Genomic DNA, 144,179 nt, shown 5'->3' with positions numbered 1-144,179 from the left:
ATTGTTTCACATACTCTGACTCTGATTACTGCCTCATAGATTCTTGAACTGTACTGCCTGCTCTGTTGCTGACCTGGACTTATTCCCTGACCTTTGACTATTGGATTGTGGTCATAGTAGCCCATGTTTTTCCCATGGTGTATTCTGACCATTTGTGTCGGCGATTTGTTCCAGATAGAAGAGATCATTGTAGAGTCCAACAGGAGTGTTGCAGAACAATCAAGGAGAGGGCAGAAACAAGGTCATAACCACATGATTGAAAACTGACAGGGAAGTACATTGATATCTCCTGTCAGAGCTGGTATCAGTAATGTGGCCAAGCGTCTGAGGCTGGAGGGAGCTTAAATCGAGCAGACCAACGCAGGTGTGAGACAGCAGAGTAAACCAAGTTTGAAAAAACGTTTACTGACTGAAATATGAGTTTGGAAACAATATTAAGAAGTCTCAAACATTTCAGGTATTTTCTGCACCACTTACCAAATGATGACCAGTAGATAACTGACCAGCAGCAGGGGTTAAGACAATCAAAAAGCAGGTTTAACAAATACAAAGGAAAAAAAAAGATCACTGCCTTGCAAAGGTAAAACCTTCAGCACTCTGTTTTATTGATGTTCTGTGAAGATATTTTGTCTTTGAATCAGAATATTCCTTTTAAAATTTCCTAAATTCTTCCATCAAGGCCTCATGCTCAAATTAAATGAAAAAAAAAATCCATTTATAAAGAAAAAAACAAAACTTTAGGCTCCATAGATTCCAGCCCTCCTCCTGCCTTTTCTCTGATCTACAGTACATATCTCAGTGGCTTATCACCTGGGTCATTCGAAGACTTATATTTAGTATATTGATATAAAAACATTTACAGTTTTCTGGTGTTGCTGGACAGAGGTCTTAGCGTTCTGCCAGTTATCAGTATATAATAACCAGCTGGGGAGCGTCCACATGAAATCATGTTCTGGGGTCAATCATATATTTCTCAGCAGTTTTGAACACACATTGTTTAATTTGCATTTATTCAATACTTTGCCTCTTTTCAGCACTTCAGCGTAATCACAAATGTATGTGAAATAAAACACTTTAAATTTCACTGTTTATTGCTACCATTACATTTTTAAAATTTATTTGAATTAATCTACTTTATAGCATAACAAGAATGAAATAAAACTAGTTCTCTCCCTGCTTTTTGTTCCGTTCAGAAGCTAAAGGTGGTCTTATGAAGACCAGCAACCAGTTCAACGTGGTGAACTAAGTTTGTATTAAAGCTTTTTACATGTTTATTTTATTAAGATTGGCAGGCCCTTTGGATCCACATCCAGAGATAATATTCTGAATACATATCATATCATACCATAATCCAGCTGGATTAATTTGTGTGATGAAATGAAAAAGCAAGCTGCAAAGAACAGGTTAATCTTTTTGTTTCAATAGCACAATTAATTATCAGGACAATTCTCATAGTCCAGTGCATTACCTGCTCCACAGAACTCTATTCAGTGATTATTACTGTCATGAAATATCATTTACTCCTTTTCTACATTATAATCAATATCTTACCATATGTTATCAAAACAAACATGATTCTATTCTATCACAGAGAAAACAGTAAAAACAGATCCTCTCAAACTTTTTACGCCAGTGGTCTCAGACTCCAGACCTCAACAATCAGAGTCCTTTAGATGTCTCTCTGCTTCAGCACACCTGGCTCATTAGCTGAGCTCTACAGCTTGCTCCATGCTAGTGAGGCACTAAAGTTATTTAATTCAAGAGTAGGACAAGAAGCTGCAGGACTCTCACCCTTGAGGAATGCAGTTTGAGACCACTGCTTTCACCAAACTGGTCCTATTCAGAGTGTGACAGCTAACAATTCTCTTTCTGTTTGTGCTTTTCTTTAGCTTGTTTTTTTTAATATTATTATTATTTTACCTGGTGATTTGAGGGCATGTTCATCATCTGCCAGCTGTTTGATCAAATGGCTGTCATATTTTTTTATATCCAGAACAAAAGGAAATGGGATTTGAGTTGGTAAATTGACTGCAATGAGAGAAGCAAACAGTGCCTCTGCAGGGGGCTGATGCTGGTTCCTGGGGTATTCCCACTGAATGTTTACCTAAAGTCTTCATATCCTGGTTGGATGTTGATTGAAGCAGCTGGCAGCTTTCTGACCTACAAGTCAAATAAAGGCTGAGTTTACAGCAAAGTGATTCTCTGTGGGATCACTGTGTTCAGGGATGAAGGCAGAAATTGCCTTCGGGTTATAATGAGGACGTCTGATACCCATAAAAGTTTATCACTTCACAGCGGAAATGACTGCCCTTGTCAATTATCTATTTATGGGTCGGTGGATCATTAAAACAGCCATCAGATTAGAGGAGTAACATCTAACTATGGTAAATCAGAGCAACAAAATACCGTATTTTCCACATTTTAAGGCGCACCTAAAAACCTTCAATTTCCTCAAAAGCCGACAGTGCGCCTTATAAGCCGGTGTGCCTTATATATGGACCAATATTGAGCCACAACAGGTCTAGCAACTACGGTAAGCAGCCGCCGACTTCATTTTCGCATGAAGAAGAAGAAGCGCGCAGTGCATGCTGGGATAGTTGTCAGAACGCTGGTTTGTTAATAAAGTTTGACTGACCTACCTACCGACCGTCTATAATCAGGTCGTCTGCAGGTCATTTAGCACCACGTTCTCCACAAATATGCTGTGGGCGAACGGAGAAGGATGACCATCCATGCCCCGGCCCAGTCACGGAAGGCTCTCCCCGCCGACCGGAGTCGGACTGTTTTGTTGACATTCTCTATGTCAACAAAGTGCACCTCAGGGCCACCGTACAAAGACCAGCCCCTATACATTTAAAGCTGGGGGAGTGCGGGGGAAGAGAGACAGAGACTGCGGCGGCAGCGTGTCGGTTTGTCTGTGTTACCCAGAAAGCAGTTGGGCACAATATCGCAACATCGACATCGTGAATGAAACAATGAGTGGGGCAGCCTTCTATAAAATGTATTCGGGGACCACTTCTTTATAATTATACATCCACATTGGTAGAGTACGGAGCAAATCGCGTACTCACGGGGGGCCAGCCGAATCATAGGTGTAGTTCACCGAAAGCCTAAACCTGAGGTTCCTGGTTCGATTCCCGGTTGTAGCAAACTTATGTTGTCACTTAACGAAGAAATTATTCCTTGATTATGTTTTATATTTCAGGTAATATGTCTTACTACATGGAAAGCAAGTCAATAATCCAAATTAATTGCACAACAATGTTTTTACCATCCTTTAATTATACTTTGCATTTGCATGCCTATATGAATATATCAATCCTATACAGTTTTTTCTTTTTTTGCATTTTTAGTTAGTTATTAATAAATGAGTAAGCTTATCAGGTCTTTTAATGTTTGTTTATACATATAGCTTGTGAAGGTAAGTCACAGTTACCTTTTTATTTTAATGTTGTTACTAGAAGGGGTGCTTATCATCTCTCGCCCATTTCCGTCTTGTTCCAGTAGCCCAGGGGTGGCCAAGTCCAGTCCTCGAGAGCCACCATCCTGCAACTTTCAGATGCATCCCTGCTTCAACACACCTGAATCAAATGAATGGCTCGTTATCAGGCCTTTGTAGAGCTGATCCCGGTCTGTTGGAGTAAGGATACTTCTAAAACTTGCAGGATGGTGGCTCTCGAGGACTGGACTTGGCCACCCCTGCAGTAGCCCATTTTTCATCAAGGTTCGCCAGCACCTGACGCAGACCTTGTTTGGCCAGGCAACGTCTGAGCTGGCATGTCATGCTTATCAATGACTCTCATGGTATGAGGTAGGCTATATAGCTCCAAGGGTCTTGCCTAAGCATAGCTCAATTTCACTGTTGTTAATGTTTGCCCCAGCCTGGATTCAAACCCGGGTCTCCCAGGTGGAAGACTGGTGACTTACCCACTGAGCTATGTCAGCTAGGAGCTCAGTGTTCCAACATCCACAAACGGCAACTGCTATCACAACTTGAGATTGACGAGGTACAACACAAAGGGGAGGAGCCAGGACGCCAGGTCAGAAGGGAGTTAACTACAACTACCCCAGAGACTGGGTATGTAGCCCCAGTAATGAACGAACCATCTGAGCTGAACGAGGCAGCAACTGACCTGAGAGAGAGAATCATGAGACTTGTAGGTCTTTTTATGAGTCCTCATAAAAAGAGGACTGACAAAACTCCCCCCATGTCATTTCTGCTTCCATTCCCTGGGACTGGTACAAGGACAGGACTTTTGCAGGACAGTAAATGTACTTCCCATTCACACCAGGGAACCGAGTGAACATGGGAACTGTTTGGGCCTTGTTTGAGAGGTCTGTGGCAGAACCTGCACAGACGCCCAGCAGGCTGCTCCTCCTTGGCCTTCCTTTTTCCCCCGTTCCTCCATCACCCATCTTAACTCGGCTGAGCTTTGCTTTGCAACCTCCAGCTCTCGAGCGAAAAATTGTGTTTCTGCAAAGTCAGAAAATTACATTCGAGGGTCAGACAGGCCCTCTGAAACGTAGGTCTGGTAAACCTTTTGTGAGCAGTAAATATACTTTACCTCTGCAGACTGATAGAAGAAATGAACAGAGGAGTCGTCACCCTGAAAACGGGACTTTGGCTGGCCACATGCTAGACAGTTCCTAGTTCTCTTCTTCATGGGTTGCTGATCTTTCTGGTGCTGCTGCTGTTGCACAATCTCCTTCACCATTTGCTCAATTTGTGCTTTCGTTAGTGGAGCATCCTGGGGCTTAATGGTAGGCGGGTTCATAGTCGCAGGTGGAATAGTGACTACTGGAACACTAACAGTCTCACTACCTTCTGTTAGATGATGCCACAGCTGTTGTGTTTCTAGAAGCTTCTCTGGGCTGATGTTTAAAGATGATTTTGTGTTTTTCATCTTGGCTAGATGCTTCATGTAACGTGAAATATGGTGTTTGGTTGTCGGGTGTAAAAGGCTGTTTGGGTCTTTCTGGGAAGCCTGAACACAAACAGCATATTCAGAATCCACCTTAACGAGGCAGTCTTTCTGCTCATGGTGCTTTTGTAGAAGCTGGTCAATCTTATCCCTCATGGGCTGTATCCACCGGGAGTGGTCCAGGACAAAGATCTGACCACCTGCTTTGATGGGACCTTTGCGGGCAGCTCAAGGAGCGGCAGCAGGAAGCAGAGGTGTCACTGGTGTCTGTAACGGAGGGAGAGAAATTAAAGTTTAGATTCAGAAAGAAACTTTATTAGTCCTCAGTGGGCAATTCATTTCTGCAGCCATTAGAATCTGAATTTTAAAAATATCAGGATTTTCCTCACAAAGTTTTATTAAAGTGGTGACAAAATGTGATGAAAAATACCTTTTTGGGGCTTTGCTGGACCCCACCTTGTGAGCCTAATGTAGCCACAGCCGCAGTACACTCCTGAAACAAAAAAGCAGAGTAAAACTAAGAAATTAATTTTTTGTTAGTCAATATTTGCATAAAAGATTTATTTAATTGCTGTGGAATATTTGAAAATGAAAGAATCAATCTCACCTGAACGAAGAGCTCCTCCCTCACTTCTTCAAGTGGATTGATGAAAATCTCACATTCAGTTTTCGGTTCCTTGTAATGAGGATCTTCATCCTCAGCTTTGGGGACTTTCTGGGACTTATGTTTGTCCCAGTTCAGGGGGACAGGGTGACAGCCTGGCTCCAGGTACTGCAGACCAAACCTTTCTCCTGTATCACTGTTGGAAATGTGTAAAGCTGGATATTTGGTTTGGCCTGTAATTTCCTGAGCTAGTCTGCTCAGGTCTGAGACCAGAACAGGATCAAAAACTGCAGGGAGCTTCAAATTTGGCTGTTTCAGGTCCACAAGGCGCTGAAAATTCCACTGAGCAATTCCCATCATCCCCTGTGTCTGGAAGAGCTCAATGGACACCTGCGTCCCAGTGACCCACCTGGCCTGGTGGAAATGAAAGCCCTCCTGCTGAGAAGTTCCCCTCACAGGGATCCACACAGGTACTGCCGCTTTCTCCCCCTTAACGTGGTTCAACTGTATTGTTCCTCCGTGTCTGTAGAGGACTCCTTCTCCAACCTCTGGGTCACTCAAGCAGCCACGGAGGATGTGAACCCTTTGAATTCTCCACACTTTCAGCATGGAGGGTTTGAAGAGCGGCACCCCATCAGGATCACGTTCTGAGTAAAATCTGCAGAACGCTTTCCACTATCTCCACCAACTCTGCAGGACCTGGGATCTTGTTGCGGCAGTGGTAGGACTAGGGGACGGGTGGCAACCCTAATTGTAGCGTCTGTTGTATGCGCCTTATATATGAAAAAAGTTTTAAAATAGGCCATTCATTGAAGGTGCGCCTTATAGTGCGGAAAATATGGTAATCACAAACCAGACACGGTGTGGATGTTCTGTACTGAACCAACACCCAGAACTTCACCACTGAACCTGGTTATTTTAAACCTATAGTGATGTTAGACGAGGCTCTTTGTTATGGTTTCTAATGGGCTGGTTCACAGAACAACTCAGTTTTTAAAGTAACTCTTTCAACATGGAAGGAAAAAACCTCTCACATACTCTGGTCTTCACAGCTTTACTGAGAGTGTGTTGATTCATGGATCTTCCTCAGGTCAAACATCTGAACAGCAATGAGGCATATCAATAGATCCATTATCATCTGAAACTGTTTGCTGTAAGAAAATGGTGTTTTGTGTTCTTGTTTTACTGGCTTGATTCAGATGATATAGTAATTTGTTCCACTGAGCTACTAACTTCATTATAATTACAGGCTGTGCAGAGTGGTGCATTGTGATCTGACAGTAAAAGAGCTGCTGGTGCTTCCTCGCTCCGCAGCAGCATAATTACAGTGACAAGAAAACATTTGAGAGCCATTTTTGGCCTCTTAGTTGACAAAACATTTAAAAGGATTTCACTGAGACTAGAGCATCATTAAGCAGGGGATTTCAAATATGTGTAAGAAAGCTGAGCAATTAACTGGCTGGTTGGAAACTTTTAGATAATTTTAATTTGAAAAAGATTACCCTTCTGATTGGTTATGAAATATTGTGTTAATGCAGTTGCTTGTTTCCACCTGTAGTGACTCGTTCTCTGCTGATTGTTTTTGTAATTAGACTTAAAGCAGTTATTTATTCAAACTGAGTCGGTTATTAAACAGTTTCCTAAAGATTTCTCCACATCATGTCAGACATTCCTCTTATCCATACTGTATGTAGACAACAGATATTTTGTTTGTGACCCAATATTGCTATAAAGTGACTTTTCCAATATTGTCATGGAAAAGTCACTTTATATTTTTAACTTGTTAACACACATCTGACTTCTGTCTTCAGCTGGGCAAGACTGACACTGTCTCTAATAACATCATATTTGTATGAATTTGTGAAATAATTTTATAGAGTTAACATGATGCATTGGTGGTGCATCATGAATGAACACTAATGAAAGAAATGAGCACTAATGAAAGAAAACAAAATCCAAAAGCATAAACAGAAAATGTTAAATCAACATTTCAAGAATTAAGTTTAATATTGTACCTGTCTATTTGATCTTTATTATAATTGGTGTTAATTTCTCTCTGTCTGAATATTCAACACTCCTTATGTTATGTACATCATATTAAATGTTTATATTGTGTATATTTATTTATAAGTATTATGATCATACATTCTTACTTTGTGTCCCTTACATTCTTAGATTCAAATCTAATAGTTATTGTGGATAATTCTTTTATATGTTATTAATCTATGTGTTATGAAATGTGTTACTGTAGAGGTGCAATGTGTTACTGTAGAATTTCATCTAATGCTGTAAAGTATGCAGGACAGAATTTCATTAATTTCAGTCTAAAACAGGCAGCCAATCCTGAGAAAATCCTCTCTGGTGAATGGGTTTTTCTATTAATAAAAACCCATTCTGATCCATGTGGTCTTCATTTTCCTTTGCAGCTTTTGTACAGTGAATGTGTTCAGAAAACCCTGAAGGTCATGTTGACAGAAGAGCCCCAGGACGCATCAATAACATGAAGCTGTTCAAAAGTAAATGTAACAGCACAAACACAGAGGAGACATTGATCATGAAGTTAAAGACATTCTGTTTGCTCACCTTTTCCCAACATATCAGTGAGTGCACACCTGTGGGTGAGGATGAGATCACCACTCACTACGGTAACCGCTGGGGTCTAACAGCGTTTAGGAAGCCAATCAGGTGTATACAGCTCTCAATAGTCAAATGAAAACTAACTCTGATTATTGTCCATGATGGCACCCCATAGAATTCCTCATACTGCTCATGCATGTGGTGACAATGGAGACGAAAACTCCTCTTTAACAGGATTTTTAAATGTTTTTATAAGAAATGAATTATATGTATAATATATAAATTTCCTCTTGTAAACGTACTGTTCCATCTGGAAGTCGAGGTTCATGCCTCCCATCTCTCTCTCTCTCTCTCTCTCTCTCTCTCTCTCTCTCTCTCTCTCTCTCTCTCTCTCTCTCTCTCTCCAGGGCCTCAGAGAGGAACTGGAGAAGGCCTGGAAGGTGAAGACCACAGTGGTGCCTGTGGTCATCGGCACCACTATGTGTATATATACCTGCCCCATTTAGGTACATTTAGGTACTTTTGAAAGATGCCTAATTTTCTCTCAGAAACAGACTTCTTGGCTTAATGAAAATATTTTAGGTCTAAATCTGCCAGGAGTATGAATAATTTATGGCTCATCTGCAAACCCCAGCATGTCCTCCTCGCTGCAGTGTCTAAAGGGAATCTGAAGGGAACTGTTCCCACACTGTCTCCAGGTCTGCTCTGCTCTAGTACACAAAACAGCTCCACATTAAAAATTCAAGTGAGGGGGTTAAGTTACTTTTGTGGGTTGAATACAACTATTACATGCTCACTTTTAATTCATGGTGCTTCTATTAAAATCTTAGAAGACAAGCTCATGTCAAGCTTGAATCATTTTTACAGACACTTCCTTTATTCCCTGAAGAATCGAGGATTAGATTAAAAATTCAAGGCTCGTCTTTGAATTTTCTTTGTAGTTAAAATTGGAACTAGTGACACTGAGAACTTTTTAGAATTGCAGATTCAAATCAATAAGCAACAAAACAAATTTCAAACTTTGAATTTCTCCAGACAAAATTGACACATTTGACAGCACCACAGTGTCATTATATCTAGTTGACAATAAACCATTAGGAACATTTACAGAAGAACAAGATGACAAGCTATAATTATCTGACAACATTTCAAATAATTTTTTTTAGTAGCTAAACGTATGAGATGCAAAGAACATGTTTTTGTATCATAAAAGTTGTTTCCCCAGCAACACAACCTTTAACATTTCACATATGATAAAGTACAATACACAGCATGTTCATAAACATGTTCTTCTAACATCTATTGGATGCTTTTTTGAATTAATATAATAAATTCAGTTAAATTTGTTTTTTTCTCTTTGTAGAAGTCACATCTGGTCTGCTGTTCTGTTTAACTGAGTCTGTGTCTTTGTCTCCTCTTTCCTGGAGACGATCAGCTGAGCTGCACCTTCATGTTCTCTTTCTATGGAAGACACACTGGAGATCAGAATTTAACCCTGAGATCAAAATTATATGTGAGTTTGGAGATGACAGAAATGTTAATTTAAGACTTTGTTTCTTTATCCTTTTTGTACATAAGAAACTTCATGGTTTTACATGATCCAAAAGTTTGAAAATCTACTTCGTTCTTGGTTGAGTTCATTTGACACAGTTCCCACACTTCTGAAACACTCTCTTTGTTGTTTTTCTGCTTTACTTTGAGTACACAAGGGTCGAAGAAAAATCTTTAGCTCAGAGTCTTTGACTCACTCTGTTGTTTAGTCACATTGTGTCACACTGAGGAGGTGACAGTGTAATTACAGCTACATGACGCAGAGTGGGTGGATGCTTTGAAAGTTTGTCTTTCCTGCATCCTCTGTGTCAAAGGGTGCATTTAGAGTCTCCGGCTCTCTGACTGCACACAGAACAGAAGCAAAGTGTGGCTCCAAACTGGTGCAAGCTGAGCCTCTGCTTTCATGCTGGAAATAATCCTCCTTCATTTCCGTCTGTTAAAAAGGTAAATTGAGCCAAAGGACAGATAAAAGCTATTCCCAGATCATTCCTTATGGCAGATGGCTGTTAGTAAGCAGAAATAGACATTTGAATGAGAACACAGTGGAATGGTGTCAGTGCAGATTTCCCTCTGTCATATGCAGCATTTCTGTAGTCGAATACACTGATATAATTAATGCAAATTGGGTTATGGCACCAACACGCTTTAGGAAAGAGCACAGTGCCAGCTAATGTCACTTAATCACTTAAACTCCACATAAAATAGGAAGGAGAGCCAGAGCTGCCCACAACAACCTGCAGCTGAACGTCTCCAGAGCTGGAAACTCATTCTCACATATAAGCCCAATAAAATACACCAACATTTGTCATTGTAAAGTGAAAAAGTGGAAATACTTCAGCAGGGCATTGTAGTTTGTGAAGCAAAGTTGATCTTTGCTGTGTGATGGTGTATCATCCACTTCAGGTTTTATATTTGAGAAATGAGGAAGTAGAGGAGATAATCATTCACCTGGAGAAATGTTGGATCTGTAGATTTAGTTTTATCATAACATTATAGAATAAATGTCCATTCTTCAAACCACAGATGACTTCATGAATTCTGTGTATTAAGAATTATGATATATTTATCATGGTCCCTCAGATACATGGTTATATTTATTTCATTTTATGATTATACAAACAAGTGAGCACAACCTGAAACTAATACTTCCTGGATTTCATTGTTTGGTTCAATCTGAGCGTTTAGTCAGCCACCATCCTACATCATGACTTGGTAATATATACTCAGTGGAGGTTATGTGTCTGATTTCTGATTGGTATTTATCCACCATGATGATTTCTGATATCTGATTTTTAGTTCACTCCACTAATTAAATGCAACCACAGTGAGACTTCAGTGTGAACAGTTTATGTCTCCCAAACGACCCGTATGCTCAAAAGAATAACAACGATGTCACACAGCAGCGCTTTGTTTGTGGAAATACTAATGGACGCCACCATCTGCAGATCCATGTTCAAGTTATTCAGAGCTGACAATATCAGCACAAAATCATCAGAAGACAATGGCAGCTGATAAAAAAGCACAACTAATAGCAAAGGCTTTTATTGGATAACTGACTGAAACGGCTGTAGAGAAGTCAGGTTATGTGTGGTCAGACCAGGAGTGATGACGTTATGATGTCATCTGCTTCACTGACTCTTTCATGATAATCATTTTTTGTATACTTTGGAAATTAATATGTCTTGCTTCTTCTGGAGCAGAATCATATCACATCACATCAGTGACTTAAAAATCAGATAAAATGCAACAAAAATAGGATTTGGGCTGCATTTACATTGATCATAAGCCAGATCAAAATGAAAACAATGCAAAATAAGAATATTATGGTGTATCATGTGTCTCTTATGTTGTGCATATGATCAATACCTTTAAAAAATATTTATTTGGCGGGTTGTGAATAAGACTGACATGACACTGTCATAAACATGACATAACACCTGTCATGAACATGAATTTTACTCATTTTACTCACAGCTCTGTCTGCGTTGATGGCAGCGCCTGCAGCTTTCACTTTGGTTCTGTGGAGGGAAACTCCTTCCACACCAATCATTTCAGATACAGTTTATGTTATACATATATATGCTTTTTATCTTTCTATGAGCATGCATGCCTCAACAATAAAGGGTATTTCTATTCCATTCTATTCTATAATTGATAGTTTTGAAGCATCAGTGACGCTTCAGTCAGTCAGCATCCAAACAACAAAATGGATAAACATTTCCAGGTTTACCTGCTGATTCAGCAAGATGTCAGCAGTGAAAGAGAAAGCTGCAGCTGAGCTCACGGTCGTGTTTGTGTTGGTTGGCTCACTGTGTGTGATAAAGATGGAAGAAATGATTTCTGTATTAATGCCATTCATTTCTGTTGTTTTAACTGATTCTTGGTTATCACTCACTTCAAAGACTCAGACAAACTGATCGTCATCAGGGAGTCAAACCATTTAATAGGCTCAGCAGACAGAAAGCCTTTGTGGGTTATAGGATCAGATCTGACCTTTGCATGCATCCTGTGATAATCTGAGTGGAGCCATGGTGCTGCTGGGGGTTACAGCAGTGGGAGAGATGCCTCCCTTTTTGTCATGTACCCCATGTTAATGTGTTCTTGCTAATGAATTGAAACCACTCTGCTGCAGCACAGAATGTCAATATTTTTGAACCCTGCATTGATTTGTCTTCCCATAAATTTGATGATTAAGTCCTCTTAGATTATAACTGAATCCACAGAACTGTAACTCTCCGAACAGACGAGTATTTCTGCAATTTGCATGTGAATTTTAATGTTTCTCTGGGATATTTTCAACTCAGATTGTTGTTGTGTGAAAGGAGAGTAGGAGAAGCGAGTCTGTGAGTAACCCAGTGTGGGTTTGTGTGTGCATCTGAGGTACGTTTTCTTATGTATGTTTTTGAGCGTAGTGGAAACATCTCCAGCCTTTACACATCAAATAACACCTGTCCAGTTGACAGCTGGAGATGGGCACCCACCAGCACACGTCCTAAATCTGATAAGGGAGTAAGAAGATGGACGGATGGATCTTTTACAGAAGATAACTGAAATAAAAAAACAAACAAAAAACAATAGTGCATCAACATAGGAGGGAAAACTATATAAAAAAGAAAGGTATTCATTAATTTAAATATTTTTTTATTAATATGGCAGTATTTAATTTTTGGTGAAAATGAAACTGGTGAAACTGGAACAACTGTTAATGATATGTTCAACTTATCAAGTTGTTAAGTAAAATAACTCCAGTAGTGTTTCTATACATTTATTAAAAAAATATTTAGAATTACTCTGCCATGTTTGTTTTTTTTTTTTTTTTACCTTAAATTAAATAATTACCTTAGTAATTATTTTTAATCATATTCAATAAATTTTGATATTACTTAAAAAGGGCTGCACAGGTGGTAGAGCTGTTGCCTTGCAGCAAGAAGGTTCTGGGTTCGATTCCCGGCCCAGCGTCTTTCTGCATGGAGTTTGCATGTTCTCCCTGTGCAGGCTGGGTTCTCTCCAGGTACTCTGGCTTCCTCCCACAGTCCAAAAATATGACTGTCAGGTTAACTGGTAGGTCTCATTGCATTCTTACCTTCCCACAGACGATTTTTTCTATTTCAGGACAATTGGAAAAGTGGCAGAGGAGTCACAACTGTCCAGGAAAAACATTTTGTTCAATTCAATTACACATCATTTTAATTACACTAAAGGGGAGTTAAGTGTTTCAGAGGGTTGTTGTAGGTAATGATGACTGGGAGCAAGTCAGCTTCCCTGTAGCTGTCAGAGTTAAAGTTTGATTGGAAGAAGCCTCTGACTGAAGACACTGTCCCTTCTTTATTTTATGGCCCATTGCTCTTGGCACAACAACCTGTAGATACTCCGTACCAGTCTTCAGAACAGAACCAGCCTTCTTCATCAGGTTGTTCAGCTTTTTTCGTCACCAGCTGATACACACTTTCCACAACACACACATGAAACCTGCAGCATCTTGCAGCTCCAGTCCAATTTGTGATTCAGCAGAACACAGGGGCAGTTTTACTCCTGAGGCGTCTCCACTTTTTCTCCCATGGTGGATACAGTATAGTGTTCAGCATATTCCCTTTTCTCCTACAATGAACTTGTTTTCTTCACATTCGAGCTACGATGCTGAGATACCAAGAACTGCTGCCCACAGTTAAAGTCTGCAGCAGTCAGGTTGTTAAAAAGTTGATTAAATGTAACTTGAAATACATAAACCTGTTTAACTCTGTCATTTTATTATGTTTTGAATTTAGTTTTAATCCATCATTCTGTGTTTATGATTTCTTTTATCTTATTCATTTAATACTGATGTTCAGCACTTGGTTTCAGAAGTGACTGCTGCTGCTGCTGCTGCTGCTGATGATGATGATGATGGTGACGTGATGATGATGGTGATGATGATGATGATGAAGTTTTGTTCTGGACAATGATTCAAAACACTAATAAATGCAATAAAACCAAATTAAGGATTTGGAGTGTCCTACTTAAAGTCCAAACTTAAATCCAATTTATGACATGATCCTAAACAAACTGTTAATTTTTGAAAGGTCTCAATGTACCTAAATTAAAACAACATCTCCAGAATTCCTTTCAAGTGACATGAAAGGCTCATTGCCAGTTACTGAAAATGTTTTAGGACAACAACCAGGCAGTTATTTAGCAACTGCCTGGTTGAGCCAGGTATTTTGTATTTAGTCAGACAATTTTTGTCTGATATTGACACTTGTTTGTTATTTTGAAACATTTAAGAGTGACAAAAAGAAATAACAGAACAAATCTTTGTAGGTGGGAATGAATACTGTAAGTCTAAATGTGGAAATGATTGTCCATTGGGTAAGAGGCAACAACAGCAGACATCCTACATTTATTGTCTTATCACGTTTTTATTCTGTCAAGTTAAATTAGTCAATCAGCTCCTGCCTTCACATAACTCTGTTTTGTCTTCTAACAGTCAGAAGCTGCTGGGTGACACACTGTCTGTCAGCTTGACTGAGAGCCACCAAGACTGCTTTTGCCAGTCAATTACTGGTGATGATGGGTGGATGACTGGAGGCCGTGCCCACACCATCCACATTCTCCAAACTCATTGTGAGTAAAAAAAAAAAAAAACTGAACGAGAAGGAAAGGAAAGGCCCTCACTTCATCAGTCAAATGGAAGATGGAGTCCACAGGGAGTGTATTCTGAGTTGGTGAACAATGATGGGACAGTGTTGAAAATATCCTGAAAACATGAATGAGTGCTTTGCTGAGCATCCACTGACAAAGCACTTTTCACTTTTTAAACAGGGCATCAGGTGGCATGTGCTCTTAAGTGGGCTCCTCTCCTGTCAGATCACAGAGAGCTCAGAGAGCTGCTGGTGTCTGTGGTTAATTAGTCCACTGGGGTTCCACTAGCTGCTCCTTTCATGTGCCCTGCTTCCCCTCAGTCCTGACCTTTGACTTAGCTTCGGTTTACACAGGTGGTGAGATTAGACTTCAAAGGTCTGGAAGTTTTCAGTCATTGTTCTTTGATGAGAAGATGTATTATTTTTCTAGAGTGTGATATTATATGCAAGTCCAACTGTCAGATGCTTTAGCAGAAAATTGTCATTCTGCTATTTTAGTTCAAGCAGAACAGCTAAACCTTATGAAATGGAACAATTGGCCTGTACAGAACTTGTAGTAACATGTGGTGACTAACATGGATAAATTCCAACAAATATGTTGACAGGCGACTTTGACCTTTTTTGGGAAAGGGGGATTAATGGACTCGTGACATCACATGACTTCACATGGTGTCACGAGTCTTCACAAGACTTCATGTATACTTCATGTTTGTTCATGTCCATAAACACCTCATACTGCAGCCTATCCTGGATGATCTGACTTCCTTTGCTCACTTCACATGCAAATAAACCCGTAACCACGCCACAAAGTGTTCTGTTAGCTGAGCAGCAATCAGGACATCAACAGCTCCGTAACATTATAAATTCAATGGCTCATTTGAACCAAATTATTATTCAGTTAACAAGGTTAGAATCACCTGAGCCACATTTTCTTCACTTATTTCATTACAAAACATATGGTGTTGTTATTTACATACAATGTCTTGCAAAACTATTCATACTCCTTGAACCTTTTGTCATTTTTGTCACATCACAATCATAAACATATTATTTATCATTGGAATTTGATGCACACCACAAAGTGGTATACATTGTGAAGTAGAAAGAAAAATCTACATGAAAAGTGTGATGTGTAAAAGTATTCACCCCCCCTGAGTGAATACTTTGTGGAATCATCTTGTGCTGCTGTTGCAGCTGCTAGTCTTTAGGGTTTGTCTTTGATCGTCTAGTGACTAACTTTTTTGCTCATTCTTTTTTGCCAAACAGCTCTGGCTCAGTCAGATTAGATGCAGAAAGTTTGTGAACAGCCGTTTTCTGATTTTCCACAGATTCTGGATGGATTGGGTTTATGTCTGGACTTTGACTGGGCCATCCTAACATGATTATGTTTTGTTTAAACCATTCCATTGTAGCCTGGCTTTATGTTTAGGCTGGTTGTCCTGCTGAAAGCTGAAGCTCTTCCCCAGTCTCAAGTCTTTTTTTTTATAACTCCTTGTTTTGGGCTTTTACATTAAATTCCAATGAAATATTTATGTTTGTAGTCGTGACAAAAATATGGAAAAGTTTAAGTCAGGGGTCCCCAAACTTTTTCCTGCGAGGGCCACATAGCTGTTCCTTTCTCTGGTCGGGGGCCAGTCTTAGTTTTTGGAGAAAGAAACCTTAGAAAATTCTTGTCGACGGGGGGTGAAACTGTGGACCGGGGGGTGGGGGTTGTTCTGTCTTTGGAACTGTCGAGTGGAGGGGTGGGGTGGGGGGGCGGCGACACATTCGCGCTTTTAGATAGATTTTTACCCAGAATGCAAATGGAAAAAACCGTGAGTGAAACGGTGACTGGGACTGACTAGTATATATTCCATTGAGGAAAAGTTAGTTTCACATCTGCCCAAAAGCCCCCTGGTGGTTGAAGAAAAATTCACATATAAACCAGAAAATACAATATATGAAAAAAAACACTGAATGCTCTCTGGTATGAGGAGGTGGGCCAGATCCAGCATTGTTCAGGGGGCCGGACCAAATGACGTGGCGGGCCGGATCTGGCCTGCAGGCCATAGCTTGGGGACCCCTGGTTTAAGTGGTCTGAATAATTTTGCAAGCCCCTGTAAACATGAATGAAATTATGGAAACATGTTTCTAATAAAAATGAACACAGAAAACCAAATTAACTAAATAAACAATAAGGAAATGTTCAAGTTGGATCAGCCAAGACAAACATCAATATCACATCAAAAATAAAATCTAAAGATATAAAGTACCATCTAAAGATTTTAATCGTTTTCTAATTTTATATCAGAATATGCAATGAAAGAAAAACCAGACTCAAACTAATTCATATCCGCACAGATTTAGATTTTAGCTAATTTTTTAGAGATCTTTCCTCTGGCTGGAAGCAATATTAATGTTTTGGAGCAATCTGCAAAGAGAAGATGAGGCTGACAGCAAGAGAAGATCCTAACTTGTGCACTATGTGTTCAGTAAGTTCAGCATTTGTATTAATTATATACTCACAAAAACAACAACAACAGCCACAACAAAACATTTTTGAAAAGAATCTGTGGGGATCTGGCATTAAGTAACCCCAACATTTCACGTCAGACCGAGTTAGAATGGTGTATTTAAAACAAGTTGGATAACTGCTGCAGATGATAAAGAGTTTTAGCCTTTTGCTCTGCTGAGATTTCAATGAGTCTTGCATGAGGTTATTGCTTCCTGAGAGTGAGGAGAAGTTGCACAGAGTTTTCCCTGATGAAGTTAGGAGACAACAGTGGCAGAGGCGATGTGATGGAAGAAACGAGAAAAGACAGAGGTAGAATAAATGTGACCTGGAGCAGGAGTGAGGCATCTCCAGGGAGTCACACTCCCCTGAAAACATGAAGAGGTCTGTATCAATCACGTTCTAGCTGGTTTTATCAACTTGTTGATCCCTCATTTTAAGCTACTGGGAAACCTAAACTCTTTCTTCTTGTTCAAGAAAGAGATAAAACTGATACATATTTTGTGCTGTTAGCTGCTCTGTTTTTATCAGTCTTGGCCTGATGGCAGCGACTGGAACATAAAGAAGATGAGCTCCAGGACTTTGTGGAGACTGGCCCTCTTTGACCCTCTGGGGTTTTGGAACATGGATAAGAGATGCTGCAGTCAGAACCTCTGTGACCCATCAGGATTCAGTAGAGGGTCCAACTCCACCAGGATCTGTTATCAGGGGGCTGCTTTCCATCATCTATTTTCAGAGTTCCTACAAATTCTCCATTTTTTAAAGTTCCACATGTTTTAAACCCATTTTTAAATATTTATCATCTTTTTATGAGGCTTTAGACATCTGAGCATCATTTTCACCTAGATGGGTTCTATTATCTGGTCTTTTACCCTCAAATTTACGAAGCCACATAGCACAGAAGCATCATTCTGATTTGACAATGTACTAAAAGGTGATTTCACATCCTTTTCTTTAGTGATTTAGATAATCCATTCAATCCAGATTAAATACTGCTTCTTCTCCGTTAGTGACAAAACATGAACAGCTCACATTTTTACAAGTAATTTTAAGAGACAAGATTTCTAGTATTAATTAGTGTTGGTTAGGATATGCATGTGAATCTATTGTAGGACTATTAAACTGCTTATTAGTAAATTTGTCTCAGTATAGATTTGAATGTAATTTTATGATGGAAATAAACTGACTTCTAATAGTTTAATTTCAGTCATCTTTTCTCACTTTTACATAAACCCGAGTTCCATTGGAAAACACATCCGATCACAGGAGAGCAGTTGGAAATTCAATCATCTAAATGCAGGTTCGATGAATAGGTGCACTGACAGGCATTTGATTTATTTTGTAAAGGACCAGAGCTGAAAATCTGTTTCAGGATGTTCAGGTGCAAGGTGAGAATTATTTTTCCTTGAATGCTTCCAATTTCCCATGAAAGTATGATAGTTTTTCAAAGCGTCCTCTGACTTCTGGACTCCTTTTCTAAGCTCTACTTTGGGATGATTTGACTTTTAAAATACAAGATTTCATCTCCTATAAAATACCGTAAGGTTTCAGAATACACCTCAACCTCAACCTAAAACCAACCAAAACAATCTGAAATAACAGCAAAATCTGCATTATAAAGGATGTTTCTGTTGTAGCTGTTCAGAAGTTTGGGAATTAAATGTTCCAGAGAGTTCCTCTGAATGAGTTTTCTTTGGAGGCACAAATTCTCAAGGACACAGGCTGTGAATAAGCCTGGTATTTCTCATCACAAGGTAATTAAGCTTTGCCTCACGGAGAAAGAATTTCTTATATCACAACTAAATGTTTTTGTCACAAAAAGTGACATGTCAGAAATTGGTTTTCAATGTTTACTCTTAGAAATAAATGAAAAGTGACAAAAATATTTACAAATCTGACTGTGAGGGCGAATCTGGATTCAGCTGCATACGTCAGTGAAGGTTCACTCTTTGTGACAGCAAAACTCTGAGATAGCGCATTCACCTTTTCTTTACTTCATTGGGTTTCTGAAAATACATTTAAATAATTAAATACAACCTTTTATTTTATATAGATGCAAATGAAAAACAAAATGTACACAAAACACCTGGGGGGTGCAGCAGTGTTGACCAGGCTGTAAAAACTGTGTTGCTGGCATCAGTTACTCAAATAAAAATTATACTGTTATTATGCTGTTTAGATTCTTGCTCTAATTTTTAATTTAGAAAACATGTCAACCATTGTAGAAACCTGGTTTATTTTCATTAAAGCTTTATACACAAAAGCCCTCCAAATAATCAAAATGTTCAAAATATTAATCAACCATGATGTGTAACAATATGCTTAATTTGGTCTAATAAATGATTAGAAGTAATCTTCTCTTGTTTAAAGATGTAAAGGCTCTTTCAACCTGCCACATTCTGCATTCTGACCCCAGAATGAACACCTTCCAAGTTAACTGGATTTTTGTGACTGATGGATTCTCACCTGTTACTGTTTATGTGTGGTGAGGCACAGTGAACGAGCTGAGCAGCTCTGCTTTTTATCTGGCTTGGTGAGATGAAAATGTATTTATTGGCTTAATATTGATTACAAAATATTAACTGTAAAAGATTTATTTATTTTTTCTATTGATTATGTCAATATATAGATTACTTTGACTACCATGTTTTACACAGTGGCTAGTAGACATAAACTCCAAACCACAGTGATCTCCCTGAAGAGATCCAGTCATAAACAGTTGGGAATCATTCCAACATGTTGAATCCATTACTAACTCTTCTGTAAAAAAACCAACTACAATCTACCCAAAGGCCTCATACATAGCCAAAATAGGTGGGGCTTGTTGACCAATATGATGCTGATGTCTCCTCTGATTGGCTGATAGTTGATGAGCATTAGCAAGATGAAGAATTATGAATATATCTCATGTAACTGTTTATATTTGTTGCTGTCATGATATTAATGACTTATTGTATGAACAATCTTATTCATGTGTGATTTTAATTTAATTTCTTATTTAGTAGAAACACAGCAATTACAAAGTTGAGTTTTTAAACCATTAGCAGAAAATAGGCCAAAATTGGTGCACATTTGTAATGGAAACACAGCTGTAGTAACATGAGCAGGCACATGGATCAGTACATGGCAGAGGCACAAAGAGGCATCAGTAAATAATACCAGGGGAGCCAAGAACCAGCTGCTGGTGGACAGAACAGCCACCGGACACTACACAACCAGAAACACTGTGAACTGATTGGGATGCTTGAGCTGGTCAACCATAACTATAAACCTCTCTGGGGTGATGGTGGTCTTTTTTATGATCCACCTTCAAATCTGACCACTTCTTCTTCACCTCAGCCATGATCTCCTCTCAACTCACTGAACTCACTGCAGAAACGGTGGTTTTGCCTCTCGTACTTCCTTTTGCTTGTTCTGTCCCTACTGTGGTAGCCAAACAGGATGTTTACCATTTTCAACTGGACTCACCAACACAGCTATTTGTGCCTCACTGAAATAGTTTTTTTTCCCCTCTTCTCCATTTGGTTCCCAATGTTAATCATAAAATGACACTGATTTAAATACACACTGACATTCAACGGTGTTGGGATCATGGTTTATATTGGGTTTTTTGGGGGGTTTGTAGTTTTGTCCATTTGTTCTTTGTTCCTTTATGTCTTATTCTTTGATAAGATCAGCCTTGCTTCTGTTCAGTCTAGTCTTTGTTATTTTGGTTTATGTTATTATTTCTTTCCTGTGTTTAGTTTGTTTGTGTCTGGGTTAGACTTATTGTTCCACTTCCTCTGTATTTACTCATTGCTCCTTTTTCTCTCTCCCTCACACCTGCAGCCCGTTAGCTAATCAACCTGGTCTATTGTTCCAGTATTAACTCTGGTATTTACACAGCTCTCCTCTTCTCACCCCTTGCTGGATTCTCCTGTTTTTTCCCCTGTTTACTTCATGGCTCCCTTGTGTTCCTGCTCTTTGTATCTCCCTTGCAATTTTTGTGAATTCATCTTTCATTATTATTTTTTTTATAAAATCATTCACCATTTATTGCCTCAGTCCGCTCCCAGCCAAACAACAGACTGTGACAATGAGGCGCTTTGTATTGACCATTTATGCTTAAATGTGAGTGTGTATAACAGAAAAAAGTGAAGTAGAATTTAATGTGATGATGTCACATTTTGAATTTTTGGGCACATGCACAGCACTAAGAGATGGCTCATCAGTATTTAAACAATAAACGTGTAGGTAAGAGGTTTTCTTTTTAAAAGTTGAGAGAACTTGTTAGCCTTCCAAACTAGGTTGAGTGAAACCTAACATCTCAACCTCTCCTCAAAGCAACAGCTTAAATTAGCTTCTGACATTTTGATCCATGTCAGCCAGCCTGTTTCAACCCAAAGGAGATGAGGTGCCTCTCTAAACTTTCCTGCATGTCTGAACTCCTCAAACTCTTTACAATTTAATGAAGAGTCCAAAAAGCCTCATGAGGGTTTTGGCTGGAACATTCATCACCAAGCAGACGTTAGCTGCAGGCTCAGTTAGTCTGCCATCTTTGATCAAAAACCTTGACTGAATTATTTTGAAGAAATTGTTTCTACTTGAAAAATTTAAAGGGGTTGGTGGAGGGTCAACCTGGACAAGTCACCAAACACTAACAATGAATCAAAAAACTGTTAACATAATGTGATATTTTATTTGTACTTTATTTGTACAATCCCACACCTTCACTGGGAGAATGTGGGCATTTCTCAGAGAAAAGTCTGGCCTGCATTTGAACCCACAAACATCTATCCCAGCTAAAGTAGCTTATAGTAATATCAAAATCCATTAAAACTGGTGCAAAAATATTTCCTTTCTGTAACCTTTCTGGTTAAATAATCATTTGAGTTTCTTTCTTTAAAGTAATACATAAAAAAATGTTTTATGCATATCAAAAATATACAATAAAAACAAAAATCTCGTCAGCAGGATATCAAGTAATATCAGTTTCATCTGCTGATGACCAGGCAGCAAATTGGTATTTTCGGATGGCAGAGTTTATGTTTTACACAAAGGATTGACAAAAGTTATAATCAAAAGGGGGTGAGAAATGGTTCATTTTTTTATTCCACCTAGGAGCAGGAGTTCTGAATGTCTTTTTGATTTTAACTCGTGTTCATAACAAATAAATCATCTGAGCTTGGTAGGCTAAGGAACAGGAAAGATCTTAACAGTGCAAAAGTCTCCAAATAAAACCTAATGAGTCCTTTAAGGTGAGAGTTTGATGTGAAACTCATGCTAACTGTTTTGCAGTGACATGAGACAGAAACGTATGACAGCACAATCTCAGAGACATCATTTTGCTCAGAGAAGAAAACAGCTAAATTAACATGTTATGTCACACTGGTGGGGCACCAAAGCTGGAAAATGTGGAGATGTCCTGCGTGACTCAGCTCAGCGGTGCTGAGCATGTCGCTGGCAGGCGCTCTGCTGCAGCACGTCCCTGTGGTAAGCTGGCGGAAATATGCCCAGATGAAATGTCATGCCTTCTCATGAACGTGTCACTCAGAGCACAGACTCTATTCTCTGCGCTGCCTCTTCATATTAGCTCTTGATTACTGTTACACAGGCTAAACCTTCCTGCTACGCAACACAAGGCATAACAATACTATAGCAATACTACATTTGCAGTGGTATCAGAATTAAAAAATTAATAATTTTCCATAAACTCTGATGCAGAGGAAATGAGACTCAGTGAGTTTACTGTGCATTTGTTTGAAACAACATTTTTTTCAGTCTCAGACTGCTGTTGAGTTTTTTTATTTTTAGAAATTTTATATCCATTTATCTGCAGATTCATCAGAGAATTTAGGATAAAGAATATCAGAGTACTAGAATCATCAAGAATATGAAAATGTTTCTGATTGCTGCATATGACAACAAATACAGTTAAGTTGAATTATAGATTATTGTCATTCTTCAAACCTCTGTTTGTTCCTTAGACCTACATTTAAGGAACTAAATGGAAAGTTTTTCATTCTGCAGTTGCTCCATTCATGCTCAGAGGGTCGTGTCTCTGCAATACAGAATTGCTAAAACTTTGATTCTTCAATGTCTTTAGTATTGCCACTCCTGCATATATGCCAGGTTTAAACTATAACTAGTTCTCTAATGTTGTCTAACAAACCTCTGAAGCCAGAAGCAGAACAGCTGAGATTAGCTGACCAACCGGTGGGCCTGAAGGGAATCAATGTTACTGGGTTCTATTTAGAGGTACCAATGTAAAGGGGACTACATGCAAATTTATCACATATTTTCAGATTTTTATTATTATACGCTTTAAAAACCACTTTCATTTTCCATTCCTATCTTACCTGAAATAACACAGTCCTTACAGAAACTCAATTTGCTTGTTTGCTCATGTTCTGCTGGTTCTTAAATTTGGGATTAATCAACCTGACTTGGAACATCTGGCCAGTTCTCCCAGGAATATAATCTGCTTAACCTTCTCATCTCTTCCTTCCTGCTGTCATCCTGTTCTGCTGCCTAAGTCTTTTGTTTTTGGACTAAACACCCTTCTAATGTTATTTTGACACTCATTCAGGCGCTGACACACTGATTCTACTCATCCACACCTCCCATGATATTTTGTTTGTTCTGTTCTGTAATTGTGTGAATGAGTTAGTTGTCTTTGGACTCTGTGTAGCTCTTCTATCAGAACTGGATGCATGCACTACATTGCCAATAGTGATGGGTAATTATCCTTTTTAACACACAAAATCTTTAATTACAAGCCATCTTTATTACAAATGTTGTAAAATGTTAATTTGAGGTCAGGATGGGGGCATGGCAGGCACCATTAAAAGTTTTCTACTGTATCTTATCAGAATAGAGTGAGAGTGATGCCATGACACTTAAAAAGCTGACAGAATCTGCAAAAGGGACATAATGTTGTATTATTAATTGTCAACAGTAAAACAACTAGATAACAACGTCTGAGAATATCACATTCCCAGGTCAGTAAAAAGTTTTAATAAAATAAAAAATGGCAGGAAAGTGGGAAGTAGATCAGTTATGCTATCCTGACTTTGTGCTGTGTAACTTGGTATGTTTTGGTTCAGTTAACAAAAAAATAAAAAAATAAAAAATCATTCAATCCACACACTTACTCTGACAGTCCATCAGTAGAGCAGGTGTTTAAATGAGCTAATCAACCAGCGCTCAGCCACCGGTCCGTTCAGACTCCTAATCTCACCTGGTTCCTGTTTGTTTCCTGTTGCTTTTTCTCTGTCAACTCCTCGACACATAGGGCCTGATCTTTAAAAGGTTTGTCAAATGATCATAGCATCTTGCACTCATTTCACTATTGTGTTTTCTAAATTTGTATGACCAATTGGTCATCGGTCAGTAAAAATGTGATGAAGGTGTTATAATGGCTGTTGTCTGGGAGAAGAAACAGCTAAAATATGAGTTTTGTTTTAGCTGACAAAGAATGAAGACACATGTCCCAGCTGTGGTTGCAACATTTTGCTTGAGTTGCAAGGATTTAAGTTTTAGTTTTACAACTTTCTCACCATGGCTTAAAGAAATCCTTGGGGTTTGAATAAGGACAGGCGGATTCTCTGTTGCACACAAATAAAAAAGTATCTTATTCGACCTTCCTTCAGTGACCATCGTTCCTTCGAAGAACAAAGATGTGCTGGTGGCGACATGAGGAAACATTTTCAGACATGTCAGAATAATAAAAAAATGCCACTTTGAAAATATTCTAAGAACAAAGAACAGATGCCATCTGTGATAAAAATGGTCCCAGTCCTGGAGGCGTCAGATATGAAAGCAGAGATAGGCGTTAGGAGAGTTCTAGTAGCCCACTTGTCTTGCCAGATGCTCTCAGAAGGTTGCTGGTAAACAGCAGGAATTACATTTAATCTAGATGAATAAGAAGGCTCTAAGTGCTGCTTAGTGTAACATAGATCCATTTAGTATTTAAGTATGTCACTTTGATTTATGGCCAATGGGAAATCAAGGGCAACTTGTAAGACTAACAAAGACTACAAGTCTTAACACTAAATCCAAAACTAATACTGAGTGCAGGATTGTGTCATCCAGATATTAAAGTCCAACATGAAACTGTCTGAAAAGATAAAACCAAGTGTGTTGTATAGAGAAAAACTGAACCGCACAGTAATTAACTTTAAAATATTCATGCTTTTCACTGTTTCTTACTCATTTTTATGAAGGTTGGGGGGAATTTTGGGGAGAAGCAAAGGAAAGGATTGTTTCATGTTATTTTTGACTGAGGAGGGAGAATGTTGATGGATCATAATCATACACAATATCATTTATCTTTGTACAGGCAGACAGCAGTTCAGCAAAGGTAAAAAAGAAAAGATATTAAGCCACATTGACTGAAAGTAGTAAGTGATGCCATCCTTAGAGACTCTAACGTCAATGATCCACATGTGATGAAAGGGAATTACTTTCACTTAGTAAGCTGGAAAGGCAAAGGATTAGAAAGAGAGAGAAAGACTTCCTCTGATCAAACACAGCTGAAGAACATGAGTTGCCTGCACAAAGGAATGAGGGCAGTATGTTGTCAAAAGACAATGATTTCACTATCTCACAGAGAGGCTGTAGGTTCGGCTGGTTACAGCTGATTTTTTGACATACTAACTCAGACCGTCACCAAGGTCAAGAGGAATAATAGAACTCCCCTGGTTCCAGTCCAGATGCTAACAGTAAGGCAGAGTCAATGTGTTGGACTCATGTGCTGAAAGACTTGGAAAGCTTCTTTATTACTGGGGTTGGATTCGTTTTGTGACCAAACTTTTTTCCCACTATCCCTGCCAGCATGCCTAGGTGGGCCCCATGTGGGGGAAAGGAGGGCTGACATATGGGTCCCATATGAGTTTGTCCGCGGGTTCCACGGTGGCCCCACATGGGTTTGCCAATGTAGGGCCACAGCCTACGTGGGCCCTAAATGGCCAAACCCATGTGGGCCCACCACCATGTAGGGCCCATGTGGACTGTGACCCTACATGGGCAAACTCATGTGGGGCCAAACCCATATGGGACCCATCTGGTCTGCCCTCCTTTTCCCCATATGGGGCCCACCTAGGCATGCTGGCAGAGTAGTTGCTTGCAGGAGCCTTCCTACACACAATGTGGAAAAACACACAATGAAGAAATACGCTGTGAAAAAATAACACAGAGTTTTAACAAAGTACTTTAGATTTTGAGAAGAAAATGATCAAATATCATTATGTTTTGTAAAATAAACTGTGGGGTAGCCTGCTTCAGCGCTATATTTTACTTGCCTAGAGCATTGATTTTCAGTTTTACTTGCCAATGTCATTCAGTTCGAGTTTTTAATAAATCCAGTGCCAATGGAAGTGGCGATTTTTTTTCGTTTTTTTTTTAATCTTCGTTCATATTCCATTTTAGTTGGGTTTAGATTTAATTTTTCAGTTAAAAATAAGTTTAAGTTTAGCTTTTTATTCAAAATCCCACTCCGGGTTCACCTGGCCGGCTCGTGAAGTCACGCTACGAGGACGAGATGGACCAAGATTGGACGTTGGTGACATGCAGGCTGTGCGCCACAGCATTCAACCGCCACCATTACGATTCCAGAAGGAATGAGGAGGACTTCAGAAGACCCCCACCAAGACCACACTGAAGCTACACTGCTGCGGTTTGGAGCTGCCACAGCCCAGATGCCAGCAGCAGGCAAAACCTGAACCAGGCCCTGACCTTGCTTGGGGAGAAACAGGGCGGGCGGGGATCGGACATTGGGACAGCAGGGGGTAAAAGGGGAACAGCCTGTGCCTGGGACTAACTATGCCACTCAGACTGAAGTGGGGGTGGTCGAGACTGGCACAGGAGGGGACACTGGACTGCAAGGACGTGGGCCTGCCCAGTCCAGCCCCCCTGCCACACCTGAACCTTGGTCTGCTCTCGCTCGCCCTGAGACTCCACCTCCTGCCAGCAACCAATGCTAAGATCCTCAACCAGAATCTTCACTGAAGCTACTTGAACAAGTTACAGCCAATATGGAACTGCGCATATTGGCTCTCTCTACAGTAGCATTGAGATGCCAGCATGCAAAAAGTATGGAGTTAATAATTTAAATATACAACACTGACTAGAAATGATTGATCAATCAATCAAATTAAATATCTTTTGTTGTTTATGTTCTAGGCTCGTCAACCATCAACGCCAGTGATTAACCTGGATCATGAGGTCAATAATCAGTGGGTTTAAATGCCTTCACTGGCTGCTAAAACATGAATTTGCCCACCAGACAATTATGGAGCCTTGCTTGATCTGGCCAAATTCCTTGGCTGCAACAAATTCTCTAAACTTTAGATTAAATATTTAAGATGGAATACCAGAAGGCTTTGGAAAAAAATCTTTGAAAAACCTAGATGGATTGAATAGTGATCCAAGATGGAGACTGTGCAGAAAAAGTAGAAGAGGTCAAAACTTAGTGAAGCTTGTCTTTTTCTATGAATTCTTCATTTTTATTCATTGGCCTTGAAGTGATCAGTTTATTGCTTCCTTGTTTCCACTTTCATAATAATGTTAATTTATTTTTAAGTTTGACCAGCATTACATGGTTTGTTTTAAGTTGCCCTGGCTGATTACTTAATTAGGATTTAACTTAAGCACAAACGGTTAAAGTTTAAAGCTCATTTTAAAATTTCCTGTTTAATATTTATCTAAAACACAACTACAGACCTATTCAGTTTTCTGGGAAACTCTGTATTTGGTGTTTCTATCAATCTTTATGACAAAAAGCAGCCAATACTTCAGTAAGCAGAGCTTAAAGAGTCCATGCTGCCAAGATAATATTCATAATGTCCTCTATCACAGATTCTCAACAGTCCATTTTGCTCTGAGTTCACCACATGTTTTTGTCATGTCATCTATTCTCCTTTCAATATAACCAGTCATATCTGCTAGTTGTAAATGTCATAAATTACTTTTCAGGTATACTCTGACCTGGTCATTCCACTGGTCAGAAGCAGTTAACAGTTTTCTTCTCTGGGTATTTTTGTTCATGCTTTTAATATAAAAACATCTCTGTGGGCAGAGTCGGCAATTTTGGACGCCTCTGTGACATTTCATTAACTGCCTCATCCATTTCCTTTTATTCTTCACTTTCATTGATCTGTTCTTCCATATTCTCCATCTTGACAGTAAATGGTGTGACTGCAGTGTTGCTGCTGCTACATGCTGTTTGCCTTGCTGTTACGTGAGATCGCAGACAGCTCTCTCTCATTTTACCTTGAAGTAAGCTCTTACTGTAGCAATAAGCCTTAGTTTCATTATAAGAGCTGAATATAAATGCACAGAATAAACACAGCATAAGCAATTTAAACTGCATTGTTACTGAAAATGTGCTATATAAATAAAATGATCTTATCTTATCAAAAACCATACTCCTGCAACCGTTAACAACTGCACCTTAAAAATAATATTTACAACCAAAAAGTAACTATAGTTTTTGCATATAACTAAATAAATTTACTTATTTACATCATACAGGTAACTTGTTCCTGTATAAAGGACTGAAAAGATCAATTTTATGAGCTCAGTTCCAACTTTTCTTTCTTGTCATTGAGCTGCTTTTGCTTTTTTTGAACCAGAAGTTGTCACTTTAAAATAAAAGCTTCAAATGGGAAGTCAAATATAGTTCAAATTAAATAAAGGTGTTAAGTGCCAAAAGGGGAAACAACCTATTAAAGTGATTAATTTATTTGCACACATTATAGAGTGAATGAATCACCAGTCTTTTAATCCACACCAAATAATATGCCAACTAAATTCAGTTAGATTTTTATGTTTGTAAAATAAAACTGTTGACAAAGTAAAATATTTTATAACCCCAACAAAAGAGAAATGATATTTAAACAGGAGCTCCTGACAGCACAGAGGGGGTTGCTGGGAGAAGGCGAACTGATTACAAACCACAAACAGCCCCATCATTAGGCAGTGTAAACAAAGCACACACTGCCAGCAGCACACTCAGGTGCTAATCAAGCCCTACATGAAGGGCTGAAAGCGAAGCCAATGCAGAAGTACCAAAAGCTGCAGTTGATTTAATGGCCACTTGAGATCAGCTCCAAAAGTAAGTTCGTCCACACAAACCCTCCATATAATACACAGCTTTGCAGGAAATGTATTCATGTTTACACCTCGGTTCCAAAGAAAAAGGTTGCTGAGCTCTAATTTTAATCTTCTCTCAAATGGAAACTGTTAAACATGTGATTTTGTTACATATCTAACTTGATTACATTCAAATAAGGGCTTCCTCTGGTCAAGTCTTGAAGTTTTTCATTTGGTTGATCCCATGGTGCTGAAGGACGAGTACAGCAAATAATACAGCAGGGTTGGAACTATTAAACCACAGAATATCAGACACTACCAGGGCTTTATGAATTCAATATGAGGAATTCAACAGGTGAGGAAGTGTGCAGATCAGGGAGCAGAGGGAAGATGACACTGAACCAAAACACAAATCAAAACTTCAAAAAGCATTAAATGCATTAAAAAAACAATCACAAGAAATTATTAAGAATCAAAGGAGAGAACTGAGAGACCCAACAATAATGAACTCAGAAACATTCACCAAATATAGCCATTTATTTCTAACAAAAGTCAAAACAAGTTTATTTGCACAGTAAATTTCAGAAAAAAAGGAAGTTCAAAATGCATTAAAACCATGACACAATAAACAAATAAAGGAACCATTACTGTAACAAAATAGGAGAAGTAATAAAAAGATGCACTCCAGATTACAATTAATCAACATTCCAGTTCTAATCAGGTGGGTTTTTAGCTTTGACTTTAAAAAAAGTCAAAGTTTCAGCATTTTTGGAGTTTTCTGGAAGTTTATTCCAGATTAGATTATCATAAAAACTGAATGCTGTTTGTTCTTGTTTGGTTCTTTTTGTCACTCTCTTTTTACGTCTTCGTTCCTTGTCACTATTTGTAGTTTTTACCTAGAACTCTACCTTATCCTGTTATGCTGTGCACTTCAATTCCTTTCTTTGGCTCAACATTTTTAAAGGTTTGAATAGTCATGTCGGGTTTTATGTATGTTTTTTTTAAAACATTAAGTTGAAGACATTTATAGTAGTTGCCTTTTGCTAACCTGTGGTGTGAAACATCAACTTTGTGCCCCCAGTTGGACAGTGTTTCAAATACAGCAAGCAGTAAAAATAAATCATGACAGATTTCAGCAAAAAAAAAAAAAAAAACAAAGCTGTTGAAGATGCAGAGTTGCAGTTTGAACAGAAAGTGAAGGCAAAAACTGCCTACATTACTGCAGAAAACAAACAGGCACTATACTTAAATGGTAGATGACCATTTAAGTATAGTGTATACTGTGTTATCAACTTCATAGCACTTCAAACTACTTCCAGTCATTCACATGCTGGACAGTAGCCACAGCTGACGAAGGACACAACGATAGAGACAGTGATTACAGGATGAACTACTGCTACCACTGTAAAGTAGAGATATAGGGGACAACACTGACAAAACTCGAATCCTACAAGTCATATGAGCGAGTTAGAGACGTGTTTCCTGCAATGTTGCCATACTCTGATATTGCCCACTCACTTGCATGTGGTTCAGACAACATCAGCAAGTTAGAATTAGCCTGTACATATCAGAGCAACTTCTTTTCTGTTAAGTTATAGAACTTCACAGAAGTCTGGGATTTGGTCTGGGATTTCACAGCCAGCTCTAAGTGCCAAAATGGCTGCCATCCTGGAAGGCATCGTTAATAGATACATCAGATTTCCCTACACTGTGAGAGAAGAAGCTGACAGTAATGGAAATCTATATAATATTTTCTGTCTTTTTCTTCAGAAGTTAATTTGTATGTACATGAAGATGTTATTTATGTGATTATTTTATTAATAAATTCTCAGAGTTAATTGGAAACTTGTGTATGTGATCATTCCTTGTGAGTTTTCTACTGTAGGGTAGCCTCAATTTCATTCCTTCATGATAGACGGCCATATTTTAATTCCCATCTCAACTCAAGACACTAACTCTGATTTCATTAATAATACATTATTAATCATAATTGGCAATAATTACACAAGTCAAGTATTGTGTTCTAACACTTAACCAGGCAGACATTTGTAAAATAATAACTGACAGAGACTGAGAGCTGTTAATAATCAGATGGTGTCCTGACTTGATCATTTTGATGAAAATTAATCATCTTTTGCACCAATTAATAGTTATTCATAGCCAACTCAAACCCTTTGTTGTCCAGCCTTAACTTTACTTACTAACTCAGAGCAGTAGGCAGTTGAAGCCTGCACCAGGCTCATTCTGCCAAACGGTGCTGAACTGGCCTGTCTTTTGGTCTTATGCTCATCAGAGGCAAAGTGGAATCAGTCGTGGCTTCCTGGACTCACAGAGATGCAGGCAGTGCTGCATACAACACATACAACACATGGAACACATGGACATCAATTAATTTGTCAGTTTGAACAGAAGAACATAAAGCAAACATAAAATATTTCAATTTAATTAAAAAAAGTAATTTACTGTTTGAGAAGCAGAGGGACAACATCTGTGATTGCTGTTAGTCATAATTCCCTTCTTTCTCTTTATTCCTTTACATGATTGATGCTCTTCCGAAGTGTTTGTTCTCCAACACCCAATTTCACAGTAATACCATGCTGTGTTTGCCAATACTAACCAATTTATTTGGAGTTTCCAGGAGTGGATCTGGTCTTCACAAGATAACCCCTCCTTATTCCTGCAAAACGCAAAGTCTGTGGATGAAAAAGCTTTGGAATGTTTTTCCCTTTAATGGCTCATATGCAAGACTAAACATTTAAAACATTGAGGTTTTAAACAATAAATAAAAAGAATAATAAGTTAACATGTGAGTACTCCAAAATACAAATGTTTCTGTAAACTGTTTTCATATTTAGAAAACCTAATGGGGATGGGTTTTGTCACTTTACCCACCTGCTATGAACTCATAATGATGAAATGAAACGGCTTCTGTAGAGTTATGGAGGTTTTGTACTTCAGTTGTTTTGTGTTGTTGGCTTTACAGCAATCCATCATTTCAAGCGTGCATGAAGTGACAGTGGAGAGGAAACACTTCCCTTCTACAGGAAAAAACCTCCAGCATAAGCAGAACCAGGCTCAGTGCAAGCAGCAGATGAAGAAGAAGCAGATGAAGTCATGTAATATTAATTTTTGATGTTCATGAAGTAAAACGTTAATAGCAGGAGAGGCAGAAAAGTGGGTAAAATTTAAAGCTTTAACAGTGTCCACACCTCAGCAACCAATGGTTTCTCATTATCAGAGGGTCCAGACCTTCTGAATGAAGCAAGGAGGAGCCGGTTTTCACCAGGTCAACCCCAACACAGAATGAAACATTGTGCTCTGTGCTAAAGATGAAGAGTCCAGGCAGAGGAAGCAAAACAAGTTCAATTAGATTGTGATAAGAACATGTTCAGCCACAATTACGCTCCAACCTTGTTGATGATGACAGAGATCTTGCCGACCTTCTCTGGCTTCCTAAGGCCATTTATCCAGCCGTAGTTTATCCAAAGGCTGTTCACAAGGTTTTGACTCGGTGGGTTAAATATTAATGGATGTCTCACTTTACATATTTTTATTTATAAAAGAAAAAAGTTAAACTATATAAACTTTTCCTTGTCACAATTGTTACTTTGTGTTGGTCTATCACATCATATCCAAATGAATTCATGTGAAACATGACATCACGTTATTGTCGAACTGTAGTCCTGATGGACTGAACTGTTATGGAAAAAGTGCACTAAATGGAAACGTTGGGATCATGCTGGATGTCAGTTGGAGTGTAGAACTAAAACTCTCCTTAGATGACCTGTATAGCAACAAGCTGAGATGTAACTGTTAATAAAAAATATCCTGATGGAGACTGAACAGAAACCTAAATCTGCTAATGACTATATCTTTGGGGAGCTTTTTGTAATAAATACGTTTATAACTCTTAAAAGCGCCAGGTTTTATGAAAGGATTGAAGTAGGCCCTCTTGGTGAAACTGCTGAAGTGGCACATTTAGATGTCTTTTTACCACAAACTTCAGCATATCAGAAGGAGAAAAGTTGACAAAAGAAACCAATGAATGAGATCTTAATGAACTGGTGGAGGAGCACGAGGAACCTTTTTATTTTGACAGTAAATAGGCTCAGCAAAGAAACAGAACCATTACACAACACTTGAGCATCATTAAGAGCCTCTCCTTGGGCCCAGACTCCAGTCTGCATGTCAGTCACCAGAGTTATTATGCTAACTTCATGAGTTAGTCAGAATGAGCATGTCCTGTTCATGCATTCTCTGTGCTCCTCTTCTTCACCGGCTGTCCTCATGGATGTTGAACTGTTTGCTGGGTTTGGTGGACTCCAGCATGAGTTCGTACAGCTGGCCGATCTGTTCGTCCTGGAACTGACTGAGTGTCTCTTCAGGCAGGTCAGCCCCAAACGTCACGGCGCCACGCTGCCTCCCTGCTGACTCCAGAACCTGGGCCTGCAGGGTGTTCTTGTAGTTCTGCAAGGAAGCACACAAAGATTACTTTTTACAAAGCAAAGATTAGCTGAACACCTGCTCTTCTGCCTCATCAGTTCTGCAAGTCATTAAACACTTCATACGTCAGCCATCAAGAGTACAGGCGTTCTTAAAGAAAAAGCCTGAAAATGTTCTCCTGTCAGACATAAAATGTGTCCTAGAAGTGTTTGTTTCTGTAAGGTTTAGAACTCCCCCTCTGGGGCAAACAAGTCCAGGTCTAAATAGCTGAGAGAAAACTACTGCCTCCTTAAAGATCTTCTCTATTTTAACTTTTTTGTCACACTGAAATGTTTCAGATCATAAAGAAATTAAATTATCTGACAAAAATAACCAGAGGAAACACAAAAATTTAGTTTCAAATAGTCATAGGTAGTTACTTTCTAATCTATGTTGAAACATTAACAGCAGTAGTAACTTCATCTAACAGGGAAACAGCGATAAGAATATCAGCTCTGAGCCCTTTCTAAAGTCTGCAGGATGACTAGAAACACATGTATTATTTCTAAAAAAAAAAAAAAGAACCAAACAAAAAAACACACTCAACAAATAGTCATAGGTAGTAAATAACTTAGGAAAGGACATGCTGTAAATAAAGCTTAAGGTGAGGTTCCTATAGATTATCCATAGTCATACAAATCGGAGCATAAACAACCTTTCTAGTCACTTGATTACATACATGATGAGTCAAAGCTGAAAGTGCTGCATATGACTCATCCAATGAGCAATGGTGGCCCACCCCCATGTGTTCCTTTTCCTGTTTTGAAAAGCCATCCATCATCCAAGTCAATGTCTGCTGTTTGCCCATTCACAAAGCATCTTGGGTTTGGAGTGCTCTCACTGTGAGCAATAACAAGCCATTTATCTGAAAGGCTTCTTCCTGCACATAATGTAATTATATTGAATACTTGCCAAAGGGGAGAGTGGGAGGGTCACAGTCTAAAGGAATACTCCAAGATTTTACCTAGACTTTTTAAAGTCACACTGCCTGAGTGCAGATGTAAACTCTCTGTCATGCCAGTTTTGGTCTTTGCTTACGAGAAGCACTGTTTGATGAAAATCTGACAATCATCAAATAAGTCATACAGCACAGGCCAGGTACACCACTCAGGTTTTACCACCATGATACGTTTTTCCTCTACAGTTGCTGACAGCTGGAAAAGGTCCAGTCAGTGGCACTGCCGCTAAACAAGTTGGATATTTGTCAGAGTCATCTATTGTTAAAAACCTAAGTGCACTAGGATTAGAATATATATAGCATGCCAACATTAATGTGTCTTAACTGAGCAATTACAAGAAATGTTAATGTACACATTGCTGCTCTCAGGGCTCCAGAGTGCAAACAATTTGTCCACAGATGCCACCAGATATAAACACTATTTAGTGTACATGGAGAAAATCTCGGGGCGCACTGCTGCACAAAGTCATTGGGAACTTAAAAAAATAACTGATGTCTCCCTGAGACACACATCAGTCCATCCAGCCAGATATCCATGTAGGTGTCAACATCTGGACCCTACAGTGAGAGGGGAGCAGGCTAGGCTAGGCTAGGCTAGTCAAGTAAACGGAGTGGCAGTAAGAGTTAAGCTCTGAACCATCTGAAAACTCACGACCAACATCTGACATGAAGCCATCAACCAACAAAGCCAATCAGAGAAGAGAGCTTCAAATGACTGAACAGGCCACTAAATCAGCATGTTGCATCTGTAATCAGGCGTCAGTGTTTAGTTCATAAAGAACAACTTGTTTAAAAAAATTTTAAAATTGGTGTTCATCTGATTTTAATTAACCTTACTTTAAGACCTGTTGAAGATCAGATGATATTTAAACACATTGCACCTCCCTGTTTAGAATATTTATTTATATCCTGCATAGAGCAAAGTGTTTTCCTGGATGTACTAATGGCCAACTATTCACTGTGTATTCCTACATAAATCCAGTGGCTAACGTTGTCCTTTCTCCATTCTTTCTCATATTTCCATGTTTGTTTCTTTCAGGAGAGCCAGTTTGGACCCACTGGAGGTGATTTATCCGGCGCACTCCCATGGGTACCTCTGAAATAAATGGATTAACCACTGAACGCTCAAGCCATGTAATCCTATTTTGGGTCTCGCTCTTCATCTGTCTCTACTCCTCTGTGCCTCACTGAGGAAGCGGAAGATAAAGTGGAAATGTTTCTTCGTAGTTCTTTTGTTTCATTTTTCATAGAAGAAAGTGGAGTTTTGCAGGTTGCAGCCTGTTCTGGTTACCAGGGTTGACACTTATTGGCTGAACCACCAAGAGCAGAAAGACAGTAGAAGTTAGCTTTTGTGGTAGTGATTAGGTTGTTTCCACTTAATGCATATTGAGGTATATTTGGTGTTTGAACTATTAGGATAGGCAGTTATGTGTTTTTAGATGGGGTATCAAGTAACGGTAGGTTTCATTTATGTGTGGGTGAATGTGACCCTAACATCTTATCCCCTGGACAGATGCCAGGTTGCCATGTTGGAATCTACTGCTTACCTACTGGAACCTACTGATGTGGATAAAAAACAAATTAACTTTTTTGCTGTTGAGTCGAGTCGAGTGTATTCTCCTCTGTTTAACATTATACTTTGTGACAAAAAGATAACTAATATTGTATTACAGATTCATATCAGTTTAGTGAACTGACTTTTCTTTCTCTAATAGTCCCAATTAGACAGTTCCATGTTTTTATTTACAGCTTCACAATATGTGAAATTGTTGCACTCTTGGTGTTTGGCTGGATATTATGCTGCAAATGTCAGACATTCATGCTGGATATCAATGGCATACCTGACCAACTGGAAAGGGAATGGCATCATAGAGAGTGATGGGATGTGATGTAATGGTTAGGAAAGTGTCAGGATGGGTTGACCATATTTCACATCATCATCTAGATTTTCAGCAGAAGTATAGTAATTATTATTGTGGCCTGCCACATCAGAGCATAGGAGAGCAGTGAAATGCCTTGTAATGCAAGGCATTTCACTGCCTCCATGCAATGCATGGAGGCAGTGTCTTACTCACACATGACAGTTTTCATAGAGGATTTATTACCATAGCAACAGAACACTGAGGAGGGCAGAGATGTGCAGAACTACAGAGATTGCGGAACCCTCAGTTTCAACAGAAGAGGGCAGAGCTTCCAGTTAGAACTACAGTGACGCCACCTTGGTGGAATACTTACTACAAAAAAGTATATGTTTTATAATATATTCACCACCAATGACAAATAGCGTTGTCACTTTTCTGCAGAATTCACCAACTGCACAATTCTTGCTAAGTAGTAAGTATTGTAAGATAAATAGTATTTCAAAGGAGCAGAGGAAATCTTATATTTTTTGAACAATAGCAATATTTGTTGTTAATCTGTTGCTAAGAGATGACCGCGTTTTCTGATAACCAAGTGCCACGAAGTAAACATCTGATGTTTACCTTTGCAAAACTTACCAACTGGTAACCAAGTGCCGTGAAATACTTTTTTTACTTTTGCAAAATTTACCAAAATTTACTGTAAATTTCTTGTGTCTAAGCAGATAAGCAGTATTTCAAAAGAGCTTATATTTTATAAACAATATTACTTCTTATTAATTTGGTGTTAAGAGATTAGTGTTTTTTCTGGTAACGAATTGTCACGAAGTATAAATCAGATTTTTACATTTGTGTTGAATATCTGTTTTATAATATATTCACCAAGAATGACAAAAAAATAATAATTTTTCTGAAAAATTCAACAACTGCGCAATTCTTGTCAAGTAGATAATAATAATAATAATAATGTGAGATAAGTTGTATTTCAAAGAGCAGAGGAAATCTTATGTTTTTTGAACAATATTTGTTGTTAATGTGTTGCTAATAGATGAGTATTTTCTATTAATGAACTGCCACAAAGTATAAATCAGATTTTTACTTTTGCATTGAACTGTTTTGTAATATATTCACCAAAAATGACAAAAAAAACAACAACACATTTTCACTTTTCTGAAAAATTCACCAACTGCACAATTTTTGTTAAGTAGTATAAGTAATATTTTAAGAGAAGAGAAAATCTAATGTTTTTTGAACAATAACAATATTTGTTGTTAATCTGTTGCTAAGAGATGACTGTGTTTTCTGGTAAGCAAGTGCTATTAAGTAAACATCTGATTTTTACTTTTGCAAAAGTAAAAATCAGAAGGTAGTGCATTAACATTAGCACAAACAGTAGCATTAGCCTTTTCCTTAAAATAAGCTGTTTAGATATATTATTTATTTATTAGCCATGTTTAGCACACTGAATGGAGGAAGTCAATGTAAGACAACATACTAGTTATACCCTACATGCCACTGGCAGCATTTAGGCTAACATTAGCATTTTGGCTAATTTTAGCTTATACACTAATTTTAACATACTGTATGAAGTAAGTCAATGTTGCTCAACATGCTTGTGACTGTCCACATTCTATTGAGTATATTGTAGCTAACTTTAGCATTGATGCTAATTTTTAGCATCAGAACGCTGGGTTCCAACCGACAGGCACACTTTGGCAGGCCCCATTTAAATTTCTTCAGAAATGTTCTAGTTTAACTTATACTATGCAGTCATAGTTTAAACCGATGTGGTATTAAAAATGGGAAGTTTATCATGTGGAGTATTAGTGCAGCTCATTGGGGCCTCACTGGAAATACAGGAGAGTTTCTTAAAACATGAAGAAACATAAAAAAAAAGTTGTAATATGTTAGAGTAATTTTTAATGTAAAGAGAACAAGAGGTCTGCCAAATTGTTGGATATTTTTCCATTGCTAATACTGGTATTTTTTTTAATCAGTGCAGTTTCTGACTTCAGATCATAATTTATCATTTTCTGAATATGAATCAAGTTCATAAAGAATTGGCTGTAGCCTCTGAAGAGCACAGAGCCTATAACTGAGGCTCACAGATTATCTGGTGCCAATGATAATACCAGCAGCTGCTCTCAGCTCCAGGGTGGCTGCTGATAGTTTGACTCAGACTCTTCCATATTCTGGCATTGTGCTGCCATGCCAACAAACACACCTGCTTGGTTAGCAGGCATTCCAGTGGCTGATATTTAAAATGTGGTAAATATTGGCATAATTTATCATGCAGATAATATGTTCAAATTAACCTTATATACAAACACAAGCTTAACAGCACCGGTCTCTTTACAAGAGAAGCCCCAAAAGAAGAATGGAACAAGAACATAAAACCTTCAAAACACACAAAAAATCTATGAAAAAAGAACAGCAAATGTAAAAACACATAAATAAAATGAAATAAAAATAAATTATTTAAATACCAAAATAATAAATGCAATTAAAATCATTTAATTTCAGGGAAAGAGAAGATGACAGGAAAATCAGTCCTTAATGCTGCAATGTCAATTTCCAATTTTTGCAATGTGATGAACGCGTGGGCTCAGATTCTCATAACTCAAAATGTCTCCATTTCACAGTAGAAAAGAATTAACACAACAATATCTGACTAAAGCAATTATGACATTTCCGATACTTAAATAATACATTGATCATCACATATGCAATGATATTGTTGATGACTAATTCATTGGTGGGCTCAGAGTATTGCATCAATTTATGCACCGATATATTTATAAAATTTAAAGATATTTAGAGAAATCAGAGATTATATTGTACTTCTGTGTAGTAGAGAGCTGTAATGAAAGTCATGTTTTATGATTATTTAAAAACTTATGCACAGTGGTGGAAGACATACTTATTTCAGACCCAAGTTTCTTCTGGTCATTCTGCTCTTAATTCAACTTACAGCTGTTGTAAATGATTATTTTAGAAATCATGTCACTGAGTATTCTAACGATTAATCGGAAAATAAAAAAGCTACTTAAGTTACAAAGAGAAACATATGAAAGAGAGAATAGTAATAAAAAACAATTCAGTTCATGTTTAAAAAAAACAAAAACATTTTAGTGCTTATAAATCAATCACTTAATCTCAAGTTTGAAGAACTACAAAAAAAAAAAAAGTGCCAAAACAGATGTGAAAAAAAACAAAACATTTCACATTAATTTTTAAAAAACAGCTAATTTAAACTGGCGTCCGTCATAAACACTGATGTTACATCACATTGTCAGTCTCAAGTTTGAAATATGAAAATAACTTTTATAAAATAGATATTCCTAGTCTATTTTTTCTACATCATAACTGTTGTTGATCAGTAACAAAGTCAGCTAAAATACTTGACAGAACAGAGAGAGGCTGCTCCCCGCCTTGCGTTCATCATCAGCACCCTGTGCTCGTCGGAGACGGTAGCCCACAATCCTCAGTTCTGAAGGTACGTTTAGCTACACAGAAGCTGGATTTTGATCAAACTCAATTTAATTTGAAATGCAGCCAAAGCAGTGAGCAGATATGAGGAGAAACTCGTCATCCACTGCCTGGAACCAGATCAAATGGACTCTGGGTTTGAAATCAATGCAAATAGTGTGGCGGGCGTGATGAAAGTGAACGCCTCTTCCCCAATGACTGTGACCTCTTAGGATTCCAGCTGCAATCATCATCTGCTTGATTAGATAAATTACCTGCAGATGGGTAATTTAGTATTTCCCAGTTGTCCCGTGATTATCATGGAGAACAATAGCTGTCCCCAACAGGGACGTGAGAGGAGGACCTAGAATATTCTCTGTTTAGTGTTTGTTTTGGGCAAGACTTTAATGGTAGAGCTAAAAAACTAAGGAAGGTATATAACAGATTTTATTAGGTTAATTAAAGAAACCAATTCCTAAAATGACTAACACTTCACCACAAAATGGACATTCTCTCAGTCGCTTCATTGCAGACAGTTAGTTAGCTCATTGTAAGAAGTCAGTAATTCCTAGTTCAGATTTAAAATTTTATTAATCAAATAAAAAGCAAATAAGGCCCCATTCCTTACAGAAAAGCTTCAGACATTAAGAGACACTGACATGGGCTTAAACAGAGCAGCCTGAGACTCTGCCACTGCATTTCCAATTCACAAAACACTCACATTTAACCTGGTTTTGTTTTCTTACAATGATATTTATCAGAGCTGTTATTAAGCAACTTTTCCATTCAGGTCTGATTGTTCATAGAAGGTTTCATGAGGCTGCGCTGCCATCATGTGGTCACAGACTAATAATGCAAGGCATCAGCTCTCTAAGTCAACAGGACTGACCTGATGATGAAACATAATGAATGTTGGTGGGTGCAGAAGCTACACCAATGAACCCTGACTGTACCACAGCAGTGACCAGTGGTACCACAGGTCCAGTAACTGGGAGGCACCGTCAAGTAATTTCCCCAGTGATCAAGAACAAAAGGTGATCTCCTGCTTCTTAGTCCTGAAGCTCTAGTTTTACAGTGGGTGCAGTTAGTATTCAAACCCCTTCACATTTTTCATTCTTTGTTTCATTGAAGCCATTTGCTAAAATTAAAAAAGTGTTCACACTGTACATCTATATGAAATGGACTTAAAGGTAAAATAGGACATGGTTGGATGATGCGTATAAGTGATTATTTGATAACCTGTTGTTACAGGATTTCTTGATTGTTTTTGTGATTTATTACAATGAAAATCATTGACTTGTGAAGCTTACAAGTATTTAAGAATACTTGTAAGATATTTTTAGTCGTTAAAGCCCTTCCAAAATATAAATATAGAGTAACAATAAAAAAAACACGAGATTGAACTCACATTTTTAATTTTTAAAGAACTTCAATTGCTCAAATTCTGTTATAAATCACAAACAATAACTTAACTTCAAGTAAGGCTGAGGCAGAACTGTAGATGTAAACAGTACTGCCACTTGCAGGTGTGAATTACTTAAACAGCGTTTGTGACCATTTTTGTGGAAAATTTGCAATAAACTCAAAATGATGCATTAGGATGACAAAATGCTGAACTCTGTTGTTTTTGTGTGAATATCTGTATTCAGACTTCCTTTAGGCTCTAAAGCCTAAAGGGATATTCCATGACTGGAATATTGTGTGGACATTGGGGACAGTTCACCTGGACTAGCAGACCTGGGTGGGGGACTGCAGAGTGTGATCCATCTACAGACAGGTCTTAAGCCTCCCTGGTAAGGTCTGTTCAGGGGTTCTGGAGAGGAGAATCCTCAGATTCAGGAAGGCGGCCTAAAGGTCTGGGGAGAGTGAAGTCTGGGCCTCACTGCTTAGGTTGAGTTATGATCATGGTATCTTTATGGTTATGGTATCTACAATTTAGCTCCCAAACATAGACGTAAATCCCGGCGGGGTCGGGAGGGTCTGGAACCCCCCAATCTTGGAAAAGTCTAGAATTGACCCCCCCAAAGAAATCATGAAAGAAACCCTTGTATTTAAACAATATCAATATAAAAAAGGCAATAGAAACAAAGAACGAAGTAAATCTGCCATTCATCTAAGAAAAAAATAAGAATTAATTTTTAGGTCCCCCTCTCCCCCCACTAATGTTAGAACAATGGTTCAGTCCAAAGCGTAGGCGGAGCAACAGCTGCGCTGCTGAACAACACCATTAGAGCCATAGACATAATATAAGGATAGACGCTTCATGCACCGCTCTCGCCTATTGTCACTGATGAGATTTAGGGCGGCCATCTTGGAGCGGTACTCCACTCCACTCAGCGTTATGTGTTTAGCAGCACAATGACGTATCAGCGCATTTAATCGATCATAACACACTTTTTTGTTACTGGAAACCATATTCAAACATCTATCAAAGCAACATTTATAAACAATTGTATTTTTTATGTATGTTTTTAATACATAGTTCATCATATTTAAATATGCTTAGTGGTTATAGCAATAGAATAGGAATGGAATATTCTCATATCGATGTATGAAGAGCATATTACAAAGCACACAGCCGTTCATAATTTATTTAATAAATTATTTAGTAATATCAATATATATTTATATAACTATACAAACACTAATAAATAAAGATTAATAATGGCACAAATAAATAATGATTAATAGTGAATAATATATATATATATATATATATATATATATATATATATATATATATATATATATATATATATATATATACATGTTTTTCAGCCGACGAGTCCAAAATCCGATGTGAGATTTATCCGTGCTGCAGTGAATCCGTCTCTCTTTATAGATATCTCCCTCTTCTTCCTCACATCGTGTCTTTAGGAAACTTTCAAAACAAAAACGGAAGATTTAGGATGTATCTTACTTTTGACAGAGTGAAAGAATATAAATAATAGTCTTTACCACCTGTGTAAACTTTGCAGGTGAATGTTATAACACATAATATAAGTTTTATAATATGTGTTATATTGTTTCATTTCTAATATAGGCCCTTGTGTCAGATAATCTAAGTCAATGTTAGAGAATAATTAATTTTTTTAGATTTACGGAATCTCAGTTAGCCTTCATAGTGGGGCTGAACCCGTATTACACCAAGCACTGTAGCTAATATTAGCTGGTATCTCGCCGGTGGACATAAATACAGTAAAGTAATATTCTAATCACAATATATACACAATAATATGTCCATCTTACTTGTGAAATGTTGTCTGTGGAGCCCTCGCATCAGTAATCCATAGATCCGAACAACAATATCCCTCAGTGCTGAGGCATCTTCTGCTGTTTTGATTGAGCAAAGTAGGAGGGTATACCGCTCCAAGATGGCCGCCGTATTTCCTGCGCCGGAGCGGCCAATGCGGGGTCTACTCTTATATTATGTCTATGGTTAGAGCCGCTGAGGTGAAGAGTTAGCTGTTCGCTGTGGCTCTGCAGCACTAACAAAAAAAAAAAAACCCTCCAGTAAGTAAATGCTTAAAGCAAAAGACATGTAACATGTTTTATTTACCTTCACTGCTCAATAGGAAGAAACACATTGACAATAAAAATCAGTTCACAGTTCGTTATTTCATTACTTTGGCTGAATCATGATAAACTGCTACATCATGCCTTGGAAATCAAAACTAGCAAAACTGCTACATTGCTTTCATAGACTTAGCTCCTTTTTCTGTCAAAGGTAGTCAATATTTAAATATTTAGCTCTCTAACTCTTACTTTAATAAGAAGAGTTTGAAACGGGAGGGAGCGGCTGAGCGTTAGCAATAGTCAACAGCTCAGTATGGGAGCCGAGAGCAGAAGGGATATTGCACCCGATAGTATAAAAAAAAAAAAAAAATATGCCTTTATTTCTTACCATCATCAAAGTAGAGCCTTTAAAACCACAAAATAAAATCTGAATATTTTGCTAGAAAACTCTGGTGCTGACTTTTAAGTTTAAGTTATGATACTTCCCAGATATTCAACTTCTACTTCTAGGTTTTAACATGAAAAACAAAAATAAAAGTTTAAAGCAACTTAATTTACAATTTAAATAACACAACTTGTATTGAGAACCACTGTAATAAAGCAACATTTAGGAATTTTATTGTTGTTTTTTTCTAAATAAAAAACTTATTTTTATGTAGAGCCCTAAAGTTTTGTAAAGGTGTAGCAGAGATTAGATCTGACACTGAACCAAACTCATATCTAAGCAACATTTGAACATTTCATTGCTACTTACTAGTCAGTTTTGATGGTGCAGCCTGAACACACACACACACACACACACACACACACACACACACACACACACACACAAAATTAAACCACAGTTTTCTATAACATTGGCGACCCCTCAACCAACCCCCCTACCCCCCCAAAAAAAATAAAAAATTACTCTTAAAAAATTTCCCTGTTTATGGTCCCCCCAATAATGAAATGAGATTTACTCCCTTGCTCCCAGCATAGGAAATGGATCAAATCCAATCTGTCCTGTAGTCTCTGCACAGGTTATGACAGTAACCAGTGCAGTGCATTATTTTTTTCCTCTTCATTAAAACAGAAACACGACAACACTTGCCAGGGCTGGGGAGCACTGCAGCGGGGCAAACCAGCCCAGCCGTCAACACACCACCATAACGGGCTTTCTATAAGTATAGAAAGGAGGATCCAGAGAGAGAGAGCAGCAATAACTAGGAGAATATTAATACTGTTATCTGGACACCGGATGCAGGTTCTATGTCCTACAGTTCTGGAACAAAATTCCTGAAAACCTGAGATGTTCAGAAACTGTTGTCTGTTTGACAGCAGCATTTCCATAAAGGGCTCGTTCTCAACGTTTTTATTGCTCTGCATGTGTTTTTATTGTTTTTCTCTTTAATTATTTATTAGCAGCTTGAATCATGATCATTTCCCTCTCTGCTATGTGGAGCTGCCACTTACCTCCCACTCCGTCAGGAAGCTCTTCACCTCATCTGGAGCTGCGCTCTTGTGTCTCCTGAACTCTTCCTTCACGTACTGGTCCCCCAGGGCCCTCAGGTGGATGGGCAGGAAGCGGTGCAGGACCAGGATCCTCTTGTACAGGGAGCGGATGGTGGAGACGTGAGCAGACGCCGCCATTGAACCAAACCGAACCGAACCCGGTGTTTCTAAGCGCTTGAAGCTGACATATCAGCCACACACAGCTGCCTTTACAAGGACACTTACCAAAGTTATTGTTTATCCCGGAAGTTCTTCTTTTTCTTCTTCTTTGTGTTTAATAGTTGACTAAAACACTCAAAGAAAACATACTGCCACCTACTGTACAGGAGGAAGCAAGTCGGGACCTGATCTAATTTATGAGGAAACAAGTTAAAAAACAAACACAAATATATGTGTAAACTAAAAATTGAACACATATTCTTTATAGTTCTTTACTTCCACCTCCGTCATTACAACTAATCATTCTCATGTCCCAACCAGTGAGTGGCCGGGTACCATAAAAAACTGCATATTATTGTCTTTTTTCTGAGGGTGACATTAAACCTCACATCTTATGTAAGAGGTGCATTCCTGCCACCTGAGGCCCTGTGATTAATCCATCTCTAAACAATGCCTGTTATTGGTATTTTAAGATGACAAATAAAAGCAGTCTGCAGATATATAAATCTTCTTAATTTTCTTACATAAACCACTGCATGAAAACTGTAATATTATCTGTTATAAATACTGTATGTCAGTTTTATTCATTCTGCAACTCTGACCTGTCAAACTTTTGTCCTCCTACAGGAAAGAATCACATCCAAACAGAACGACAGACCAGGTGTAGCTTCTGTGGAGAAAAATAACTGAGCGAAAATAAGTTATTAATAATCTATGCAAATCAGCATATATTTGCTGTTCTTTGTAAAGCATAAAACAGGAAAAACAGGATTACTATTTATGGACTTGTACAATCTGCTCATAGGTTTCTTAAATTTGACTGGGAAATGTTTTGCTGCAGCTGGATTGTGTGTCTTCAGTAAAAGAGGAATAAGGCCATCTATGGGTGGGTTGGAAATTAATCCTATAGTCTTTATTAAGAATATCATGGAATAGAAATATCCTTTTTTGTCCCACAGTGTTTGGGTTACTTCACTGATACTGACACTCACATTTCATTGTAGTTTTTGTAACTTCATATTTTAACTTTCATGAATGTTTTATTTATGTACTGTAACTCAAGACATTGTTTCTCATTTTTTTGTGATGCTGAGCCAGTCATAACACACACTACTCTGTTAGTTAACTCCAAACACCTGTAAAGCTTTCCTGAACCTTTAGATAGCTTCTCACTCTATCCAGAGTGAGAAGCTATCTAAAGGTTCAGGAAAGCTTTACAGGTTACTGAGCTACACAATCATGAGGAGAACTACTAACTGCACAGACATCCAGAAGACAGACCAGTTAATGACACCAAAGGTCATTGCTGAAGAAGCCGCTTGCTCGGAGTTCTGTTTCCAAGCGTATTACAGGAATTAGTGTGGAAGGAAAAGGTGCACCAGTAACAGGTAGAACTGCAGCCTTGAGAAGACTGTCAAGTGAAATCCACTCCAGAAGAGCCACCACACACACAAACACAATGGGCTGCAAATGTCTCAAGTCATTCCTGAACCAGAGTCACCTGGGCTAAGAAGAAAAGAATCTGGACTGCTGTTCAGTCTTCCAGATTTATGTTGTCTGATTAAAGTAAATTCTGGATTTCATTTGGAAATCAAGCTTCCTGTGTTTGGAAGTACAGTGTAGAAGCACAGATTTCACATTGATTGAAGTCCATTGAAGTCTCCAGTGTTACTGCTGGTTCTGGTCCACTGGGTTTTCTGAAGTTCACAGTCAATGCACAGAGTTTCTAGCAGGAAACTCTAGAGCTCCTCCTGCTTCCCTCTGTTAACAAGCTGGATGCACATTCTGATCTGATTTTCCACACTGCCAAAGGTACCAACAACAACAAATCCTGTTCATGAATGGCCAGCAGACTCCCCTGACCTTTAACCCCTTAGAAAATCTCTAGGCTGTTGCCAAGAGGAAAATGAGAGACATCAGACCCACCAAGGTACATGACCTGAAGGCAGCTGTCAGAGAAATATGGGTTTCCAGAACCTTATCAGAACCACAGACTGTCCTCCATGCCACACTGCATTGATGCAGTAAGTAACACCAGAGGAGAACTGCCAAGTATTGAGTCTGTAGAGATGTACAGAGTTTTCAAAATCCTGACATTTTTGCTTAAAACATGTTTTTAATTTGTCTAATATAATTTTCTAATTTGCTGAGTCGCTGAATTTGGATTTTCTATACTGTAAACTGTAATTATTAAAACTGCAAAAATGAATAAAAGCTTGAAATATTTTACTCTATGTGTAATTAATATCTATTAAATAACTGTTTCACTTTCTGAAATCACTGGCAAGAAATATTGAACTTTTATGCAATATTATTTTTTAAATGTACTCGTAGATAAGCTGCTGCTTCTCTAACCAACAACACCATAAAAATGGCTGATGGCACCACAGAGGAAAAATGAAAGCAAAAATTAATACATTCCATGTGCTATTAAAGCATGAATTAAATCTTAAGTGACCTGATCAGTTTATCACCCTGGAGGTGAATGAGGGACCTGGAAACATTCCAGCTGAACTCCTTTCAGCCACTCCAGGTGCAGCACTGCCACCTGCTGTTCACATGTTAGTACAGCGATCTTAATCAGTACATAATAAAAGGCAGGATTCAAGGAAAATATTACTCAGACAAATTAAACACGCAATCATACATGTTGCATGACACATATTTAATTTGTTTTTGTTTGACATAAATGCTTTTTCTTTGAGTATTGTTATAAACACAATATGTAGCAATAAACCCATTTGTATGATTCTGAATGCTATTATGTATTAGATGTGCCCTTGATATCTGAGCTTTTTCTAAGTTATTTCATGGTGCGCTGATGATGTGAGCTTGAAAGAGAGAGAAAGGTAAGAAAGGAAGGTGACCATTTCTCATGAACCTGCTAAGACTCTTCTCTGCTATGAAGCCATGTCTGACTTTTAACAATTGTTATCTGATGAACGAGTATGGCACAACAGCAGCTCAACCTGTTTTCTTCAGAACTCTGATGCAGCAGAACCTGCTCAGAGGGCTAACAAGCCTCCAAACTCCTCCCCTCTCTCTTTTTTTGTTCCCTCTGACTGCTCAGGTACAGTTACACCAGGTCAATGTTGGTTTTTGCTCCGCCTTTTGAATAAAAGTAAGTTTAACACCTGCTGCTGTTCAGTCAGTCTGAACACTGTGAGCTCATCACTGGTAGAACTAGATTTCATCCGTTCATTAATGTAAAACCTTTATTTATTCATTTATTTATTTGTCTTCAGATGTAGTTATTATTGTTTTTAGATAATTGAAAACTTAATATTTTAGGTGACTCCTTTATGAATACATATCTTTTTCTCAGGTCTTTATTCATTTCATTTATTTATTTTGAAGAATGAGGCCTAAAAGTGTGACGTTCACCATCGGGTTGATTTTTGGATATTTGTCTCTTCGCTTGCTGCTGACCTCCATGTTTTCAGTAGAGCTGGTCTCAGACTTAGTGACGAATGAAAAGAATCGACTTCGTGCCTACAAAGTACACACAGGTACGTTCTTATTTGGTAACTCTAGGTTATAAAATGTGAGCTTAAAGTGACCAGAGTAATTATCAGAATGTATGCATTAGCTTTAATGGTTTGTGGTTTTACAGTGAAAGTAGAAATTATCTGTCTTTTAAGGATTTCATATGCTTGTCACTATAGCTGTTTTTCTGTTTAGTGGAAACAAGTGTAGAAGGTGCAGTCTGACAATATAATATTAAAATTATATTGGCTCAAATAAAATTTAAACTTTATTGTCATCATCACTTTTACAAAGGAACAACACGTTTAAAAATAAATTGATGTTATTATGGCTATTTTAAAATAGCCATAATAACATTTACCCGTAGTCATTCCAGTGGGTAATTTTTGACAAGAAAACTAGATGCTAAAAAAAGATAAACAACCTGCTGTGCAGGTTGGGTAGGTAAGCACTCAAATGCTTCTGACAACATTCATATTCATGAATGAATGTGCTTCAAAGTCACATCATTTATTCTTGTGATTTTGATTAGGGAGCATTGAGATGGTAGAGTATATATTTATTCAAACTAATCTAAATGTCTATAAGTTACATTTCAATAATGAGTTTTTAAATCCATATCAGAATGGGTAAGGATTCCAGTTCTTGTAACATTCTCCATGTTCAGTGAATCCACCCTCATTGAGCTCCTCATACAGAAATAATGAGGAGAGAATTGTAATGTTTTGGATGTAATATGTTCATTTCAAATGTATTTAATTTCATGTTTCTCACAGACTTGATTTAGCAAGTGTGAACTAGATGAACATATTTATAAAACAGGTGACTCTTCAGTTATACACATTAAGATAGAGTCTAAATCTTTATGTTTCTGATCCCTGTGGCTGTTTGATGATGGAAAACAAATCAGCTTGTTCACTCACACTGTGGTGAGCTGACATGTTGCAATTTTCAGTACAAATACAATATACAATTTTACCCAATGACACTGTGATTAACACAGTGTCATTTTTGCAGGCATACAATAATATGAATTCATACATTGAAATCAATTAATTGTTGTTTCACTAACTGCTGAGCAAGCATAGTGATTCCTGAAGCTCCTTCTGATTCATCTTCAGTATTCTGCCCTCTTAAGTTCACATCCAGCTTCACTTCTATTGACTCTGATGAATGTAAAATAAAATTCAACTCTCCTAGTTTGATCTTTCTGAGTTTTCCACTTTTTCAACTTTTTGGTTGGGTCGTAGAAGACAGGTTAAGAAGAATCAGACTGAGCTCATCATACAAAAAGGTGCGAAAGATTCAGCAGAATTATGTATAAACTGTACAATGAAGGCAGATATCAATAACTAGAGAAAATGTGAAAAAACAGTAATTTGACTCATGCTGGATATTTATTTAAACCTACTGAATAGATGAGACTGAAAATACTCCACCCCTCATGGTAGGGTCACCCATGGCAAACTGGTCCTCAGTGAGGGATCAGACACCGTGCAGCCCAACACATCCCTTATGATGTGTAATAGTAATGGGAACAATGTTCTTCTCTGCTTGATGCAGTGCCCTCTCTGGAGGTGAGGCACGCTGGCGAGCGGGGATGAACCGGTTCTTCTGAGATCAAGACTGAGACTCGTCCCCAAACCTGATGAACAGCCCAGGGGTGTTAACAAAGGCTGGTCATATACTGTAGTTTGCATTAAACCCACTCATCTGCACTGACTGTCAACAAACATGACACAGAAGACATGCAGACAAAAGAGAGCTTAAGACTGGGAGAGGCTTTGAATGAGGAAATGTGCAATCCAAACAAAAGAGAGCTTATAACTGGTTAATCTGGTTAGTTATGTATATTTAAAAGTTTTCAGATTTTGTTCCATTTTTCAATAAGGGCATGAGTTTCTGTTTGGTGAGTCTTTGGAGTCATCTGTGAACGTGGAACTTCAGTGAAATTAAGCCATGCTGAAACACACACAGAGGGAGGCTGGTCAGGAAACGCCTTGGGATTCCTCAAGGCTGGTTTTACGTTTTCATAAAGTATAAATACCTTCTTATATTGTATTTATTTGTTAAATAAATAAATGAATGAATATATAGCGTATAATATAATTTTATCTATAATAAAAAAATAATAGCTATTGACATGTGTGAAAAGCATTACAAGCAAGCAAAGTTGGAAAGCAAACTTTCCAACTTCATTTCATTGTTCAGAGTAAACCCATCCGTTAATGTCTCATCCCAATCCTGCAACACAAACCTGAATAAGTGAAAGATAGAAATAAATACAACAATAAATTGTGTTTTCTTTCACCTTGAAGAAAGCCCAATCTTATTTTAGTTGCTACAGCTACCAGATGCAGTTAGTCAGTGCAGCACCCACCAATGCTCCGGTCCTGGTCACCATCATGTTGCAGTCAGTACAGCTGCTGCAGTGCAGTCTCAGGCCAGTCACATTTACACATTCAAGCCAGCTGATGTTAACTCTTCCTAAAGATAGCTTCATATCTTGTACATTACGGTAGCAGAGCAGTAGGACGGCTGTTCCAGGTGAAAAACAGTTAGAGTGTCAGGATCTCAGGTTGTTTTGTAGTTTGATTTGAGTTTAGTTTCATTATTATTCTGTGTTAGTTTCTTATTTTGTTAGATCAGTCTTGTTCCTGTTTTTCTTTATAGTGTAGTGACAGCGGTTTATATTAATTTCTTGTGTCTAGTCATTTTTACTTACTCTAGTTTAATTATGTTTAGCTTGTTTAGCCTGTTCATTTCCTAACAGGCTAAACAACTTCAGCCACTACTTCAGCAAATAAGATTGTTTTAATAAAACTTCCACTTTAAGGTCCTCATAAAGACAAGTGGCTTTGATGTGAATCCTCAAGTTGAGCAAAATAAGCTGTAAACATAATACAAAAGTTTGAACTTGTATTTTGATTGAAATCTCAGTTCATTTTTTTTGCTTAAATAAATCTTTGAAAAAATTTGACATTTTGTTGATCGATGGCTTTATGGATGTGACTCACCACTGTTCCACTTCATCCTACACAAAACATTTATATTATTTTGAATTTTTAGAGGCCAGTCAGAAGAACAACTCTGCAGTGAATCCCCCTAACTCCACACGGATCTTGTGTTGGATTATGACGGGACCCAGGAACCTGGAATCACGCACCAAACATGTCAAGCAAACATGGGGCAAGCATTGCCACCACATTCTGTACATGAGTTCAGTGAAGACAGACTTCCCAACTGTGGAGCTGAACGTGAGTGAAGGGAGGGAAAACCTGTATTGGAAGACCATCAGAGCACTCCAGTACATCCACCAGCACCATCAGGACAAAGCCAACTGGTTCCTGAAAGCAGATGATGATACGTTTGTGGTCATAGAGAACCTGCAGTACATCTTATCCAAGCTTGACCCAGAAAAACCTTTGTACCTTGGTCGAAGGTTTAAGCCTTTCATCAGCCAAGGATACATGAGTGGAGGAGCAGGTTACGTCCTGAGCAAAGAAGCACTGAGGAGATTCGTCAAAGGGTTTCAAACAGGACAGTGTACTCATTTCTCCGCAATAGAAGACATGGCTCTGGGGAAATGTATGGAGACGATGAAGGTGGAGCCAGTGGACACCAGGGACGTGAAGGGCAGGCAAACATTCCACGCTTTTCCTCTAGACCATTACATCATACGACAACTACCAAGACCTCGGCCGTGGTATGTGATCTACGACTACTATGTTCCAAATGAGGTAAGGAACACAAACCACTGGTTCATAGGAAAGTCTATATTTTTTGTAACAGTATCATGGAAATATAATGCTAAACTGGTTTCAACAGGGGAAGTAACACACTAAATATATTTCTAATGGCAAATCTGACATAACAACCCAGGTAATCCACACATACAAACTAATCAACACAAATTAGTCCATTTGTGAATGCATGTGCAATAAAGTGCAATGCTACAGTGATAAGCATTGAATACAATCACATTTCAAAAGTTGATTAAATACTTTATAGAAAGTCGCAATTGGTCCCCATTTGCTAAGAAATGAGAGACGTTCATGCTCAGCTGGGATTTTAGCAAATTCTTCACACAAACCAGCTTCTGAAGCAACTTCTATACTCCCAGCTCCAAACCTGTTTTATCTCAGTCTCTGACCAGACATTTTATTATCAAACTAAACCTGCTATGCAATGTAAGAACAATGTCAAAGAAAACTAAATAGCTCTTCACTTGATGTTTTGAAGTCCTGTCTCAGAAATCTTATGAGGTCGCCTGGCTGTGGCTGGCTTATGATGAAATTATAAATATTTCCATATTATCTATCTAATGGCACTGACTGGAAGATTCAGAAGTTTAGAAATGCATCTATTACTGTTTCTGTTCGGATGTTGTAAAACTGTAAGACTCTTTCCTTTTATCAACAGAACCAATCTGTGCAAAAGTTATCGCTTACCACTTTATAGCCGATCAGTCGATATTAAAGTAACATATATTGATCTCCAAGTAGCAGATGGAAAGCTTTCTAAATCCTGACTAATTTCATCTGTTTCTTGGTTTCCTCTGTCTTTTTTGCACATCTACTTCTTTATGTTTTGGATACTTATTCTCTGTGTAACATCATTTACGTTTGAACTCTGCTTGATGTCATGACTTGGGTTATTGCCATCTTCTGGTGTGAAAATTAATTTAAATGTAAATGTGAAAAAAATATCAGTGTGTTCAATGTCCATTTTACGGACTGTGTACTGATAAAGCACGTTGCTTTGGCCTTTCAAATCCAGATATATGCTTAACCCGGGGTTGGGGTTAACAGGGGAGGAAATGAATTTGTGATGGAAACATCGTCAAACATTTTGTAAATAGTTGTAAAAAAACGTGAGTCTTGTGGTGTTGGAGAGAATTTGTGATGGAGATATTGTGACACATTTATAAATTGTTGTAAAAATACGCCTGGGAAATTGTCCACAATGTGATGTACAAATATGTATACTAATTAGTTTTTGGCTAAGTTTGTACACAAGTTCTTAAAATTTACAAAAGAAAATTTCATTTTAGGCTAGAAAAATGGTTCATTCTGTCATGATCCGTGGTTTTCTGTGTTTATTTTGAGTTTTTCTATGTGATCCTGTTTCCCTGTGAGTCTCTGTCCTGTCCTCCCTGTTGATTGCTCCCCAGGTGTGTCTCATTCCCCTGATTACCCCTTGTGTATTTAAACCCACCTGTTGTCTGTGTTCCTCGGGTCCTTGTCTAACGTTTTAGTTTTGTCTTATGTTGTGTGTGCGCGTGCTCCAGTAGAACTGTTTAGTCCTGGTAGTGTCAGCTCTCGTTTCTAGTCCTGTGAATCAGTTGCTACCGGTACTTAGCTGTGTGCTAGTCTCTGCCGTGCTGCCTGTAATGGACTGTTGAGCTTTATTATCACCATTAAATTCATCATCTTCACCATACCTGGGTTCTCGGCGTCTCTCCTCACCTCATCTAAACCGCCTTATGACACATTCAATATTTTTGTAAATTTCATAGTAAAAATATAAAAAAAAATTCTACTCGGATTTTGATTTTGTGTGTTTTTTTTTTTTTTTGGTCCAATGTGATAATGCATTTTGTCAAAATGAAACAAACACTGTAAAATCATGAAGCTTAGGTTGTGCTGAAAATAATGTTACCAAATAAGGCAAGGTAAATAGTTTTTTATGGTGAAAATATAAGGGTAAATTCAAAATTAGACCAAAACAGCCATTTAGACCCCAGACTCCTAAGGGTTAAGGAGGGACGTTCTAATTTATGTTTAAACATTAATCCTGTTTGGCCCATGACAGAGTGTATGTTGGAGGCTTTATCCCTTTCTCAAACAACATTGTCTTATGAGATTCTTCTTCACACTTGGAAATGCTTTAGTTAGGACTAAACCAGCTCACAAGTTGCACTGAAGAAAGGACGACTGATTTTAGTTATATTTACATTTAAAGCTTTTTGGCAGTGCCTTTTCTTCAAAATGTCAGTACTTATTGCTTGTGCTCTTCTGACGTACAACTTCATTCATAGGCTCAGTTATGTTGATTCCTCTGTATGTGCAGATTACTTGGGTTGTTAAAGACGTGTGAACTTTGTGTTCATGCTACGGTTGAATGAAATGAAATTAACATTTTAAAGTCATTTTTCCCATTGGACGTAGAAATCTCTAAAGTACTGAATATATTAAACACAGTATTAATGTTTTTATAAGCTGAACCTTAACAAAATTAAAATAGTGATAATAATCCAAAACAAGCCTCTGCTCCCAGAGGTCATTCGTTCTCTGCATGATGTTTTCTGACTGTTTTCTATATCCAAAACCTCACACTGCATGTTTTGAGTCAAAACTACATGAAACATTATGAAACGCCTGTTTTTCAGGAAGCTACTAAATGTTTCCTTTCCCTTTTTCTGTTTCCTCATCTCTACAGGGTCCAAACTGCTGCTCAGATTTTATTGTTTCTTTTCACTACATTTACCCTGTTCAGCAGTATGTGCTGGAGTATTTTACCTACCATCTGCGACCCTATGGATACTTACATAGATTCAGGCCTGAAGAAATTGTGGAAGAGAACAACAAAACTAACAAAGGAGGATGAGAAGATGAGTGGAATGGGAAAGGATCAAGAAGTGGGGTGAAGTGGATGAGTGAGGAGGAAAGGGCTTGTGATGGGGGATGTGGATCATTATGAAAAGGGTCCAGATCCCTCTTCACACTCATTAAAGTGGCTACTTTAATGAGTGTGAAGTCACTGGAATGACACAGAAGAAGAGATGGGGAGGACAGAGAAGACAGCAAAGGATAGATAAGAAGAAAGAAGGCGAGAACGAGAGCAAAGAGGTTTTTGCCCAGGTGTGGCTACGATCTGGACATTTTTCTGAGCCTGAGATAACACTTAACGTCATTTAGTCAAACATTAGTGGAGGAATAATTAGACTTCCAATACACCCTTCTGGTAAACTACAGCAGCTTCCAGAAAAGGCAGGGAAGCAGATCAAGCCACCTGGACTCTCAGTCCTGAACTGTCGAGTCTCATTGTGTTTGTTTAAAAGCCGTAACAACAAAAACATCCTGGACGTAATTCTAAAGCAAACATCCCTTTTGATCCTGGTATCTTTATGCTTCACTTATGACCAAATAATATCCAGGGAGATGATCACTGTCACCTGAAGTCCGACCGACCAAATACAGATCCAAGGATACAGAAAATTTAACACATAATGGGAAAATTAAACTTCTCAACTACAACAGAAAGATCAGAACTATGAAGGGCAGTGCAAACCTTCTTCTCTTAACGGAGGTGCATTGTTTTTTACTTTTACTCTTATTGGTTCCCTGTCTTGCTTTTCCCAGTGTGAGGGTAAATGGAAATTTTGACATCCTAGGCCTGTTATTAATATCAGAAAAAAATGCTTATGTAAATTGTCTCCATTTTCATCTGCCATAAAGTAAAACAACATAAAAAAATATAGGAGCACAGCTTTGAAAACAGATAACCTAATGCATGTGTTTCTGTTTGGTATGTAGTTTGACTTCTGAAACCCTGAGAGAGTAAACAACGAGATTATATTATTAATTCAATAACAATGAGACCATTTATGGAACTGAACTTCAGTCATCATACAGTTATTCTTTCTGTTGTATCAAAATCCCATGAAATGATTCCAGTTTTCCTGTTGACTCACTGAAACCAGAAATTTACTGTACAAACGTGCTGGATGTTTGAACTGGAAATGTCTGAACATAGCACATAAGAAATAAATAGATTTCATTTTCCTACTGTCTGACAATAAAGTAGACTAACATTTTTCTGTTTTAGGCAAGTTAAAATGACCAAAGTTTGCTAAAATCCAAGGTGGGAGACAGATTGTTTTTATTTATAGATTTTATTTTCAACTTTCTGTACTTCTTTAGGTTTTCGTTTCTGATATTGAATTCCCTAAGTTATTCTTATAGTTTCCTTTAAACTGTATGACATCAGTCAAACATTTCATCAATGAACTTCTCACAATGGTTTGCTGGGATTTTGGCCCATTCCTACTGGCAGAACCGGTGGCATCGGGTCAGGTTTGTTGGCTTCCATGCTCATGCCTGACTTTTCAACTCCAGCCACTTTTTCTCTGGAACTGAGATAATCCTTTTGTGACCATATTTGTGGAAAATTTGCAATAAACTCAAAATGATGCATTGGGATGACAAAATTCTGAACTCTGTTGTTTTTGTGTGAATATCTGTATTCAGACTTCCTTCTTAATCCCTTTAGTACTTAGTTTGATGCTTTTTCATCCCTTTTCAAACTTTGTTTGGGGCATGGTTTTATCTAGATTTCTGAGGTCTTTAGATATTGCTTCAATATTTCTGCATCAGGTTGTTTGCTCACGATGCCCTCTGTTTTGGAAAGTGCTCCAATATTTCACAGTCCTGACTGTGAAATATGAACACGACGTATTATATGACGTGTTCAAAGATCACGCTGTATAATACTGCCGTGGACACATTGTTAAAGTCTGGAATATAAGGTCTATTTCCTGATACGAAGCATAAAAGAGCACTCATGGTTAGTAAAGGTTGTTGGATTGAAAAAGGACAAAGTCTAGACAATATTATCACTATAAAAAAAGTTTATTTTACTCATCTGTAAGCTATTCCTTCAGACACATACACAAGTATAAACAGTAAAAGACATTTTACAATGAGGAGTTTTTCATGCATCACCATAAAGCTGCTGCCAACTGACGACAAACTGAAGTACAAGAATGGATAAAACATTATGTAAACATTTTGTAAAAATACTAGTACTCATAGATAATCACTTTTACAATAAACCAGCTAGACCAAAAATATTGCCCATACTGTAATTCCCTAAATATAAAATATTTTATACACATGAAAAATTTGTATATATTGAAAATCATGTTTAAAGAGCAAGTAAAATAATCTCGATTCTGTTTTGCAGTTTTTATTAATTAGTTTAATAAATTGACATAAACTTGTCATTTATTTAGTAATTTCATTTTACGGAGATGGTGACCTCATCATCTGTCTATTGTCTAGTGTTAAGAAAATAAATTTAAAATAAGCTAGTTTTAAAACTTAACATGTCTTGATTCAAATAGCCTAATTGTAGTTTTAAAATCAGTAACGTATTCTGGCTTGTTGACCTTTATTTTACCTGTCGTTACAGCAGATTGCTTGCTAGGATCCTTTGAACTGCCTTTTGTCTGTGTGGGAAACAAAATGTAGAAGTTCCAACTTTCACACCCATCTGTGGAGAGTCGTAAACACAGCAGGAGTTTCTGGCTTTAGAAAAAGGGTCAGAGATAGCTCCTGGTTGGATGAGCAAAGATACGCCTATTTGAATAAATTAAAGACAAGAATACGCCCCGAGTATAAAACTTTCTCCTCAGAAGTAAAAGACCAGATTTGCTCCTGCAACTCTCCAAAGACGTCTTTGGACGTCTTTGCTTTTCTTTCTTTCCTTCTTTTTTCCATGTCTGTCAGGTAAATGAATGTATGTCTCTGTTTTTCTGCAGTTCTGTTGTAATTTTATGCGTTTTCTTCTTTTGGATTAAACTCTGAAATTCTGTGACGTCAACATGCATTGCTGTTTCTTCTGAGTGGCTACATGTGGCCGTTGCGAGAGGACCCGGGATCATAAAGGGAGAGAGAGAGCCAAACTTTTTCCAAAATTAACTAATTCAGAGAAATCTTCCTTAACACTAGCAACTATACAGAATTCAGTAAAGATAGTGACTTGCAAAAATATTCACACCACTTAAAGGTTTTTACATTTTATTAAACTACAACCACAATTATTTTCCAGGGATTTCAGGTAAATGACCAACACATAGCAGTGCATAGTTATAATTATATGTATTATAGAACAAACTTCCACAACCAACTTGGAAAAATTTAATGTTTCAATTGTTGATTTTTTATGTTTTTATGAAGTAAAGCACTTTGAACTGCCTTGCTGCTGAAATGTGCTGTACAAATAAACTTTGATCATTTGCTTTGAACATCTACAGCAGGGGTCTCCAAACTACGGCCCGCGGGCCGGATCCGGCCCGCCACGTCATTTGGTCCGGCCCCCTGAACAATGCCGGATCCGGCCCGCCTCCTCATACCAGAGAGCATTCAGTGTTTTTTTTCATATATTGTATTTTCCAGTTTATATGTGGATTTTTCTTCAACCACCAGGGGGCTTTTGAGCAGATGTGAAACTAACTTTCCCTCAATGGAATATATACTAGTCAGTCCCAGTCACCGTTTCACTCACGGTTTTTTCCATTTGCATTCTGGGTAAAAATCTATTTAAAAGCGCGAATGTGTCGCCCCGACCAGAGAAAGGAACAGCTATGTGGCCCTCGCAGGAAAAAGTTTGGGGACCCCTGATCTACAGGCTGAAAATGTTACCTTCTTTTTTTTAATAGCTCATTGTCAATCAAATTGACTTGAGAGTGTCAATGAATGTCACATTTCTAGAGGAAATATGAATTCTCAGAATCTCAGATTAAGGTCTGGACTTTGACTTGGCCATTCTAACATCTTCTTTTATTTGAAGGGGTGTGCATAAGACTGTCATGACACTGTCATAAACATGACATAACACCTGTCATGAACATAAAGAAGTCTTTATGGATGTTTATGAGAGTTGTCATGAAGTGTCATTCGGTAAATAATGACACTTTAATGCAAAGTTGCTCTAAAAGTTGCATTGAAAGCCCATTAAAATGCCAACTTTGCATTCAATTATCATAATTTACAAAATCATACAAAGTTGGCACTTTTAATGGACTTTTAATGCAACTTTTAGAGCAACTTTGCATTAAAAGTGTCATTATTTACCAAATGACAACTCTTGACAACTGTCATAAACATTCATAAAGACTTCTTTATGTTCATGACAGGTGATATGTCATGTTTATGACAGTGTCATGTCAGTCTTATGCACACCCCTTTCAAATAAAGTGTTACCAATTTTTTTTTGGTCTAAGGCAGTCCATAATCACACAGTTTCCCACCACATGTAGCATTTTGGTTCCATAGAACAAATTCTGCTGTGTCGCCTTTATGACTTGCGGAAAACTGCAGTCAAGACTTCTAAGTAATGTGCTACTTTGTGTTGGTCTATTACATGAATTGCTGAAAGTTAAAGACTTCAGCTTTCAGGAAAACATGCTGCTATTGTCAGCATGGCCTCATTTAAAATCTTTTTGTCACTTAGTTACACAAAAATGGATATTGACTTATTTTATTTGTATTTTCTGAAATTCCTGTAGATCTGATGTAATATGTTGGTTTTCTTTGTTCTACACATTTTTGCAAGCTGGCATTACATGAAAAAAATTCTACTTGAATTAGACCAAAGACAGATACAGATGAATCAAAGTAGTTAAAGTGAACTACTTTGTGTTTAACTTGACAAGAATTCAACAGATTTTCTTTCTGTGTAATATTCCTGAGATGTCAAGTCCTGAATTTGTGCTTTATAAATATAATTGGAATTCAGTGAAATGTCTGACCCGGCTTAACTCAGCACCATTAGTGGTAAACTGGTGAAGCTTTAGAACATGAATAAAGTTTTATGTTAGCCTGAAAGCAGGTAGAAGTTGAGACCAAAACAAGCTGAATCTACAGGGTGTATGAAGGCCAGTTCCATCACTGATGAAAAAAATTCAAACTTGTGCTTAAACTAGTACTTAAGCTTCACCTAACTCTTATAATTAATAGCTAAGTCATAACTATGAGATAGCTACTTGTATCTTATATATATGATTATGAAATATATATATTTTCCATTGCATTGGAGATGGGCTTCCATTGGGCCGTATTACGAGTCTGTAGAAGGACCAGATTTTCAAGTCAACAGTCAGTTAACAGCCATAACAGAAAGGAACAAAGAAAGTTCAGTGAGAACAGATTTCAGATAGCAGCAACATGTTTCCCTCAGCAGTCGGAACATGACAGGTATTGCTTCAGGGACTGCTCATTCATGTTGCTGTTATTGGAACTAATGGAATCTGTTTAGCACCAAGCCCAATTTTCCACTACACAGCCTGTTACGTGTAGACGCAGGTATTCCTGCAGTTGGCTTCATTCTCAAAGTTGTTTGCGTTGCCCTGACAACCGCCATACCAGAACTGTGCACAGGCGTTGGCCTCCGGGTCGTAGTACCACCTAGTCCTGTACTGCCGACACGGACCAGGTTCAAGAGGCTGGTTGCACCCCCCACCTGGAGGATGAAGCAGATGATAACTGTTTTGGTGGATTGTGGATTGATCCAATGTGGCAGGTTAATATGTACATAACCTATCTGTTGGTAGCTAGTTTGCAAATAAACTAGTAATATCTACACTGATCTAAATAAACCTTTAATCAACTAAAACTTAATCTTCCTTCCCTTTTCAAGCATTTTACAAGTCAATAATTACCGATTCCCAAACCAGTGTGGTAGCATTTAGCTACACCTCTGCTCCACAGTCACACACATAAAACCGGTTGCAGTAATTTACCAGCTCAGTTGGCAGTAGATGCTTGGTGCACTTACAGCCTATCTAATACACTATTATTAATAAGCAATAAATCAATAACTATGTATATCATGACAGACACATGAGTAATATCAATACATAATGCAACTGACAGAATAGTCAGGGGTGTCCAAAGTGGGTCCTTGAGGCCCGGCATCCTGCATGTTTTAGTTCTCTCCCTGGTGGTGGTAACAACCTTTTCAGTTTGTCAATGTTCCTCTTAGGCCTCTAACGAGCCATTATTTGATCCAGGTGTGTTAAACCAGGGAGAGAACTAAAACATGCAGGATGCCGGCCCTCCAGGACCCACTTTGGACACCCCTGGTCTAAATGGTGCAGTTGCATCTTGATCACAAATCTGTTTCAGAATATTATTCTCCAGAACTATGTCACAACAGTTCTAGAATGTATTTTGGTGCTGAAGAGTGTCTGTGGTGACCAGCTGTAATGAGGAAGGAGCGCAGCATTCACTCAGATCCAAACACGGCCCATCTTCTGGAGACTGTAGAGCAGGGTTGCCCAAGTCCAGTCCTCGAGAGCCACCATCCTGCAAGTTTTAGAAGTATCCTTACTCCAACAGACCAGGATCAGCTCTACGGAGGCCTGGTAACGAGCCATCCATTTGATTCAGGTGTGTTGAAGCAGGGATGCATCTGAAAGTTGCAGGATGGTGGCTCTCGAGGACTGGACTTGGGCACCCCTGCTGTAGAGGATGTGTACCAGACTCTGTGTTTTCAGTTATGCTTTATTGACTTTTATTACACTGGATCCTAGGATTTAAGTGAATTATCTCTCATGTAAACCCAAAGTAACATCTGTTCTTTGGGCTTCAGAGTTGTTTTCTCCTCCGTGTATAAGGAACATACAGATGTGTGGCCACATACTGTATGTGTCAGAGCTCAATCTGTTCAAACTTACATAAAATCTCTTCAGCTTTTTTGTTTCTTTTCAGGTATATGAATTTAACCAGGGGTGTGACATGTTAGTGTGTTATGATTCTGCTATTTACCTGATGGAGGTGACACAGTCAGAGTTGGTGATGGAGGGCCAAAGGTTGTATGAAAGCTCTCCACCTCACCTGGCCAGTCAGTCGGACTCTGCCGCTGCACCACAGAGTTCTGCCCTGACTCTCCCTTCTCACCATGAGGGGTAAATGGTAGACTTGGCTGCTTGTTGGAGGGCTCCACCGTCACCTCAGGGTCAAACTGGTCCTCATGAGGCCACAGTGACTCAGTGGGCTGTGGAGCAGGTGGCTAGAGGGAAACGGATGAGCAAAAGAACAAAAGAGTCAGGTTCTGATTCACCATGTCACCAACTTTTCCAGTGCTATCATCACAGCACTTCATTCATGTAGAAAATAGCAACAGAGTCACAAACAGGCCCTTCTGGTTCACCGACTGTGCCCTATTATTATTGTTTTTATATGCCATCTGCTCTCTTTCTGTGCCACACAGGTATATGTGCAAAGGACACAAAAAAGTTTCTTGGTAAAACTTGTTAGCTTTGTTGGATTAAATCATAAATCAGGTTTATCAAATTTCCATATGATGGAGGAAACAGGCTAACAGTGACGCCCTATTTACAGTTTGACAGTTTTCCTGGTGTAATTTGATCTGTTGACTGCACCCACCATCGAACAAAAGGGCCATTGCAGGATGCATTTGTTATAGTCGCCTAGTCACAGTTCAGTATTTGTGGACTGTTCAGTGGAATTGAACTCCAAAGAAAATTAGCTTTTTTGCAGATTTTTGTATACATGGAAAATAATCTAAAGGAAATGCAGCTTGGGATGATGAAATACCTAATCACAATGTTACTTGCAGAGTAGCCAACCAAAGAGCCCCAGTCATTTTGCTTGGTGCTGATTGGCTGTACCCATAAGAGTGGATATAAGCAGGACTAATGACGTTAGCTTCTATGGTGGCGCAGAGATGGTTTCCACTGGGTGCATTAATCCACAGCAGAACATTTCTGGTGTTTAATTATTAAAATACAGGATGCATATAAAACACTAACAGCTGTGGGTCCAGACCTTCTGAATGAAGCAAAGTGTAGAACAAGCAGCTGGTTTTTACCACGCTTCGTTCTTCCTGCTTTAAATCATTTAGCAAATTTTGCCCAAAGAACATCCATGTTGTGACTGATTTTCTGCTCAGAAAGAGTGAAGGGTATGTAAGCTAGATAGCAAATAATGATTTCTATTAAATTATAGTTTAATCATACAATACACGATCATAAATGGTGGCTTAATGCTTTTTACACAAGTACCATAATAATACAAAATATGACAGCAATGTTACCCTTGTGTTTTTTGCTTCTGGGATCTTTTTAGACTCGATGTCTTCCGGTCCATTCGGATGGGTTTCCACAGATGAAAACAACGATTTTGGACTAAATGGTGCCGCTGCATCTCGATCACAAATCTGCTTCAGAATATTATTCTCCAGAACTATGTCAGAAATGAAAAAAAAAAAGTTGTATCAAAAGCCAGTCTGTTCAGACTGGCTTTTGGTTAATTTTGTTCATTGATTTTAGATTCTTTTAATATTGATGCGTTTCCTTTTTTGTAAAGCACTTTGTGATTTTTATGTCTGTGAAAAGTGCTATATAAATAAAGTTTACTTACTTACTTACTAAAATAGCTAAGGTGAAAAGATTTACAGATTTCCTCTAGAGAGGAATGCTGAATGGTTTTAGATCAAGGAGAGGAATGGGTTAAAGGAAGGACTTTGGATGAGAAAGATGTTAAAATTTTTGGTTGTTTTAATATACAACTATGCATGCTGGTAAGGTTGTTTCCATCTTATTAAATGTAAAAGATCAGGTTCTTAATAATAACTACATTAAATGCTCAAAATACAGAATCCACAAATAAACTTCTGATACGTCGTGTTGAATTGTGTCTGTAGTTTAATATAATAAGATATTAACAAAATAAGAACTAATTAGCATGAGACGTTTTTAAACAACTGGACCATATTTTCTTGTGAACATCTTGCAAAACAACTGATGCTTACTGTTTACATGCAGTGTTGTGCTTACTGAATCAGACTTTTGTTTGAGACCTGAGCCATTGACTCTTACAATGACAATGAAAACGAAAACGACTGAAGTCATGTCTGTTCTATCAGACATCCTCTGCCTGATGCATCACAGAAACAACTTTCCAAGCAGCTCACTGATTTTCACAACCTTCAAAATAAACCTGGTGCATGTATGCGATATTTACGTTTGATTGTGTTGTTTGTATGACCCTTCTAACTAACCTCTTAAATGAACTTCAGAAATTGTGTCTTCTTAATAATCGACACACTTTAGAACAATAACAAGGAACTGTTGTGTATTAACTCACCAGGCAGCAATAGGAAGTCATCGATAATGTAGACATGTTCTTCTTTAGGATCAGAGGCAACAGTCTTCATCTCACTCAGGAACTCTTCATAAAGAGGATCAGTCTTTTTCACCACACCTATGATCAACACCTCAATCCCCTCTGCATGGTTTTCTGAGGCTGTCTCTTTAAACTGCACCAGATCACGCTGATCTAACAGAACATTCGTTAAAACTACAGCCACTTTCCTCACATGGGGTCGAGAGTCTCTGAACACCTTCCTGGCTTGGAGCATGGCGCTGCCGGTGAAGGTACCCTCGCCCAGGTAGGGCATGGCTCTGACAGCAGCCTTGATCTCCTCCCTGCTGGACTGCTGTTGCAGGCCGACCACCACCGTGTTCAGATGGCTGTAGAGGACCACCCCAACGCGGCTGGCCTCCTGGCTCACAGTGAACTGGTCAATAATCGCGTTCACAAAGTCCTTAACTACCTCGAAGTTTTCCGGGCCCACGCTCTCAGAGCTGTCAATCACAAATACCAGTTCCAGTGGAATCTCTCTGCACATGACGCCACATCCTAGCACGCGGAAAGGGAAAAGTTAAGGGTTTAAAACCTTTATGTACACAGATAAGACTTATACATTTATACAAAAATAAACATTGTCATAATTTTATATCTTTCTGACTTCACTATACAGTTTACATGATAGATCAAGTTTAATGTACTTGAATATTTCCTGCTAACACAACAACAGTTATTTAAACATACACCCCTTCAGAGTTTTACCAAATATTTCCTTTATGATCTGGATGACTTCATCTCTCTGTGGATGGGAAACAAAAATATTTAAGAAACCCAGAAGTCCATCATTAAGCCGTTTCTCCCAGTCTGGTACTAACCGCAAGTCCCGGCTCTCCTTTTTCTCCAGGTCTCCCCTAGAGGATCAGAATATGGTTATGTATATACAATATCATGACTGGAATATAGGCTGTCAGAAAAAAAACAAAACAAAGTTATATATTATGTGGAAAAACACTAATACATACCAATCAGAAATTTTAGATCGGCATAAAATGAATAAGTGTAGAAAACAGCCTGATATCATAGATTGAATAGTGATTAATAAACTGGCCCTTTAAACAAACTGAACCTGTCATGTTACCGGATTTCCAGGAGAGCCAGGTGGTCCAAGGTCCCCCATATCTCCCTTTTTCCCCTTTTGTCCAGGAGATCCTTGACTACCCTGAAGCATAAAAGCTTTCCTTATGATAGCATTTTGGAGCACTGGTAAGTGAACGCAGCAGAAGTCAGGTATGAAATTATTCCCACCTGCAGCCTCAGAGTTACTGTACCTTCTGTCCTGAGAGATCTGCTCCTGGAAGCCCTCTTTGTCCCATTGGACCTTGAAATCCATGCTCGCCCTGGAGATAAAGATGGATGGATTGGTCAGACTGTCCAATGCGTCAGATCACATGGAAGACTGAAGGCCAGTCAGCCAAACTGAAAAATGATTCACTCAAAATGTCTGAATTAACCACCCTGATTGGGTCCAAAGTTCTGACCTTTTCTCACATAACATGACTCTCATTCAGACCCCATTACTGTTTCCTTCATACCTTTGGTCCAGGTAGTCCTTCTCCTGGAGGCCCATGCATGCCAGGTGGGCCAGGCTGTCCTGTAGAACCCTGTAAATCAAAGATATTAAGGAAACCATTGAATATGTTTCTATAATAAAAAAAAAATTAAACACTTCAAAAGGACACACATCTTTGTAATTCCCACTCTGACCTTTGGCCCAGGAAGTCCAGTTCCAGGAGGTCCTGATGGTCCTGGTACACCCGGTAAGCCTCTTTCACCCTATCAAAAAAAGTCAACAAAACAACACAATTTGAACACATCCACCTCATAGGCAGTTCAACTCTCCAGTATAGTAGTTTGTAAAAATACCTTCCAAACTTTATTGTAGTTTATGAATTTATAAAACACAGCTCACCGTTGCTCCCGGTAATCCTTTTCCTTCAGGTCCCATTTCTCCTCTTAGTCCAGTCAAACCTGGCAAACCCTGGAGATGGAGTCAAATATGTTTAGACACTAACCTCTGACACTGTAGGTACTATGCAAAATGTGACTTTAGTACACCCCACTGTCCTTCTATTACCTCAGGTCCAGGAACAGAGTCTTCCTTTGGCCCCAGTGGCCCAACAGGTCCAACACTACCTTTGTTTCCCTGGCGATGGAGTAGGAAGCAGTCAGAACACCAACATGAATCAACAGGTCTACTGCAGATGAAAGATAAGAATCCAAATGACCTGTACTTGTATAGCGCTTCTTCAAGTCCAGGGAACTCCAAAGTGCTTCACACATACACATTCACACACTGATGGTCATCAGGACCTTGCCTGCTGGTGGTGGGCCCCCTGACCACCAGCAGCAGGCAAGGCAGGTGAAGAGTCTTACCCAAAGACAACGTCTGAGACGGACGGAGCGTGGATCAAACCTCCGACTGCAGGAATAACTCTGCAAGTCAGCTGAGCTCATCATACCGTCCAACACTCATAAGAATGGTTGTAAAAGGCAGAATCTGAAGGTGTTGTGACAATGTGCTGATGGGGGAGTGCCGGAAAGAGCAGGAGCTTCTTAAAGAGACAGAGCCCAATTTCAAGGCGTCAAAGTTTAATTTCTTTTAAGTTAAGTTTGATATATGCAGTATTTTTCCCTGGTGTTGAAGTATAAACAATAATATATCAGTGATTCTTGAGAATAGGGACAAAACAGGTCCTATGGATAAAGCATGAAATTTGAATAAAATATACACAAAATATATTTTTTTCAAATATCTAACTAAACTAACCTGGGTCATGTGAGCACAACAATGTATATTTTTCTTTTTTTTGCTGAATATTTTTTTATTTTAAACATTGTAGTCGGTGGATGATGCCTGTAAAAGCCCTTTTACATTCTTATAGTTTAAAACAATTAAAGAAATACTAAAATTATATATTATGACAATTAAGTATAAGTAGTCATATAAATAATTATAAAAGTATCGATAAATTGAATTAAAAATAATTTTTAGATATTTTCCAACTCCGTTGAAATTTGTCCTTAGTTTTTGTCAACACCGTCAGAAATGAAAAGAATGTAAAAAAATCAGGCATTATTGGGGGGCACCAGAACTTCTGAGGACCCCATGACCACTTCCTTTCTCTTCCTTTGCTAGGAGGGCTAGTTAGCTCCGGTTAGCTTAAGTTATTCTTTAGTTTTTTCTTCTGTTTTATTCCTAAGTTGTTTGTCACAACCATGATGTGTCAACTCCATAACTGACAATTTACAAAACTTTGATGAAATTTTGCGAAATAAAAGCTTAATTTTGGTTTAATGTAAAGATTTCATGGACCTGACGAGCTACAATATGGCCTCCTTCAGAATAACATCATATAAATTGAGGTAGTTTGGCATTTCGTCAACTCCGTCAGATGTCAACTCCGTCAGAGTTTTTCTGACTCTTTCAGTGAAATTGTTGTCAAATCTCACTTAATTGTGCAACTAATTCATTTTAATGTATTTTACATGAATTGCATTACTTCACATGTACCAAGTTTTTCATTTTACTCACTAGTTTGTCACCACCTTCAGTTCTGTGTCAACTCCATCAGATGGACTTTTTCTTGTTTTTTGTTTTAAATAATATTTATTTTATTTCTTGAGAAGCATTTGTCTGTAGATTGAGTAAAAATATCACTAATAGGGTATTTTAAAAATCATTTTAGATTTATTTCTGTCAGATGGTGATGACAAAGTTCTGGGTCAGGTCGATTAAAAATGTAATTTTTTTTTAAAAATTCGCAACTGGGAGCCTGCACCTTAGCATCTTCATATTTTCTAAACATTATTTGTCATATTTGCATACATAAGGTTGAGAAATAATAAAAAAAAAATATGGGAAAATTAAAACCCATTTTGTCCCTATTCTCAAGAATCACTGATATACAATATTTCCCTCATTAATGAAAAAAAAAAAACTAAAAGCAAACTTAGACAAAACACAAAGGAAACCAGGCAGAACCCAGAGCAACAGTGGAGTCCAGTAGAATAAAACTCAGACCTCTAAATAAATGTGATTAGTAGAGTGGATCTGATTAGCAGAATAAATGTTTGCTGTGAGAGGAACATGTAGAGATACCTGAGTTAAGCTGAAGAAAACCCAAGAAAATGTCAGTTTAATATTCCTGTTTGGGACATGGTTAATTCAAGGCTTTAGGCAGCTCTGTATGTACAGGATGGTCATCTGGTTTTTTTACCGGTCAAACAGTCAGTCAGTGGATGAGCAGGTGAGGAAACCAAACCGTTTGCCAGGCAGAACCAGAGCAGGAGAGGCAAAAGGCCCCCTGTGAACAGGTACCTCTTTGTTTGCCTGCCAATTTTGAATAAATCCTCCACAGAACTGCATTTTTAAAGTTCTGGACCTCCTTTATACTGAATAAACTACAAACACATGATGCATAAATTGAGTTACATTTGCCTTTAGTTTCATCACTCTTAAGTCTTTTTTTGGTTGGTTTTTAATGGGTAAATAATCACTAGAATCTGTGATCATATTACTTTGGGTCCAATTATTCCCACTCCAGGCTCTCCAACAGGTCCAGATGGTCCCACGGGGCCTGGCTCTCCCTGTCAGGAGCAACAAAACCAAAAGGATTCATGACAGGAAAAACATAAGTACAAACACCACCTACATAAAGGTTGGTGATTCTATATACGGTAAATGCAGAAATTACCATATCAGTGTTATCACAGGGAAGGTCATTATACTCTTTAAAATATATCTATTTGTATTTTTAAAAATCACCAATTTGGTCAGGGTGTTAGATAATTGAAGTAAACAAGATTGTCACTGGTTCTGTGTTATGATTCTATGGCCTTTCACCTCTAAAAAATCATACTCATGTCATTAGGAGCCAAATTAAATAAGGCAACACTGAAAAAATGTGAAAGAAATCCTAACAGCCCTCTTGTTAAATCAGTGATGGTTGAGAGAAGTTCACAATGCATCAGTGACCTTCCTGCTTTGCATAACATTTAACTCACATCTGAGGGAACAAAGTTAATGGTTTCTTTTGACAAGCATTAGACATGTGTGAAACAATAACTAATATGAATCTTATTTTGAATTAAAAAAACATGTCTATCCTTTTACTACTGTCATTGTTTGGTGAAATGGGAAATGTGCTACACATTTGTTTGAGATCATGTAGAAAAACAAGTAAGGCTATTAATTATGACCATTTTTGGATGCTCAGAAAGTTTCCATCAGCAGAGCAGGGATCCTCTGATCCAGACCTCCAGGGCCCAGAACTCTCTGCTTCAACACATCTGAGTCAAATAATCAGCTCATTAGCAGAACTCTGGAGGGCCTGACTGTACTCAGGAGGTAATGCAGCCATTTGAGGTGAGTTGAACAAGGGACACATTTAAAAGCTGCAGGGTACTGGCTCTGGAGGCCTGGATGTGAGGATCCCTGCTCTACAGCAGGGTTTCCCAACCCTGGTCCTGAAGCCACACTACCCTGCATGTTTTAGGTGGTTTTTTGCTTCAGTCGAGGGATTTCAATTGGCAGGTGTTTGCTGAACTGCAATCAGCTGAATCAGGTGTGTAGTAAAGCAGGGACACATCTGAAACATGCAAGGCAGTCAGTCTGGAGGACCAGGGTTGGGAAACACTGCTCTAGATCAGTGTTTCTCAACCCTGGTCCTCACCGCCCCCCTGCTCTCCATGTTTTAGATGTGCCTCTATTCCAGAACAGCTGATTCAAATGATTGCATGACCAACAGGTACTGCAGAAGCCTGTTAATCACCCAGAGATACAATTCAGGTGTGTGGCTGCAGGGAAATACCTAAAACATGCAGGACAAGGGGGCGGTGAGGACCAGGGTTGAGAAACACTGGTCTAGAGTATTCAGACATGTGAACAACACATCTGAGTGCAAAATGCTGTGGATGAATGTTGGAGTCAGAGAGGATTCTTTGCTTACCATCAAAAAACCCCAATTAATTCTGCTCCTTATTCTACAAATGCATTTTCTTTTCAATTGTGGCATCACAAGGGGGAAATAAGCAGACTCTCCCAAATCAAAGAATTTACTGCCAAAGATGTATTATTACAACCAAAAATGTAAATAAATTGAATACAAACACAGTTTTCCTCTCTTTTTGTGCTGAGCTTTGATCTTGAATGAACATTAAAGGCCAGAACTCATCTATACCATTACAATGATGTTTGTAAAATGTCTGTATTTCTCATTAGTAAGATTTAGCTATTACTGTCAGTTTTTGGCTATTGCCACGGCCAATAGAAAAACAGGCAGACAGCCAATGATGGAATTCATCCATCTTTGCTTATCTTGTGGCCTACCTGACTGGCAGGCCACAGTTTGTCCGTCTGGGCAGTGTCTTGTCTGGTGGGGTGGGGTGGTCAGTGATGTCGGAGCTCCGCAGGGAACTGTGCTCTCTCCTTTTCTCTTTACTCTGTACACCACTGATTTTCAGTACAATTCTGAGTCATGTCATCTACAGAAGTTTTCCGATGACTCGCCGATTGTCGGGTGTGTGAGAGGTGGAGAGGAGGGGGAGTACAGGACACTGGTGGACGGCTTTGTGGAGTGGTCTGAAAGGAATCACCTGAGGCTTAACATCAGTAAGACCAGGGAGATTGTGATCGACTTCAGGAGGAGGAAGACGCCTTCACAGCCACTGAGGATTAAGGGGGAGGTGGTGGAGGAGGTGGAGGACTATAAATATTTGGGAGTGGTGATCGGCAACAGACTGGACTGGACATCCAATACTGATGCTGTGTACAAGAAGGGGATGAGCAGACTCTACTTCCTTAGAGCAGACTCTTGCTCCAACATCTTGTGTGCAGCAAGATGTTGGAGATGTTATACAACAGGATTGTTGCTGGTGCCATTTTCTTTGCTGTTGTGTGTTGGGGTAGCAGCATCAGAGCCAGTGACTCTAAAAGACTGAATGGGGTCATCAGGAAAGCTGGCTCTGTAATGGATCTGCAATTGGAGACCCTGGAAAATGTGGTGGAGAGGAGAACGTTGAAGAAGCTGTTGTCTATTATGGCCAACAAGCTGCACCCTCTCCATCACACAGTTGATAGACAGAGGAGCACTTTCTCACACAGACTGTTTCAGCTCCGTTGTCGCAGGGACAGATACAGGAAATCTTTCCTGCCACAGGTTATCACTTTATATAACAAACGTTAAGTTACCTTTGTACATATCTGCTCATTAATCGATATTGTACAGATTGTTTACAAAACACTTTTGTACAGACTGTACAGATTATTAATTTTCACTGTTCATACTGTACAGAATCTTACATTTTATATTTTATGCATTTATCTTATTTTTATTTTATTTTTCATATTGTAATTTGATCTGTGTGTTTGTGTATGCTGCAACTGCACAGTAATTTCCCGGTTGGGATGAATAAAGTACTTCTATTCTATTCTATTCTTTGTTTAAATAATTCCTTCAATTCCATAACATACATCCATGTGTCTGGTTTTCTTCTACCTTTGTTCCTGGGTAGCTCCGTCCAGGAGGTCCAGGTAGGCCCATCATTCCTGAGCTGCCTGGCTCTCCCTGAGCCAGGAACACATTAAACAGACAGGCTTTTGTTAAAAGCATAAGTACAACGATTTAAACCATGTGGAAAAAAGAAAATATGTGATCATCTGTATAAATAAATTAATCAACATGAATTAAACACCATAGCTATTCATAACCATCAGACGTTATTGCTTGTGTTAAAGGAAATCTCAAGTGGCCTCCTCTGAAAAAGCTCTTGGCTCTTCAGAGAACATATAGCTCCTCTCATACAGTGGCTCTTTCTGCTCTTCCCTCATCACTTTGTTTCTTATTGCCGCTGATTCTACTTCCAAGCAGCTAATTATTAGCTTTGATATTAACTGCATTGCTACATCTTCATTTGTCAGCTGTTTAGGATAAAACTGCCAACTGCATAAACATAAACACAAGTGTGGATAAACTTCAGGCGAATGGCAAAGTCCATGGTTCCACTTATTTTGGCAAATCTTCCAACTCTTGACAAGAAGAAGCAGCTTCAGACCGTCCCACTACCACCATTATGTGCTTTTTCCTAATTGCTTTTAGTTTTTCTGCAGATGTAACTGGTGGCACACCATCTAAAACAATCCGCTTTGGTCTCACCAGTCCAAACAGCAATTAGTGAACAAGCAGGTGGTTGGTTGTTAAAAAGCTGCAGTTGTGGGGAAACGTAGCGAGATTCAGTTAAACTAAGAAAATCTTGACAAGGTGAGGAAGAATAAAAACACACACAAGAGCAGAAACCAGAGAACCAGTCCATAACTCTTGTGTCCAGAAATGGGGTCCAACCGACCCCACACACGTAAAACTTGTATCATTTTCCACAGTCCTCTACGTTTGCCTCAGTCCTCGCACACACAAGGGTTAAGCAGAAAATAAAAGTCACTGAGAAACAGGAGGAGCTGGAAAACAAGAAATAACTGGGAATTTGTCATGAGTTGCGGTGGAGGTGTGAGGCAGAACGCAGCAGACCCCGGTGAAATGATGAAAATGATGGTTTAATGATGAAAAGTACACAAATAATCCCAAATCCAGGCAGTACAGTAGAGCAGAAGGTTGAGGCTCTAAACTGGTAGCAACTGGTGAAAAGGAACAAATACAGGCAGCTAGACAAAACAGCTTCGAGAAGGACCCAACAAAGACACAGAAACACAGGTGACATTACAGAGGGCATTCAGGGAACGAGACAACTGGGAACAATCAAAGGGTAGACAACACTGAGACTCATCTTGTGTGTTTGTTTCTAAAAGACACAGAAACCTAAAATAAACACAAAAACTCAAATCACCACAGAACTATATGAAGAAAGAAAACCAATGCACAGTAAACACAACTTTAGAGTCCAAAGCATGACGACAGGGTGAGCCCAAATTAATTTAATCTGGTTTTCTGACAAACTGCAGCCTACAGTTGGAAAACCTGCAGGTTCCCTACTACATTTATGAACCAGTGTCAACTGTAGAGAATTAGGAGTGGAGAATTATTGTCAGTAACTTTCTTTTGTCCAGCAGACCAACAGGGCAATGCAACATGTGGGGAAGAAGCAGCACCACTTCTTCATGCTTCAACCAGCAACAGGAAGCATTTGACATCTCAGAAGCCTTTAAATTTACAAACATTATTAATGTAAATAATTTTTGTAGTTTTGAAACCAAAACATTTACAAACATTGATACACCTTAACAGACCGATATCTCCTGAACGCTTTTGGTACTAATATCATTGATACTGTAGAGCTGAATATGATTGGTTCTGTTATAATAATAATAATAATAATAATAATAATAATAATAGGTCCTGTTCTCCATACCTTAGCTCCAGCAGGTCCAATGGGGCCCGGAGAGCCTGACAGTCCCCTGGAACCTCGGTCACCTCTATTACCCTGAGACATTAGACATCTTATCATAGATCATACTGTACATTGATGTGTGTGTGTGTGTGTGTGTGTGTGTGTGTGAGTGTGTGTATTTGTGTTTGTTTCTAATACTTTGTAGAGACCATTTTCCTGACACATACTACGTTGTGGGGACCCACTGCTCCTTGTGGGGACCGCAGCCTGGTCCCCACCAGGGGAAACACTGTTTTTGTGTCAGGGGTCAGATTTAGGACTAAAGATGAATTGAGTTTTGGTTAAGTATTTAATGGTTAGGGTTAGGATAAGCATAAGGTTTAGGCTGTAGAAATGAATGGAAGTCAATGGAAAGTCTGCACAAAGATAGCAAAACAAACGTGTGTGTGTGTGTGTGTGTGTGTGTGTGCGTGTGTGTGTGTGTGTGTGTGTGTGTGTGTGTGTGTGTGTGTGTGTGTGCGCGTGTGTACGCGTGTGCATGAGTGTCAGCTGATGATCAGAATGTTACCTTTTCTCCAGATGTGCCTGTTCCTGGTGCTCCCTCTGGGCCTTGGGGTCCTGGCAAACCCATCTCTCCCTGTTGTCAGTAGGAAACAAATAATACATGAAGCTATACAATATCCTGAAAAAGTAAAAGCATTCAGCTCTTTGCTGTTTTATTTGTTGTTTTTTAATAAATAAAGATATCCAGATGTGACACAAATCCAGTTAGGCTGTGAGCTGACCAGTCTGGAAATGACAAGGTTTCCTCTAAACCACTAAAACTGTTGTGTTAAACCAGGTGAACAACAGCTGAGATATATTTCTATTTTGCTGTTATTTGTTTTATCCTGACAGTAATTGTTGATTGTGACGTGAATTTCATGTCAAACTTAATTTCAGTTCCGACAGTAACAGATGAATGTCAGTCAGCAACGTTTTTTTAATTTTCAAGATTAAGATTCATGCTGTGTGTTTTTCAAGAAAAATACACTTTCTCACAAAAGTCTTCAAACTCATTGAATGTTTTAAATTTGGTCACATGGTGAAGTTTTGGTTCAAAACTTGAGAGTAACAACATTGAAGCAGGAGGTTAGAAATACAGGGCTCATATATTTACTGATGGTGTGTGTTGTGTTCACAGTCTGAACACAATCTGAAAACCGTGTTCAGGCACCAACACTCTGATGCTAACGGTGGGTACAACAATGAGTAATTTAATCAGCTATTATGTTTTTGGCTTTAGACTAGAGGTTCCCCTAGGGAACATTAGAGAAACTAGCACCCAGAGGACCAAGAAACCAAGCAAATGGTCAAGGAGGAAGATGTGGAGAGGTTTAAAGCAGGGTTTGTTTCTAAGCAAAATATCAAGCACTAAACACCCCCAAGAGAGAGGAGGAACAAACTGCAGACCTACTAAGATCACTGGTCAGAGAATATCAGAGCCCTTGTAACTCTGGAGGAGCTGCAGAGACTCATTAGTCAAAGTATTCAGACTGTAAAACAACCGACAAAAAACCCCAACTATGAAACATGGTGGTGGCAGCGCCATGCTGTGGGGATCCTTTGTTCAACTGAGACTGGAAGGCTACAATACAACAGGTACCATTAGGAGGTGGATTTGGTAAAAAGGAAAAATTAATGAAAAAATGGTACTACTGCAGAATAAGGTACTACTTCAGTATTAGTCTATAATAATATTCCTTTCATGCATGAATTATGTTCCTGTAAGTCAGGATTTTTTTTTCAAAAGTGTTTTTGATTTTCTTAGGGCATAAAAGTAAGGTGGGAATTTTTTTTTTTTGTAAAAATATTTTTTTTACAAAAGCGCATGTCCAACATGCGCTTATGTCTATTCTACTAATGAAATGCTGTATATTATAATGTGAATATATTTTGATATTAGTTAACAGAATGCATAAATATAGAACATTGTATTCAAGTCTAATATAATGTTTATATCCTAATATAATGTTCACTATTAGTATTAGTCTTTAGGGGTTTCACAATATTTTATGTTTTATTTTTACCTGTAAGAGTTTTCCACAGTAAGAGAGGGGACTGGATATTCCGGAGTTAGTCTGATATGCTTCCGTCTGTTCGCCATATTGGATTTAACAAAACAATTCTTGCACTTGCAATACAAGGACAATAGTTGGCAGTGTTTCTTCTGATGTACTAGTGTCCACTTTAGTGGTCTGTGTGCATTTATAACATAAAAATCCACAAGAAACACAGGAAAATGGCTTTTAGATAGCTGTCCACTGTAGTGACCACTATGCGTGAAAGGGATAATAATAATAATAATAATAATAATCTAGATTTCCCATGGATGCTTTGAATAATTCTAATCATTGGCTTCACTAATATTTGAAATTGAGTTTAGAATCTAGATAAATATTGTATTATAAAAGTTATTGAGCTACTTTAGGTATTGTTGTGTCATTTCTTTATCATAAACATCACAAGCGCTATACAAACTAAAATATTAATTTTGTTTCATTGAATTTTGTCTCATACTAATTTGGCTGCTATAATTATATACTGAATTACACACAACTTGTGTTTCATCTTTTGCTCCTTTTTGTCTCAAAATATTCGATGCCACCAGCTGACCTTTGCCCAGCTGGCATTGAATTTGACTACACTGTGTTATAATTAAATTTAAAACTTATGAAATGGACTTTGAATCTTTATATGATTGTTTTATATTGGATTCATCTGAATGATTATTGCTGCACATGAATCTAATCTGTCTGTCTAGTTTAGTGTTTTGAGAAGATACATTTCCATGTTCTTCATTATGACACATTCACAATAATCATTACAAGGCAAATTTACCTACAAGTAAATATTGGAAAATGAGCATCGTCCAGTCTAAATGTCAACTTAAACTAAAGGAACACAGAATCACCTTACGCCCTACGGTTCCATCTTCACCAGGAATGCCAGGTATCCCAGGGGCCCCATCAGTTCCCGTCTGACCCTGAAGATCATTAGTCCATCTGTAGAGTCTGTTCCCATCAACTTTATGCTGTCATTTAAACAAGCTCTGGCTCCTTTACCTTGGCCCCTGGTTCACCTGTGCCTCTTTCTCCTTGATGACCTGGCTGTCCGGGAAATCCTTGGTCACCCTGGAAAAGAAAAGAAATTGGAATACCAGCAATTAACTGATTGGATGAGCATATATTTATTATTTACATCCTAGTTTTAAAACATGAAATAAGCAAACAAGGAGATTGCAGCATTAGTTTCATCTTTCAGTTGCAGTATAGAACTGACAGATCATATTCAAAATGCTAATCTGCATAAAATCAGGTTTTGTTGAAAGCTTTTAACAAATTCACTTCAACGATAAGATTTCATTTGTGCTTTAACCCTTGTACGTGCGAGGACTGAGGCAACTGATACAAGTGATATGGGTGTGGGGTCAGCTGGACCCCATTTGTAAACACAAGGGTTAAACAAACGTTTGCCCGGTTTTCTTTTCAGGGAAAATGTTTCAAAATAGCTCAACGAGGTTAGATGGATGCCACCTGGAAACATTTATTTTCAAGACTTTATTCTAGGTCTTAGGATCTAGGTCTGGACTTTAACTGAACCATTCTTGTGCATAAATTTGCTTTAATCTAAACTTTTCTGCATGTTCAGGGTCATTGTCTTTTTCAGCCTAGCAGGTTTTCTTCCAGGATTGTCCCTTTATTAAGCTCCAACCATTTTCAACATCAACTCTGTTGTGGTTGCAAGGAGGCAAAATGGTCAAATAAAGAAATAAATAAGTTTGCAAAAAACCTTAAATGCAAAAAGACCAGTTACTCTGGTAAAATTCCTTGAGGTTTGTTCGAGACAAATGAAATAAACTGAACTGAATCGCTGTGTGATTTTTTGGCCCTCTGGTAGTTTAAGGCTACCAGAGGGTCAGCCAGGGCTGCTCTTTGGCAGCGTATTGTCAACAAGGTGTGGTCTACATGGATTAAGGTGTCTAGTAAATATGCACAGATAAACTACAGAGGTCACCAGAATCTCATTTTGTTAGTTCAGGGCAGAAAACTCAGTAAATCTTCCCTGTGTCAGTCTGTTTGGTTAATTTAACTCGATGCCGTGGGTGTTAGTTGTTTTTGCTTGTTGCTTTAACTTGTTTGTCTTGTACTCTGTGAAGCTCTTTGTAATTTTATTCATGAGAGGTGTTGTATGAAAAGAGTTGACTTACCTGCTTACACAGACAGCCAGAAAGGTGTAAAGACAGATGTTATGATGACTACCTTTAGATAAAATTCTGACACTGACCTTTGACCCAGGTGTTGCCAGCCCTGGAGGTCCTCTAGGACCAGGGGGGCCAATGGGTCCTTGTTCTCCCTAAATGCCAGGGGAAAATATTTACATTTAAAATGTTAAAATTCAAATGTACAGAGGTGAAGAATGTACAGTTTTCGTTGGCCTTGCCTTTTCTCCTTGGACCCCTGCACCCGGTGCTCCGGTCAAACCCGGAACCCCAGGTGCGCCTGTGCTTCCCTGTCAGCCAGAATGGTATGATATGGTAAACTGTGACACTTTTCAGTTTTATACAACATGAGCTACGAGTTCAGCCACAGCTAATTATACCTTATCACCTTTGTGCCCATGTCCAGGGGGTCCCATGCTGCCTTTGGGGCCTTCAGACCCTCTGTCACCCTGTAGCACACAAAGAAACTGTGGTAACACTTTATTTGAAGGGGGTTGAATAAGACTGTCATGACACTGTCATAAACATGACATAACACCTGTCATGAACATCAATAAGTCTTCATGAATAGTTATGACTGTTGTCATAAAATGTCATTCTGTGAATCATGACACTTCTAATACAAAGTTGACATTATTGAAAATGTCTTTGTTATGACAACTTCGCATTAACCAGGAAATCAGGATCTGACATAAGTTTGTCATAATAGTAGTCATAATGATTTAATTATTATACTAGCAAAAAATTTAACAAAACAATGATTAATGTCTTCGCTATGACAACTTGTCATTAACCAAGACATCTTGGTCTGACATAAATTTGTTATAAAAGTATTACTGATTAAAAATTAACTTTATGTAGTGATGACGTTCGGGAGGACGTCCGGAGTTTCATTTGGAGTACTCACCAGACGTTCGGCGGACGTTCAAGAAAACGTTTAGCGGACGTGCTTCAAACATTTAATGCTAGCTGGGATATAGCTCTGCCATGTTGTTTAGTCTTAATTTTCTTAATTTAATCGATCCTAAAGTTTTACAGCAAGATGTCTACAAAGCACTTATGAACTTAGCATTTGAAACATTATTTAAGGCTGTTTTAACCCTTGTGCGTGCGAGGACTGTGTGTGCAGTCGGTTGGACCCTATTTCTAAACACAATGGTTAAGTAGTGCAATACACCATCTCCACCAGTGAGAGGCAGCAGTGCACGAACAGGCGTGCAGTGTGTTGGTGAAGAAGAAATCTTCCATATTGTGGGGAAAACCTAACACAAGTTATAACGGCCAGACATCCTGTTTAAAAAGAAGCCGAAGTTTACTTTACTTTAAGTTTACTTTATATTTTCTTTCAGAAAATAACATTGACTATGTTCTCTTTCTTTGTAATGTTAGCTATGAGTAATTCAAGCCAATCCTACCATGCTGTAAGTTAATGTTAGCTAAAGTTATTAAACTCCATTACTGTAACGTTAGCCCTGAATATTAAACATATTTTAAAGACAGTCAAATTAGTTTTTTCCCTCCAATTTTAATCTAGCAAATTAAAAGCTAATATGTTAGTCAAAGTTATCCTTCATGTGCATTATTTAGCAACTTGGCTGATGTGACACAGTGCTTGTGTTCTTTGCTTTGGAAACTTTAGCCACATGAAGACCCATGTTAGCCTAAGGCAGTGGTTCTTAACCTGGGTTCGGCGGAGCCTCTGCCACGGAGGTAAAGACACGCTGTGTAAAGTCGTGATGACGCCCCGTTTTGCCATCACTTGCTGCAGAGGATCATGTTACATTGCTTAGCCAATCAGTGCTGCGGGAAGGAGTTCCACTCTCAGCATGGGTTTGAACTTGTCTTTAATTACTTCAGTAAAGCTCACAGTCCATCCATCCATCCATCCATTTTCTTTACACCCTTGTCCCTCAGTGGGGTCGGGAGGGTTGCTGGTGCCTATCTCCAGCTAACGTTCCGGGCAAGAGGCGGGGTACACCCTGGACAGGTCGCCAGTCTCGCAGGGCACCACCGTTTTTACCAAATTCTATAGTCTAAATCTGCTCCATAGTCACATCTTTTCGGGGTTGGTACTGCCTCTAGTGGCGTGGGGGAGGTAATACAACTAATATCATTACATTAATAAATCAGAATACAGCAAATTATTTTCTGTGTGTGTGTGTGTGTGTGTTGGGGGGGGGGGGGTCGTTGAATGCGCATATGAAACTGGGGGGGTTCGGTACCTCAAAAAAGATTAAGAACCACTGGCCTAAGGACACATGGTGGGGGGACAAAGATGGCTAATGAAGACATGCTACGAGTGTGGAGGATGATAATAAGGACCAGCCACCAGAGAAAGAAGTTCCTATTTGACCAAAGAGAAAGAAGCAAATGAAATATTCCCCGAGAAGATTAGGTAAGTCGTTTTTGTGTTAATATTTTCACCATGTGAATATTCACAAGGTGAAAATATTAACACCTTGTGTGGGTGGGAAGGGTCAGTTAAGTGTGGAAGGTGGAGCAGGAATCAACATTCACCAGTTGAGTTAAAAAGTTACGTTTCAGACAACTAAAAACTGGTGTTAAATCAATTTATTTATTAATAAGCTTCTTGCAAACAACTGTAAGTCAGATTATCTGGTTAGAAATAATTTAGAATGCTCATTAAATAAAAAATGATACACTCATGTGCCTAAAACTATACATTAAATTATGCATTCTTAATAACAACAGTGGCAATCTGTCTGAACTTCTACCAGACAAATATTTGATCAGAATAATTTTGTTCAGCTCCATTTATTATGCTACTTGTATTAAGAAATAATTGTATTGCACTTTATGACAACCAGTCATGTTAACTAGGCATTTGTCTGCCAGTCTATCATTCTAACAGTGTGCAGCAAGGGACATTTTTGGAATGGTATTTAAATAAATGGTATTTAAATAAATTACATTGTTTTTTGTTTTTGTTCTTTTTTTAAGTGACCACGATGAATTGAGTCATCACCGACTATGAGAATGTCCAGAAGAGATTCACCAAGTTTGAATTCATGAAAAGGCTTTCGCCATGATTAACTATTGCAAGAACAGCTGTAATTTCTGAGCATTTCTGGACACCTTCAAAGAGCTGCTTCCAGGAAATGAAGACAAGAAGAAGATCTCCTGTTTTCAGAGCATTACAGAAGACTATTACGAAGGAGATGGCTGACATAATCAAAGCAAAAAATGTTACTGTTGAAAGAACCTCTTTTATTAAGTTAAAGAATAAGTAATTCTGTTTTAGTTTTTCAATCAGCATTTCAGAGTAACAATATACTGACCAGATGTTAAACCCTCTGTTCTCTTAGAACAAGTTATCTTGTTTTATTCCAATGTACAAAGGGTTTGTTCTACAGTTATGATGGTAGTTATAAGTAGTCCAGTGTGTTTCACTTCACTTGAGGTAAGAGATATTAATGACACTGTAATGATACTTAATGATATATTCATAACTGTTGTTACTTGTTTCATTTTACTTAATGACACTGTAATAACACTTAATGCCATTCATAACTGGTGCTATTTGTTCCACTTTAGTTGATGTAAAAAAATTGTTAATGAGTCTGTTATTAAATCATTTGATAGTGTAATAAAGCTTAATGAAATCTATTGCTTGTCATACTTGTTTTGCTTTATTTCAGGGAATGAAAATATTAATAATTGTTTTGTTAAATTTTTTGCTAGTGTAATAATTAAATCATTATGAATAGTATTATGACAAACTTATGTCAGGTCCAGATTTCCTGGTTAATGTCAAGTTGTCATAACAAAGACATTTTCAATAATGTCAACTTTGTATTAAAAGTGTCATTATTTACCAAATGACGCTTTATGACAACAGTAATAAATATTCACGAAGGCTTATTCATGTTCATGACAGGTGTTATGCCATGTTTATGACAGTGTCATGACAGTCTTATTCACCCCCCTTCAAATAAAGTGTTACCAAAACTGTGAGTTGACACTTGTGTGGTTTATTAAAGGTCAGGTTGACTCAACAAATTCCAGATGACTTGCCTTTGGTCCTACTAGACCATCACCAGGGAAACCACCAGACCCTTGTATTCCTGTAGGCCCCATCGGACCCTGAACATTAGAACCAGTACAAAACAAAACCAGACATTATTCTCCTGTGGAAGTTTACTGTTGCACACAGTTTGTAACAGTGACCAAGCCTCATTAACATGAATGTTTCATCAAAGTAGTAAAACTACAAGAAATAGCAACCTCAGCAGAAAAAACTGAAGAGTGTATAGCGACCTGTTCAGTCAATTAAGATGCAAAAAATTTGAATAATAATAATAGGTTTTGTTAATAATGTCTTTTGTATCTTTAGTTCTCATAAGTCTGCAAAAGCAAGTAGCTACAATGGATAAAAACATTTAAATGAATGAATAAATAAAAGAGATTAAAACGAATATCTCAGAAAGTGAACCAAGCATTTTGTTAAAACAAATGTCTGAAGATCTTTTTTAAAACGGTAGATTGTGGTCAGTGATGGAGTCACATAGAAGTGGAACGGCTCTCAGTTTTTGTTTTGGGTGAGTGGAGAAGGTTTGGCTGAGTATAGTTTTGTGGGTTAATCAAATCCACATTGTGTACAAATTTAACTTAAAGGGACAATGTGATTTTCAATCATTTACATTGCCTATTAGAATTTTAAATCAAGTCAAATCATGTCTTATTTACAGCACCTTCCAGCAAAAAGGCAGTGTAGAGGGCTTCACATGATATATATAATAAAGTAACCAGTTATGAAACAATAAAAAAAAACTTACAATTTTCCAAATGTCATTATCAACATCATCAAGAATAATCATCATCAAATACACATCAAATACCTTGATCAATGATCCAGTTATTATTGATAACATCTCCAAAAAGGTGAGTTTGACTTAAAGGGGCTTTCAGTTGTTTTACACTTTTCTGGACATTTATTCCTGATCGGTGCTTCATAAAACTGAATGATCTGTCACTTGTTCAAATAAAAAGAAAGAACTAAGAACAGCTGACTCAGTGAATGGTTTCATCAGCTGCATTCTGATCTGTGTAAACAGTTCAGAAAGTACAGAACAAAGAAGACTCGGCACAGCAGTGACCCTTCAGCTTAACAACATCACTTCATCAGAAGAACCCTGATCTAAAATCTAAATCTCTGCAGCAGAACAATGATCCAATATATCCATAAAATCTCAAAAATACAACAAAGACCTTATCAACATCCACATCGAAGGCCAAGAAACCCTTAGACATGTCTGAATTTAAGCAGTTCTGCAAAGAATAATGGAGCAGAGCTCCTTCACATGGTGCAGAAATGTCATGTGTTAACAGCATAACAGTATAACGCTGAGAACAAATAGAAACATTGGAGAGAAGTAATATTCTCTTCAGCTGTTGTCAGAGTGTGGTTTATTTTTGTCAACTGACCTGACTTCCCGGCTCACCAGAACCCGTTGGACCAAGTGGACCTGGTCTTCCTTGGCTTCCCTTGTCACCCTGAAAGAGTCATTAATTATAGGTGAGATATTTCAATGCTCCAGGTACTCCGGCTTCCTCTCACAGTCCAAAAACATGACTGTCAGGTTAATTGGTTTCTCAAACTTCTCCCTAGGTGTGAGTGTGTGTGTATGGTTGTGTGTCCTGCCTGTGTCTGTGTTGCCCTGCGACAGACTGGTGACCTGTCCAGGGTGACCCCGCCTCTCGCCCGGAACGTTAGCTGGAGATAGGTACCAGCAACCCTCCCGACCCCACTGAGGGATGGATGGATGGATGGATGGATGGATGGATGGATGGATGGATGGATGGATGGATGGATGGATGGATGGATGGATGGATGGTTGGATGGATGGATGGATGGATGGATGGATGGATGGATGGTTGGATGGATGGATGGATGGATGGATGGATGGATGGATGGATGGATGGATGGATGGATGGATGGATGGATATTTTAATGCATGCCTCATGTTCCCAGCCCTCATAACTAAGTGCTTTCTGATTCAAATATTGAAAGAATCCATAAAATACCTTGGGACCCGGGAAGCCAACACCATTTTCTCCTGGAGGTCCAGGTGTCCCCCTTGTTCCTGCATTGCCCTTTTCAAACACCAAACAGGAAGATTTGAATCTTACCTTAGCTTGGGAGCAAAATAAACTCAGAGTATCCAAGACTTTTTGAATAATTTTCCTACTTTAGGTCCTGATGGTCCCTCTGGCCCCGGGTCTCCTGGTGGCCCTCTGTCTCCCTGGAAAACAGAACAAAGCAAAAATTTAAAAACAAGAAGCATTGCATACTGACATGCTTTCTTTGCCAGCTGTAGCAAAAGAAGTCACCTTTATTCCCTAATGTGATTCATTTATTCATGTAATATTTCAATCGCAAACACAAATGACACCATAATTACACATAACAAACAATCGATAAATGTGACCATAAAGTACAGAATCGTACTCTGACTGTCTTTTTCCTTCTTGTGCATTTGATCAGGTTCAGTCAGGTTTGGGTGTTTTTGTCTAGTATTTGTTTTTCACATCTTTAAAATTGTTTCCATCCATTTCCTGAAACTCATGCAGTAGCTTTTTATAGTCCACCTGCAACACCCTCACACTGCAACATGAGTCAGCTTTATTTCTATAGCACCATGAGACATTATTATTATTTAATTTCCCTTTGGGATTAATAAAATATTTTTGAATTTGAATTTGAGGAATGCTTTCATTAGAAAAATAAAATGTTCTTACTACCACGTTCCTGATTTTATTGGCCTTGGCTGCTTTCCTGTGTAAGAAATGAAGCTATAAAGTGAGCCATTACTGCCACCTGGAGGACTTGGAAGGGTATAACCTCCACACTAGAGATCTACGATTTCTGTCCACCAGGACCAGACAACCACACAAACATTAGGTCATAAATTATTTATTTTGTGTGTTATATTATACTTAAACTAATTTTATGAATGGTGGTGTTTTTATTTCACTGTATGTAAACATTTGTTGGAGTCAGTGACATAATCGTCAGAGTCAAACCCGGACAAACCCATGTTTTGCAGACATGGGTTTGTCCGGGTTTCATTCACTTTTAATTTAGGGCAGTTTGGAATCTCTAGTCAAGCAGCAGACGGATCAGACATACAATATGAAAACTTCACAGAAAGACCAAAGCCAGGATTTCTTTTTTTTTAAATCACAAGTTCCATTAATAAGTGGAATAACATTTCCTTCACTATTAACAATGATCACCAATATCTAGCTTTAAAAGTCCATTAGCAGAAACAAAGTTTGTGATAGCTGTTCATCACTGACTGTATTAAGTAAAGTCATACGACTGGGAAGGCTTTATTTGAACAATTGGTGATTTTTATATTATTTAATTTCTTATTTAATGTATTTTTTAAAATAATTTCAATCCTTGAAAGCATTAATGCGCTTAGGAGGGGATGTTTGGATCCAAACTTTTTCACATCTTTTTGTGAAAACAGTGGTCTGGTGTTTATTGGTCGTCTGCTCTGCTCTCCCTCCTTCCCTCTGTTAGAGCAGACCAGCAGAAACAAAGTTTCTGTCTGGTTTTCACTGAGACAAATCAAACTCTCATAACTCTGCCATAGATGTCTATTAGACTTGATACTTGATGAACATCAAACCAAAAAACCTAAATAAAGCTTTGGCGGCAGATGTAAGTGACTGTCCTGGGAACTAGAAGCAGACTATATTAACACTGAACATTGTGGAACTGTGATGATGAATCCTGTTGTTTCAGTGACCTTGAAAGGGGCAACAACCATTTAAAAAGACAGGGAATGGATAATATGCCCAAATCCTCATCCTCTGGAACAAAGTCTGCTCAAAGACCCCCAACTAAACATTGGAAGCTTGGATTCCCTGCTTTAGAAAGGCTACATTGGGAACAGGATAATACCTAATCCACATCTCACATTCCACAAGTGCAGAGCAGGAGATGAACTAAGAGTCTGCAGCACACATGGCAGACAGGAATCTTTCAATTACTCCACACAACCAAATGAGTCTGTTTCCTGCTGGCAGAGAAAGCTCAGTTGCTGCTCACTGTGGGACAAACATGCTTTATGGAGAAAGCCTTCACTTTCCTTCACTTTCCTTGTCTGCATGAAAACAAGGAACAATGTTCACACACTAACTGCAGAGTTTTGCACATATTGGAGCCTCTGTAGACTCTTGTTACACATGGTAAGGAGCTGTGCATTACAACAGTCCAGTCTAATAGACCCAAAGTCATGGTATAGTTTGATCTGGTAGGATGAGAGTGGAGCCTAGTTTGGCAACATTATGAAGTTATGGAAGGAGATTTAGCAGAGTTGGTTTACATGAGATTCAAAGGTAAGATGGGAGTTTATTGGAACTGGACAATGTAGAGACCAGAGAAGATGATGCTGGTTAGAGATAACGCTAGTTGAGAAGAATGCCACCACTCAGACAACCGGTAGAGGTAAGGAAACTCAGCTTTTTTAATACTTCAAGTGGGATCTCGAACGGACACAGGCTCGACAACAGGTAGCTATGGCAACTCAAATGACAGTCAGCATCGACAAGGAACCCACAACTCAGGATAAGGAAATGAAAGACTAAATACCTACAGAACATGATCAAAGAACAAGGCACAGGAAGTACCATCAGAAGACTAAGATGGAATCAATTAACCAATAAAAAGGAAAACACAACACACAAGAGGGGTAAAAGTAACATACAAGCATTACAAAATCCAAATCCCCCAGACTGGATGTGGTGGTGGAGGGTGAGGGACACCAGACTCATGGGGACATTAAGACTCCACACAAAGCAGGTATCGGCACTTAAGCCAATAAACAAGTTGGTCTTTAGTTTTACAAAGAACACACTACAAGATAAAAAGATCAAATGATGAAATGTATTGTTCTTAATACAGCTGACAAAGGTGAATAATGTATGCTTTATTCTGATCCCAGTGCTGCTGTCTTCATCTTAATCATTTATATATGAATCATAATGATTTAAATTGGACATAAATACATTTTGGTTGTATTGTCCAGTCATGATGAAGAGCTGATGGATGTGCTTCCTCTCAGTGTGGAAGGCCCTGCACAGGATGGTGAGGGGATTTGAGAGGGTCTATTTCAGAACTGCTACAAGAACAAAGACTTTAATCTGAGTTCAGGACATACAACAAAAAAATACTGTTTTTAACTGTATGTACATGTCATTATTGCTCTAGATGTCGTATTTTTTTCTCTCTCTTTCTGACTGACTTATCCTTCAGCCTGTTCTTTTAACTGATCTGTAGATCCACACAAATGCATTGGATCAATTTGGGTAATAACATAGTTAGATGACCTGTTTTATGATCATAAGTATGTTTTTTTTTTTTTTTTTTTTTTACTGTGCTCAGCTGAAACTTGCGTACTGACAAAAGATTATGCAAAACATCTGAGCAAATCACAGAACAGTGATCTAGGGCTTTGTTTAGATAATGATACAACTCAATTCTAAAGAAAGTATTACTTTTATTTTTATTATTTTTTAATCCATTTAAATCCAAAGGTTGTTCATTATTAAGTATATCAACAAACCCTGCTTAAATTTAACATCCAAGAGTCACAATTCTGGAATGTACTGGATTGTTTATTAATAATTTGCAAGTATGTGTGAAGATTGTTAATCAAAGTAATAATATTATTTAGACATCACCTCCTCTCCTTTACGGCCTGCTAATCCAGCAGGTCCAGCCAGACCCTGTGGAGAAACAAAACGATATCTTAGTTTTTCCTTGCACTTCAGCGAGCTTTTATCACAACAGTTTATTGATGTAACACAACAATAATGCCTACTTTTCCTCCTTTTGCACCAAACGCTCCAAATTCGCCTTGTTCCCCCTGAAAGATGAACACAGACAGCAGAGGAGAGAAAACATCTGTTGAACCCAGACACTGACTCAAGTCAAACCAACTGAAACCAAAGCTGTGCTGACTGATTTTTGGTTACGACTGTCTACATGTGGAACTTATTTGTTTATGATGGGAAGCCATTGATTAAAACATGACATAGCTGCAAACAAATGAATCCAAAATGTGCTCTTTGTGTTTGTAATCAAGAAATATGCATCACATAGTTCCAGTCAAAATTTTCCATAAATATGTTATTTAGAAATGCATACCTTTTCACCTTTCCTGCCAGGTCTCCCCTGTCAAAAGAACCACCTTACATTATTCGTTTTCCATCATGTTGTACAAGCCACATTATCATTAAACATTGCAGTAGTTCAGATTTCCTGAAGTAATGTCCTTTAATGTTATTACCAGCTCCTTGAACTGTAGTGGACGTGTGAAAGGCTAACAGAGGCTCAGAACATTTTAACAAGTTTTACACATTCTAAATTCAACCTGAAAATGACTAAATGTTTATATTGGTGGAATATTTGTGTTCATTATAATCTAATCTTTCAAAAGAAACCACATAACTACTGAGTTATTGCTGAGTTTTTGCTGTTTTCTTAGCCAGATTTGTCTCAGACTTGAATTGTACTAAGGGGTCTGAAGTGTTGACTGGATTTAAACCTAACATTGTGTTAATGCAGTTACAATTTCATGCCATAATTTCCATCCAAATCCTTCTTTTGGTCTGGTGTTTCTTACCAGCTACTGTCAATGCCTGAGTTCTGCTGGACTCTGCTGGCAGTCACACAGATGTTGTGCTTTGAAAACTTTGTAGCTTCAGTTTTTTTGTTGAAAGTTCTCACTGCTGTCAGAGCTTCATTACTTTCTAGTAAAATAATATTCACACTGGATAAAACCAGATCCTGTAAAAGTCCATATGATTTAAATCTGCTTGTATTATAAAATATGTTTGGATGACTTCTGTTGTGAATTATTGATATAAATAAAAAAAGAGAATTTGAAAATGAACAGGAATAAATGTGTTTAAAACAATTGCCTACTTGTGTTAACAAAAAAAAATTCCTGCTGATATTCTTGCACCGGAAATCCTGGATCATCAGGAACTTCATGGTGAGGGTTTAATTGTTGTGCACATAACTTTGAATGTCCAAAAGGCTCCGATGAGCATCTGAATGGTCTGTTCTTGAAGAATGCCCAATACAACATTGTTGCCATCAGTGCAGAGCTTGCTTAAGAAGTGGTCATTAAGACATCACAAAACATAGTAACTTTTTGAACAGTCCAGGAACTAGATGAGCATCATGTAACAAGGCAAAAGAATTATCATGAGTCAACTGTGGTTTAGTTGGAAGAGCGGTAGTCTTGCAGTCTGTAGTTGATTTTGCTTTAAGCTACAGTCAGTGTGCTCCTGGTCAAGACACTTAACATCAGGTTGCCTACTGATCTGTGGATTGGTGTGTGAGTGTGTGTTTTGTTAGTGTGATTGATTAAAAACACTGGGAGGTCAGCAAGAAAAGAACACCACTAAATAAATTCAATTAATTTACCATGTGTCATTCAAGAACATCAACATTGACGTTCTGACCAGTGAACATTATATTTCCTAGTTAGTAATGCCATCATAGGAAAGTAGCAGGAGAGGATTGAAATATTTTGAAATACCTCAAGGCCCGAGATTCCTGGGCGCCCATTAGTACCAGGTTCACCCTGAATTCAACAAATTCAAACAAAACAACCTGTCAAACAACTCTTCATCACTTAATCCAACTAATAAACAACAGAAAATGACAACAGATAAAACTTTACCTGAGACCCCTTTGGACCTGGAGCACCATCCAAACCTGTCTTACCTGGTTTCCCCTGAATCAAAGAAAAGAATCACTTATGCAGCCAGGAACTCCAGACTGCAAAACATACTGATCATTTATCCTGGTATTATTGCAACATAGGAGCATTGAAAATGGAAGCATGGTGGAGATTTCTACCAATGATGAACAGGCAAAGGAAAAAAACACACTGGGATCACTGGATCCCAGTGTGTAATATTAGAACCATCCAACAGGGACTGTCTTTGGAATGAAGAAGGTTTCTCATGGTTGTTGGAAATTTGATGAGATCCCTAATGTAGAATGGTGCCTTTCCATATAGGCACTGATATGTGAGGAGACAGTTTGTGTTGAGTCCTCATGTGTAACAGGAGCCAGTGGACAGAGTGGAGCACGGCGGTGGTTTGGTCATCTATGTTCCCTGGTCAGCATCCTGCTGGAACTGCTTTTTAGAAGTAATCTCAACTTTTGTTCAGCTTCAGTTCACACTCTAAAACATGTGGGCTGGTCAAACGTGGACTGAATTGTTCTACATTTGTATATTTGGTTCCACACACTACAAAGTACAGCAAATGGTGTACAGGGTTTAGTTGTAGCAAAAGCATGTACCAGTACTGAGAACAGAAACTAGCAAAGCAGGGTGAATTAAAATAATAACAGCATGAACTGTGACCAATTTGTCAACAACGGAAACATTCAATACTTGCAGGTCTAATGTACACATGGCAAAAAGTACATTTAAATCAGTGACCTGACTGTGGCTTGTCTCCAACACAAGCTGGAGTTTGCTCACGGTTGATCCCCCATCACTGAACTTTCTTTCCAAACATTTCTCTTCAGTACTGCCTCTGATAAATTCAACCCACTGACAACCTGCTACGTTTGCGGTCTGGACATAATGTCCCATTATTTAACATCATTCACTTGACGTGTATTAGAATCAAACAACTGCATCTGCAATCAGGCCACCAGAATTGCTATTGAGGATGAGAGAATATATCTGACTAAACCCTTTTCTAAAGAACATGAAGGACACCTGCAGACTGGGCCGTAAAGCTGCTACAGAACTAGTTGCATTTAAAAGCATCAGCCAGGCTAACAGATTCACTCTCTGGCTACACATTAGGTAAACCTAACAGGATTTTGGAGCTCATGGCACATTGATCATCATTCATTCATGTTGCAGTTCAATTTGAGGCTCAATCAACCAAATAACGTTTTTTAATCTGCTATTGTCCAGTTTTGGTGAGCTTGTAGGAAATGTAGCAGTGCTCTGCTGATAGGAGTGGTACCCAGTGTGTGCTGCTGTAACCCATCTGCTTCATGACTTAACAGGTTGGATGGTATTTGCCATACATTGGAAGTAGCGGGCAGTTTTTGAGCTACCTTTGCCTATCCATTGTCCTGCACCAATGTCTTCATTCTCAGCTGACACCAACAAGGCACACATGTTCCAGACTTTCTATGTGAACATTTTCTCTGTGAACTGATACAGCTGCGTGTGAAAATCCCACCAGCTCACCAGTTTCTGAAACCCTCAGACCAGCTGGTCTGGCGCCAACAGCCACAGGTGATTTGCTTTAAGAAGTAACTGAATAAGTATGCTTAATAAAGTGATCAGTAAGTCTTAAATACATCAGTATCTTTTTCATTATTTTAAATGGAAGGTAGTTGGTATCATAGATATAAATACAATATTTAACAGTTAGATTTGGATTTAAGATCTAGATTTGCTAAAAGTGAACGTGTTCATATATATATATATATATATATACATATATATATATATAAAACATACATGCTCATATATGACAGCTTAGACACCATGGAACATATCTGAACCAACAAACAGCTGGGCTAGACTGAGAATCATCTTTACCTGCTCAACCACAACCTTCAGATAAAAAGAAAATGCTAACTCTCATGGGTGCTGTTAAATCAATCAATCAATCAATCAATCAATCAATCAATCAATCAATCAATCAATCAATCAATCAATCAATCAATCAATCAATCAATCAATCAATGTGTATGATGTTATTTAAAGACTATCTTACAGATCTAGTGACCAAAGTGCTGAACAGAAAACATTAACCACAATCAATCAGACTAAAGACAGAAAAAATAAATATAGCATTAATGAAAAGCACAGCCCGACAATATTTGCTCAACTGGAATAAAAAGCTACCTTGAAAAGATGAGGATTTAAAAATCCTTAAAAACATTCAAAGTGTCTTGACTTGTAGTGTTGTAGAAGAGCAGCAACACTCAGATCAAGCGTGAGGTAGAAAAACTTCCTTCTTTAATATCAAACTATCAGCAGGATCTGACACAATTTGATGAGAACAGGTAGCACAGAAAACTGACTGTCCAAGACTCAGATAAACTCAAACAACTGTTAAGGACCCAGCAAAGACAGAGCACAACACTAGAGGTTAAAAACATGCAGGAACAATGAGGGAACATGACAGAGCGGGTACAATCAAAGGTACAACATGATAACACTGGGACTAATTAACCAATAAAGGGAAAAACATGACACCAGATGACTGAATTTATTGATCAACCTGTACTAGAAAACCATAATGCTCACACAAAGTATTAGACATTCTCACAAAAAAGAGAGATGGTTCCAGAGTTCTGGAGCAACAACACAACAACACACTCTGGTCACAAGATGAGTCCTGTCCAGAAGCCACTGGTGTGTCTTCTTCTGGAAACATGCTTGTTTATAAGTTCTATTAAATAAAAACAATGCCTGATCATTTATAAGTTTAAATATCAAAATGAAAAATCTTAAAATAAAACATACAGGCTGCCAGTGCAGAGCAGACAATCTCAGGGTAATGTGAAATACTAAACCATAACTAGGTGGTGTTTCTCTATATATGAATTTACGAAGGCCTTAAGATCATCCAGCATGCAGAAATGCCCTTAACCTACTTAGTGTGATACATGTCAATGACAGCATACTTACCAGACTGCCAGGGCGACCCCTCTCCCCCTTCTCACACCTACAGTTCTTTGGCTGTGGGCACTGAAATAAAGATACAGAGAACACATCTTAACTGACACACTGTAAATATATAGTAAATATATAGTAATCAAAGATGCAAATAGTCTCTGACTGAAAAATATGTATAATCTGAGAGCAAATGTTACTTACCCCTGTTGTAACAACTGTGTTCTGCAAGAAGGGAAAAAATCAGTCTCTAAATATCTGTCCTTTAAAAATGGAAATATGAATAAAATCATAGTACTCGTGATGGAACAAGAGCAGAGCTGGACCTCTCCACCACAGCAAATTTACTCACTATTTCACTGAAGAGTTTTTCATCAAGCTGGCTGTCAGAGAGACTGAGCACATGCTGCTGTTGGGGGGCACTGGCAATGGATCGTAGCTGTGTTCCCATGGTATCTGGGTTGGGCTGTGCAGACAGCCTGATGGTGAACACCCTGATGTTGTGCTGTTTGGCCTCTGCAGCCGCTGTGATGGCACTGGGGCTGCGAGGGTGGTCTCTTCCGTCCGTCATGAGCAGCGCCACCTTGAGACCACTGGGGGATGTCTCCTGCCTGAATACCTTGGTGGCATTGGTGATGGCATAGGCAGAGTATGACCCATGGCCAATGAAAGTCATTGAGGCCACCCGACTCTGGAAGACGTCCATGTCCTGCCAGTCTCTGAAGTTATGCTCTACTGATACTTTGCTGCTGTACTGCAGGGCAGCGAGGCGCAAGCGCAGACGCCAGCCTGCAGGCTGAAGCTGCATGAGCTTGGTGCTGAAGCGCAGGATGAACGTCTTCTGCTGCTCAAACAGCACAGGTTGGGCATTCTCTGTACTGTCCACTATGAACATGATTTCCACTGGGCAGACCAAGGCTAGCCAGAGAGAAAACAGTCTTATTACATTTGAATAGTACTGAAACAATAACATTTAACTGTGGCTCCACCGGTCAAATATGATTGAATTCCTTTGAGTCACTCTCTGTTACTACTGACATTGTGTAGTGAAACAGAGCCAACAGATTCACTTCAACAGTAGGCAGCCTCTTGAAGCTGATGACCACTCCTTTTAGAGCTAAATGGTTTCAGTCCACATCAGTTTATAAAAAAGGTCTATAATCAAAAATAACTACATTTTTTATATCTATCATCATACACCACTATTGCTGGCCATAAATCTGAAATGGCCATATCTAGACAATTTCAAGTTCATGACAATTATTCACAAATGGACATTTAAAACAGCTGCTAATCATCTAAGGAGTGGACATTCCAGTAAGTTTCATCCAAGGTCACACTGTGAAATACTTTGAGATTAAGGAGCTTCATCCCAGATTCTATAAGCCTCAGTTAGGAGTTTAAATATTAAGGTGTGTGACAGTAAAAGCACAAAAACTACCACTGAAGCAGCTTGACGTGTGTGGAAGAGTTGCCAGGAAAAATATGCTTTGGTTCAAAAAAGAAAATGGCAACATCACTTGCAACGTTACAACCCAACCATCTTCAACCTCTGGAACAATCACCTTCGGCAGATGAAACCAGGATTTGGAAAAGATCCAAAAATCTTACACGAAATAATGTGGTAGCATGTGAAGCACATAACCACAGAAGATAAACAGAATTACATATCTCTGGAAATGTCTCCAAAATCTTTTTTTTTTTTTTTTTTTGCTGTCAGTTCAAAACACTGCTTGAGACTGTGTGAAACATAGCCACCCAAATGAGATGGTGAGGGAAAGGAAATGCTGTCACACACAAACTTCAATAACACTTCTGGTAGCTGCCAACTTCACTAAATCCTTCGCTTTATGGGCCAAACATTACAATTTGGACCAATAAGTAATGCTTTTCTTTCTCTGCAACAAAAACTTTCTGTGTGTCTTTTGCTCCATTGCAGGGCCGCATTTAAAGTGGACATTAAGATCAAGTGGAGATCATTACGTCCCCACAGTTCGAGTGGAAAATGTGCGGGACCTAATGGTACTGTGTGAAGCATTTTGTAATTTGTCATTATTAATCTAAGGAAACAGATATGTTTGGGTTTCCTCAAGTCTGTGTTTTGGAGCAATGTTTGTTCATTGTTTATACTCCATTTAGCTCGGAATATTACAGGGCCTTCCACGTGAACACTTGCACAAAATTGCTGGTGGCCCTCTATTAATGACTGAAAAACCTACAACAGTCACTAAAATAACTTTAAACTGAATAAATATAACATAAACGTAACATAACATAAATGTTTACTGAAAATTAACCAATGGAAATCAGAAATTGCATTTAAATTGTGGTTCAACAAAATCTTTCATAAAAACTATGATTAGTAAACTAGTAAAAAGGGCCTGGGCAAAAGTGATGGCACCGCTTGAAAAGATAGAAATCAATTTCACCATAGGAACATGTTAAACTAAGGTCTGTCCACTATTAGTACTCCAGTTGTCATTAAACCTGTAATCAGTCTGTCTACCCATTAAAAGGCTGACACGTAGTCATTGCGCTGCTTGGTGAAGGGAATGTACTAAAGTGAAAATCAATCATGGGAAGGGAAGGAGATTTTAGATTACAGAGTTAGACTCAGGACACCAGGCTACTTCCCACTTAGATGTGGACTGAACACATCCAAGGTCCTCAACTCAGTTCACTACATAATGTGCAAAAACAAAGATGAGACTGAGGCTTCCAAACCAGATGCTCTTCTATCCCTGGAACAACACAAGCAGTAACAGCCTATGTGATGTCTCTTTAAGACAGCCTAAGCTGAACCTGGTGATGTTATTTGTATGTGTCACTACTCCGCTGTCGAGAGTGTGGGAGAAAAGTGCTCCAGATGGGCTCATGGTCTGAGACTGACCTTTACATTTTATCTTCCTAACTCTGAGTGACGTTACAGACTGTTTGGACTCTGCTTATTTCATGTCTGACAATTCAGCAGCCATTCAACCAGGCTTTTTAAGGTTGCTGAAGAGTGTGTTAAAGGACAAATGTGTTTATTAAAGGACAAATACTGAGGAATTCCTATTGCCAGTGTGGTTGTGAGTTTTTGACTGTCCTGATGATTGTCTGCTTCCTCCTCACCACCACTGAACATAACCCAAGAGTTGCAATAACCTGACGGGATCCTCGGGGGAATACAACATTCACTGAGAACAAGCTCCACTAGAATGTGAACTCAGTTCTTGCTTTGGGATCAAATCAAGGACCAGGTAGTGCTTTAAAGCCACCTAGTATTCCATACTCCCTCAACAATCCACATAGAATACCTTAAGGGACATGGTCACAAACATTTTCTAGATACATAAAACACATGTAGACCACACTATCCAACCTCATAGCCTTAAACATTCAAATAAACTTGCACTGCCTTCATAAAGAGATCAGTTGCACAACACTCACGTTTGGCCTTGTATGTGATGACCTGGCTGTCTCTATGGTCTTTCCTCCTGTTTTGGCATTTGATTGGACATGACAGCATCAAAATTAGCGCACAAATCTTCACAAGCTCCAGCACATTCATTGTAGAGTGAGCTGCAGAGAGAGAAAAATGCAGAGATGTATTTAGTGAGAATCGGTGGCAGGTAGTAAACCTGTAGTAATTTGATGTGGACACATGAGGGAGATGTAAGTATCCAGACTGAACACAGATTTACCGCTGGATATAATTTCAGTCCCTGATAGTTATCCTACACTGTATTTTTCTATGAAACTATAGACTTTATGCTCACTTTTTCCATAGTGTGTGCTGTGCTACAACAGTGAATTCAAAGCTACACATTTCAGTGCATTCACATTTACAGAATTTGCTTCTGGTCTTGGTTTTTATGAAACAGCTAAATTGCTTTGATATTATTTTATGATGCATAATTCCATGTAGTCTTCTTGCCCTCTATCACAACCAGAATTCCCAATAGCACTGTTACTCCTACCACCAATGTATCTCTCCTATTGTTATTATTTGATTATTACATGAATTATTGCATCTGCTTTGTGGAAAATAGTTCCTCTCCATGAGCGGCTGTGCTTTCTAGTAATTTCTCTCTTGTTCTCTGTGTTAGCCTTGCTTATACATTCTTATAAAAGTAAAAATAAAATTAAATAAATAAAAGTGTCTTGTTTTTTACAACAGTGCAATAAAAATGTTCTACTGCAAATATAGAGCATGAAATGGTATTAACAAAAGTGATAGAAAATAAATGCACTTTTACCTGTTTGTTCATAAAAAGAAGCACCAGGTTAATCCATGAGTGAGATGAAGCAGCAGTTCTGCCTGGAGGGACAAGGAGCAGTGACTGGGTAAAACCTGGATTCAGGATGAACCAGAGGCAAGACTCACAGCTACTTCCTGTTGTTGCCTTCACAATAAAGCTTTAGTACTTCATTTATTTGTGTTAATTTAAAATGTATTTTTACAGCAAGTTGTTTATTTCAACATTAAGCTGCATTTCTTGATATATATATATATATATATATATATATATATATATATATATATATATATATATATATATATATATATATATATATATATATATATATATATACACAAGAATGACTCAATGCCACACACTTGGATCATTGAATGCTTAGAGATGTACAACATCAATAGGACTCTAAGACCCTTCATTGCAAACTCGATGGGGCTGTGGAAAACCACCCTTGAAGCCAACTGCAAACCATTTGCACAAACGTGGCATATACCAAGGAGATGCTCTGTCCCCACTGCTGTTCTGCATAGGCCTGAACCCCCTCAGCCAAATCATCAACAAGACTGGCTACGGATACCGACTCAAGAATGGGGCCACAATCAGTCACCTCCTCTACATGGATGACATCAAGCTGTACGCCAAGAGCGAGCGAGACATCGACTCACTGATCCACACCACCAGGATCTACAGCACTGACATTGGGATGTCATTCGGACTAGAGAAGTGGCCGGATGGTTACAAAGAGAGGGAAGGTCGTCCGCACAGAAGGGGTCTCACTCCCAGAAGGAACAATAGCAGACATAGAGCACAGTTACAAGTACCTGGGAATACCACAAGCAAATGGCAACCTTGATGAGGTCACAAGGAAAGGAGCCACAGCCAAATACCTCCAACGAATAAGGCAAATCCTGAGAAGCCAGCTCAATGGCAAGAACAAGATCCGTGCAATAAACAGCTATGCCTTACCAGTAATCAGATACCCTGCCGGAATAATTAGCTGGCCAATGGAAGAGATAAAGGCCACGGACGTTAAGACTCGGAAGCTACTAACCATGCATGGAGGGTTCCACCCCAAATCCAGCACCCTGAGACTGTACACAAGCCGTAAGGAAGGAGGCAGAGGACTAGTGAGTGTGAGAGCCACTGTCTAGGACGAAACATCCAAGATCCATAAATACATCAAGGACAAAGCCTCAATGGACGATGTGCTCAGCGAATGTCTCAGGCAATGGGGAACAGAGGACGAGGTGCTGGAGGAACCATCATGAGAAGACAAACCCATACATGGGATGTACCACCGACAAATAACTGAAGTGGCTGATATCAGGAAATCCTACCAATGGCTGGAGAAAGCTGGACTCAAGGACAGCACAGAGGCCCTCATCCTGGCCGCCCAGGAACAGGCCCTAAACACCAGAGCAATAGAGGCTCAGATCTACCACACCAGACAAGACCCAAGGTGTAGGTTGTATAAGGAGGCCCCTGAGACAGTCCAGCACATAACAGCAGGGTGCAAGATGCTGGCAGGGAAAGCGTACATGGAACGACATAACCAAGTGGCGGGCATAGTGTACAGGAACATCTGTGCCGAATATGGACTGGAAGCCCCGAGGTCAAAGTGGGGAACACCCCCAAAGGTGGTGGAGAAGAGACCACCCGCGGAGGGTGAGAAGGGAATTTATATATATATATATATATTAACTGGATCCATCGTTAATGGGTTTTCTGTGGCTCAAACTTACACAGACCTTTTTCTTTCTTAAAAAAAAGTAATTAAAAAAAAGATATGAAGCTTACAATGTTGATCTTATTAAGAGCCACTGGTCAGTTAGGCTCACTGTGTGAACAAATCACACACTGTGTGAGGGGGGATAGGATAACTCCTGTCACAATCCAATCCAATAATGAGTGGATCAAGTTATGGCTGCTTTTTAGATCCAGATTCTGAAAACAGGGAGAGAAGGATGGGAGATGAAACTGTACAGGAAGAATTCATGGCAAGACAAGAATCATGTCTGTCACAGTAGCTGTCAAACTACACAAGGTTTTCAGGAAATTAAGAACATGGACTGATTATTTTTTAGATTGTACTAAAACATACAACTAAAAACATTCAAGAACAGCTCAGAGCAAAACCCCACCCCACCCCTCTGCACGTGCCTGGCACTATGAATGGCCAGATTTTAAGCAAACATTCTGCTGCTCATGGCCTTCCATCCCAAACACAGAATCTTCTCATTGTTCCATGTATTTAGTTAAAAATTAAGGGGCAGGCTCACCTTCTGATCTTGTTTTCAAGTTAAGACATTTTTGTGACTTTTGTTTCTGTGAAAAGTGCTTTAGAAATATACCTTAATTATTTACTTTAAAAATGAGACACTTCTCTTGAACACTTGAACAAATGTATTGATTGACTGAACAGTCGAGACTGAATGTTGACCAGCGTCCTTGTGTATAGTGAAACATGCTTGATTCATGGCTGGGAGGAAGAACAGGTCGACTTTAGATGTTTCAAGTCTAATCTTTATGGAGTCGTGTTTGGAAAGGCAACTAGAGAATGTTGAGCTGCTGTAAGAAGCTGTACCTGGGGGATGCCGGTATGCACAGTTTCTATTAGCTGCTCCCATATTTCAAACAGACAGGCTCAGTTAGGACTCATGCCCAACTCCTGACATAAATCAATGCTCTGTCTGTGAACTGCCTCAGAAGCTCCTGAGGAAAAAATATAAAATTTAATCAAAATTTTAAAGGTTATTGGGGAAAAAGAAAAAAAAAACTGTTGAATACGTCTCAGCTTTTGTTTTAAAAGAACTTGTCAATATGCTCTGATGGAGGAAAAAACTGATCTCAAACACTCTGGTCAGGGTAACATTCAGGATTTCATTCAAGGATTTGCAGGCAAATGTTGGTTTAATGCTTAAGATCAGGCAGATTTGCATGTTGAACTGTCTGATTGCCTCACCTGAGTCAATTAGATCACACCTTAGTGCTCCTCACACTTGCAACCCATTTCTAATCAGGTGTCTATTCCTTGTTCAGTAATTAAACTCTCCAGCTTATATACTCCCCATACTCAGCCACACCTTGCTGGTTCCTCTTGTGTTTCTCCTGAAGTTATGGTTTTGCTCTGGTTTGACTCCCTGCCTTCACTGTGGTTTTTTGTAAGTTTTTCTGTCCATCTTTCACTAACCGTGAAGAATCTACTCTACATCTCCACCTGCTGCGTTTGGATCCATTTTGATTATTTTAAATGGACCTTTTGGGGATTTTAAATTCTGAGGGCTCTGGTAGAAGAGACAGAGTTTCCTGTTTTTCATCAATCACTGTATTCATCAGGCCACAGCTGGATGACTCTGCACTTTTCCATTTTAGAAAGATTGCTCCCAAAAGGTGAGTTTTCTGAACAACTGCAACACTTAATTCAGTCAGACTATTGAAAAGGCCTCCAACATTATATCACATACACATCAGTAGATTGTTCCAACATGTCCATTTGCAATCTTTTTGAAACTGTTAGTTTTTATTTCATGTCAAAATCCCTTTCAATCAATCAAAATATTATTGAAAAGTTAATTTATTTCAGGAACTCCATCACTGAGTATAACACGTTTTATAGATTAAGTACACAGACTGGTGTTTTTAAGGCTTTATTATTGTTAATTTTGGTTATTTTCCACTTCCTGTGAATGAAAACATGACATTTAGGATCAGAACATTACAAGAGACCTATTTCAGATTCATTCACCATCAGCTGCTCTCTACCTTCTTCCGAAGATCTCCACAGGTTCCACTGCCTCAGGAAAGCCAGGAATATTTTAAGACTCCTCACACCCTGCTCACAATTTGTTCCAACTGCTGCCATCTGGCTTCAGATACAGGATCATTAAAGAAAGAACAAACAGACTGAAGAACAATTTATACCTGGTAGCCATAAGAGCATTAAATACCCTGTTGTACTTTTTTTTTTCACCAATTTTGTTATAATCCATGAAACTTATTGCATGGTTCTATAATGACAGTAAAGATTGTTATTATTTCAGAAAGTGATGAGACAAAGTCCTGGCATGGCATCCAGAAACTGAGTTTCAGAAAAAAGCAACAAAAAAAAACAACTAATTTGGGATGGAATGAGGACCTGGCACTTTGCTAGTTAACAGAGTTTTTGTGGAGAGCAGCAAGCCTTCCAGACCCCTTAAAGTTCAGCTCTCCCCGATTTGTTTACACCACTGCCATGACAAAAAGTGTGTACTGGATATCTGTCACGGCCGTATTTTTCCACGCTAAGTGTCATAAATATACTTGAAGATGGAGGATGCAGAATAAAATGTCAAAAGAAAAAGGTTGGTACTGAAAAGCTAAGCAAAAGGAAGAAAGGGAAAAATCTCCATGTAGATGAAAGATTACCAAAGCAGTGAGAGAGCCAAAGGCTGGGTGATGACAATAATGCACCAAAGCATGAATATAAACAAGGCAAAAACTTAAAACAGACATTAACTGTGGCTCAAATTAACCATATTACATACAAACAATGTTTTATTTTTAACATTAAGATAAATATAATTAGAGTGAAATCCCTTCCTAGTACTTGGCACAGTAATTTAGCTAACTTTAAAGTCATGTAGTTACTAACACCAAGACATACAACAGACTAAACATTTGTTAGAACTAAAACAAATAGTGCATTTTTCATATATTTAACAGGGAGTTTTCCTATGTGTGTATATAAAGATGTAGTATTTATGTTTTAGTTTGAGCAAATTACATTACGCCCATTTCATAAAGATTGACACACCTCTTACATAAAATATAAAAGTTAGCACAGATATGGAGTTTTTATGAACTCACTGAAATCATGAGCTGCCACTCCCTGAGGCTCTTCAGCCTGGTACCATGATCACAGCTTCATGTCCATCCAACAGCCTCACATGTGACATGTAGTTGATTTTTGAACTGGCGAGTTCATGTCCTGTTAGGATAACCAGAAAATCAGTGTGCAGATTGCTATGCTGATTATGAATTAATAACCTGTGAAGGAATAGTAATAAGTGGAAGACAGACAGATTTACAGGATCCCCTGTCCAGAGTAGCAGTTATTGAGGTCATGATGAAGGTTTATGAGGAGAAGTGAACTGAAGCTAGACTGCATCAAAGTGAAGGAACTTCATAATGACTGATGATGAGTTCAACCCCCTGACAAGTGAAACCGATAAACTCAGATGTGGTGATGGATTGGAAAGATAATTGCTCTTAAATCCTAAACAGGATTTTGTCCAGTGAGATTGAGGTCATCAATGCATCAAGATAATTCTTTTTTTGACAGTTTCAGGAGTGCCAGTTCCTAAAACCTACTATAAAACATGCCTCATTCTGCCCTAAAGAATTTCACTTCACAGATTTCAAATAAACCACCTTGGTAAAAAATAAAAATAAAATAAGCTCAACAAAAACTCTAAGCATAAATTTCTCCAGTCCTAAAGCCTCAATTTCATTTTTAAAATAAATAAAAGGATTTTAATTCAGAAATTTTGACCTAATGAACAGTGTATCCATATCTGCACCCGGTACTTGGTAGTATGTCCTTCCAGACTGCTGAAGTGTCAAGGTCCTCTCCATTGGTAGGTATTTTCTCAACCTACATAAAAGAACCACAGACAATGTATATTAGGTTTCAACCAAGCTTTTGCAAAAGTGAGAATACTTGGTGAACTGCTTCTCCAAGCCACTCACTGGGTACTATGTCGACCTTAATTAGAGCTTGTCTTTTATTAGCAGGGAAGGGAGAGATAAAAAGGAAAAACAAGTTTTGTCTCTGCACACAGTCCTCTCCCATGAGCGATTTCTCCCAAGGGTGAGGGGAGCATGTTGTTATTGGAGATAATCATGCCGCAGAGACATTTAGTGAGAGTGGGTTAAAAGTTTTCAATATAGCAGTCAAATGTTTTAAGACACACACAGTAAAAAGCTAAAATTTCTAAATGAAAATCAGAATAGTAATATAAGACTACTAAGGTAAGCACAATAAATGTGAAACCACAAATGAAAGAGTGATAACAACACATAATAATTCTAACATTTAACTCATTTGTTGTCAGGTCTGGTGTCTTTCATCAGATGATGGGAGGCCAGTTTGCTAATGATGTCATGGTCCTTAAAACTGGTTGTTTTGCTAGTGTGACCTGGTACCAAATTCTGAAGGAAACTCATCATGACCTTGAAGACTGGCAGCAGTCTTCAAGGATGCTACCAGCCTTGATGTCTTTTAAGGCATCAAGGACTTTAAAATGTCCTAGCAGATGTCTGCTCTAACTTTGAATTTGATAAAGTACAGAGTAGCAACATCCATAGGCAACATGAATCCTGAAAGCATCACAGACAGTAGAAGCATCTCACTGGCCCACGTTGGATTACATGCCTCTCCACTCGCCTGTCATACACTGGGACCACTGAGTAACACCTTGGTCTCTTTTCTCCTTGGCCCCGGCTTCTGGCCAAATGTTGCTGCTACTTTATCCAGATGAACTGAGAACTGCTCAGAAAGCTGAGATGTTTCCATGACACACCATAGTAGATGGAGGTGATAGCATCTGTGAATGGAGGCAGACGGAGCAGATGCAGCAACATAAATAGCAATGTCTCAACGTGCAGAGACACAGCAGCTGCCTTCCTCCAGGCTACGGCTCTCCCACTCAGCTCACCACACTCAGCAGGGACAGACTCACAGTTTTGACAGCAGTTGACATTCTCACCCTGACTTCTCAAAAAGCACATCCATACAGCCATACGTTAGGGAACGCTAAAGTTTGTCATTCCCAGCTTGATTTGTGTCAGCATTGTAAATTTAACTGTCAAGATAAAAATGAATAACATTTAGAAAATTGCAGCAAAATATTCATCAATATTAATTTCATTTATTTTCTTATGCCTTGGAGAAGTGTTCATACCTTCAGCCTTTTTTCTTTCTTTCGGTTACAAACTTTTGAGTGTATTTTAGGACAATAATGTGATAGACCAACACAAAATGAACGAATGAGTGAATCAATCAGTCAATGAAAATTATACTCTTTCTTCTTTAGTAATAGATCAGTATCAGTCAGGTTAGTTAGGTATTGCCTGTTATAGCCAGTTTTCAAGTATTCCCAGAGGTTTTCAATTAAATTTAAGTCTGAACTTTGACTGGGCCATTCTGACAGATGAATCTACTTTGAGTTAAACCGTTCCATTACCGCTCTGGCTGTTTGTTTGGGGCCTAATGAAAGGAGAACCTCTTCCCCAGGGCCTCCTGGCTGCTTCTGTGACTTATGCTCCTCCATTTATCTGTTTCCTTCCGTTTACCTATAAAATACCCAATAATATACAAAGAATTTTGTGGTTGAAACACAAAATGTGTAAATGTTCAAGAGAAATAATTTCATTTGCAAGCGATGGTGTCTAAGCTTTGACAGAGTAGGACTGTGTAAACTGCGGAGCTGGTTACTTGTTAACGCTGTAAATTTGTAGCAACAGATTCAAAAACCAGCAATTTTCTCTCTGCATGGAATTTGGATGTTATTCCAATGCTTTCTCCAGGTACTCCTGCTGTCTGCCAATACTCAAAACTATAAATGACTGTATGGATGATTGTTTATCCACCTCTACCCTGTGATTGAGGTTCAAGATGTACCATCTTCTACATGTCAGTGAGAATAGGCACCAGCCCTAATATTTGCCCAGGGATTTGTCAAGGATAAGAGGGATGCTTTGTGTGTTCATGATTTCATAAGTAAATTAGGGACTTGGTCATATACTTCTATGCTTCCACTTTCCCTGACCAAAGATCATTTCTAAGCAATCAGACTAGTGTAAAATATATGAAGTCAGTGTGCAATATAAACATCTAAAGCAAACACCCTGTACAAATCAAACACATTTGTGACAAACTGTTTTATGGGTGATTATGTAAGAAGTATTTGCAGAACACATTTGTATGTTGTTCTGTCTGTGCATCATTTTAAATTCATACATAGAACATTGTAATTTTAGGTGGGGATGAATGCAGCATAATGTGGATTTACAGAGGGTCTCGTCCATACTTGCTGTACACTGGACCAGATAAAGCAAACAATGACCCCAGCTGGCTAAACTTAAAGCTCAATCTTCAGGCTTGATCTTTACATTTCTGTGTTCCAAATAATGGAGAGGTTCTTTTGTTAAGTTATTCCGTCCATTTCCTTGTTTCCATTTTCAAATATAATCACCATCAAGTTAGGAAGCTCTGATAATCTGTTCTGTTCTTCTCTTGGTGATGGTGCTAGAAGTTTGTCCTGCAGTTGGTGGGTTGCCAGTTCGATCCTTCCTCCGTCCTTAGGGCAAGACACTTCACCTTCTGAAGGTTGCTGTTTTATCAAAGGGCAATTTTGTTTAGAGAGACTTTAGTGCCTATTTTGTTTCATTTATTTTGGATGTTTAAAATGTCTTCCAGTTCCAGTGTTAATGTTCATTAAAAAATAAACTTATTGGGTTGCTGTGGTGGCACAGGGTCAAAGTACAACCAACATATGGAGGCGTTAGTCGTCATGGTGGTAATTGCAGGTTTGATTCCCAGCCTGGTGACATTTGCCACATGTCTTCTCCCTCTATCATTACCCTATTTCCTGTCAGACTACTTTCAAATAATGGCCACTAACGAAACCTTAAAAAAATAAATTAAACATATTGATCTTTGAGAGGATGTACTTGTATTTTTTGATGTGTGAGTGACTGACTATATAGTCTTCCATGAATGGGTCCTTTTTGACCCAGGTTACAATTAATGTGTTTTTATGCTACTTTTGTCATTTTGATTCAAAATAATGTTTTGTATAATACTTTCTACTGTGTTTTATTTCACACAAGAATTATTTCATGTTTGAAATATTTTCATTTCAGGGGTGACATTTAGGACTCAGTGTATTTGGTTCACAAAAAATTGTTTTCCTGATAGTCACAGTTGGTAAGAAACAAAGATTCCCATTAAATTCCATTGGAAATGAATGCAGGTCATTTTTGACCCACTCACGGAAGAATGAGGTAGTGATATAAAACATGCTATTTCTTAAAATATATAAAAGGTAAATTAAAATTTTGAATTGCATTATATCAGTAACATGTTTCTGAGGAATACCTGGGATATGAAATGATAACTTTTCATTACAATGATATTGCAAAAAAAGATGACCTCACTGGGTCATAAGGACCCACTTATGCATGAGAGGGTTAAATTCCTTGAAAAAGGTCTCAAAACAGCATCATCTTTTATGCAACAAAATTTTATATTGTGACAGGCCTAATGATGATGCAATAATACAAAGTAATATTCCAAAACATAATTCATCTATTTGCTGTTATACAGTACGTCTGTCCTTACTGAGCATATGATCTAGATGTATTTAAAACAGACTTTACAGTTTATAATAAAATTAGCATAAATTTGTTGTGATACACTGGCATCCTGTACACAATGGGCCCACCAGCAGATCTGTGCTGCTGAGCAGTTCTAGGTCTGCAGGTGGCCCATGCTGTCTTTACATACAGATGATGAACTGATTAGAGCTCTGAGATGTTGTTCTAGAACATCTTTAAACTTCTCCACCTCTTGACCACCTGACCTGAATGCTGGGTTTCCATGATGACGTTTGTTCTCTAATAAACCTCATAGCAGAAGGGCTTAAGTACTAAATCATACCACTTTTCTGACTACTTTGGATAAAATTAACATGTCATGCTTCATTTTCATATTTACGCAGCACATTGTGCTGCACCATCACATCAAACACATCATTCGACAGGATAAAATGTGAAAACGTCCAAGTGGTGTACACTCTCTACATAGGTTAGGTACTTCACAAATAATCCAAACTGTCGCCATTTGTTGCATTTATATACATTTTATTGCAAACGTTTTTGTACAATCCTCAACTTCCAACACAAATAAGACAAAACAGAACCCATTTTCTCATACACTCTTCTTCATCCGCTTGCAGCCACCTGGAAAGGGTAATGCTGGGGGAAGTCATGAATGACCTTCAGTGCTTCGTTGTACAGCTCTAAATCTGTCAGACAGAAACATCGGGTTATTAGTGAGCATTGCTCAAACACACTGCAGTACAGCTGTGTTCTTCAGTCAGATGGGCCGTTCTGTCAGATAGCCATACGCTGTCAGGATAGCATACATGCAGTGAGTACCATGCCTGCGCATGCAGATTAAGAAGTCCAACCGTCAGTTCAGCATACACAACAAGTTATGACGAAAATAAGCCATTAAATTGTTTATAATATAATATAATGTGATAACTAGATAGATATACATGCGTTGTTGTGGTTTTAAAGTGTATTTAAAGCAGGTCTGGCTGCAGCTGCAGTCAACTACAACACACGCCCGTGTAAAACTCATTAACCTACTTAACCGCTAAGTCAGGATGTCATACAGCTGTTAATAACAGAGTGTATGATGATCTACGTCATGATTCTATGTTGATGACTAAATAAAATCATATGGAAATGACAGTGTATACATGACTGAGATAAGCGTACGACTATCTGACAACGTATGCTGATCTGATAGGACACCGTACCAAAGGGAACCCCCTTGTCCTCTCTCAGCAGGTTGTATGTGCTGGCCATTATTTCTCCTTTGTTCGACACCATTCCTATAACCTCCACAATTCCACTCAGCTCCTCTTCAAGCTGAAAAAGAAATGAATATCTAGGTTAAAGTGCCACTCATTCTTTGACCTTTCATTTTACACCTTATTATAAACAAACCATTTGATATCCATATAAGCATTAGTTGTTGGTTGAATATTTAGGCTTTTATAATGAGCTTCAATGATAAGTGATTAAAAATTCACATTATTTCCATCTATTCTGGTATTGATTCTTGATTGGAATCAATACTGACTTAAAAAAGTGAGAGATTGCAACCCCTGATCTATCCAGCATACCTTTGGGGGGCCTCCTGCTGGTAGATGTTGGATAGTTTTTATTAGAGTCATAGTCAAATTATTTCCATACTAGAATGTCACTTTAAATCATCAATTGTCAGGAGTGGTGGAGTGCAGAGGTAAAGCACATCAGGGAAAGAAACCCTTTTCTCTTGTGGCATTGAGAAGCACTAGTTTTATCCGATAAAGGTGATGCAATAATATAATTTACTGCTTTTCCTGCAGAACACCAGCTAAGTGTCTTTGTCTCATACAGACTTGTGTTTAGGAATCTGAACGGTCTTTCTCAAAAATAAGTTTTGTTTGAGACTTGTGCCAGTTTGTGTAGTTGCATGGAAGGTAGTTCGATCTGTAGAGTCTCTTATTTCACATTGGACTTTACTGAAATGTTTAAGACAAATTACATCTGGTTCGAGCAGCATATTAGACAGGCCACAACAATAATGAAGAGACAAAGAGCAGGAGAAAAATTAACCTCCATAAACATCAACTACTACGTGGTTCATTCTCCAGATTTTATTACAGGGTTAATCCAAAATAAATAATAAGCAGTGAAATGACTATACTTAACAACTTATTACAACATGTATTTAAAATATTTCACTTCTGTTTACATTAAGGCCCCTGCATTTAAACAGTATGAACGTTTGAGATGTACTTACAGGTTCATTTAGTTCCACTGTTGCAGTCTTTCCCTCTCCATCCATCACAGTGAACATTTTCCCAGTAGGGTGAACCTAAAGCAGAACGCAGCCTCAGTGTTAGACATTAATGTACAAACGTTATCTACACCTCTAACTGTGTGAAACCCCACTTTCACTCATTGTATTGCACACCACTCTGACCTTTTCAACACGCCCGATGAAGCAGACGGCTCGGTTGATGAACTGAGACAGCATGGAGCAGTTTATTCTCGGTTTTGGAACGTCCAGTATGCCTGCCATTTTCGCGGGTTGCTGCTGCGACGTCGTTCACTGAGAAGATGAGACAAGAAGTCGCGGGAAGTTTCGCGTTGCTTGTATTTTGTGCTACGTTAGCCCGCGCGGGCGGTGCGTCTACATTGAGTATTGAGTGCCCTGAAGAGGCTCTTAGTAAACGTTTACATGTTGACAAAAACGAGCGCTCCCAACCATTTTTACGACACATCCGTTGTGTTCCAGGATCTGAATCCCTAGAAACAATAAACAGTTCCGCTGAATGTCTCGAACAGATTCATTTGTAACAGAACTACAGGTGTTGTTATTAGTTTCCCTTCGACAAACGGAGCAGGTGGAAGTTAGCCATAGAACCAAAATAACACTTCACGGAGGTTATTGCAGAAAGTGCTGACGGAAGGTAGTTCGATCTGTAGAGTCGATAGCTTCACGCCAAGGAAGAATAATATTAGAGCTCTTAAAGAAGTTAACGTTCAGAGGAGCCATGATGAATTGACTGTCAGCGCTCTGTCGACTTCAGGAGGCTCAATAGTAAGGGCGACATTACGAAAACATTAAAACGACCGGGAGAAGTTAAGCCTTCACACTGGTATCATTAACTGTGTAAAGCTGTCTTCAGTAGCGTTTAAAACTAAATTATTTTATCTTTTGTCGATTAAAGGAAACCATGCTTCAGTTTTTGGGACTACGGAAGGACGCCAAGAAGTCAACATCTGACAAGGAAGCGGATGGAGGCTTCGTCATTGTTGGTAAGAAGAATGTTTAGTTTGTGGTAAAGGCAGATTGCAGCTGCTAGGAGTGAATCCAGACAGGGGTTTTTGGGTCAGTCACAGTCGGTGTTGTATTTATTATAGAAGTTCTGTTCGGCTTATTCACGTAGCATAAAATTACAATAAAGGTTCAGATCCGATGACCTTACAGTCTGTGTGTCAAAACATATTTCATAGGACAGATGAAAATATAACTTTAGAAAGGGACCAAGACGGGAGCATTTTGTAATCTCAAATTTTAGGATGAGTTTTCTCCCTCGAGGTCACATTAAAGTCTGTTAAAAGTTGACTCTTACCAAAATGTAATTAAAACAAACAAACAAACATTGACTGAAAACGTCCAGGAACAGCCTCTGACGAATGTCCTGTCTTGCAGTGATTATATTGAGTTTCGTTAAATCAGGGGTGTCAAACTCATTTTCACCGAGGGCCACTTCAGCATATTGGCCACACTCAACGGGCCACATTGACGGTACAAATCAGGAGTGCATCCCTGCTAAAACACACCCCAGACAAAAGGTTGACTTCCCTCATTCAGTTCTGTAGAGGCTTATAATGAGTCAATGGTCCAGGTGAGTTAGAGAAAGAATGCATCTAAAGTTGCAGATGGTAACTCTGGAAAATTAGACTTGGGCACCCCTAGCATAAATGTATAAAAATACAATGTTAAAAATAATTTAAACACCTCATATAGTTAAATAACTGATTTAATGTATTGACGTTTTAAATATTACATTTGAGTTTCCATGGATGTAAAATTACTGCTCAGTTTAAAAATTACAATATTTTTAAACTGAGCAGTTTAACATCTGTCCGTTTCGGAGAAGCGAAACCACGCAAATAAATAAATAAATAAAATCCTGGTAAAAGCTCACACCGGACCGCGCAGGGTAAAACACTCACAGAGTTCAGTTGATCTGTTTGGATCAGACAGATCCAACTGACTGATGAATTAGTGCAGATTTTTCTGCAGATGGGAACCAGGAGGAAGTTGTTCAGACCCCAGCGGGTGAAGTGATGCTAATTTAAGTAAATTCGCTGAATTTAATTTATTAAAAGTTACTGGGGCCTCAGTCAGTGGTTTTTCAGCAGGGCCGAGCGCAAATCGTGACACCGCACCTACTACTGGCACTTCCGGTGGCAGGTGTGACACCTGCCACAAGTGCCACTGCTTTCGGGACTAGCTGCCAGAGTTGCCACTGCGTTCGGCTGACTTCGGCTGACCTCGGCACCTCGTACTGGCACTTCCTCTGACACCTGCCACAAGTGCCACTGTTTTCGGGTCTAGCTGTCAGTGTTGCCGCTGACTTAGGCAAATGGACTACATATCCCATGATGCTTTATTACTAGTAGAAGAAGAACTTAAAGACAGACGAAGAAGACAGAATTTAATAAGAGGTTTTTTTCGCAGAAATACTTATGTTAGCTGAATTCCTACACGTTTTGTATATCATGTATGATTCGTTCATCCTATTTATTCACTAAAGTTCATCTGAATAATCCAGCCGACTCCTTTCGTCTTTGTATTAATTAAATACACAGCAGGTATAAGGGATGCCATTGGTTTCGTCACCTTTATAACAGCTGAGTCTGGCTTCCACTAGAGCTGCCGTTAGGTGTCCAGGATGTTTCAGAGCTGTCACAACTGGTGCCGATGTTTTGGGGGATGGCAATGACAGTTTTTTGAAAACGTGTTACTTATAATGCGTATTTATAAAAAAAAATTCAATGGTAATTGGTTATTTATCCATTTAACACTTTGAATATTTTTGACTGAGTTTAATTCAAGCAAGATGGCCAATTGAATATACTATAAAGTGTCACTATTACAGTGGAACCTGTCACTATGTTCAAGGACACATCTGGGTAATCACACATCACTGATAGTTAATAGGACTTTTTACTTAATCAAAATGACATTCAACCCTTGCCCATGTTTATATCGCAGAACAGTGGCTGACATAGTGCAACAGGAAGCCAAATGTTGCAACTGGATAATAGTAATAATAATCAGACTCTGTATAACGTATATTGTAGAAATTAATAAAGTTTGAAAAATAAATTTAAGCTTAATGATCATAATTTCTCATGGAGGAATAATAAGTTATTTGATCCTGATGTAGTAAATTCACACGTTGACTAAACATGAATTTTACAGCAGACTTCAAATTGCTGTTTAAAGTATTTACATACAGTGGCTAATAAATATTGACAAATCAATTACTATGCATATACTTTGTGACATAAACTTGAAAAAATGTTGAAACATATCTGCCAAATAAAATAATATGTAAGCAGCACAATTTTCTTTGAAAAAAGCATTTTCATCTTAAGTATAACCCAAAGTAATTTTTATTTCCAAAAATATGTAACAATCTTGTTCTTAATGCTGCTTAGGATTCACACATTGTCAAATTTTTTGAGGTGTAAATACTTTGTGTTTTGACTTATCAATATTCAATATTGGTGTAAAAAAATTTGAAGGTGGTTTAACTTGAAAGTGAAAGTCCTCCTGCTGCCTTGAAAATGCTGTTGAAATGCATTTTGTAGCTCAGATTTTAGTCATTTTCTCATCTTTGAATAAGAAAACTTTGAAGACAATGAACAGAACCAGAAACAAACACAGAGAAGCAACCTTCATTTATGCCACACAAATCTGTAATAAACTTGACAAATAATGAAAAATAGTGGGGATTAAATTTAATAAATAAAAACAAGTAATAACTATTTAAAAATGGTTAACAGGCATTTTTGGAAAATTATGATAACATATTTCTTTTTTTTAAAATTGCATTATCTTAACAAAAAACAATGAAAGTTATAGTGGCTGCCTGGTCTATTAGATAATAGACCAGGCAGCCACTATAACTTATGACATCCTGTGCACCGTCATGGAACCATGCTGAACATAATGTCACTCTGGAATTGTCAATATCTCATGTTGCCACTGTCACAAATATTAACTAATAAGTCAATATTAGTGAACTTACCCGGTTTAATAATCAATAGCATTATATTAAGGTCATTGTATGAAAATAATTATAATCCGGAATTGACAGGAGCTTGTCAGCACTGACATACCATGGCAACCGAGTGTCAGTTGTAGTGGTAGGTACCTAGTGGTAGCTATTATCAGCTGTTGCAGAAGAGGTCCCATCTGACAGTGCAGGAGTTGTCTTTCTCTGTTTAAGTCTGAACACCGGCTGTATATTTAAATATGTATGAGAATTATGTTGTAATTAAGATATATTTTATTTCTATTTGTTTGAACTAAAGTTATTCATATGCTACATTCTGTCTGAAACAGATAGAGAATGAGGTTAGCAGCCTGTGGCACTCATGGCCACCTTACTTGTGCCACCTTACCCAGTGGTAAGGTGGCACAAGTGGCACCTTACCCAGAAGCCCGTGGCACAAGTGACAGCTTATGGCAACTGTCAACATGTTTTCACTGAGGCTGTTTATTGGAAACTGAAATTTGAGACTGTATAAAAAATAGACCAGGGCATATTTGCTTTTTTAAGGGAACAGAATACTTAAGAGGAAATGCAATACTTTGTGACAGATCCACCATTATTTTCATTAATTATAAATTCATTCATATTAAATCTGACACAGAAGCTGTCACCAAAGAATATTCTATTCCTATTCTATTGTTTTCCCCACTAAGCATATTTAAATATGCTGAAGTATGTATAATACAATTTAAAATACTTTAAAAATACAACTGTTTATAAATATGGCTGCATGTATAAGGTTTCCAGTAACAAAACAGCGTATTATGAAAGATTAAATGTTCAAATACGTCATTGTGCCTGTTAAACATATAACGCTGAGTGGAGCGGTCGAACGCTATAAGATGGCCGCCCTAAATCTCGTCAGCAAAAATAGGCGAGAGCGGTCCGTGAGGCGTGGGAGGTGCCAGTATGAGGTCGTGGCAACCCTTGGAAGGTGCCGAAGTCAGCCGAAGTCAGTAGCAACACTGACAGCTAGACCCGAAAACAGTGGCACTAATGGCAGGTGTCAGCGGAAGTGCCAGTACGAGGTGCCGAGGTCAGCCGAAGTCAGCCGAAGTCAGTAGCAACACTGACAGCTAGACCCGAAAACAGTGGCACTAATGGCAGGTGTCAGCGGAAGTGCCAGTACGAGGTGCCGAGGTCAGCCGAAGTCAGCCGAACGCAGTGGCAACTCTGGCAGCTAGTCCCGAAAGCAGTGGCACTTGTGGCAGGTGTCAGCGGAAGTGCCAGTACCAGGTGCCGAGGTCAGCCGAAGTCAGCCGAACGCAGTGGCAACTCTGGCAGCTAGTCCCGAAAGCAGTGGCACTTGTGGCAGGTGTCAGCGGAAGTGCCAGTAAGAGGTGCCGAGGTCAGCCGAAGTCAGCCGAACGCAGCGGCAGCACTGGCAGCTAGTCCCGAACGCAGTGGCACTTGTGGCAGCTGTCACACCTGCCACCGGAAGTGCCAGTAGTAGGTGCGGTGTCACGATTTGCGCCTGCTGTCTCTCTGGTTTTTGTCACTACGAGAAAAATGTAGATGCATTTATCGGTTTAATTTGTGATGGGATCTGGATTCACGGTGAATATTAACTAAACCGCATAAAATGCGACTAAATAGCCGATGTTAATATGATTGCAATTTCACGGATAAAAATAGTATATGATCGATTTTTTATGTTGTCGGTTAAGATAACGGATAACAAAAAAAGTCTAGCGCGACCTGCTGCCCTGACACCAACTCACACATCTTCATTCACAGTCTTACTTGTAAATCGATTTTTCTTTTCTTGGAAGTTTTGATGTTAGCTTGTTGATGTCTCAGTTTTATTCGCTGGGAAAATCAATAAGCAGCTTGAGGTGATTCTGCTGCTCTCTAGTGGCGAGAAGCTGTAATGTTGGCTGGTAACAATCGGAATGCATTGTGGGATATGTAGTTTGTAGTCAATTTGTGCTCAAAACCTATTTTAAGTCAATCATCGGCCTATAAAATGCTGAGGCGGGCCACATGTGGCCCGCGGGCCTTGAGTTTGACACATGTGCGTTAGACCTTATCCTTCTGACTACCAGGAAAAAAATATTGTCCAATCACCATTTTTTTTAAGTCCCACAGTCTTTGTAAGGTAATAAAAGGTTTTATGCACTTACTTTGTCTCTTCCCATAAAATGTGTTATTACTGATGAACGCCATTTTTATGAATTAGAAAAAGGTACGTACAAAAGTCCCACCCCTTCACATGTGGTATCATTGAAAAGCCCTAAATGTCCTCTCCAGATACCAAAAGGAATTAACTCAGTAGAATGCAGTGGATGGGAGATATTCAAGTTTAGAAATGTCCTCTACAGAGGACAAAAATGAACTACTGGTAGTCAGGAGGATATAATAGCTCTTTTACTTCATCTAAACGTCATGTTTATTGCTCTACAATATATTCTCCTTATTAAAAGCAACTAGATAATTTATTGTAACTTAAAGCAAAAGTACATGAGAGAGGAGCCCAACCATAGAGAAGTACATATACTTTTCAGAAGCCTGACATTTGTGTTTAAAACATCTGTTTTTGATTGGCTTACTGTGATACTCTATTGTTGTGAGATATTGAAATTGAAAATATTTTATTCTGTGTAACAAATCTTTATAAAATGACTGTTTCACTTTCTCAGATGACTGTCAAGAGATACTGCACTTTTTTTTTATTTAGCAACATTACATTTTTTTGAGATGTAATGTCAAAAAAATGTCTGAAGATCAGGGCAAATAGGAAAATGAGAATGTTAGCCAAGCAGGCCACTGCTATGTCCAGCTGGTCTCGGGTGTTTTCTAAGTAGACAGTTGAAAATAAAAACTCCCCAATTTTTCCTTTGGGGGTGTTAGTCATGCATTAGTACTTTCAGCTGTTAATAACACATTTCAGCTCTTAACAACACCTTTTTGTTCTTGATAAACCTCTGAGGAAGGCTCTCTTCTGGCTCACCCAGTGCCATGTCACACTGTACCTGGAACTGAAGGTCCAGCACTCTGCTCAACCTAAGAATAGACGGAGCACAGCTAAAAATACATCATATTACAGGCATTTTTTTTATTCCTGTCTCAAGATATCTGTATCTCATGAATTCACTGCCTGGCCAAGAAAATAGTCACCACCTAAGAAACATCACATTCTAATAAATTTGATCATGACACATATTTGAATGTAAGTACTGAGGAGAATCAGCTGCAATGTTCTTCTCTGATCTGGTGCTGCTACAATGTAACGGCAGCTTAAAAATTAGTTGCTCACTGAATTCACAATGTTCTTGGTATCATAACGAAAGGCCAACGTACAGTTGGGTTGAGCCAAAACTGAAGTTCACCAGTTGAAACATTTTCAGTTCATTTCACTGGGAAACATGAGCATGTAATGGTTGTAAATCAGAGCAGGGTTTTATCAAACAGTAAGAATGTTCCAGGTTTGTCTTTTGCTCAGATTTTTTTTTTCTTTAGTGTTATTTTCTCCAAAATAAGAGATCAATCAGAAAAACTTATTTGACCTTACATGACAGAAATACATTTATTCCAGTGTTTTTTCTGCATCTTTTCTTTGGTCTGCAGGAGAGACCACTGACGAACAAAGGCAGAGGGTTAAAACTGTAAACACTGGACAGCCCTCAACAAATGTCATAGTCCAACCATCAAAGGTGAGCTTGTGGAGGTTTGCACTGCTGTTCAGTTGTTCCTCTGAGACTCGGGGCTGGGTTTGTACCTCAGTTTTACAGTCACGGTAAAGTCATTTTGGTCAGTTTGTCACTGTTATGGTAACTTTGTGATTTTGACGGCAGTTATTTGAGTGACCATGGCATCTTCATTTACGATGGAGACGATTCCTTTGTTCCACTTGCACAGCTGATCACATTCTGTGGTTCTGCCACCTGTTTCTCTCAGGCTCTGTGTATCCTGTCAGGCTGATGCAGTCAGTTCTGTGGTGGGAGCAGTAACCGGGTTTTTCTAGGTTAACTGAATCATAAAATTACTTTTCTGAGCCGGTCCGTTGATGCTCTGGGTCTTTGAGCTGATGTGAAGAAAACCCACTGCGGTTCTACCTTCACTCTGCTTTGAGTCTGAGAGTAACCTGAGACAGGGACAGACATCAGTTCCAACAATCATGCAGTAGAAATGTAGCTTCAATCAAAGTGAAATCCTTTTAATCATGATTAGTTTATAAAAATGTTACAAATCAAAATAAATCTGATAGTCCATGTGCTCGATCCCAAGGGGCGGAACTTGGGAGCTCTTATTGCCCCATTTCATATCCAAGGTGAAAAATCACAACCATTTTCAAATTATACAGCAAATAATACAACAAATATCCATGGGATAGTTTTATTTTTGTTCACTTTAAAACAGTCTACAGCTCATATGTTAAATGGTAAATTTAACTCATACAATTTATGTCCTCCACATATTTTAGGTAATTCCTCATATAAAGTAATATTTTAAGTTTGGAAACCAATTTATGTTCTGATATAAAAAAAATAGGTTCTACTTGTGCTCAGTGTATTAAGGAATTTCAGTCCAAATCACATTTTTATGCCTGGAAAATTCTAAGGTGGTTTGGAAGCCAAAAGAGTTTAAAATAATCTCATTGTATAAGAAAGACATTTCTCAAACTGTTTTAAAGAAACTGCTTGGTGTAGAATGATCCCTTCCAGGTTTGTTAACATATTGAATGTAAGAATATTCTATAACTTGGCACAACCAAATTCAGTCATTATTGCTCTCAAAAATGCAAATTGCTATTTATTCTGGTAAAATATGTTGATTTGGTTGATTTCAAAGAAGATGACAATGCTTTTGTTGTTAGCAGCTAGCCGTTTGTCTGACACGTAGCGATATCGAAGCCTCCGATCCTTGATAAAATCTACCAAGCTAAAACCTTTAAGGCAAATTTCCACAGAGTATGTTTGGCAAAACAGTAAATCACCCACAGAGACAGGCTGCCGGCTGCATCATGATAGTCTCTATAGTTATCATGCATTGAGATCTATGTCGAGCCTTTGTAAATGAGTGCTATCAAATGTTGAATTTATCTTCATCAAACAAACAGAATATTATTTCCGTTGTGTTAAACTGCCAAACTAAGGTGCAAATACAGTTTTTGGATCATTGCATATCTGTCTGACTTTTCTGTACACTGGATGTGAATAGAAAAGTAAACATGCCCGTTTTACCTCACAGTTACCCTATCCAGCTCCATCTCAAACAGCTGATGCAAATCCACCTCCAGTTTTACCTGATGTGGGACCAGCAGGCGGCCTTCAGTCTGCGGAAGTCACTTCAGCGCTGCCGGATCTTCTCGGAGACGTCCCCTTCACGTTAGCTCCTCATGTCCTGGCCATGCAGGCCGGGTCCAGCGTGGTCCCAGATGTCCTGCTGTCCAGAGACGTAAACTACAACCTGGCTAGTTTCCAGTATGACTTCACCTTAGAAAATTCTGTGCTCCACAACAGTTAGTCTGTTTGGGTTTTGACATCATTAGGAGCTCCGACTCTCGAGAAGTGGGTCCATTGGCTGATTTTGACAGTTCACAATTAAACTAATCAAAAAGTAAAAGGAAACTGATTAAACAGTTGCAGAGAACCGTATAGCTTTACCATTCTCTAGTTGGCTCCTTTTTGTCTTCTTTTTAAATCTGAAATGGGAAATAATTGATTCAGTTTTCATACCATGTTACTGCAGAGGAGCCCGGTTTAATTCAACAGTTAAGTTACCTGTAATTCAGTGAAGAATAATGTATCAGTGCTGCTGTCGGTCATTTGTTCCAGAAAAACTCCCATTTATTCCTCCTTTGGCTCCAGGTTTTTGTCTGATAAAAGATTTGACCCTGACTCATGTTTAACTGTATGACAGCCTGATTATTGGTCCTGCTGTTACCAATATGCTTGTCAGGATAAGTTAGAGGAAATGTTACAAGAAATGAGTTCAAGGTTGTGTTTGTATGTAGGTTCATTTTTAAGAATCGAGTGAATCATATTGGTGTGAAAGCTTTACTAATCTTCCGACACCATCTACATCTTTGAACTGTGGTAGGAAGATCAGCAAAACTATATCAGAGCTTAGCTGCAGTTAGATTTGCTTAAAACTAATCACTATTAATGATGTTTCAAAATGTATTTTAAATAGATTCCTTTACTTAGGTAACAGAGATAGCTGAAAAAACAAACAAAAAACAAATGTATAAATGGTTATATATTAGGAAAAATGAGTAAAGATCCTGTCAAACATTTGTTTGACAGGATTTTTACTCATTTTTACTCATTTTGTTATTAGTGATTTCACTAGTAACAAAAACCTTTCATTTACAGTGACAAACCTAGTAAAATGAAGGTTTGTTTCCCACTAATTACTGTCTTCACCCCTTTTTATTGCTCTCAATAAGCATTTTTTCCTTCTGTTCCATAATTTAGAGCCATTTGCTAGTTTGTCTGTGTATTTTTCTAGTGTATTTTTATGTCCTGCCTATTTTTAATAGAGGTGAGTCAAATACACATGCTATTAGTTCAGATTTTATTTAGGAGGCATGTGTTTTATCCCTGCAAAAACTGCAATTCATGGCAGGATGGAGTGGAGGCCCACAGTGGAACTGTGGAGCAATATCACGATTTGATCCCGCCTCACATCTCAGCACTTTTAACTTCAAGGTTCTTCTGCTTAAGCTGTTTTTTTGAGATCCTTTTAATTTCTAGGCAATTTCATTTAAGCAGAGATGCACTATAAAACTCTTTTGGTCTTCCTCTTTGTAATGCTATTTGCAAATGAAAAGCAATAGGGGAAGCAATGTGCAATACATAAAAATGAGGTGAATCTATTTACTTCCTTTAATAACAGTTGTGGCTAATTTACCATAAGGAGTAAATGGCATGGCTAATAACCTGCTTAAATGTGTGGTTTTTCCAATGCGTTGAGCACCAAGTGGATCTGTTTGTCGGTTTCTACCTGAGTATTCACACTTGTTTGAATCAATCATGAATTTCAAGGTACACGCTAAAATATCAACCTTGTGTTCCTCAGTTGGCAACACTGTAGATGTAATGATGATGTAATTTTTTTCTCTGCCTTTGTTGTGTTTAGCGCTGTTTTCTAGTTAATGTTCTACGTTTAGCCATTGTTACCAAGCTTTTTTTTTAATTACTCCTCTACCACCTGTGCCTTTATCATACAGACTACCCAATAAAGTCTTTCATGTATCAATTTACGTTGTAGGTTATTAAAATAATGTTAGTTTTTGCAGAAACTATGGCTGATAAATTCTATTCCATTTAAACGGCAAAGCACCATCATAAAATTACTTAACAAGAACCTTAGTCAGATCCAGAGGTGGGTAGAGTACTCAAAACCTGTACTCGGTTCAGAATATCACTACTTCAACGTATTTTTATTCAGAGAGCTTTCCATTTTATAATAACAATTTTACTAATAAATAACGGCAACCTGGCAATAAAAGAACCCTGACTCCAGAGTATCTGTGCTCGGCTGTCTGACTGTACAGCCAGAGATTTAAAGAACAGTATCAAAAGCAAATAAGGTGGTTTAGGAGAGCTGCCAACAACTGCTGGTTTCATCCAGGACATGTTGCTGTGCAATATTGTCTGTGTTCCTAGATATTGACCTGTTAGCATGTCTTGACTGTCATGAGACAGTGTCTTCAATCAGAGGTTTCTTCAGATTTGTTCCAGAAATGACTGGAAGTGGAGATTCTTCCTGTCCACAGCATCACCATCCATGATGACTCTTCCACAGTCATCAGTTACAAGAACATTTAATTTCCCTTTGGGATGAAAATAAAGTATTTTTTAATTGAAGTTAAAATAATGTGGTTGAGGTGCAACTTTTTTTTTACATTCAACAAAAATACTAAGGATATATGAAGTATATTTTATATGGGATGTGACATTTTAACACTCTAAGTACAGAATGAAACCACTTGTTTCACACCTGTGGCCAGGCGATCATTTAAATTGTATGTTGTGATCATATTCACACCAGCATGAAGAGGAATTGTTCAAATTCATTCTTTAAAACATCTAATCATAACCTGAAATATCCAATTTAATTTAGGTTTAAACTTTTGATAGCACATGTAGGATAACTTAAAGATTAAATTGTTCATTTGTGCATCATTGAACAAGCCTCTGTAATTGTATCTTTATTTTACACTCAAATTCATCTTTAACAACTAAAGGTGGATGGACCTTTCAGGATCCACAAGCTCATCCCAGCAGGTGGTAAACACGGTGGAACCCTTCCAGCCTCCCACTATTGCTTTAGTAACGACACCTCCACAGTGCTACGGTGTCGTATCAGCTTGTGCTTGGAAATCATCACAGCCCAACCTGCCGTGCTCCCTCCTCCTTCCTTAAGCCTTGGACCGACTACATCCCGTTGCTCGAGTCCCGCCAACCGAAGTGCAAGCGGCTCGGACGGGAGGCTGGAGCTTGCCGCTGGATGACAAGAGCTCCTTACACTCCTCCACGTTCCCTCACAGGTAGCTTGGTTCATTGCAATTCAAACATGTTATTTTATAACCATACATTTAACGATTAGGTACTTCGGTGGTATGCTAAGTACGGTTCTGTTTTCCACAAGGACTCCTACACCATTCTAGCTTAAAAACACAGTAATTGAAGGCTTTCGCCTGTAAATAAGTCAATATTGAGTTTATGAAACAAAACACAACAACTTAAATATTAAGTTAACCAAAAGCTAATATTCGTCGTGTGTATCTCATGCTGTTAGATATTATTTAACCAAGAATTTAAAACTTTTGTTTCTTTTTTCACCATTCTCTACGAAACGCCACGTTGTGTTTTGGTGCGTCGGGCTAATGGAGCTGAACTGCGAAGCAGCTAAAAATTCAACATTTTCATGCATCCGTTTGTGGTTATACGGATAACATTGAGGCCGAATTGTAAGGTTGGCTATCTCTAATTATATTCAGATAGTATCATCATTTGAATTGTCAGTTAGCTGTTCCTAATAAGACTGATAACTCAAAATTGTGTAAATTTTTAAGCTAGATTTGGCCGGCCGAAGTCCTCTGCCTGTAGCTGCTGTAAGGCTTCACGCGCGCTAGGCTAGTTGGCTAGCTGTCTAATTAGGTCAGAACACATCAGGATCTGATGCTTGATGCTAAAAACATCGTGGCCGAGTCTCCGCCTCGTATTTATTTCTAACCGCCATACTCTTGTTTTATTCTTTAGGATTTTTATGTTTATTTTCGCGCAGCTTATTTGAGATGATTTTCCATCTGTTCGGTTTACGGAATGGATCTGAACGAATTAAAGTGATGTTATCTATTACTACAACAGTATAACAATAAGCTGCTACTGATAAGGTAGATATTGTTGGTTATGGTTGAGTCTTGCGTGATGATGCAGCTTCTGTCGTTCATAAACAAGCCTTACCGATTTACATATTTAATATGACAGATTTTCACTGCAAGCAATGAAAACTGATCCAATGTCATTACTACGTGCCATTAAGATTATTTCCTGTTGAGAAACCCATCAGAAGACCCAAATATTCATGATAGCAGGTAGTCAGCTGACAGGTTTGTGGCTCCTGTGGTCACATTCTGGCCTAGCAGTTCCTGAGACATAAACAGAGCCTTCTGCGCAATCAGGCCAGGCTATGAAAATAAGTATGCACACACACCATAATACTACAGTATACATGACAATAAAGGTTACAGTGGCCCATATTGTTGATGTTTTTGAAAGCAATCCAGCATGTGTCCTGACTGACACGTTTTCAGCAGGGCTGCAAACATCACTGAGCCCTCTTCCTGATCAGGAGGTGAATGTTGCTATATGCAACGGACTTTGCATCTTTACTCATTTGGTTTTATTGTTGGCTGCTTAGACAGAACCAGGCTGTTTCTAATGCTAACATGCATCAAACCTCAGTTGCTCCTATACCTTTGAAGTGCATCTAAGAATGACATCACATCTGACTTAACGCTTGTTGCAACTTAGAAAATCAATGGGATCTGCTAACTTTTGCTACATGAGCAGACTAACTACTGTTAGTAGCCAAAGTATGTATGTCAGTGATATTTCTTTGTATTTTATCCAGTCATGCACTGAAGCAGCACACACTTTCTAAAATGTGCCCTTCATTTAGATACCAAGTAGCAATAAACAGTAGCAACTACTACTACATGGTACGCACACATCAACTTTATTAGATGTTGAGGTCAGAGGTTATGAAATACCATCAATTTTCCAAGTCGGAAATCTGACATTCTTTTCCTAATTTCAACTTTACTAATTTCACTGTGATTCTGTACAGCAAAACAGGCCTGCACACTGCCTCTTAGGCCACATCTATTGTCTGTCATCTTGAATTTTAAAATTCACCTTTTATTTTTGACATTTTCTGATTCTCCATAATTATTGTAATTATTTTATTGCCCCACACTAAGACAAACAGAGTTAAAGAACTGAGTCAGCTATAATGTTTCATAGTCTCCACCCCTAGTTCCTGACAAAGGTGGTTCTTTCCTGTAGTCCAACAGAAAACTGAGGCTTGGACAACTTTGGTTTTGAGGTCTTGGGTCTGGGTTTGTCTTGGTGCGAACACAAAGAACTGCTGCACCAACATGCACTGGAACCTGTTTGGTGGATAAGGCCCCTATGTTAAATCAGCTTCAGAATTCCTGAGCTGAGCTTTGAACTAGTTGTTGTACAAAACTCAAAAGCACAAAACAGTTAAGAGTTTTGGATTTGATTGCCCATGGGAGTTACTTGAAATGTCATCCAGACAAACCCAGTTCTGCAGAAATACCTTTTCAACTAAAACCACACAACTTGAATTTGAGGTGCTGTGTTCTGCTCCAGCTGCTCCTCAGTGTTTCCAGGGAGGAGCAAATGAACAGAAATGGAAAAGACATGCTCATCATGGGATACAAGTCCTTACTTCCTTGTTGGTCATATTACCAGAAGATCACAACCCAACTCTAATTGAGTCTCCAGAGTTCACCTGTTATCCCATGGATTTGTAGCAACTATAGCACTGTCTGTGCTGTGTGTACTCTATTGTAGGAGCAGAGACTGAAGTGGACAGGTCACTAGAAGAACGTTGAGCCTTTCTGGAGTGAACTTTCGGCATGATTCATTAGATCAGGTTTTATGATTGTTACCTTACAGCAAAAACATTCCCAGAAAGAAGCCTCCACCAATTAAATTGAAATTCTACCTGTGGCTCTATGGCTTTTCATACGCTCACTGTAAAAACATACACTTCTGTTAACTTTGACTATATATATTGCCGTACCCCAGCTTGCAAATGGACATGCAGATTATAACAAAACATTAAAACACTCCAGTCTGTTTTCATTTTACAGCCCCATCAGGCAGCTATTGAGAACCAGAAGATTCAAACTGATGCAAAGGACTTCCTGTTTACCAGAGTTCCAGTAGTGTTCTGGTCTGTGGCCATTAGGTGGCATAACAACATCTTGTATTAGTGTGTTTTCACACCTGGTAGTCCTGTGGTCTCTGTTGGATTGGGAACCAAAGTTGCAACGTTTGTTACATTTAAAAGAAACAAACCCTATGGAAAACCTCTTCACTCCATCACTTTTTTCAAAAGAAAAAAACAAAACAAAACATGACACTAGGGCCAAAGAGAATATAGCGACCACTTTAGTTCCAGAGTACAATGGTGCTATTTCCAGATGTGGTATGGATCTGATGCTGAGTGCACCCCCGTTGATTTCTGGTTTCTGCAGCCAGGTGTACTTTGCTTGAGCTTGTATAGCTGGTGCCTATCTGCAGCGATCAGCGGCAGGCTTCAAACTGGACATGTTGAGACTCCACCACAGGGAGACACAGAGACACACAGGACAACAACCACTCACACACTCAGAGACAAATTAACCTAACATTCATGCTTTCTACTGTGGGAAGAAGCTGGGTTACCTGGTGAGAACCAATGCATTCTGGGAGAATATGGAAACTCCAGGCAGAAAGATCCCAAGTTGGGATTCCAACCCAGAACCTTCTTGCTGTTATGCAACAGTCCTGATTTTTAGGATAGAATCATTTCATGCATTTAGAAAGCCTGTAAGACAAATATGAGTAAGAGTCTCTGGAAATAACTGCTAACCTCTTTTAAGGAGAAGTGTAATGTTATTGTTTTTCTTCATGGTAGTTTTGTCTTATTGTTATGAATAAGCTCACTGATTGGCCCTGGTCTCCTGGGTGAAGTCTTACCAAACAGCAGAGAATAAAGCTTCAGGTGGATGATATCAGACTAATTCTGCTCTGCTGCTTTGTTATTGTTGCAGTGAAAGGAAGAACGTAGCAGCTGGTGTGGAGCTGGTGGTCTTCTCTTCAGATCAGTGTTGATGGGGCTCTCCTCCCAGGCTCCCGGCTTCATCACACCAATGTGCATCACTCCTGTTGTTTGAAAGAGAGACTTAAACAGGTGAGCAGAGCCCACATTCAGCCATCTGCTCTCCTGGGCAATACAAATGTAGACATTTCTAAAAGCAGAGATGACATATTTCTTATTATGTTGATGTGTTCAAAAGGGAATACTTTGAACTGAAGAAATGTTAATTTTCCATTAACCACCCAGCTCCCTTCACAACTGAATGAATAGACTAAAAAAACATAACATCTATATCTGCACTAATGAATAGAATAAAAGAAGAGCCTTTATTGTGATAGTGCTGGGTGGGGTACTGTGACATTGGAGCCACTACCTTGATATATATATATATATATATATATATATATATATATATATAAAAAAAAAAAATTCCCTTCTCACCCTCCGCAGGTGGTCTCTCTCTTTCATCCTCTGAGCTCGGGTCCTCTACCAGAGGCCTGGGAGCTTGAGGGTTCTCCTCCAGTATCTTGGCTGTGCCTAGAACTGCACATTTCTGGACTGAGATGTCTGATGTTGTTCCTGGGATCTTTTTGAGCCACTGCTCCAGTTTGGGGGTGACTGCCCTGAGGGCCCCGATGACCACAGGCACCACTGTGGTCTTCACCTTCCAGGCCTTCTCCAGTTCCTCTCTGAGGCCCTGGTATTTCTCCAGTTTCTCCTTTTTCCTGATGTTGTGGTCACTTGGTATTGCTACATCCACCACAACGGCTTTCCTCTCTTCTTTATCCACCACCACAATGTCCGGTTGGTTCGCCATTACCATCTTGTCTGTCTGGATCTGGAAGTCCCACAGGATCTTAGCTCGGTCATTCTCCACCACCTTTGGGGGTGTTCCCCACTTTGACCTCGGGGCTTCCAGTCCATATTCGGCACAGATGTTCCTGTACACTATGCCCGCCACTTGGTTATGTTGTTCCATGTACGCTTTCCCTGCCAGCATCTTGCACCCTGCTGTTATGTGCTGGACTGTCTCAGAGGCCTCCTTGCACTGGTGTGGTAGATCTGAGCCTCTATTGCTCTGGTGTTTAGGGCCTGTTCCTGGGCGGCCAGGATGAGGGCCTCTGTGCTGTCCTTGAGTCCAGCTTTATCCAGCCATTGGTAGGATTTCCTGATATCAGCCACTTCAGTTATTTGTCGGTGGTACATCCCATGTAGGGGCTTGTCTTCCCATGATGGTTCCTCCAGCACCTCGTCCTCTGTTCCCCATTGCCTGAGACATTCGCTGAGCACATCGTCCATTGAGGCTTTGTCCTTGATGTATTTATGGATCTTGAATGTTTCATCCTGGACAGTGGCTTTCACACTCACTAGTCCTCTGCCTCCTTCCTTACGGCTTGTGTACAGTCTCAGGGTGCTGGATTTGGGGTGGAACCCTCCATGCATGGTTAGTAGCTTCCGAGTCTTAACGTCCGTGGCCTTTATCTCTTCCATTGGCCAGCTAATTATTCCGGCAGGGTATCTGATTACTGGTAAGGCATAGCTGTTTATTGCACGGATCTTGTTCTTGCCATTGAGCTGGCTTCTCAGGACTTGCCTTATTCGTTGGAGGTATTTGGCTGTGGCTCCTTTCCTTGTGACCTCATCGAGGTTGCCATTTGCTTGTGGTATTCCCAGGTACTTGTAGCTGTGCTCTATGTCTGCTATCGTTCCCTCTGGGAGTGAGACCCCTTCTGTGCGGACGACCTTCCCTCTCTTTGTAACCATCCGGCCACACTTCTCTAGTCCGAATGACATCCCAATGTCAGTGCTGTAGATCCTGGTGGTGTGGATCAGTGAGTCGATGTCTCGCTCGCTCTTGGCGTACAGCTTGATGTCATCCATGTAGAGGAGGTGACTGATTGTGGCCCCATTCTTGAGTCGGTATCCGTAGCCAGTCTTGTTGATGATTTGGCTAAGGGGGTTCAGGCCTATGCAGAACAGCAGTGGGGACAGAGCATCTCCTTGGTATATGCCACATTTGATGGACACTTGTTGGCTTCAAGTTTGCAATGAAGGCTCTTAGAGTCCTGTTGATGTTGTACATCTCTAAGCATTCAATGATCCAGGTATGTGGCATTGAGTCATAGGCTTTCTTGTAATCAATCCAAGCGGTGCACAGGTTGGTGTGTCGGGTTTTGCAGTCTCGGGCGACTGTGTGGTCTACAAGGAGTTGGTGTTTGACTCCTCTGCTATTTATGCCGATGCCCTTCTGTGCCGTGCTCATGTATGTGCCCGCTTATCTTAGCTGCTATGATGCCTGACATGAGCTTCCATGTTGTAGAGAGACAGGTTATCGGCCGATAGTTGGATGGGACTGAACCCTTTGAACCCCATTAAATTTATATATATATATATATATATATATATATATATATATATATATATATATATATATATATATATATATATATATATATAAATTTAATCAGCTTACAAGGGCAGAAATCAAAACAATAAAACAGACACATTGCCTAAGCTCAGAGAGAAAATATACTTTAATTCTTCCCCAGTTCAAACTTTAGCAACTTTTAAAGACAAAAATTTAATTTTTTCCTCAGTGAAAAAAATCTATCATTATAGGAGTGTCACAATGATGTGCTGCATGAAGTGAGCATGTTCTCCCGGTGTGTGTGTGTGTGTGTGTGTTGGTTCTCCCTGGACATCCCAGGATATTCCAGAACTACAACCCACCCAGCAGGCCCAGTAGTACAGGCTGTAGGGTAAGACACATTGTGAATTGTAAGTCGATGTTTTTAGTTGCTTTTAAGATGCAGAGGGAGCAGGTACAAACAAATATGACCAACTACTTAAATAGCATCTGAAATACAGCAGTGGGCATATTGTTCCTCAATGACAAAGTGGGACATGAAAGAGCTTCCTTACAGAAATAATACCGTTGTAATTGTTTTTTTGTAGAAAGATTGAACTTGTGATGGCATATGGCTCTGCATTCAGCCCAATCCTACCAGTCTCGCTCGGCTACAGAACCCTGATGCCTAGTAGCAACACGGAGGTGGCAGATAACACTATCTCACTCTTGAGCATCCACTTCCCCTCCTTTCAGTGGCCTGAACAGCTGCAGTTTATGGCAAGCTGTGCCCGAGCTGGCTCTTCTTTGCCTCCTGCAGCAAAGGAAACAATGCGGCTGTGCCAGATGACAGCTCAGTCCATGTGTGGACATGCATGTTATGGCGTTACAGAGCTGCAGGGAGGAGCAGAGCTGCCACAGTGGTTTACTGATGTGGAGCAGGAGATACAGGGCAGAAAAGGTCAGATAACAGAAAGTTAGCAGTGTTCTTAGATGAGCATTTTATACCATAGTAGGTGGTTTACTTGGTAAACATGACTAATAAAAGAGAAATATATAGGCTACATTCACACAGCAGGTCTTGATGCTTAAATCAGTTTTTTTACTGGAATTAGATTTTTTTTTCGTGGTCATTCATATGCCTGAACCATGCGACCACAATCAGACATCTGTGTGAATGGTTTTCATCCCCAAACCAAACTGCATGCACAAAAAAATAATGTTGACATCACACAGCAACGCTCTGTTTATGGAAGACATTCATAGATGGATTTTAAAGTTATTCTGTAAGGAGAGTCAACAATATAGTCGCAAGATCATAACATGAAGGAAGCTAACAAAATGAAAGCACAACTAATATCAGCGGCTTTTAGTGGAGAATTGACTGCAACTTCTGTAGAGGAACCTATTCAGATGTGTCGTCAAAGCCAGGAGTGAAGGGATTGTGATCCTACATACAGACTGATTCCATCATTTCATACTTACAATTTACTTCTGGATTTCCCCCTGCCTGGTTTCGACGACATAAAAGTCGGATAAAATTCGACATGACCGTTTAGACTGCAGACACTTTGAAATTTGAAAACAATTAGATATGTGTCTGATGCAGCTCAGGATATGAAAATGACAAAGATTGGATATTTTGAGTTAAAGATTGGAATCCGGTTGTTCAGACTAGATTTGCGTTGCATTTGCCTGCCGTGTGAATGTAGCTTCAGCTGTGTTGCTAACATTCTCCATTCAAGAAGATACAAAATGTAATCCTAAAACATTAGAAAATGTGTCCATCTATATCGGCTCCATTTGCTGGGGGGCAACATCTTAACCATACTTGAACTGCTATAGGGATCCGAACACTAATTGTATGGGCCCGGCCATACTTTGAACACCACTGCTGTGATGGAATCATTTGCAGACTAATCGGAAACAACTATTTCTCTGTTGCCAAAAGCTATTTTTAATCAGAAATCTGAACTGATGAAAAACATAGCAGCTAGTCAGACCCGTGGCAAACAATAAACTTCACACATTTCTGTCAGGTATTTAAAAACTAGAAACAGTTTGAAAATTTTCAGAATGCTTTTCCATCTCCTGTGTGATGCAGAGAGAAATTACATAAAAACTATAAAAACTTCTACAAGTTAAAACTCATAGTTTGTTAAAGCAACTAGCCCCCAGCTTGACAGTTTGAATCTTGACAACCTGGTGATATGGCTTACAAATAAAATCTCCAATGTTCTTCCTGCCAATTCCAATTTTCAATTTTGATATAACTTTACTTTCTTTTCTAAAAAGAAATCACAAATATTTCTTTCATCCCTTCCGTGAGTGGACTTGAATTCAAAGATTTTGAAGACATTAATAAAAAAAGTCTTTAATAGATTCTTTCTCTTATTATTGTGGCCTTTATCAAATATAAATAATTTAGGTAATTCTAACTGACCTAAAAAAGAAACATTTTCTCAGATTTAACTCTGTGAGAAAAAAAGACGGATGCCTTTTTATCTTGCAGAGTTTCCCCCAGTGTATTGTAAGCCTGGTGGCCCACCATGCTTTACTAGCCCCGCCGCCAGGCTACACTTTGCTTGTTTACGTTTCTAGGAAAGGAAAAAAAAAATGTTTTTTTTTGTTTGTTTCTTAAAGCCGAGCTGCAAGCGTCTCTGTTGCTCTTAGCATTTCACTAGCAGAGCAGATTTATTCCTAAAGGATAGGTTTATAATAGACAGGTTTGTAGTTTATGCATTTAAACCCGACAGCGCGCGGACCAATCACACAGCTGGCGCCTCTGCGCTTTGCCTCACGCGCTGCCGCTGCTTTACCTCAGCAGAATCGCGCGCACCTCCTTTCACTCAAACTGGACACAGGCTGACCTGTATGGCTATTTACATCAACCTACTGTGAGGAATTATGATGCTTTGGAGAACTCTAGGTAAGAGTTTAAAACCCGCCGCGTTAGCTCTGGTTGCACAGCTCAATGTGAACCGCAGAAATAACATGTAGCGAATTCAGAGGTGCGTTGTGGAGCGGTGAGAATGATTTATCTTTGTGAACGAACAATTATATGTGGCGTTTACATCTCAACACGCTGCCCAGCATGTGGCTCTGTGTCTGTCTTCCCTGTAAAGTTTATGTCTGTGGCCCTGGTTGGCCGGAGAGTTTGTGGATAACGAGCAGCGCTAACCTGATCATTGTTAAGAAAATAAAATTTTAAATAAGCTAGTTTTAAAACCTAACATGTCTTGATTCAAATGGCCTAGTTGTGGTTTTAAATCAGTAACGTATTCTGGCTTTTTGACCTTTATTTTACCCGAAGTTACACCAGATGGTTTGCTAGGATCGTTTGAACTGCCTTTTGTCTGTGTGGGAAACAATACAGTAGAAGTTCTAGCTTTTCACACTCATCTGTGAAAGGCCGTAAACACAGCAGGAGTTCCTGGCTTCAGACAAAGGGTCAGAGATAGCTCCTGGTTGGATGAGCAAAGATACGCCTTATTTGAATAAATTAAAGAAAAGAAGATAAAACTTTCCACACAGAGTAACAAATTAGATTTTGCTCTTGCAACTCTCCAAAGACGTCTTTGGACGTCTTTTCTTTTCTTTGCTTTTCTTTTTTCCTTATTCTTTCCATTTATGTCAGGTAAATGAATGTATGTCTTTGTTGTTCTGCAGTTTCTGTGTAAGTTCATGCGTTGTCTTATATTGGATTAAACTCTATAATTCTGTGACGTCAACACGCATTGTTGTTTTCCTTGTGGCCACACGTGGCCCACCGGGAGGACCTGGGATCCAAAAGGAAGAGAGAAAGCCAATCTTTTTCCAAAATTAACTAATTTAGATATTCTTCCTTAACATCATGCAGGTTCTGCCCGGTGAGGAGCTTTCGCGCTCTCCTCGGAGTCACGCATCACGCAGATTTTATATTATTTTTAAGTATTATTTTTCCGGTTACCCGATGCATCAAACCATATCAAATGTGTTGTCTACTTGGAGTTAATATGCGCCGCCGCACGGAGAACTCGTCCCATAAACTTGACCAACCAGAATAGTTTCTGTGACGCTTATTAAAAACTCAACAGACACGAAATGGAAGAGTTACTAAGGCCACATTAGCAGCATTGAATTAAATCTCCTGTTTGTTGCGCATTTCAATGTCACATGCTGTTCTTATTTTTTTTTTCTTTAATTATGTAAAGCACCTTGAAATGCCCTGCTCCATCAGGCCCCCTGAAGCTCTTGGGGGCCTGATGGAGCTGCTGACTTAATTTGGATTAAACAGAAGTGCAAATTTGTTGTTTTTAGACTAGTTGTGGGTTTAAATAGCATTTTACTTGAGAGTCTTATCCCATAACATATAATTACTCAGTAATACTTTTTCATTTCCTGTCAACTTAACATCTTTTAATACAAAACACGGTGGACCACCGGTGGACCGACTCGACACCCCGACCACCGGGCTTAGCAAGTTTTCTGGGGGAAACCCTGTCTTGTATGTAAACTTCTGGTTTCAGCTGTCCCTATATTATATTGATTGTGTTTCTAGCAATATATCAAAATAAATTCCAAACTTTATGTTGTTTTCACAACTTGATGTTTTCCTCTGAAATTATAGGTAATGTTGCAGTCTATTTAGAATGAAGGGCTTAAAAAATACTTCTTGTGCAGGGTGATGCATCGTTTGTGAACATTCTGTGGTATATTTGGGACCAAATCATCCAAAGTTAGAATGTCTTTGTCAAACCTCTGGGAAAGCTGTGAATCTGATCTGGTTGAAGTGTCTGGTAGATTTCTGGTTCTTCTTCCTGCTCAATCAGTAGGCTTTAGTCTCAGCAGTCATTACACCAGACAGTGACAGCACCCGTTCTGCTAAGCTGCTATTTCCCCCATTTGCTGCTGTCCATCAAAATGTGTTCCTGAGTTGAAATGTCAAGGATCTGACAGAAAGTGGAGGGAGAGATCTTCAATCTGAGCCAGTGATCTGAAACGTGAGCAGCAGCAGTTGGTGCAGTGCATGCAGTGGAACTGGTTCTGTGGCCCACATCCACAGATCATCTTACAACTGTTACACACTCTGCCTTTATTGATAAATCCTGCATGTGTTCTGTTTCTGGAGAGAAGAGGGTCAGTGTCAGGACTGACGGAGGAGGACAGGTCTGAACACGGTGCCTGGTATAGATGTTCTTTGGGAGTTCCTGTAGTCATAGAAACACACAGTGATAGCTGGGATGAAAACTGACCTCTAGAGGAACTTTCACACTCAGGTTCCTAACCCTGAACCTTCCAAAGATGTCATAGAAGGAAAGATAGAAGTCTGCTTTAAATCTATTTCTGTTGTTTATCTGCAATGGAAACAGTGACACCTGGTGGACATTTGGTGACCCAGCTTTTAACTCTTCTTACTGTGGGTGAAATAAACCGAGTAGGTAGAAGAGAAAAGTGGAACAGTTAAACTAGATATTTACACTCATTTCCTCAGTCTTACATGAAATGTGACTAAATGTTTCCTGTTTTTCTCAGTTCAGGTTCACACCAATGCTTTCCTTTTTCTAAATGCCAGAGATTGTTTTAGAGAATTGTTTTAATGTCATGGTAGTTTTGACCCGTACCTGCTGACAGAACCGGTGCAATGGGATCAGGTTTATAAGCTGCCTTGCTCACACACACACACACAAACACACGCATACACACGCATGCACACACACACACACACACACACACACACACACACACACACACACACACACGTACATGCATTGCAGAGTTTCCTCCGGTGTATTATAAGTAAGACGGTTTGTTTAGCACTGTTTGTTTATTTTAAATAGGGTTTTTTATACTCCAGTACAGTGACAGTAAAGATAGATGAAACAAGGTTTATAGTTGATACATTGAACATATGATGCCTGCTCATTTACCTCTGAATTTTGTAGCTTTTAACATTATTTAACCCACATGTGTCAAACTCAAGGCCCGACGTGGCCCGCCTCAGCATTTTATAGGCCGATGATTGACTTAAAATAGGTTTTGAGCACGAATTGACTACAAACTACATATCCCACAATGCATTCCGATTGTTACCAGCCAACATTATGGCTTCTCGCCACTAGAGAGCAGCAGAGTCACCTCAAGCTGCTTATTGATTTTCCCAGCGAATAAAACTGAGACATCACAAATTAAACCGATAAATGCATCTACATTTTTCTCGTAGTGACAAAAACCACTGACTGAGGCCCCAGTAACTTTTAATAAATTAAATTCAGCGAATTTACTTAAATTAGCATCACTTCACCCGCTGGGGTCTGAACAACTTCCTCCTGGTTCCCATCTGCAGAAAAATCTGCACTAATTCATCAGTCAGTTGGATCTGTCTGATCCAAACAGATCAACTGAACTCTGTGAGTGTTTTACCCTGCGCGGTCCGGTGTGAGCTTTTACCAGGATTTTATTTATTTATTTATTTGCGTGGTTTCGCTTCTCCGAAACGGACAGATGTTAAACTGCTCAGTTTAAAAATATTGTAATTTTTAAACTGAGCAGTAATTTTACATCCATGGAAACTCAAATGTAATATTTAAAACGTCAATACATTAAATCAGTTATTTAACTATATGAGGTGTTTAAATTATTTTTTTAACATTGTATTTTTATACATTTATGCTAGGGGTGCCCAAGTCTAATTTTCCAGAGTTACCATCTGCAACTTTAGATGCATTCTTTCTCTAACTCACCTGGACCATTGACTCATTATAAGCCTCTACAGAACTGAATGAGGGAAGTCAACCTTTTGTCTGGGGTGTGTTTTAGCAGGGATGCACTCCTGATTTGTACCGTCAATGTGGCCCGTTGAGTGTGGCCAATATGCTGAAGTGGCCCTCGGTGAAATTGAGTTTGACACCCCTGATTTAACGAACAGAACAAAAACAACAGAAACAACAAATAAAATGGATGCTTTAGTCTGCAAACAAAATTGTGCATTGAAAAAAGTGGCTAGTTGAGACCAAAGCACAACATTAAAGATTTTTGTTGTCCAGTTTTTGGTAGAAAGAAAGGAGAAAAAAAATTTAAATGGAAATTAAAAATCTATTTTAAAAATCTGAACTTGTTTTAATATATTTGATATATCATGCAAGTAATCATGGTGTCAGGTTGATTGGCTTCTCCAAATTTTCCCTAGGTGTCAGTGTGTGTGTGTGTGTGTGTGTGTGTGTGTGTGTGCGTGTGCGCGCGCGCACGCGTGAGTATGGTTGTTTGTCCTGTCTCTCTGTGTTGCCCTGCAACAGACTGCCGACCTGTCCAGGGTGTACCATGCCTCTTGCTCGGAACGTTAGCTGAAGACAGGCACCAGCAACCCTCCCCAACCTCACTAAGGCACAAGGGTGTATAGAAAATGGATGGATGGGTGCAAGTAATTGATTTATTACTTATTGCGACAAGTGTAACTACTGTAATGTCACACAGAAGTGAAGCTAAATGGAGTTGATAGCTACCAACAACTCTCCTGACAGTTGAAGAGCATGAAGCCTACAGGAGATTTAAAGAAACAGAGCAGTATTTTCAGGACCAGTTATACAACAAGGCCAGGCCCTGTTGCCTTGGAAATTGCACCATCAATTCAATACAACTTAATTTAAAAATACGTTATTGATCCCAAAGGAAAATTAAATTTAAAAAAATTAATTAATTAATTAAACTTAGGTCCATTTTGGGATCAGTCCCCTGTATGTTCTGAATCTGATCTCAGAACAGTCAACTGGCCTGGTGTGTATTTTTGACCGGTTTCCGTTGGTTACAGCTGCTCCATGCATGTTGTGGAATGCTCCTGTGTGTCCACTCCTGTGTTTATGGTGTTGATCTGGTTTGGCATCATCTGACAGCAGAATGGGTGGGGGGGACAGGCTCTGTGAAAAGGTTGTTTCTCCTGCGGCAGGAGGCGGTGCTCAGCAGGATGAGCAGTGGGCCCTGCTGCCACTGATCAGCGATGGATATGTGGGTATACACAGCAGATAGATGGATTCTCTAATAATTTCATCATGTTTTTTTTTGTTTTTTGTTTTTTTTCAAAAATGTTTACCATAGCTCTTTTCATTTAATTACTGTTTACTTAATGTGATGTTTCTATAACTAAAAAAGACTTTTACAAAATATTTTTGTGTTAGTTTTACTCAGTATAATGAACACTGGTCCAAAAGGTTTGGTTTTTGTCTCTCAGGGTACCTGAATAACAGTGAAGCGTCTAGAAGGAACAGAACAGACTGGACTTCTTATGGAAACTAAGATCCTTCAAGGTTTGCAGCAAGATGCTGCAGATCTTCTATAAGTCTGTTGTTGAGAGTTTCATCTTTTCTCCCATCATCTGTTGAGGCAGCAGCATCAGAACCAGGGACCTAAAAAGGCTCAACAGCCTGATAAAGAATGCTGGTTCTGTTCTGGTTCTGTTATGAGGACGACTTTGGATCTCTGAATATGATGGTGCAGAAAATGATTCTTCATAAAATCAAGAACATTATGGACAACCCTGATCATTTTCTTCACGAGACTGTGATGGCAAAACAGACAACTTCACTGTAATGTAGACTGCTACAGTAGATCTACCAACAGCCATCACTATCTACAATAACTCTTTGAAGAATTTGAATTAATACGAGTTAAAACTACATTTATTTCTCCCTGAGATCAATAAAGTAGAAGAGATTTCATCTGATTCAATGTTAGAGAAAAAAGGTTCTACATGTTTTAAGTGTATGTTAATTTCCACTGCATAATAGGTTCCAAACCAAACATTCTACAATGCATCATGTTGTTCCTTACAAATCATTCAGTGTACTAGTCCATAAACAAGTGGGCCTGACAAGTGAGTGCTGCTAAACCACCAGTTTGTCCAAACATCTGATTTTCATGTGTTCTGCTCACAGGATCAGCAGCTGGAAGCCAAGAGACGGGAAGGTGATCCAGAGGAAGAAGAGCAGCCTTCCTCCCTCAGTGGAAGAGCAGCTTCCTTCCTGTCCAGCTGTAACAGCCACACCTGCACAGCAGCCTGCTACATTGAGGTACCTGCACCAATACCTGGAGCTTCACTTCATTCATTTTGTTTATTGTGCCGCATGGGGTTGAAACCGTTAATCAGATATCATGATTTATCAATTATCGTCAACATATATATAAAACCTGAATTGACTCAACAATACCAGGAGTCTTACTTAAAATATTAAAGGAAATGTGGATATGCGTGTGTACGTGTGTGTGTTTACTGCAGCAGTTTTCCATGTCGAAGTCGGCCCAGATGCCGCTGTCCAACATCACGGTGCCAAAGCCCTCCATCTCCAGGGTGCCCAGCAGCATGGAGGGCATCAACCATGAGCTGGAGAAAGTCTTCATCAAAGACAACGGAGAGAAGGACGAGCTCAAGGTTCGTCCCTGTTGAGTTGCTTCTGTCCTGTGTCTGTCAGATCGTTGTGTCTCAGAGCTCATTCACATTCTGTTTCCATCCCCTGCTGCTCTGCAGTCTCTGGAGGTTCCAGACGGGCGCCGGGCACCCTTCCCTCCCCAGCAGCGGAGTAGTAGTTCTCGCAGCGTGGACACCCAGACTCCTTCAGCCCCGGGGCGGTCCAGCAGCTGCTCTAGCCTGTCTCCTTGTCCCTCACCGGCCTGTCCTCCAGGGTCACATGATGGCAGTCCTTACTCCACAGAGGATCTGCTGTATGACCGGGATAAAGGTCAGGAACAGCAGCATTAAAAACATTAATGTCTCAGTCCAAACCCAGGCCTGACCTGAAGCATTGAGGACCAAACAGGGTCAGATGTTATTCTCACTTCTATGGATTTTTATATTTTCCACTACCTGTTTAACAACCACAGTTAGACTGTGGAATGTGATTTCATCCAGATGTAATAACATATTCAGACATCATTGTTCAAAAATGCCAGCTGGTAAAAATCAGGTCCGCACAGCAACAGTTCACACCGCTGAGCGCTGCCTCGTGTGTTGTGGTGTCTCTGTAGTTTACCTCGGCACAGATCACATGTGCTGCCTTTAACTCAAACTGGACCATTTGGAAGACATTCTTGCAGAGCAGGTTCACCTCTACTAGTATTTATATGAACCCACTGAGGCTCATTTTCAGAGTACTGCATCGAGGTAGGCGTCAAAAATAAAAGCTAATCTACTTGATCGACTCACAGTCACCCAAATATTATTTATCATATTATCACGCTTTTAGAGGTTTACATTGAACGCATAGTGAGGCGGATGTGAGTGCACAAATCTTTGACAATGAATAATGTTTGGTGTTTACTTTTCACACACGTATGGGCACTACTAAACCATTACCTCAAATTTAATAGCAAATTAACGATAAAAATCAATATAAATTCTAGATTCAGTGTTAAAATTTCAGGAATTCTGCAGCTGCTTAGTTTGCTCATGTTTTGGGTCATCAAGCAATAAATGTCTTGTTTTAAGATCAGTTGGCTGATTACTAGTGCAAAACATTTATTTTATTTCAATTTGATATTGAATATTTTTGTATTTGCATGTTTAAGACTCCGTGGGTGTGCTTAATTATTGTCAACAATGTCTTCCTAGAAAATATAATTAAATAGTCATACAACTTTTAAGATGTTTTAACACAGAAATAGCTGTTTTATTCCCATGCAACCTATAATTTACCCAGTCATCCATGGCTTTCTTTCTTAGTTCCTTACAGTTTTTGTTCAATATTTTATACGGAATAATATATATATGTATATATATATATATATATATATATATATATATACATTTTTCTAAATGCATATCTTAAGTAAACACACATTTATAAACATGTATAAGATATTTTTGAATTGAATTTGAATTTAAATTGTATTAATTGTACACATGTCCAAGTTCATAGTGAATCTGGGAATCTGTGGAACCTTTTAAATCTTCTCTGAACATTCCTACCCTTGACATCTAAGGTGTTGAAGCAGGCAGAGCTGCCACTGTGTTGGTGTGGGATCATGAAGGCCTCTTCTTGTGTGCATGTGTGTGTGTGTGTGTGTGTGTGTGTGTCTGTGTGTGTGTTCAGACAGTGGCAGCAGCTCTCCGCTCCCAAAGTTTGCCTCCTCGCCCAAACCAAACAACAGCTACATGTTCAAGCGCGAGCCGCCGGAAGGCTGTGAGAAGATCAAAGCCTTTGAGGAGATGAGGTGCAGACCCGTTTCACATCCGTATTCATCCGCCTAATGAATGCTCCCCCCTCAGTCACTGTGCTTGTTCCCCTGCAGCTCCCGGCAGGCGGCGGCAGCAGCGGCCCCCCTCTTCTCCTGCCCCGACAAAAACAAGGTCAACTTCATCCCGACGGGCTCAGCGTTCTGCCCCGTCAAGCTGCCCGGCTCCCTGCAGCTGGCCCCCTCCTCGGGGCCCGAGGAGGATGACAGCAATGCCGGGGCCAGCCAGGGGGCTGCCTCGCTCTACGGGACCCCCACTCAGGTTTCCACCAGCACCAGCACAGATGACCCACCAGAGGAGCCGGGGTCTCTGTCAGAGACTGCAGACCCCCAGACAGACAGCTAGAGCTGGGCAGGGCTGCCATCACCACCACTGACTGTCCCACCGGGAGGGCCTCGTCTCTCTGTGCTGACCCCCTCCACCCCCATCCTATCACTGCATGACGTACAATGTCCCTTCATTTCCACCCAGACAGACGCTCGGAGCCGTGTGCAGGGGGCCGCCGGGGGAGGGGCCCCGCCCAGACGTCCCTGGGAACACCCCAGCATCATGGAGGGGGGGGAGGGGCATGCATTTTAAACTGGTAGTAGATTTCTGATTAAATTATGTGTTGTGTTCTGTTTCAACATTCACAGTATGAATAAGCTGTAAACGTATCTACAGATATATCCAGACACACATAGCTCTATGAAAGACAGGAACAGCTCGGTGAAACCTCTGGACTGGTTTACTGTGACGGAACGAACCGGAACAATCCGCTGCACTTCAGGATTCTGTTTACACTGTCAGTTCACAGGAAGCCCTGACTCCAACAGAACACAATTAGAGCCTAGACCACAGAAAACTGTTACCACAGCCACTGCACAGTGTGTGCATCTGGGCGTGGCTTCAGCTGTTTCACAATCAGATTCTATACTCAGGTAAATTGGAATGTGTGTCCATACAAAGTATCTGCAGCTCCACAAAGCAGAACAATTCCCTGTCATGTCATTCCTAGTTTCTCTCCATTCCCAGATGGATCGCTCCGAGCGTCCCAGGGCCCGCTCCGGGGCCGGACTGGTTCCCAGCCCGCAGCTGGAGCACAATAGGGACCACACACACTCTGTGCAGAGGTGTGTGTGCTGATGAAAGCGTTTCCACCAGGATTTGGAAAATGCAGCAAGGGTTGTTTTAGTGTCTCAGATCATAGTGGACCCCCTGCTGACGGTGGGCCGTCACATCAAACCCAGACAGTTGGTCCTGCAGGAATGCAGACTGGACGTGTAAATATACAAACATTTATTCTGATTTATAGCTTAATATCAGCTTTATAACCTTTTGAGGTTGATGAGAATATCTTCAAGCTGGATAAATGAGGAATTCCCACTGGTATGTATGGAAAGCCTTTTTGTCCATCTAATCCAAGATGAAGTTTATTAAGATTCCACAGAGTGGCCTCTGTGTCTTAACCAGACAAGCAGCCATCAGCTTGACAGAGATCACAATCAGACCAGTTTCAGTTACTCAGCAGGTCAGACAGAAACAATTTTCATTAAATGCATCAAACATAAGACCTCCTGCTATTTTCAGTCTACATTCCCACCTATTATAGGCCAGACCTTTGATGATCTTTTTAAAGTTAGAAACATAAAGTTCAGGGAACTGAACTGTGATGTATATATCAGAGGGAAGCTTGCATTTCCTCTGGATTTATATATAAAAATGTGCAACCCTTTTTTTTCTCTTATCTTAAGATAAAACATATTAAAAACTATCCAGGAAGAGTCTTATCAGTGCATTTCTTTTACTCTAAATAAAGACATAAAATAAAAATTTACACTGAACTTTAATTCAAAATTTCCTTTATTTAACAAAGTAAAACAATAAGCAAAGCAGGTCATGTTTGGGTATTTTTACCGCTAAGATAAACTGTAGGCATAATAAATAAATGTTTGTACTCAGCATACCTCCAGTCTTCATTCTATTTCCAGAACAATCCTGATCCGTGAGTGACATTCCTGAGATTTGACCATCCCAAAATACAGATGATTCATTCCTGAAGTTCCTCTCAGCCGTTGGATTCCATCGCTGTGAAATCGTAACATGGAGATGTGAGATGATTGGCTGCAGATGCAGCAGCGCCTTCATCAGATGAAAGGAACCCGCTGGCCTGCCTCCCTCTCACTGTCTGTCTGTTACCGCAGTGACGCTGCCACCAAGCAACCAAACCCTCTCAGCATCTTATTTATTCTGTACAAGAGTGAATCATAACCTGCATTTATTTTACTATCTGGTATGCTTGTTGACTCCCTGCATTGATGTTTCATTCCTATTTTGTATATATGTGGCTTTCGAAGAGGCTCAATGCAGTGTTGTAGTTTATAAGGACATTTCAGCACCTTACCAAGAGCTTTAGCTTTCCCAGTATCCCACATATGCTTGACATGGGTAAACAAGTGTGTGCAATAATTTGAGGGAAAAACAAACAGAAAAACAAAGGTGTTGTCATCCAGGATGTTGCCCGTTCTTTGACATGTTGCATTGCTTTGGTGTTGAGTTCGGAGGCTGGATCAGCAAGCAGCTTGTTGCTAAGCCATCTCCAAGACCAGCACTGCGAGTGACCAGAGCACATCACCGGCAGGCAAGGGTGTTCCTCAACTCACTACATGATACTTCCTTGTGTAACCTGCAGTGTCAAAGTTCACGCACAATGGCAATAAAATCTTGGTTGTTTTGCCCAACTGTGTTGTGTGTTTTTTTGTGTGTGTGTGTGTGTGTGTGTTGAGGGCAATTAAAACAGCAAAGTGACATGAATTCAGTAAAAGTCAATTAAAACAATGAAAACCATGGGGTTCATTCCAGATTCAGCTTACAGCTATATAAACACGTTAGGCAAATTAATATTTGGTATGAGTTTTAAGAACACTGATAATTAATTCATCAGTTTCATGAGGAAGTATCAGCATGTCCTGATGTGATTGGAGGCCTGCTGTCTGACACTTTGACTTTAAATTGCAACCTTTAGGCAACTTATGCAAGGAGGAGCTGAGGACTCCTTGCATAAGTTAGAGTACAAATACTAATTTTTTTAGTATTTGTACTCTATAACTTAACCATTAATCATGAATCTTTATATTGAATACAGACCAAAAAGTCTTTTACATCGACATATTGGGGCCATTGTTGATAGGAAAAAAAAAGATGAGTAAATTTCTGTCAAAAAACTCAGAAATTTTGAGATTAATCTTTTTGTTTTCTAGAAAAAACGTTCAGATTTTCTAAAGTTGAACATTTTACTCCTTTTTTTCTGTCTACTACAGCCCTAATGTGCCGTCATATACTTTGAACTGTTGGTGCTTAATGTTTCCATTGTGTTCCACCATACTGCTGTCTGTTTTCAACCAACTCTTTAAAATTCATTTAAACACTACATTTTAACATTCAAATCTAAGTTTAACAGATAGTTTCTGCTTTTTTATGCCTAAATATTTGGTTTTTTTTATTGTAAATTGAATTTGAATTAAAAATGTGAACCAACAACAACTTAAAATAAAATTTTAGACAAGGCAATACTGAAAACTGATTGATGAAATTTAAAACTAAAGGAAGTTTATTTAACAGGAACAAAGTTGTACTGTTAGACAACACACGCATTTAATATTCCAACAATATCCCACAGTAGCATGTCCTGGATCATTTGTTTTTGCCGCTCTTCTTTAAATCTTTAATCTTTAAATCTGGTTGTACAGTCAGAGACAGAGCTCCGACAGTTGATCATTATGATGGATGGAAGAGATGATTTGAGCTTCATCTTGAAGTTTTCCCTTTTCTTAGTTGGATTCACAAGAATCTCTATCTGAATTACGGGGCAACCTCCCTAATCTGATTAAAGACTAAACTTTCCAACTAAAATTAGCCCAGAATAGAACCTAAAAATGTAATTGTCTTTTCTTTTTTTATTATTTGTACTCTATAACTTAACCATTAATCATGAATCTTTATATTGAATCACTCAGCTGTTTGTTTTTTTAAGTGTGCAGATTTTTTTTCAAACTTGAAATAATTGATGACACGTCTGGAACCACATCAGTGTTTTCATAGCTGCTACAGGAAGTTGTGTTAACAGTAGGTCTATGGGATCTGTTTGCTTGCAAGCTAAATGCAGAAAGCAGAACTCTCTCTAGTGGTTGCACTGAAGTAAATGAGCAATGAAGCTGTGCAGCTTCAATTAAATTATTCAATTAAAACACATATCAGCTCTGCCTACTGGTGGCCATGTTGAAGAGACAGAACACAGAAATGTGAGCAAGCTAGTTTTATCCTCAGATGCTGGTATCCACCTTCATCAACAATCAGAAGGAGAGAAATCCACAATCACCTCACTGTGCCTCTGTGGCTGACACCTTAAGGTTGTTAGAATATGATAGAGGTATATTATTGTTATTTGACATCTGCAACACACAGCTGATGTGTATTTCCCTTCCTTTTCACCTTACCTTACCTTACCTTACCTTACCTTACCTTTCCACCAGGTTAAGCTGGTATGTCGTGCTAGCAACTTTTTGTTTTAATCTTGTTTGCACCATTTGTGTTTTATTAAGGCCTTATTCATAATAGCTCCTGTTATTATGAATAATATTATGAATATGAACAAATCCAATTCCAGCAGTGATTCTAAGGTGTCAAAAGTTGTAGAATAAGGGATTATTTCATGACTTTGTAGCCAGTTCTTCTTCAACAGCTAAAACATTTAAAATGGGGAAACATAGATGGAAATGTTCTCAGAATAGATTTTCATTTTTGAATAACCATAATTCTATCACTGTAATATGTTTCATTAAGAGGGCGGTCATATTTGGCTTTTTGTGTTGGTTGATTACTTAAACGCCTCAAGTTCTGAACTTCTGTTCATTTTTCAACATCTGATTAAATCTGGTGTAAATCTTACATTTCTTCCTCTTACTGTGCTATTCTAGTGTTTTCTTTTTTATTAATATGAAAACAATAACCATGTCATGCTCTTTTACTGTTTTAAAATGTCTTTTAGGATGGCCATATTTGGAAAACCTCCTTGAAAACTGCAGTGGTATTAACTGTAAAAGGTCAGAGCCACTGCTCTCAGCCAGTCATATATCAGGATAACTCCTGAGGATGTCGCTGTGTTGTCACTTTGGTTTACAAAAAATGTGTAGCAAATGAGAAACATTTGATGGAAACTAAAACTAAACCTTCCACATGAGGATGAAAAGCCGGAGGGATTCTGGTAGACATCAGGTTTCTTGAGGCCGGATACAGTTTCACACCCAAACACTAACTGCCGGTCCCACCTCTATTTCAATCTAGTTTAAATTCTCTCTTCTA

At 38.9% G+C, this 144,179-nt stretch overlaps 6 protein-coding genes and 1 pseudogene across 10 annotated transcripts; 3 read left to right on the top strand and 4 right to left on the bottom strand.

The window, feature by feature from the left end:
- Positions 1-4,167: 4,167 nt before the first annotated feature.
- LOC106921156 (uncharacterized) lies at positions 4,168-6,603 on the bottom strand (annotated as a pseudogene).
- Positions 6,604-33,399: 26,796 nt separating this feature from the next.
- sdhaf3 (succinate dehydrogenase complex assembly factor 3) lies at positions 33,400-45,378 on the bottom strand. Its single transcript, XM_014992647.2, has 2 exons — positions 45,073-45,378; positions 33,400-33,801 (listed from the first exon to the last, which is right to left on the bottom strand). Exons 1-2 carry the CDS (start codon positions 45,247-45,249, stop codon positions 33,607-33,609), a joined length of 372 nt encoding a protein of 123 aa, XP_014848133.1. The 5' UTR covers positions 45,250-45,378; the 3' UTR covers positions 33,400-33,606.
- Positions 45,379-48,320: 2,942 nt separating this feature from the next.
- Positions 48,321-56,968, top strand: c1galt1a (core 1 synthase, glycoprotein-N-acetylgalactosamine 3-beta-galactosyltransferase 1a). Of its 3 annotated transcripts, none has more exons than XM_088010048.1 (4): positions 48,321-48,391; positions 48,628-48,779; positions 51,826-52,496; positions 55,198-56,968. In XM_088010048.1, exons 2-4 carry the CDS (start codon positions 48,629-48,631, stop codon positions 55,363-55,365), a joined length of 990 nt encoding a protein of 329 aa, XP_087866174.1. In that variant the 5' UTR covers positions 48,321-48,391; position 48,628; the 3' UTR covers positions 55,366-56,968. The 3 variants fall into 3 exon arrangements, with proteins under 3 accessions (XP_087866174.1, XP_087866173.1, XP_087866172.1); XM_088010047.1 differs by lacking the exon at positions 48,321-48,391 and adding an exon at positions 48,437-48,476; XM_088010046.1 differs by lacking the exon at positions 48,321-48,391 and adding an exon at positions 48,459-48,476 and having other exon boundaries at positions 48,596-48,779.
- Positions 56,969-60,801: 3,833 nt separating this feature from the next.
- col28a1a (collagen, type XXVIII, alpha 1a) lies at positions 60,802-96,576 on the bottom strand. Its single transcript, XM_088010051.1, has 35 exons — positions 96,456-96,576; positions 93,376-93,941; positions 93,228-93,248; positions 93,039-93,098; positions 90,042-90,095; positions 89,898-89,942; positions 88,496-88,522; positions 88,170-88,214; positions 88,030-88,074; positions 84,525-84,578; positions 84,361-84,429; positions 83,761-83,829; positions 82,351-82,419; positions 78,696-78,764; positions 78,537-78,605; positions 78,381-78,449; positions 77,159-77,227; positions 77,008-77,079; positions 74,623-74,691; positions 74,076-74,147; positions 72,212-72,280; positions 69,234-69,302; positions 66,790-66,858; positions 66,625-66,693; positions 66,420-66,488; positions 66,248-66,316; positions 65,984-66,052; positions 65,794-65,874; positions 65,531-65,566; positions 65,418-65,454; positions 64,653-65,207; positions 63,603-63,749; positions 63,228-63,256; positions 62,310-62,553; positions 60,802-61,002 (listed from the first exon to the last, which is right to left on the bottom strand). The coding sequence occupies exons 1-35, from the start codon at positions 96,574-96,576 to the stop codon at positions 60,830-60,832; spliced, it is 3,519 nt and encodes a 1,172-aa protein (XP_087866177.1). The 3' UTR covers positions 60,802-60,829.
- A 10,570-nt stretch (positions 96,577-107,146) lies between these two features.
- On the bottom strand, positions 107,147-109,225 carry rpa3 (replication protein A3). Its single transcript, XM_014992654.2, has 4 exons — positions 109,068-109,225; positions 108,885-108,959; positions 107,854-107,965; positions 107,147-107,331 (listed from the first exon to the last, which is right to left on the bottom strand). The coding sequence occupies exons 1-4, from the start codon at positions 109,164-109,166 to the stop codon at positions 107,249-107,251; spliced, it is 369 nt and encodes a 122-aa protein (XP_014848140.1). The 5' UTR covers positions 109,167-109,225; the 3' UTR covers positions 107,147-107,248.
- A 182-nt stretch (positions 109,226-109,407) lies between these two features.
- On the top strand, positions 109,408-120,147 carry umad1 (UBAP1-MVB12-associated (UMA) domain containing 1). Of its 2 annotated transcripts, none has more exons than XM_014992652.2 (4): positions 109,408-109,729; positions 109,819-109,906; positions 116,512-116,597; positions 118,135-120,147. In XM_014992652.2, exons 2-4 carry the CDS (start codon positions 109,825-109,827, stop codon positions 118,408-118,410), a joined length of 444 nt encoding a protein of 147 aa, XP_014848138.1. In that variant the 5' UTR covers positions 109,408-109,729; positions 109,819-109,824; the 3' UTR covers positions 118,411-120,147. The 2 variants fall into 2 exon arrangements, with proteins under 2 accessions (XP_014848138.1, XP_014848137.1); XM_014992651.2 differs by having other exon boundaries at positions 109,411-109,688.
- A 1,085-nt stretch (positions 120,148-121,232) lies between these two features.
- On the top strand, positions 121,233-141,559 carry glcci1a (glucocorticoid induced 1a). Of its 2 annotated transcripts, none has more exons than XM_088010050.1 (7): positions 121,233-121,441; positions 125,246-125,385; positions 136,546-136,680; positions 136,890-137,039; positions 137,136-137,346; positions 138,697-138,817; positions 138,896-141,559. In XM_088010050.1, the coding sequence occupies exons 4-7, from the start codon at positions 136,896-136,898 to the stop codon at positions 139,182-139,184; spliced, it is 765 nt and encodes a 254-aa protein (XP_087866176.1). In that variant the 5' UTR covers positions 121,233-121,441; positions 125,246-125,385; positions 136,546-136,680; positions 136,890-136,895; the 3' UTR covers positions 139,185-141,559. The 2 variants fall into 2 exon arrangements, with proteins under 2 accessions (XP_087866176.1, XP_087866175.1); XM_088010049.1 differs by having other exon boundaries at positions 121,235-121,441; positions 136,887-137,039.
- Positions 141,560-144,179: the final 2,620 nt, after the last annotated feature.

The sequence above is a fragment of the Poecilia mexicana genome, unplaced genomic scaffold (assembly GCF_051168715.1).
Source record: "Poecilia mexicana isolate PSO_F unplaced genomic scaffold, ASM5116871v1 scaffold_11, whole genome shotgun sequence".
Lineage (NCBI taxonomy): Eukaryota > Metazoa > Chordata > Actinopteri > Cyprinodontiformes > Poeciliidae > Poecilia > Poecilia mexicana.
This window is presented reverse-complemented; position numbering and strand designations above follow the sequence as displayed.

Coding starts and splice junctions, on each gene's coding strand:
- rpa3 (XM_014992654.2), bottom strand. CDS start 109,166: ATGGCAGGCATACTGGACGTTCCAAAACCGAGAATAAACTGCTCCATG. Junction 108,960..109,067: donor TCATCGGGCGTGTTGAAAAG/GTCAGAGTGGTG, acceptor GTTCTGCTTTAG/GTTCACCCTACTGGGAAAAT. Junction 107,966..108,884: donor CAGTGGAACTAAATGAACCT/GTAAGTACATCT, acceptor TTTCTTTTTCAG/CTTGAAGAGGAGCTGAGTGG.
- glcci1a (XM_088010050.1), top strand. CDS start 136,896: ATGTCGAAGTCGGCCCAGATGCCGCTGTCCAACATCACGGTGCCAAAG. Junction 137,040..137,135: donor GAGAGAAGGACGAGCTCAAG/GTTCGTCCCTGT, acceptor GCTGCTCTGCAG/TCTCTGGAGGTTCCAGACGG. Junction 138,818..138,895: donor AAAGCCTTTGAGGAGATGAG/GTGCAGACCCGT, acceptor GTTCCCCTGCAG/CTCCCGGCAGGCGGCGGCAG.
- sdhaf3 (XM_014992647.2), bottom strand. CDS start 45,249: ATGGCGGCGTCTGCTCACGTCTCCACCATCCGCTCCCTGTACAAGAGG. Junction 33,802..45,072: donor GCTTCCTGACGGAGTGGGAG/GTAAGTGGCAGC, acceptor GCTTCCTTGCAG/AACTACAAGAACACCCTGCA.
- col28a1a (XM_088010051.1), bottom strand. CDS start 96,576: ATGAATGTGCTGGAGCTTGTGAAGATTTGTGCGCTAATTTTGATGCTG. Junction 88,523..89,897: donor CAGGAATCTCGGGCCTTGAG/GTATTTCAAAAT, acceptor TTCTTTTGACAG/GGGAGACCTGGCAGGAAAGG. Junction 72,281..74,075: donor TTGGACCTGCTGGAGCTAAG/GTATGGAGAACA, acceptor TTCCTGGCTCAG/GGAGAGCCAGGCAGCTCAGG.
- c1galt1a (XM_088010048.1), top strand. CDS start 48,629: ATGAGGCCTAAAAGTGTGACGTTCACCATCGGGTTGATTTTTGGATAT. Junction 48,780..51,825: donor TGCCTACAAAGTACACACAG/GTACGTTCTTAT, acceptor TTGAATTTTTAG/AGGCCAGTCAGAAGAACAAC. Junction 52,497..55,197: donor ACTACTATGTTCCAAATGAG/GTAAGGAACACA, acceptor TCATCTCTACAG/GGTCCAAACTGCTGCTCAGA.
- umad1 (XM_014992652.2), top strand. CDS start 109,825: ATGCTTCAGTTTTTGGGACTACGGAAGGACGCCAAGAAGTCAACATCT. Junction 109,907..116,511: donor TGGAGGCTTCGTCATTGTTG/GTAAGAAGAATG, acceptor TTTGGTCTGCAG/GAGAGACCACTGACGAACAA. Junction 116,598..118,134: donor TCATAGTCCAACCATCAAAG/GTGAGCTTGTGG, acceptor TTTACCTCACAG/TTACCCTATCCAGCTCCATC.